The following is a 144,179-nucleotide window of genomic DNA, read 5'->3' on the forward strand; positions in this document are numbered from 1 at the left end:
TCCTCGGCGGCACCTTCTTTGCACGTGGTGAGACGATGACCCGTGCTAATGTCGAGGATCTGCAGTTGCTGGATCATATGCTGCGCCCTGACGACGCACTCGAGCGGCCCGATCTGATGCTCGCGATGATCCACCACTGGCTCGGCCTCCAGCGCGCCACCAAGGTTGGTGGCATTGTCTCTATCTCCGCCTACGTCACGCTCATTGCTGAGCGACTGGGTGTCCAGATCATCGGAGATGAGGAGTGCAAGGGCCCCCGCCATTTCACTCTGACGGCCCTGCACAACTACAAGTTTATCCAGCCAGCAGCAGCACGTGATGGACGAGGTGTTTGGGCATGGCGCATCGGCGACCAGGCCAGCTATGTCATGCCTTTCCCGGTCACTCTCTCCTTTGACGACCGGAGCACCTGGCTGTTCACCCGTCCCCCTCGTATCCAGCAGGGCCCCGCACCACCTCCACCACCACCACCACCACCACCACCCACGGACGATGTGGAGATGCTCGACATTCCCGTTCAGGATCAGGATGAGCATATGACTCCTCACTCTCCACTCCAGATGCCTTCCTCTCCTGGTCAGGTCCCTCTCTTCTCTCCGCAGGGACCTTTCCCTTCTCCTGCTGCAGGCCTTTCCTCATTCGGTGCTGGACCTTCCACTTTCCAGCTTGGCCCATCCACTTCCACATATCAGGCTGGCCCATCCATTTCCTCAGCTGGTCCCTCTCATGAGCCTACCATGCGCGAGATGTACGCCCTCATCTCCTCCATGCAGGCCACCCAGATCTCTATTCAGGCCTCGCAGCGGGCCATCCAGGAGACTCAGTCCGGCTTGCTCGAGTCTCAGCTCGCCATTCAGGAGACGCAGGCCGCTCAGGGGGACGCTATTTTCGATATTCGGGCCGATGTCGCTCAGCAGGCCCTGAGTATTCAGCGTATGGAGCGACAGATGACTGACTGGCGATTCTTCATGGACCACGGTCACTGGCCTGGCCCACCACCACCCTAGACTTCTCAGGTTCGCTTTCCTTTACCCGAGCTTTTACATATTCTTTATCTTTATGTCTTGAAGCATTGAGGACAATGCTCAGGGCAAGCTTGGGGGGGAGACATTTGCATGTAGGTCATGTTTACTTTATCGTTATTTTTACTTGTACTTTTTATTAGGTGAAAATTTGCGTGAACTGTTAGAATTAAGAGTAACTTTGAAACATTTCTAGTCGTATTTAGGACAGCCCTGAATGAATTAGAACTAACCCATGATTAGTTGATTGAACTGCTTAAGTTGAGATGTTTTTAATGATTGAAAAAGATGAAAAATTTAGGATTGTATCGAACGAAATTATTTGAATACACTGAACTATACCTTTAGGAATGGAGATTTTCTATTGGAGTATCCGTTGGTATGAGCAAAAGAATATAAAAAAAATAATAATATAATAAAAGATGGAGAAAATAAGAGTACTGGCAATAAGTCCTATTGGGCGCCTTTGAGCTCGTCTCCCAAAATAAAAAAATGATGAAAAGAGGAGCAATAAGCGAGTACTGGCAATAAGTCTGATTCAAAATGAATTAGACGCCTTTGAGCTCGCCTCCCAACCTAGGAAATAAAAAAATGAATGAATAAAAAATATATATAAATAAATGTATGATTTTGCTTGTACCAACACATGTTTGAAATTTTCTTACCCAAGTTTGTTTCAAGCTTGGGGGAAAATTAAAATAACCATGAATAAAAGCATAGATTTGGTAAAAGAATAAAATTGTTTCGATCAAACCTAATCATGAAACCTTTACAATCATTAAAAGCATCTCAAAATAAGAAGTTCAATCGACCAATTGGTGGAGTGAATTACGGTTTATAAAGAAATGTCCAAACTACAACTAAAATGATTCTAGAAACTCTTAACCATAGCAGATTCACGTAAGTTTTCACAATTAGATTTGCAACAGCATTTAGATTTAGTTGTCTAGCTTCGAATCCAAGTTTGAATCTTTTTGCTTGAGGACAAGCAAAGGTTTAGCTTGGGGGAATTTGATACCTCGCATATTTAGCCTATATTTGACTTGATTTCATACCAAATCCATGTTCCAAATTGTCAAAACCATGTGCATTTCATTGATATATTCTTAGAATTTGGTACTGCTGAGAGTTTGTTTGTTTTCTGCAGGATTGGAGCAAAATACACGAAGAAACGGCGTTTTTGGACACCTTGGTACGGCCCTTACCAAACTTGGTACGGCCTGTACCAAACTTAGCCGTTTCAGCCTTCTTCCCACCTTGTACGGCCTGGCCGTACCAAATTGGTACGGGCCGTACATAGGTGCCGCCTGACAGAATTCAAATCTTGGCAGAGGCTATATATAGCGGGGGATCTCTCCATTTTCGGGGATTCCACTTCATTCCAGATTGAGAGCTCAGTGAAAGAGAGAAAGAGAGCAAAGGAGCAAGAAGAGAAGATCAAGGAAGAGGAAGAGGCGAGAATCGACGGATCTACACCTTCTCCATTCCCGATCTTCAATCTAGTTCTTTCATGACTTTCTCTATCTCTTTTCTTGTATATCTGGACAGATCCATGACTTGTGAGTAGTAGACTTTCGTTTCTAGGGTTTGTAGATGGATTTTCTTGATTTGTGTTGCTTTTTCTTGATTTGGATCTTGTATGAACTCTTGTGATTGAATTGATTGTGAATTTGCTTGTCTTGATTGCTTTGTGTTTCTGTGATTGCATGTGGTGTGCCTATAGTGGTAGATCAACCCTAACAAGGTCATGTGACCATTGCCTTCTCTCAACCAAACCAATCCCTTTAGGTAGACTTGATCGAATTGAAGCCGAAAGGTTGAATTCTCCTCTAATCGACAGATTAGAGGTTACCTTAGATCTCCAATCAATCAACTAGAGGATCTGGACCAAAACACGAGAGTTGAGGTTTAGAAACCCTAGAAGGTAAAGAATTGAATCCAAAACTTAGATCTTGAACCAACACACGAGAGTTGAGGTTTAGGAACCTTAGGTATGGTCAATTGAACCTTTATCAAGAGTTTAATACGAGGTACCAGCAAGAAATGCATCAACTCGAACTTGTAAGCTCTGTTCTGGTAAACCAGTACGGCCCTTACAAGAGTGGTGCGGCCTACCCGTACCAAGCCCCATACGGCTTGGTCATACCAGGTTGGTGCGGCCTGGCCGTACCAACTTGGTAAGGGCCGTACCACTAGAGGCAAATCAGAGATGAAGTCTGAAACCCTTGAAACACCTTTTATCCCAAATCAAAACACAGTTTATACCTTTTCTTGCACATTTACTATTCTATATCATTGTGTGATTGCTTGAGTTGATTCCTTAGGAAAATTAAACACCAAAATCCCTTTTTCTCACTTCTAGTCTTTAGTCGAGATAAGTAAATATCTAGATAAAGAAACCGTCCCTGTGGATCGATACCCGATTATACTCCTCGATAGGGTTGTGCACTTGCAACCCTAATCGGAAGGTGTAACCGCGGTTTAAAAGGTACGCCCCCAAGCGTACCGAAACTTGCGTTGCGCTTTTACGCCGATCACCTATCTTGGAAGTCCAGTTGACGCATCCAAGCCGTCTGCTTTTCGAAAACTTCTAGATAAAGTGGAAAGTAAGTTGCACTCTTGGAAGGCAAAATTACTTTCACCGGCGGGCAAGCTTGTTTTACTCAAATCAGTTATTGAATCCTTATCAATTTATCACATGAGCACAACTCTAATTCATAAATCGGTAATGGATCAAATCCAATCCAAATGCGTTCAATTCTTCTGGGGTAAACCGAACAAAAAATCGATCTGTTTCGTCAGTTGGGACAAAGTCACTCGACCCAAACTAGAAGGAGGACTGGGTCTGCGGGATCTACATTATATGAATAGAGCAATGATTCTAAAGAGCACTTGGAAGCTAGTATCTGGTCATGAAGCCATCTGGACCCGTATTCTGGAAGCCAAATACTTCCCAAACTCTTCCTTTTGGCACACTCAAAGGAAGTTCCCTTGTACAAGATTCTGGAGTGCTTTAATGCAGGATCGTACTGTCATGGCATCCAATTTGCGGTGGAGTTTGGGGGATGGAAAAACCTGTCCAGCCTTCGCACAACCATGGTTTCATGAGTGGCGACAGCTACCACCACCAACGAGGGCACAAAAACTTCTGAGGGTATCTGACCTTTTCAATCACACTACCCAATCATGGGACATGGACAAACTAACGCAATTTGGGGGAATAGCATTGGCTCAGGAAGTGTACAACGAATTTCTGAGTCAGGTTTTGGAGCCTGATATCCCGGACAAACTCATGTTTACTTGGGCAACGAATGGGGCTTTCACGGTTAAGCTTGCATACCAGATGTTGGTTCAACTACACCCTCTGATCCGCCCGGTGGTCTCTGCAATGGAGAGCCAGATATGGGCCAAGGTTTGGAAGAGTAAAGGTACGTTGCCAAGAATACAAACCTTCCTCTGGAAAGCCATTCAAGGAGCTCTACCGACCTCCTTTGCAATTTCGAAAAGAATTCAGGTGGTGCCTGCGGCTTGTAATGTGTGTAATCATCACAACGAAGATACCACACATGTCCTTTTCCATTGCCCGCATGCGCGTGCTACTTGGTTTGCCTCTGAATTTGGCCTTTGCACATCAGCTCTTCAAAACATGACAATTCAGCAAATTCTATCGTATCTCTGGCAATACCTAAACCCGGATCAACTACAACATTTTATGTCAATCACCTGGCACATTTGGAAGGCTAGATGCATGCAGATCTTTCAAGGAAAGGAATGTTGCCCAGCCGCAACCATCAACTCTGCAAATACGCAAATTCAACAGTCATCTCTCTTCCAGGTGGGCTCAGCTTCGACAAAGTCACCACCAATAGCAGATTTGGGAATCTCAGCCCCTTTTCCCCATGAAGGGGTGTTTGAATGCTGGATAGATGGTTCGTTCAGCTCCATGGACAGAGGAGGCATTGCCTTTGTTCTTAAGTTGCAAGGTCAGCTCACTTCGTACGAGGTAAGGTATCAGGCTACTGCAGCTTCCCCTTTCCAAATGGAGGCCAACGCTTTGCTTATGGCCCTCCAAGCGGCTCAAGCAATGCGGCTGGAAGCATGCATCTTCAAAACAGACTCTGAGACCTTAGTGCACATTCTCAATGACAGAAACCCTCTCAACACTTTCCAAGCGGCGGACTGGAGAGCATACTCAACTCTGGTCAAAATCTCCAAGATAATTCGACCTAAACAATCATACCACTGTGTGTTCATACCGCGGGAAGAAAACCTTGAGGCCCATCAACTGGCTAACTGGGCGCGTGTTCTGCAGTTCTCATACACAGGACATACTTATCCCATCTTCTCGCCTCTTCAGTGGCAAATAGAGCAAGAGAACTAATCTTTATGTGTTTTACAATAGAGATAAGAAAGAGGGCTTAGCACCTTCCTTTAACACTTGTTTTTCCCTTTTTCTTTGGCTCTGTACCTTTGGTAACCTGCTTAAGCAGGGTGTAATTCTGCCCTGATGAAATAAAACGCCCAAGGGCATTTCCACCAAAAAAAAAAACTCGTTTTGATATTCAATTAAGTGACTTGTTTGATTTTGTTATTGATAATGTATGTGATGCAAATACGCCTTACGTAGAAATACGCGACGGGTTGTCTCGGGGTGTGACATGTCCGGATCAGATGAGATATTTATTAAAATAATATAAAAAATATTTAAAACTATTAAAGCTTGTAATATTTATCTAATTATAATGGTGAATAACATAAATTTTTTCATAATATATATTAAAATATATAATATATATCTACTATTAAGATACAGATAATTCAAACGTAAAACTATATCAGTATCCTTATCCACACGAATATTCGGATATCGGATATTCACATCTAAATTTTCGAATACAGATCAAATACATATCAGATATTATCCATACCGTTTTCACCCCTAGTAGGAACATTAGTGTTGAGAAAAAGAGCTAAGTCTCTCTCATAAAAATAAATTTATATGAAATTTATTCATCCAGATCCTTAATCTCAATTTTTAATTTTTTAAATTTTTATGAAAATTAGTACTGTAAATCTCTCTCATAAAAAGAAATTTATATGAAATTTATTCATCCAACTCTCAATCTCAAGTGCAAATATTAAACTAGTAGACCAAGTGCAAACAAAAAGAAAAGACATGACTTAAAAAGAGATGGGGACAGCATTTCTTCCGTTGGGGTGTCGATGAAAGGGATAGAAAGGCCAACGTGATTAAAATGGTTTTATTATTGGCATTTTATGGACATACTGCGCTGCAATTATCTGGTCTTGCCGACGATATATGTTTATAAATTTATATCTGGAATTTGATTCCCTTATTATTATTATTATTTTTTTTTCCAGTTGTATAAATTTATATATTCAAGTACAGGCGCACACTGAAGGTTTAGAAGAATTCAACAGAGAAGAAAAAAAATGAAAAAAAAAGGGTCTGGTAGCAGTCCTTGATCAATTATTGTGTTAATTGTTCAATTTTGTCCTTTAACTTTTTTATTTTGTATTTTGATTTAGTAATTATTGGATAGTTTATTAATTATTTTATCATAACGATAACGGAGCACCAATTTAATTCTTATAATGTATATTTTATTATTATTATCATTATTATTTTTCTTTTTGAAAAATTAATATAAGCTCGCATGCTTTTTTATTTCTTATCAGATTGGCTTCATAATATTTATTTTAATTTTCTTTATTTTTAAATAAAGGTTCCAATGCACTCTAATATATCTTTTAGATATATACTATTTTTAAAAATTGAACATGTGACCTCTCTATAGTGTGGAAAAAATGGCACGGCGGAGCCGGCTCTGTCACGGAATGGCACGACACGTGTTATTGTTCCGTGCCGTGACTCGCGTGTCGTGACCATCCCTTAACATTTTGGTCACGGCACGGCATGGCACGCGAAAGATCCGGATACGGCACGGCACGACACGTAATCACGCGAGTCACAGCACGGCACGCAAGTCACGTGTAATTAGGACCGTTAGGTCTTAATCAAATGGTAAATCTTGAAGAAACTAACTTAAATTATTAAAAAAATAGTTAAACGTGAGAAACGTGATTAGTTACGTTTGGACATGGCACGCGAGTGACTCGCGTGCCGTGACCACTCCTTGACATTTTGGTCACAGCACGGAACAGATCACTGTTCACTTAGTCACAGCACGGCACGAGACCAAAATCACGGCGTGTTAGTCACGGCACAGCACGTTTTTTTCACTCTACCTCTCTATACAAAGACTGAGAACTGATGAGAGTTCACTTTTTTAAATATACATTATTTGTCTTTTTTCGAACGAAAAAGATGATTATGTATTTAATAAAATCTGATTTTTTTTTTTTTCTGAACAAGCGTACTTAATAATGTACATGATTCGTCTCTTTAAATGTACAAGATTTGCTAGCATAGAGATCCTACTAATGCTATATTATATTTTATAAATAACGTACTATAAGAAAACCAAGCAATAAATTCGAAAATTAAATAATGTATTTGTTCGATTAGATTTTTAGTTCTCACTTTAGTTCATATATATATGATCCGATAATGATCTTATCATAAATTCATAACGTGGAACCAAATTAATTAATTGTAATTACACGAGCTCTATGCTACTAAATTACATCATACAAGACATGCATGTGAGCTGTGTAAAATTTATAATGAGAAATTAATTATGTGGGTTCAACAAATGCAATAATATTTGAGTTGTTAATAATTATTAAACCAAGTGTAATAATTTTTTCTGTGTAGGAATTATCACACTGAATTATTTGTTAAAATTAGAGCGAGACTGATTATATAATTATTGTTGTTTAGTCACATAAATGTTAACAAATTAAAAGTACGTCAGTGTTGTAAAAAACATTATGCGGTATTATGAAATTAATCAGATTTTGAAATATATATAAAAATTTCTCTCTCGTTTAATATAGAGTTCGGTCATTTAATTAAGTTTGCTTTAAAACTGAGTTCACAATTCAAATGTACATTATTCTTTTTCTTTTCAAGCGAAAAAAAGATGAATATGTTACTAAACGAAAATCTGATTTTTTTTTTCTTTTTTTATGTACGAGAGCACTCAATAATAATGTACATGATTTTGCTAGCATAGAGATCCTACAAAAAAAAAAAAAAAAAACTCTGCACATCTAATTAAGAAACAAATTAGACTTCTGATCACAGATATAAACAAATTGCACTTCTAAAAGGACCATTAAATCTAAATATTTATAAATTTAGAAACTTTCAAAAATACCGTTCAATTAGAGAGAACAAAAAATAAATAATGAAATGAACACTCTTCATGATATGCTTTTATAAAGCAGTTACAGACTTACATGCATACAATGCAAAAGAATAAATTAAATTAAGAATAATATATATTATATTTTTTTTATGAACTTCCAAATGTGTAAAAGCTAATAGCAATTGATTGTTCTGAACTCTATTGAAACATCAAAATTAGAGTTTGGATGAAGAAAATTAATATGATCCTAATAAACAACACTGTACAGTTTGACCAATTAATTGGTGATTAATCAGCTTGTGACAGTTGACTAATTAATGTTAACAATCAATTAATCATTCAGATTCACAAAATGCTTGAATATAATATATGTAACCATTTATGCACTGATTTACAACCCTTATTATATGTCTCTCCATATGCCATTGGAATCCTAAGATTCCTTTTGAATGTGAATTCCAAGTAAAATAAGCAACTAGCTAGTTAGGGGTGTTAATGACATTCTTTTACTCGTTTACTTGATCCGTATTGCATTCGAAAATACGGATAAAAGTAAGATTATTCCTTTTTGTTAGCTTATCGGGTACGATAAGGGTAACAATTTTTTTCCGTTATCTTACCCATTTTTGTATAAGATAATTTTTAAAAATAAAATCATATATATATATTGATATATATTTGTATGAAGATTATAGTATTATACATGATACAATAAAATTTTGTATTTTATTAAATTTTCATAATACAAATTAGTTGTATTCATTAATATTGTTTTCTTTTTTTCTTGTTTTGAAAAATATTTTACCAAAAGCACAAACGAAATGTCAATGATAATTTTTTATCAGTTTACACGACCTATACTGTATTTGAAAAGACGTATAAGGATAAAGATTTTTTTTTGTTATCATAGCGAGTATGCCTCCACCCGACCAGTATCGTACCCGTTGACACCCTATAGCTAGTGTTTAGTGATATACTCTTTATATTTAACTTTAATTTTTTTTAAACCACTAGTGGAAAAACTAGAATTATGATTGGCCTATTTGGATCGGCTATATGAAACAACTGATCCTAATACCTATCTACATCGGTTTTCTTAAAAAAACTATTCAGATCGGGTTTTAAGGTCAACTGATCCTAATTTATGAACTATTAGGATCAGTTGTGTGTTAGAACCGATCCTGATACTATCAGGATCGATTTTTATAGACAACTGATCCTAATAGTTCATTAATTAGGATCGATTGTTTGTAAAAACCAATCCTGATAGTATCTGATTCGGTTCTAACAAACAACCGATCCTAATAGTTCATAAATTAGGATCGGTTGTTATAAACAACCGATTCTGATACTATTGGGATCGGTGTTTTATAAAAACCGATCCTAATAAATGCTAATTAGGATCAGTTTTATAGAACAACTGATCCTAATAGTGCATATTAAAAATTAATTCAGTCTGATTCTTGTCAGAATCTTTGCGTGTCTCTCTTCCTAGGCCTCGCCTCTCTTAATTAGCGCAGCAGCTATCTCGCCCTACATTAATTCAGCTATCTCAGCTCTCTTTTCTCAGGTACATTAATTGATCATCTCTTTTCTCAAGTTTGCTATTAATGGAGCACCATTTATAAGCTCCAATTCAGCTCCAAACCCTAAACCCTAAATCCTATACATGAAGTGAGCTATGATCCCCGCTCAAAATCTAAATATAGGCCTTGATTCAGCTCTTTTATTGATTCCACACGCTTTTAAGTTTGAATACCTCTTCTCATTTCAAGTTTTTCTTTATATGTGGAGATTTGGATGCACATGCATATATATGCTATATATGCATATATGCTATATATGAACTATTCTTTATATGTGGAGATTTTCTTTATAAGTTTGAATACCTCTTCTTATTTCAAGATTTGCATGCACACGCTTTTGAGTTCGTTATATGTATGTTATATATGAGCTATTATTGAGTTTTTTTTTATTTCAAGTTCTAGGATAGCATGTTATATATATACATCTCTTAATTAGGTTCCGATCGATGGTTTAATTTTGTAGATTGGCTATTATTGAGAGATTTGGTGCAGCGATCTTCATTTCACTCGATCTGGCATCCAAAAAAAAGTTGCAAGTACAACCTAAAACTCATGTTTAATTAGTTTTGTGCATTAATGTATTTTTTTTATAAGAGTATATAGCTAGAGTACGTAGATGTATTTATATTAGGTATGTAGCTAGAGTATTGTCTTATGAGCCACAACCGCATGATTAATGCATTTAGGTCATGATACCCGTTCAAAATTAATTCATTAGGGATTAATTTTGAATAGTCTCCGTTTTGGGACTGCTCTTTGAATACTTTGTCTCATTTAGGATGTGGACACATGTTAGTCGTGTTTTAGCATTTAAAAAAATTCCGGCACCATTTTTCTTTATTAGTTCCCCGAGTATGTGGCCACTACTGAGACAAAGTATTCAAAGAGTGGGATAGGATGGTAACCCGGCCCCATATAAGCCCTATTGTGAACAGAATTGAGTACCCCAAAGTATTTTTCTTAATTACTGAGACAAAGTATTTTTCTTAATTAATTGTGTTTTATTATAATTGCAGATGGACCGCAGTTGGATGTACGAAACATCACGTCTATCTAATGAATATATGACAGGTGTCGAGGAATTTATCAGAGTTGCTATGGAAGATATGGCGAATAAGGGGAGTGCACTAATGTTGTGTCCTTGTCGTGATTGTAACAATGGTCAAAAATTTTCTAACCCGGACCAAGTGAGGAACCATTTAATCCGCTGTGGATTCAAGCAAGGATATAAGTGTTGGATATGACATGGTGAGAGTTTGCCAACCGACATAGGTACTGGTTTTGAGCATCAGTAATACCACACCGGTGGAAATGACGGGAATGATCTACGAGGATTGGAAACCGACATAGGTACTCGTACTGAGCATCAAAAATATCATACCAAAGAAAATGATGATATGGTGGTAGATAAATGTGATAATTTTGATCAAATGTTACGTGATTTAGAAGAGGATTTTGATAATGATAAGCAGTATTGTTTATTTCAGAATTTATACGAAGATTCTAATAAGGAATTGTATCCTGGTTGTTCTAAATTTTTAAAATTGAAAGGTGTATTAAAATTGTATAACATTAAAGCATCTAACGGTTGGAGTGATAGAAGTTTTACTGAGTTATTACAAACTTTAAAAGAAATGCTTCTGGATGGAAATGAGATACCACCTAATGTTTATGAAGTGAAGAAAATATCGTGCCCAGTGGATTTGGAAGTTCAAAAAATACATGCGTGTCCAAATGATTGTATATTATATCGAAATGAGTATAAAGATCTTCACAAGTGTCCAAAATGTGGTGCATCACGTTAAAAACCAAAGCAGTTAACCAGCGATAAAAGTGATGATTATAAACCGAATAAAGGATCTCTGGCAAAAGCATTGTGGTACCTCCCCATGAAACCGAGATTCAAACGTTTGTTCTCAAATGCTAAAGATGCGAAATTAGTGCGTTGGCATGCCGATAACTGGAAAAAGATGAAAAATTACGGCACCCCGCTGATTCTCCTCAGTGGAGAAATATTGACAGAGAGTTTCCTGAATTCGGACGTGACCCTCTAAATCTTAAGCTTGGACTGAGTGCAGATGGAATAAATCTACACAGTAGTATGAGTAGTAAGCATAGTAGTTGGCCGGTTCTATTGTGCATTTATAATCTTCCGCCTTGGTTATGTATGAAACGCAAATACATCATGATGACGTTGCTCATATCAGGACCCAAACAGCCCGGGAACGACATAGATGTGTATCTAGCGCCATTGATCGATGATTTAAAAGAATTATGGCAACCCGGAGTGCAGATATTTGATCCATATAGCAAGGAGAAATTCACTTTACTGGCCATGATTTTTTGCACCATTAATGATTTTCCGGTTTATGAAAATTTGTCGGGTTATAATGTCAAAGGAGAGAAAGCGTGCCCTGTTTGTCTGGACGATACAGTCGATGTGTGGCTACCTAACTCCTCTAAAAACGTGTACATTGGTCATCGTAAATTTCTTCCTGCCAACCACGCACACCGAAAGAGAAAGAAAGAATTCAATGGAAAGACCGAGAATACCAGAGTAAATTATCCGTTGACTGGTAAAGCTATTTATTCTCGAGTGAAGGATATCAAAGTTCAATTTGAGAAATTAAAAAAAAAGTGGTGAGAAAGAAAGGGGCACCGAAAATTAGTTGGAAGAAGAGGTCAATATTCTGGGATTTACCATACCAGCACTTAGATGTTCGACACTATCTCGATGTCATGCATGTGGTTAAAAATATGTGTGATAGCATGGTTGGAATATTATTGAATATTCCGGGTAAAACTAAGGACGGTATCAATGCTCGGAAAGACATGCAATTCTGGAACATACGGTTGGATCTACAACTAGCATAGAAGGAAAGAGAAAATGAGAAATTTTGTACATATCTAAAACCCGCAATGCATACGCTGTTGAAAGAAGAGAAGAAAAGCTTATGTGAATGCCTTCATGGTGTCAAAGTTCCATCTGAATATTAAAAACCTAGTTTCACTGGAAGATCTAAAATTGACAGGAATGAAGTCTCATGACTGTCATGTTTTAATGACGCAGCTTCTTCCTGTTGCAACTCAGGGCATCAACAAAATTGTGAGGATTTAGATATTGTCATTCATTGAAATTAAACTTTAATTTATTATGTTATAACATGTTGTCATTTCAGGAAGAACAAGAAGCAGCTTTGAAACAGGGCTGGAAAAATATCTGCCAAATTCGAAAAATCCTGGGAGGGTGAGAGGAGTGGGAGGTCTGGTTCCAATCAGAAAAATATACGAGAAGAGCTCAATAAAGAAGAGACGCACTTTATCGAGGTCCGAAGCAGAATTTGAAGCGAGAGTGGATAGGAAAGTGGAGGAGAAAGTAAGAGGAATAGATGAGACATTACGGAGAGAAACGGAGACTAAATTTGCAATGTTGCTTCAGCAGACAATGGGCCAACAAGAAAGGACGTATAGCTCAACAGTCATTCAAAGCAGCTGCCAGTTAGTCAAACCATGTGCAAATCTTTCTGATTTTACTGAGGTAAGCAAATTCAGATTTACATATTTATATTTTAATTTATTTTCCATTCCATGTACGTCTTAGTTTCATACATATTATTTTATTCGAGTAAATACATATATTTGTACAAGAGGCAGAACTGAGATGCAAACTCCAGATGGCACTCGATGGGAAAACTATTGTAGTGGCCTTTAGGACAATTCATGTTCCAGTTGTACAAGGTGGAACAATTCACACTAGGCCTATGCCGCCCTACCATGCAAGAGTAATAGTGGATGATATTTGCGATGCAGACTATTTAGACACCCCATTACCTGTACCAACTGGCGAGCTGAAAACCCTAAAGGATGTCCTCGGCAGTTTCACTGCATGGCCGATGCCCATGATATTGACAGGTTCAGATGAGGTATATTAGTATTAAGTTCTTATACTTCTTAATTTGTATCTATATGATAGAGTTGATTCTGGATTTTATTTCAATTTATTATGAAATTTTGTAGGAACCAGGCAAAGAGTTACTAGTTCATAAAGGTGGGAACGCAACGAGTCACTCCAAGGTGTTTGATGGTATCAATTTTGACAAGCTGGGACGAACATTCAAGCAGCTGCATGATCGGTTTTCGGAGCTAGATGGCAGTCCATTCTAAATCGATCCACCACTTGATCTTTTCCATCAGGCAGAGTCCATATCTGTTTATGTAGATGATTATGTGGCATTTCTTACACCACGGGAGTGGCTCACTGTACCAGTTATTCAGATCTGGATACTGTGAGTTAATATTCGTAATAACTGCAGAATTTAGTAGTTTTAATTCAAATTTCACAAAATTGAGATCACCTGTATGCCTTTTTTTTGCAGGTATTGGCACAAATTCATCAATGAGGAATTTCCCGATGAGCAGGTTGGTTTCATGGACCCCCAGCGAATGAATGACACCTTGTTGAATGATGACCGAGGAGGTACACTTCAATACATAAGGAAAGCACTAAAAGAAAATCGGGACGAGATTGATATTCATACCGTACCATCAGATGTTAGTGTTATATATATATTCTAATTTTTTTTATATTTCTTTCAATTCATATAAATTATAGAATATGACATGCTACAAACCTAACATGCATAAATCATTGGATATTGGCCATGCTTATGCCAAGAGAAAGTGCATTGTACGTGTACGATTACGATAAAAAGAGTAAAAAAAATGCTAATGATCTGCGGTCGAGGAGTAAGTGCCATCCTAAATTTTACATTGGTTTATAATGCTAATGATTTTTTTATTATTTTATCATTTCAAATATCTTTCGTAAGTACTGATTGTTCAATGTGTTCATATTCAACAGTGTCTTCATCAGGGAAATTGGTACTTCTTTAACGGTTCATAACGATTGCAAGGTAATAGTTTCTATTGAGATATGATTATAGGGACCTAGATGCAAAAATTTGTGAATATCTAGACATATAAGCCATTTGTATGCTCATTAACATACATTTCAATATTTTCAAACTTGTTATATAGTGCCCACAACAACCAGCCGGCTGAAAATGTGCATATTATGTCATGTTGCTCATGCAAGACATAATAAAGGAATTCCTCGAGGATTTTCCGAAGCTAAAAGTATATATGCATTTATATATTTTCCAAAAGTAAGCATTGTTGCTTCAAATATAATAAAATACACAATTAATTGTGCATGCTCTTCTATCTTTTAAAAAATGCAGGATATTCCCGTTAAACATATTGTACAACGCTTGGTCGACCTTTGCCTAATGTGGGTTCAAATTTTACTAAATGAGGTAAAACCGAGAAGAAGTACAACAATTTAGGATGTGATGTGTAAACTTAATTTGCATGAACATGAATTTTTTATAATAATTTAGGATTTGTGTATAATATTTAATTTTGGATGTGTATGTCTATGATATTTAATTTAGGATGTGTATGTGATTTGTATGCAAAAAATTATAATTTAGCATATTGGGCCAGCATATATATGGAAGCTGGCCAAATAAATAAAAATATTTTTTTTTAGATTCAATAAAACATCAGGATCGGTTTCTATTAAAAAACCGATCTAGATACCAATTTTTATTATAAAAAAAAACCTTTCAAAAAATAATTAGGATCGGTTGTTCTATACAACCGATCCTAATACAGACTATTAGGATTGGTTGTTCTATACAACTGATCCTAATTGTTATTTCCTAATGGGTATTAAAAAAAGGGAAAAAAACTATTAGGATCGGTTCTACTAAACAACCGATCCTAATATATATTAATCGGGATCGGTTGTGTAAAAGAACCGATCCAAATTAATATATATTAGGATCAGTTATTATATATGTAGAACCGATCCAGATAAATGCCTATTAGGATCGGTTATATCAAACAACCGATCCAAATTAGTGTACGTAGTATTAGTATTGCCTTAATCAGGATCGGTTAAAATCCGATACTAATGTGCGTAAACAACCGATCCTAATTCCAGTTTTTCCACTGGTCAACCTGGATTGATTGATAATCTTGCTTAGCTCACTGCTTAGCAAAGCATGATATCCAATGCATATACGTATTGACACAACTTGTAGAAGCTACAGACTTCAAATTGCACTTTTCTTCCTCCATATTTTTTTTTTTTTTAGAGAATGCATTGATTATGATGCCCTTTACCAAAATTTAGCATGTGATATATATATATGTGTGTGGATTAAACTGGAACACATAGTAAGCTTGAGAGTAGAATCAAGGAAATGCTTGTAGTTTGTAACTTATCTAATTCCCTTTATGTATGGATGAGAAAGCATCGAATTTAATTCAATATATATACAGTTTATATATATGTCCTTATTTTTCAGATGTTTGAAAAACTTGTGCCTTAAATGTGTAGGTAGCTTAATTTGATAGAACTAATTATTAAAAAAAAAAAGCATTTAATATAACCAAGTTGATTCTAGTTATTTTGGTTCTTTTGAATTAGACTTGAGACTATATATATATTATATATCAAGCATTGTCTTTAACATGACTGGAAATTTTTTTTTAAAAATTGCCTTTCATCATGATCCACAGAATTGGAAAGCTGATTACTAGCATTTAATTCCACAAGATATTTTTTTATCTTTAATCATTTTCATACGTTTTTTTCTGATTGGTGAGATGTAGATCTGATTCTTGTGCTGTGATCTCTTTGTATTGGAGTTATTATAGATAAAAATATATTTTTCTTTCATATAAATTGACTGAAAGATTTGTAATTATAATGCGTATAAAAGACCGTTAGTACTAGCTACAAGAAAATAAAAATATACCCATAATTTAGCTAATAACTAATTAAGATTACTGTGTCTCTGTGTGAGAGATTGTATGTTTGAATTTCAGTGCCTGCACTGAAAGTATAACATAAAATATTTTTTCTTAACAAAAGAATGGTGTTAATAGGCTTTAATAACATTGAAACAAATAAATTGGATCAGATTTCAGAAATGTAGTATCATATTAATAAACATAAAAATCCTACACTTAAAATACACCATATTGGCAGTAGGAAGTAGCTTTTGTAATTTTTTTATAGCCAAATTTATCTCTTAAAATTATGCTAAGGATATCTGAACTCTAATCTTAATTAAAAGAAAAATATCAACTTCTTTCTTGGGTAATTCTTTCACTTTTCCACATGCTATATGAGAAATCCATATATCATTGCATAATTGCACAATGCAACATAAAGTGGTTTTAATGGAGGTCATAAATTTTGAAAATGACTTAAAATTTTTTATGGACATGACTAGATTTAATATCAACATATTATATGTAAAAATACATCTTCATATATCCTGTCAGTAAAAGAATTGGTTTTTGATCTAGTAGTAGTGGTTTGCTAAACCCGTTAGGGGTTGAACCCGTTTTGCCCGGCCCGTACCCGTTACCCGTGGTACCCGTACCCGTTGCCCGGGTACAAACGGGTAGACGGGTAGACGGGTACGGGTAATAAACGGACCGGACAACATAATTTTGAAAAAAACCCGTTGTACCCGTACCCGTCTACCCGCCAACCCGTACCCGTCTACCCGCCAACCCGTACCCGCCTACCCGTACCCGTCTACCCGTACCCGTACCTGACCCGTTACAAATTTGAATTTCAAAATTTTTTTGGCGGCACCCTATAGAATTCAGATCCAGTGCAATACCTGACTTTGTAGAATGAGATCTGAGTCATCAATTTTAATTTGGCATGAATCTCAAAACGGACCCCTATATCTAAACTCCATCTGGGATGTCTTTTAACTTGGCACGAATCTCAAAGCATAAAAATTCAGAAAAAAACAGAAAAGAAAAAAAAAAAAAAAAAACCCGCCCGTACCCGGGATACCCGTACCCGTCAACCCGCAACGGGTACGGGTAATAAACGGGTAGGGTAGTGGTTTTGGGAAAACTACCCGTCTACCCGTTGCGGGTTGTACCCGTACCCGTCCTACCCGTCTACCCGCCCTACCCGTTACCCCTAACGGGTTACCCGGAACGGGTCACGGGTAACCCGTTAGCAAACCACTATCTAGTAGTATAAAAGACAATACTTATAGTGTCGCAAGTTTGATATCTGAATCAAAGATCCTTTATAACAGTGAAATATATAAAGCTAAATTTTTATCTCTCTTGAAATAATATATTAATTGCCAACGAAATTTCAACTTGGCCAAATTACAAGCATTTCGTTAGGAACAAGGGTTTACCGACTTAATTAGGTTAAATATCTAATTCTCCACACAATAATAGACTTAAAATATGACTGTTAATTAATTTCTTTATACACGTGATTTGAAGCACCAGACTTAAATATCTAATTCTCCACACAATTATAGACTTAAAGTATGACTGTTAATTAATTTCTTTATACACGTGATTTGAATTAAGCACCAGACATCTAAATTTTGAATTAAGAGTCATAATAAAATTTTAATGGCACCGAACATCACCTATCAAGGTCATATTTTTCTTGACTTCTCATATAGTGCACCGACAATGAATAGGAGGGATCCAATTACACCATTTTTTTGGTGACACAGAATTACACTCTCTATTTTCAAGATTTTCAAAGTGTAAATACTCGATCCAAACCGTTTAACATAATGGATATGTTAAAATGTTCTTGCAGATCAAATTTTACATTTTTTAGAATTTTTTACTATTTGTTAAGTATTTAACAAAATCGTTATATTCAAACCATTGAATTTTTTTATCCATCTTAATAAATAGTAAAAAAATTCAGAAAAATGAAAAATTTGACCAAGTACATTTTAATATATCCATCATGTTAAGCAGTTTGAATTAACTGTTTAGACTTTAAAAACATAGGATATAATCTGATATCATCAAAAAAGAGTGTAATTAGATCCTCATATATATATATATATATATATATAGATAGATAGATAGATAGATAAGCCGCTGTCCGAAGTCTAATTAATATTGTCAATATATTTAAACGGAGTTATAGGCTTATAGCATACAAAGCCAAAACTGAGTTCTCAGTTATAACATACAAAATCAGAATCGATATCTTTATTCTAAATTCCGTCGCAATTCTCAAAGCTACCGCCGCAATTCTAGTCATGCTGATTTGTTTTTTTGTGCATAGACAGATAATGCCAAGACTTCTCGAGGTTATCAAGAGAATGATGCGTTGTTTATCTAAAAAGCAAAAATATTATAAAATAAAATAAAAAGGAAGAAGCAGGAATTATGCGCAACTCGTTCATGCTTTTTGGAACCTTTATCAGCGTCTGCTCCGTGTGAACAGACTGAAGTGAAGGCTGGACAGGTTACAAAATATCTTCTGTGGCATATTTTCATTCATTCTCATATAACGGGTCGGTTGCGTACATACTAAAAGGTAAAAGCAACCTACCAAAGAGAGCAATGCAGGGTAAATGTTACAAAGAAAATAAAAAGGAGACAGCCGTTATATGGTGGTCTCTTTTTTGTTTTTGTCTGCATTGTCTTTGCGGCTGTATTCTATATTTCTATATCAATCACGTTCCATTTAGGCATTTATAGGCATTTAGCAAGTGTCGACCACTGGTAATAGAGTAAGAGATGCTTTGTTTTCTGACTGGGTGAGCTGCTTTTTTTATCTCCTGTCGACTTCATTTAAGCCTCGTTGCAATTTGCAACCAATGAAATAGTGGCTCACTGTTCAGGTGGTGGCTCGGATGGACACGTGTTGCAATAAACAGGGGGGCGGACCCACATGATCGGGAGCAGCTGTCTTTCTAAATTTTAAGTTTCAGCGGAGAATCGGACGTTACGATCCACTTTGCTCTTTTTTTTTTTAAATATGCTGTTCTATGAATATTTAATTTGTAATAATTTGAGTTAAATTTAAGGATAAAAATTAAAATTAATTTTTTAAATTATTATTGAGTTTGGCTAATATAACATCAGTGTTATTTTAGCATATATAACACTAACTCTAAAACTTATCAAATCGATGTCGAACGACTAATTCAAACCGTTCAAACCGATTTACATTACGAGTGATGCGTTTACATACAATTTTTTTTATATTTTCGAGTTATTTTAATATCAAATCAAGCGGTAAAAATATTGAAAAATGAATGTATTAAAATTAACTTAAAAACTCACACATTTGACCGCTTGACTTAATGTTAAATAAATTCGAAAAGTTATAAATTTTACATGTAAATACATAACTAATGAAGTAAATCGGTTTGAACGGTTTGGATTCACCATTTGAAGTCGATTTGATAGGTTTTAGAGTTAGTGTTATATAGGTTGAAATGACACTGATGTTATACTAGCCAAACTCATTATTATTGATAATTAGAATTATAGGTTAGAGAATCAGAAATTACAAGTCAGAGCATTAGAAGATATAAGTGAAAGCATTGTTTTTTATCGAGTACTTAATTAGATAATGGGTTTAAACCTGATTAGCTATTTAAATCTGATTTGATATTTTTTTTGCCTCTTCCTGACAAAAATCCTGAGTCAGTCCGCCTTTGACACTGAGAGCTGTTCTTATTTTTCAAATGATTGAAGAAATTAACACAATGAACAGCAACATGGAAAACAAAAATTACAACCAACATGATTCAATTAGAGGGACATTTATTTTAGTTTTAAAAAGAAATTCTGATCCTTAATAGGTCGATTTGATGTTCTCAACTTTTGAATAATTAATATTGGGAGGGCAGCTTCAGGGACGGAAGTACTGGGAAAAGGGACCCGCTATGAATTGAAAATTTTCATTTTTATCCTCTAAAAATTTTAATTTTAACAAAATTATTGCTATTAACTTGCCTCATAAAATTAATTACATGAAACTTGGTGACTTTTTTCGGCTATTATTTATTTTTGGAAAAAGATTGTCCTATTTTCAGTTCTACTGTCTCATCAAGATAGATGAAGTAAATATATATATATATATATATCTATTCTATTATTAAGCACGTTGGGCGTCCGATCCGCCAACGGCTACGATTGAGAGATAAAACTTCGGATTTGATCTCAGCTCTCCAATTACATACTTTGTCTTCTTTTGATTAAATGCATCTGTTTTATGTATAGAAGTCTAAATTTAGTTAAAAACATATCCACCACATATGCTGTCACACGATACGTTATAATTAAAATTGAATAAATTCTGAAATTTAGCGATATATTTATCTGTTTCCATATTTCTCCTCTTCAATTGAGAAGACTCCACCTTCCATTTTCTTATTTATTGTTTCCTTACTTTTTCGTTTCTATACGGATCACAATGTAAATCATTTTTTTTATTTGTTTCTATACATATTGGTGTGGGCAATTTAGAATATATTTCCGATATATAATATATCAATGTGTGTGTGTGTGTGTGTTATAAATTGGAAACAAAGAAGAATATAAATTGGAACGTGTGTGTGAATATATATATTTTTTTATAATTTGTGTGTGTGTGTGTGTGTGTGTGTGTATCCTATACATACACACGATAACACTTTTTATTTATGTTTTTTGATATCATATTATATGTTGATATTGAATTGTTGTATGATATTTGATATTAGATTCGAATCAAGCTATTATTTGATATCATTGGTACTTAAAAATAAAAAATCATCACATCATCAAATTGTTATTAGAGATCACGATTAAAGTTAATTAAAAATACATAATCATATAAATTTTCTATTAATATGTGTTTTAATTTTTAGATAATTATTATTTTCATTGATATATTTGTTTTTTATAATATGTCCCCGTTGCAACGCACATGTATGATACTGGTATATATCCTATACATACACACGATAATACTTTTTATTTATATTTTTTGATATCATATTATATGTCGATATTGAATTGTTGTACGATATTTGATTTTAGATTTGAATCGAGCTATTATTTAATATTATTGGAACTTAAAAATAAAGAATCATCACATCATCAAATTGTTATTAGAGATCACAATTAAAGTTAATTAAAAATACATAATCATATAAATTTTCTATTAACATGTGTCTTAATTTTTGGATAATTATTATTTTCATTGATATATTTTTTTTCTTATAATATTTCTCCGTTGCAACGCACGGGTATGATACTAGTATATATATATATAAAGTTTCCCTTACTAGTTACTACCACTAGTGAGATCATTCTAATCTGTATATTTAGATATTCTTTCTTCAGAAATAAAAAGAAACAAAAAGATATCCTCCTCTAACGTGAATGTTGGGCCTAATAAAACTTGGTATATTTTCCAATTTTGGACTCTAATTTTTATGTTGGGCTCTAATGTTAGCATTATGAGTTTACAATTGGGCCAGAAATTAACTTGATAGTGAAATTAAAATATAACCCAATTCTAGGAATCTTAATGCGAAGTTCCATGTCAATATTATTTATTTAATAAACTCTGTGTTAAATAAATTATCATTTTTATAGAAGCACTGGTAACTGTACTCTCTTGCCTATTCTTGTCGGCAGTCTAAATGTGTTAATAGTTTTGCAAAAAATATTTATACTTATCAATAAAATTATTTACACTTTATGTTATTAGAATAAAAATTCTAAAAATTATATTGTTACTTATTTGACAAATTATTAACTTAAAACTTTTATATTATCATTCAACAAGGGATAAATAGTGAACACTTTGTATATTAGGTACACTTAACAATATTAATATTAAGTATGAACATTTTTTTTGGTGTATATGAGTAAAGAACATAGGTGTTAGAACAATTTCTTTTCCTACATTAATTACTAGAGAATAATATCTTTAAAATGGCACTATCAACTTCAGAAAGTGAACTAAGATGAATGAAAAGAAAGTATAATTTGAGACGACTAAAACAAATTTACCGTACAAGTTATCGTTAGTCAATCAATAATCATCTCTCATGAGATGTATTATGGTGGTGCATGCAGCTTTTTCACAACCTTTTATGATCTTAATGTATACTTTTCAATTAAATGAGCTCCATAATGATTGATTCAATATAAAACTAAATAACGTAAAGCTCAATTGCATCTTTTAATGATTCAAGCTCGTGTACCATCTAAAACTAAAAGAATAATAGCAAAGATTCGAATCCAAATTCCAAAGAATTTTCAGGCCATACATCCTTATCCACATCCAATAAGAATTAATGAATTCAAACAACCTACAAGTTATATTTTAGATAATTTTCAATCTTACAAGTTATATTTGGAAATTGTAAAATAATAAAATAGACATGAATAATCATATTATTATTTTGCATTATAAAAGACTTTTAAGAACGCCAACTTGGAAAATACTAAATTATACGACTTAATATCAATTTACTTGCTATGAACATTATGATTTGTACTCTTGAAGGGCTAAGAATAATAGTCAGTATGTTAGATATTTTTATCGGATTATTGATGAATTTAAGAGTTCAGATCCCACAAGATCCAGTACGAAATCAACAACATAGTTCATCAAAAACAACATATTAAATAAATAAATCTACATTCAAATCTAATTAACTATCAAACAAATATATTTGACATATACAAATCCAATCATGCAGATATGGATTGGATTATCATATTGTGAATATCCATTGACAGCTTTATCTAAAGATGAGCTTAATTACTAAGTAGCACAAACTTGTTTAACATAAGAGCAAATTAATATCAATAACAATTCAATTAAATTAAGCACTGAACACACTTAAGCAAAACAGTACATTAGAGAGAAATTACAACAAAAACCCAACATGCGTTGTACAACCCTAAGCACTCGGTGCACAAACAACACCAAAGCAACAAAAATTAAACCGACATGCTCACGTGGGAAGTCAGACAAATTATCCCCTTGATAATGCTAAAATGAAACTAATTACAGCACAATGGTAAGGTAAGCTGAATCAAGGTTGCAGGGTTCTCAAAACCTAATCTAAAGAACCCCCCCGCCCAAATAATGATCATGAGGTGAAAGAAAAGAAGAGAACTTCACTGAGGCACGGAGGTAGGTGGGCCCACCACAGACTCACCCAGCTTTAGAGACCCGTCCTTGATGAGGGTCATGCTGAGACTGTTAAATCTGCCCCTAGAGTAGTGTCGTGACGCCTTTCTCCAGTCTGTTCCCGTTTTCATCATCGCCACAAATTCATCGTAGCTAATTTTCCCATCCTATAGATAATAAACGATAAATACAATATTTGATTGATAAACTAATGATTCAATACAAGGAGTTGGGCAATAGTATAAACATTTGTACTACGATCAAAGTCCATATGGCTTAAACGTATGCATTCGCATATCTGAATGGTGGATTCAAACCACTCCATGTGAATCTACATATTAAAATCTTATAGGAAACCAAATTTAGTATTTTTTTTAATTTGTTTACAATTTTTTTTTTGGTTATATGAAAGGTGATCCTCTTTAATACGAAAACAACTTTATTTCTATTATTTTAGGCCCATCTTTCAAAAATCTGAAAAAAGTAATAACAAATTCTAAAAATATTTAAATCAGGTACTCGACAGGATTTTAATATGTAGAACATATTGAGCAGCTTGGATTGACCACCTGGACATGAGAAAACATATTTTAGACCATTTGTATTTTGTTGATTGTAAAATAGCCTAACTTTAATACAAATTTATTTATATATGAAGGACAGAGGAAGATAGTGGTGGGTCAGGATGCTGCAAAGTTAAACAGAACACATTATAATAGGAAATTTAAATTTTTGTTTGATCAACAAGCTAAAAAAATCGATATATATATTTAAGGCCGATTTTAGACCAGAATTAATATGTATAACCTCAACTGACAAAATAACCACCATCAGAGTTGGTTTTGTGATAGAGAAGTTGGAAAGGGAGGGAGATGTTCACCTTGTCGGTATCAACCTCTTGCAAAATATCATTAACGACATCCATGGTATCAACTGCAGTGCCGTCCTCGGCAAGCGCGACCTTCAGCTCCTCTGGTTCAATGAAGCCATTGCCATCCTTGTCAAAGTAGGAGAAGGCACGCCGCAGGTGGTCGTCATTTGCCATCCTCTGTAGATGAAGTGACACCGCCAAGAACTCCCCATAATCCAGACTCCCCTTTCCGTTTGTATCCACCTGTTCACAATCAAAATACCCTCCAATTACTACTCTGGGCAATTTGGTAACTAAAATGGCACTACTAGTTCACCGAGTTTGGTTAAAAATTAGCTATATATTAAAAATTCCTTTCTAAATGATTGAGGCTGTTTTGGCAATTTTTATGTTTTTGCAAGTTTTTGCAATCATAGGCAAATAATACACCACTTAAAAAATGTGACTAAAACCAGAAAAGTACTTTCCATGAAAAGTAAAACCCAAATTTTCAATGAAACAGGCATAAATTTGGGGGTTCAGAGCAACCTTTTGTTCGAAAACAAGTAAAAGAATAATATAGCACTCACAGCCTCAATTAGCATTTGAACCTCAGACTCTGCGAGGTGAGAACCAAATTTTTGGAGGCCATTCTTCAGCTCTTCATATGTTACAATGCCATCATTGTTGGTATCCATCAACTTGAACATATCCTTTATATCCTCCACTTCCTCAGCTGACAAGTGATCCGCAATAACCTAAAACAATAAACAAAATATCAGTAAAAAGGTAACTGTAAGCATACTGCAGCACAACTGCAACTAACGAGGATAACCCACTCATAATCAGAAATGTTATCATAACCTAATCTCGTATGTACATCATCATGCTACCTTACAAAAATAGAAAGGTACCCTCCATGTCCAACCCCCCCCCCCCCCCCCCCCCCCCCGCTATGCAAGGAAGAATATCCGAATAATTAAGGCACTTTCCGAAAAAACTGGAGAAGGGGAATTTATAATATTTACCAGCCTTCAGAGAGGTACATGTGATCCTTCCCATTTTTCAGAAATATAGAAACAATATCTGTGTATGGATTCATATGAGATCATTAACACAAAATGTAATTATTCTATAAATAAGAGCAAAGGGACTGACCCGTAAAGCTCTCCTCTTAAATCGATTCATGCGTGAGAATTGTTTGAGCCTTGACTTGACAACATCTCCAAGAGGCACATTTGGAGCTTTCTTTGCATTTTGTAGCCATGTATGCTCTGCATAAGATGGTTATAAAGCCCCCGACATGAGGTTCTTACTCTAAAATAAACAACTAATATTTTAATGCTAAACAATAGTAAGGAAGACACATACCGAGAACTTGCTTAGCAGTTAGTCTAAGTTTTGGATCAGGTTCCAACATTCGGCGAACCAAGTCTTTAGCATTCTCTGACACATTGGGCCAAGGTTCCCTTTTAAAATCTATGTTCCCTCTGAGGATAGCTTGCGCAACACCTTGCTCGGTCTCTACAATATCACCAAACAATACAAAATTGTCATTAAACAGTTTATGCCATCCAATTTATATCCAAATTCATCACAGACTATGCAACATAGATTTGCTTTGTATAACATACCTGCCCAAAATGGAGGTACACCGCACAAAAGTATATAAAGAATGACACCAGCGCTCCATATGTCGATTTCTGGTCCGTAGTTTCTTTTTAGAACCTCAGGGGCCATGTAGTAGGGGCTTCCAACTATCTCAGAGAACCTTTCACCTACGTTTCAAAGAAAAACTTACCAAACAAGAATATATAGTGGTACTTGAACTCAAGTTGACTGCTCAGAATTTATTATGATTCAGGTTTCAATCGGGTCTGGATAATGTTCCCGGTAGAAGTAACCAGATGTTAATTTTGATACTAAACCAGACTTTACTTAGATAAATGTACCAACTGAATCCACAATGTGGTTTACTATTTTTTATACAATATGTCTAGAATAAATAAGGAAAAAGGATGGCATATGATAACAAGTCACTAAGGCGGAGAATAAGAATATGTGAGCTAGCTGAATCCACACTTCCATTTCCATGTTTAATACAACATATGCCAACCCAGGCCAAAATTTTTAATTTGTTCCATATTTGACTACCAAAAGTTGAAAATTATAGCATATTAATGAAAAGAAGAGAGTTTAATAAGCTTTAATGTGTTGGGCACCATTATCACAAATCACCACCAAATGAACATAAAACATGCTTGAATTTTCTATTTCAACTTGGCATATTGGTCTGGAGGGGAATAATATTAAATTAAGTACAAATTTAAAAACAAATTGAAAGGACGTGATCTATATTGAATTACTGACATTACAAAATCACTAAAATTAGCAACAAGTAGGGACAAAAAAAACATATTTACCTAACTCATAGAGTCACGAATATAAAGAAACATTTATCTAATTATATCAATCCTGCCATATTAAGAAAGTTCATCAATAATTACTATTCATTTAGTTTGTCAATGAGATAGTTTGAACATGGCCAAAACTTCCAAATATGTTAATATTAATAACTACACTCCTAGGTTAGCATTTCATTTAGTAAAATTTACCGCAGTGCCTCAATATGTTAACCGACTATGATCCTAATTTCCAACCAAATCTATCAGTACACTGGACTGACCATATCAATTGATCTAACCCCAATTTTCAAAATCTCAAAACCTATAAATAAACAAAGCCAAACTTTTACTAATTACCCCCCCCCCCCCCCCCCACCCCCCCCCCCCAAAACAACTTGAGCACTGAATGGTCGAACCGAAGCTAAGATTCGTCAAAAATTCCAACCAGATAGAAAATCCGAAGTTCTTAGAAATAAAAGAAAAAACACACCAGGCTTGAAAAATATGGAGAGCCCAAAGTCAATTGCCTTAAGAGGTGAATTCTCCTTCTTATTCGCAAAGAGAAAGTTCTCCGGCTTGAGATCTCTATGGATCACACCATGCTTGTGACAAAGCTGCACCACCTCCACTATAGTTCGAGTGACTCCTGCCGCCGCTCTCTCTGTGTAATGCCCCCTAGCCACGATCCGATCAAACAGCTCACCTCCTTCACACAGCTCCATTACCAGATGCACTGCTCCTTCATCCTCACATGCCTCCTTCAAGGTGACGATACTCGAGCTCTTAGGCAAATGACGCATTATTGCGACCTCTCTCCTCACATCCTCTACATCTACAGCTGTACGAAGCTTTCTTTTAGAGATCGACTTGCACGCGAGGAGTTCACGAGATTCTCGGTCGATGCATAGGTAGGTAATACCAAACTCGCCACGCCCGAGCTCTCGGTCGAGGATGTACTTCTCGTCGATTCCAATCGGAGCGGCTGTGTGGGAGGAGAGAACAGTGAGTCTCTTGCTGGTAGGTCCCCCATGGTTGTGGCCGTTGTGGTGGGGCTGGTGGGGCTTCTGCTTGGTCTTGGTATGGACGTCTTCTCGCGCGGCCGCGGCCGGAGAGCGACAGCAGTTCCCCATTAGGGTTTGGAAGGGAGATCTGGCACTGGCAGTGAAGAGAAACCCTAGCTACCTGCGACGGAGGTAGGGTTTCACATTAGTGTCTGGGGGCTTGATTTGAGGGAGGGAGGGAGGGAGGGAGGGAGAGAGAGAGAGGAAGGGAGAGGAGAAGAAAAGCTGAGACCTTTGTCGGGTAACAGCAGGACGGAATAATGGGAGAGGTTTTTCTCTGGAGATGTTTAACGATCGTCTTCTACGGGGAATATCTAATCTGTATTATTTTTTAATCTTTGGTAATCTATGAAGCGGGTATGTAACACATTTAAATTAACTTGTTATAAATAATTCTACAGAGTTATGAGCGTATAGAAGACTGGATTTGAGAGGATCAATTACTGACTGGAAGTAGAGTAACTTCCCTGTTTAACACTGCTACACAAATGTGTGTGTGATCATGTCGTGACGGGTAGTTATCAGTTAACTATTATTGAAAGGTATTCGGAGTAACAACCACCTTAACAGTGATACGCCGGACAATTGGTTATATGGAATGTGCCACAGAAGGACCCTGTGAAGGGGAATAAATGGACTTATGGACAGACTGAATTTTTGACCCCGAGGCAGAAAAATACAAGGGGAGAATAATAGGAGATACCAACGCTTTCCAAAGATAACAGCTACAACTGTGAACACCAAAACATGTAAATCATGAATGGCAAGTTGGCGACTTAAACTTCTACTAATAACGGTAAGCTCGATTTTTCAAAGAAAAACAGGAAACGGTCTTTGTCGTAGTTACTATTAATTGCTAAATTATTATTTTTATTGGAGAAACTATAATATAACCTTCCAATCCAGGTTCACTGTAGAGCTAATAATTTTGTTGCAAAATTTTCTCAAAACACATAATTAAATGTTACAGTTCTTATCTTTTGGGAAGAGCGGGACCTGCAGCATTTCCTAATCTTGACGAAACTCTGTCATGCATTTATTGTAATATTATTATCTTATCATAACACAGTTATTATTAATATTCTAGCAATATTTGTGTTTTTAGTTGTGATATGTAATTGTTTTAAAATATATCTCTTGCAATGGGAAAAAAATCAGTTATTATTTCTTGAGAATAACAGAAACATGTTATTTCTATTTCAATTATTAAATTTTTCCATGTGTAAATTTCAACAAAGTAAAATTTTCATACACGAATCTCAATAAATATTAACAATTAGGATTGGAATAACAAGTTCCTGTTATTCCTTGGCAGATTTATTTCTCTTGCTAGGAGCCCTCTACAATCTCTCATAATATTATTATATTATCATGATATAAATTATTATTTTTATTTTTATTTTTAGTAGTGAGGCTATGCTATTTTGCAAAACACACATTGATTCGTACTATGGATATATTACTTCGTTTCAAATTCTAAACAATCAATCCGAACAATTCAACATAATCTTCGTATGAAAATGTATTTGGAAATCAAATTCTACATCTTTTAGAATTTTTGTACTATTTTTTAAAAATAATTAGAAAAATCTCTAATTTTAAAATTCTAGACTGTTCAAATTAGTATTCAACCTATCTTAAAAATAGTAAAAAAATCTAAAAAATAACAAGCAAATCGGGTTTCTAAATATATTTGTATATCATGTTGAGTGGTTTAGATTTGTTGTTTGAAATTTAAAAATAAAAATAAAAATTTAATAGTACAGACTTATATGCGCTTTAAAGGTACTATAGCCTCATTATATTTTTAGTATTATTTGTTCTTGAGTTATGGCATGTAATTGTTTCGCAGTATATCTTTTTGGGGAGAAGCTAAGGCTACTACCTCCTCAGGTTCCATTGAAGCTTTATGCATGTAAATTTATATATAATGGTGTTATCTTATCACATTATAATTATTTTGAGTTATGTTATGTAATTGCTCAAACTATGGTTGTAAAATGAAGTATATATAATTAGTCTTACTTGAATAATCTTGTACTAAAAGTATCTATGGTTGTTGAACTATGTAGCGATTTATATTGATATTATATTAGATGGATAAATGGTAAGCAGATATATTTTATTCAAATAAATTATTATCATTTTTACACACACATGTATATTAAAATATAAAACCGACCATGCAATTTCGTTTAATAAGACACGTGATATGCAGCTCCTAAATGAAAACTGTCTAACAAAATAGTTTGAAATTTTCAGATTCTCCATTTCCTTCTTCTAATATATATATATAGAGGAGGGTTCAAATGCCTCCAACATGCCTCCACTTTTTAAAATTTTAATAATTCAAAATTTAAAACTTAAAAGTCAAAATAAAACCGTTGGATATGATCTACATCATTTTATCTATGAACATGTAAAATATTATGACATTTCAATTTTATTTTGATTGTCATCAAGAGCTTGTAAAAAATGCACTAATTTAGATGATTTCTAGACGTTGATTTTTGAACTTATTGATTCACATAAAAACAAAATTGAAATGTGATAATTTTTTATGAGCACATAGAGAAAATAACATATATCACATCTAACGGTTTTATTTTGACTTTTAAGTTTTAAATCTTGAGTTATTAAAGTTTTAAAAAATGAAGGCATGATGGAGGCATTTGAACCCTCCTCATATATATATATATATATATATATATATATATATATTTAATCTATTTATGTATTTCTGTAAACGATCCGAGCTAAGTAAAGCTTGAATTGTGCACAAGCTACCATTTTTTTTGTCAGTCATACCCTGTTGTTGTTAGAAGATAAGAAAGTCGACCAGTGATAAAATCACATGTAATGAATGAGAGTCAATTGTTTCCTATTCATCCTTAAATTTCCATGAATTACTATTTATTTTAGAGAATAATATGTAAAAATATGATAATTATTGTTAGGGCTGTAAATGAGCCGAATTCGAGCGAGTTACCTCTAACTTGTGCTCAGCTCATTTAGGTCCTGTTCAGCCGCATTACTGTTCCCGTGAACTGAATTTTTTCTTTCCCACGTGAACAGTAAAAAGCAGTTCAAATTTTTACTTTTCCTATGCCCACACCCATTTCCATCGGCACACCGAACAGGGCCTTAGTAAATGAGTGAGTCAACTCGAGTTGGGATATCAATAACGAGCTGTAAAGCCAACTCAAATTGGATCACAACTCATTTATAACTTGTTTAACCAGTTAATTTTCTTAGTTATAGTTATATACTAGTAAGAGTTTATCTAAACACAAATAATTTAAATGATTTAATAAGTGTTTATCTAAACACAAACAATTCAAAAATAAATAATAAGACAACTAACAAAATATAAAATTCAAACAACAACTTAGGAGTTATTTAGAAGGGCATGAAATTTATTGTAACTCGAGTTGTTAATGAGCGAGTTGGGGTATGCTCAAACTCAGCTCATTTATTAAACGAGACAGCCAACTCGAGTTGGAACTGATTCGAGTTAAAGCGAGTAGTTAGCAAGCAAGTTATAATCGAGTTACGAATTTGAGCGATTTTGTACAGTTCTAGGTATTGTAATTTTATCCTCATATATATTTTTTTAAATAACTCTTTAATGGTCATAATTCTTTTTGCTCATGATTGAAAGTCTGCAAGGATAAGGCGTGACTATTTGTCAACGTCTTTTTTTTTTTTTGAAGAAGTGGGAAAATTCCACCAGTTTCCATTGAAACTAATATAGTTTGTGCCTTTTCAATCTCCAGAATAGAGAAAGATTAGGCATACAAAATAACAACCTACCAAACTAGCATATAACAGCCAAAGCATCATAGTTCTAAAATCAAAAGTGAACTATATGCAAACAACATTTCATAAAAGGTAATATAGAAAAATTAGCGATCAACTCATTCTAGAGCTATTAGTAGCTCGGTGCCAAGTGTATAGATTACTTCTCTGTGATCCTGAATAGTTTGTATAGCCCCTTCCTCTACCATAACCTCTTCCTCTACCCCTGAATGAGTCATGCCTATATCCTGTATTATCAAATCCTGACAAGACATAGAAGTAGTATTCATAGATAAAATTAGATGTAAAGAAGGTAATAATTAATTAATAATAGATGAGCACCAATATGTACACAGAGATTATCTTTGACCCAACACATTGTCAACGTCTTCTAGTAGAACAAATTTTCAAACTTGATTTGTAGACGAATAGTTATTTGTCAATTCCAATCTTCAAAGTTCGAATTTAAAAATAAAAAAATAAAAACCTTTTGGAAAGCGAAAGATGGAGCGATGCTTCTTGAATTATTGAACACGGCACAAAACACACACACACATATACAGAAGACACTGATGTTTCACCTTACATTGAGCTTTTGTCAGGTGATAACTCTGTAATTTTTATAAGAAAATGTTAGTTAGATCCTTTTTTTAAACATGAAATTAGAGTCAAAGTTTGTTTATTTATTTTAATGTTGTCCGATTTTGAGTTTACGACTTGTATAAAAACTGTTATCTTAGATGCTAAGCTAGATACAATTTTATGATCATTAGATACATCATATCATGAATTAATCAGTAAAGATTAAGGATGCCAATTATTATTAAAAACAAGCAATTTTCGTCCAACTCTTTTGTATTTACTACTAAATAGTTATTACATTTTATTTAAAATCTAAGGTCCGATTTCCGATTGGCATTTGACCGTATAAAGATAATAAGTTTAGAATTAATTGTTAATATAGCGGTGAAAAAATAATATTTTCGGTGTGAAAAATCATCAATTTAAAATTCACTTGATGAGTTTTTATGGATATTTTGAAGACATCTATTTTTTTTTTAAGGAAACTTCCATTTTTTTTAAAATAAAAAAATGAGTTTGACGAGTCCGATGACCGTTTCCAAGCATAGTAACAATATACACGATAAATTCACAAATAATTTGTATTTTATTTGCTTTTTTATGTTTCTGAACTGAACTTCGAATAAAATGCAAAAAAACGCGAATCACAAATTATTCGCGAGAAAAATGCAAATAGCTTTTTTATTTTTATTTTTTTGTTGGGGGCATGGGTTTTTTTTTGTCTTCTTATTGTATCAAATCATTCTCGAATTATATCTGAATTATATTCAAATCATGAATTTTTGACCCCGCCCAATCGAACTCGAACTATTCATTTGTCACTGTGTTTTCAAGTGCCCGATTAATAACGAGGAAGTGAGAAAAGAAAAACTTGAGCAAGTATGAACACACTATCCAATTAATACCAAGTCCAAAAGAAAAACTTGTTGTGCAAGGAAGTGACAAAGTCCAAGTTGTTTCAATCATACTTAATTGGTAGAATTAATTATCGTATAAATCTCTCTAAAGCTTGTTTCCAGTCAAAACCTTGTCTCAACTAGTCTCTTTCTTTTGGAGGTTCATCATTCATTTTTGCCTTTATTTCTTTACTTTTCACCAACATTTTTCTCCCCCAAATCATGGGTTGCAACTCCATGCTTGTTTTTTTTTTCTCCAGAGACGTATATTTAATTCTTGAGTATGTTTGGATGTGTCAAAAATAGAGGTTATTTGAGAATAAGAGTTATTCAAAATAGTAATGTGTATTCAAATAATATTTTTGCTATACATAATAGTTAGAATATCTGCTATTCTCTATTTCTTGTTATTACAAAAGATTAAAACAAGCTATTCTAACGAGACAAATGCTAAATTTACTTTTCTAGCTATTCTAAGATTGCAACCAAATATGGATGTATCAAAGCCCTTCAATAAAAAAAATAGTTATTCCATCTAGAGTGGAAAAAACGTGAGGTGTCGTGCCGTGCCATGACTTTGAACTCATGCCGTGACTAAAATATTAAGAGGTGATTACGGCACGCAAATGGTCACGCAACATGAGTCACGTCGTGCCCAAACGTAACTCGCGTAACCATTTAATTATAATTTAAGTTAGTTTATTCAAGATTCACCATTTAATTAATATCTAATTATCTTAATTACATGTCATTCGCATGACTACGTGCCGTGCCATAACTAGATTTTTCATGTGACATGCCATGTCGTGCCAAAGTTTCAAAAGATGATCACGACACAGGACACACGAGTCAAGGCACATGCTATGCCGTACCGTTCCGTGATAGAGCCGGCTCCGCCATGCAATTTTTCTCACTCTAATCCCATCCATCCAGAGATTTAATAAATCTGGAGCAGTCTTTTGCATTACGTAAATGATTTTTCAACTAATTGCGCCACCAATTCACCAACTTTTTCTTTGGATTAATTAGTGACCTTGATTGCTTAAATTATCTCAACCAGAAACAATATTTGGTGAGTTAGATTTTATTGTCTATGTGTTTTTTAGCGACTGTGGAACATCTCCTCTGTATATCCAAGTTTGTTGGCTTTGCTCTGCAAAAGTTAAAAGTGTCCCTGTACATTATATTCTACATCATCAAACGCTTTTCATTGATTATGAATTTATGATTATGATTTATACAAGAATCCAAATCGGTGCAATTTTTTTTTTTTACCTGATGAAAACATGGGCGTGCAATCCCAATAATATAAACGGTTATCAGCATCTACGTACATCCTAACAAAATTAATTTCTAAATAATTGTTAATTTTTAAAAATTAAGGTCTTTAAAATTTTTAACTCTCACATTTCTGAAATTAATTTTAGAGTTGTCAGCAATAAATTAAAAGGACAAATAGTTTGAGTCAATTATTTGGCCAGTGTGAAGTTTATAAACAGTTTCTTAATAAGAAACTTTGCTGCATTATTTATAAATAAGAAACTCTCACACATCTCTGAAACTGAGTTAGGAATTACCATATCAGATTAGAAACTCTCATAATACCAGAGATATAGATGCTCTAAGATTTGACTACTACAAAATTGCGTGGTTTGTTATTGTTAAAAATGTGACTAGAATTAGGATGTTGTCAAGCTTAGCAAGTTTTCTGGCGAGCTAAATTTGAAAATTTGTCGAATGATTTCAAATAACAAATTTAAATTGTTAAAATTAATTTACTTTGTTAGTGATGTGTTTACATACAAAATTATAAATTTGAAATTAATTTAGTACAAAGTCGAGCGATAAAAATATGATAAAAAATTAAGGCACAAACCTTCTCTTTTTAATCGCTTGACTTCCTATAGAATTAATTTGAAAAATTATAAATTTTGTATATAAATCTATGGCTCAAAAAGTAGATCAACAATTTAAATTTGTTATTTGAAGCAATTTAATAGATTTTGAAATTAAGCTCATCAAAATATTTAAAAAAATTTAAAAACACCATCGTTCTACTCGTTACAAATTAAGTGCTTGCAAATTATATTGCAGAGTAATATCATTTTTATCGTGCATTTTTTTTTTTTTTTTGAGCTCATCCAAACCAAGAATGTGTTAAGCTTTCGTAAAGTAACTTAAATTTTCAATTTGAATCAAGACTATCCGATCAGAATTTCGACTAGTTTGGCCAAATGCAAAGTTCACATGACCAGCCTTTATTTTTGTACATATTTTGACCGGACAATCTGAATCCAAACTCAAACTTTGAGTTACTTTAGGGAGATTCAAATTCGCCAAGCATGCATCATGCCCAACGAAAAAACTCAGAAAATTTCTAAGTGAAAGATGTCTCAAACATGTCTCAGACAATATATGTTTAATATATTAAACATGTCTCACTATTTCATGATCAGATAACCCTATGGTTGCATTTGGATGTAGTAATAGCATTAACTCGAAAATGACACTATTTTTTTGAGTTATTCAGCGTTTGAATGAAGAGATCTACTCGCTATTATTTGTTTATCTTAATTATACGAGTTACCTCACTACTTTACTAATTCAATCAAAAATTAACTATTCTTCATTATTCTTGAGTTAGCGTTTCAATAGTAAGGCATTTCCATTCCCCTCCAAATTGAGTAAAAGACAGACAAATGGTGGTGTTTTTTCAGTATTTATTCTCTCTGATATCTTTTCTTATTGTCTATATATATCTTACGTGCTAAAAATAAATAGGATCAAATTTCAGACAAAACAGGTGAAAGACACCTCGTATGAATGGACAAAACTTAAAAAAATTAGATTGAAAACCTCAAATGTAAAATGAGGAGGGTTCAAATGCCTCCATTTTTTGTGCCTCCATCATACCTCCATTTTTAAAAACTTAAATAATTCAAAGTTTAAAGCTTAAACGTCAAAATAAAACCGTTAGATGTAATCTATGTTATTTTCTCTATATGCCCATAAAAAATTATCACATTTTGATTTTGCTTTTATATGAATCAATAAGTTGAAAAATCAACGTCTATAAATTATTCACATTTGTATATATTTTTACAAGCTCAAGATGACAATCAAAACAAAGTTGAAATGCCATAATTTTTTACATGTGTATAGATAAAATGATATAGTTCATATCCAACGGTTTTATTTTGAATTTTAAGATTTAAATTTTAAGTTATTAAAGTTTTTAAAAATGGAGGCATTTGAACCCTCCTCATGTAAAATACACGCGTATAAATGCAAATGTGTGATCTCCGAAATTTTGATCACGTGTTTCTATAATCACAAATACGATCCTAACCACGACACTACAAAACCACATTAATATTTTATAAAATAATTACGATGAAGGACTGAATTATATAAAATATTAAGAAAAGAGATGGGCTACGGTGAGTTGCGAAGTAAAGCGACTATTTTACTTCACGCTCATATTTTGCGGTTTTAAAGTTCAAAACGTCGATCCGAATCGTTCATCTTGTTCTCCATATTGAAATGTGCTTGGAGTCCAAATTTTTCATTTTTTTGGATTTTTTTTACTATTTATTAAGCAATTTTAAAAGTCGCTGATCTGATGGTCCAGAAAATTTTACTGTTTTTCACTGTTCACAACAAAACAACAAATTTCAAAAATGCTTAATAAATAGTAAAAAAATTCCAAAAAATGTAAAATTTGGTCTCCAAGCACATTTCAATATGGATTAAACATTTAATAGTTCGGATCGGTCGTTTGGACTTTCAAAATAAAAATACGGCATGAAGTAGAAATGCGTTTTACTTCACAACTCACCGTAGCCCGTCTCTTAAGAAAATGTAAAATTTCTATATACATGGTGATTTTTTTTTTTAATTATAGAGGTTGCCAAGTACTACGGCATTATCTTAAGATTTGTTCCTCATACGACAACAAAAGTAAGTTATTAAATAGTTAACAAAAATAATGTCATCCGTATGAGAAATTATATGTTTGAAATATTTTTTTTATAAATATTAAGGTCTTATTCGGCGTGTTACTGTTTATGTGGGAAAAAAAAATCACTCAGACTGAATTTTTTTTTTCCGACGTGAACAGTAAAATCCAGTTCAAAATTTTCAATTCCTATATTCATTTCTATTCTGTACTGACTGCCAAACAGACCCTAAATAGTTAAATAGTTTAACTTTCAAGTTTAAAGAAAAAATAAGAACAAAAAAGTGTACTGTATTGCAATCTACTTCATCAAATATAGTAACGACACAGTGGGCCCGAACTATTCATAATGCCCCCTCAAGTACATTACAACACACTGCATCGGTTCATTGCGCTATTACATTCATGTGCTCAAGTACTAATGTACTATAGCTTAGTGTATTAATCTCGGGCTGGGCCATGCCGGGCCGGGCATACTCTGGTACGGGCATGGGTATCACGGGTAGACGGATATCTCGGATATTTTTTTCAAAAACCGTGCCCTGTCCGTTCTATACCTGTGCCCATTGTACCCTTAAGGGGCAGGGCGGTCCGGTCCGGTTTATTTTTTTTTCTTTTTTTTAAAATTAAAGTGGAGGGAAAGGGGGATTTTTTATTTTTAAATTAAAGTGGGTCGGGTATAGGGGCAGGGCACGGATACGCGGGTACGGGTATGGTCGGGTACAGGTATGGTCGATCCAGGTAGGGTCGGGAATTTGCCAAAAAAATCGTGACCGGCCCGATTTTTGCCCGTACCTGTGTACCCATTTATCCGACCTATACCCAAACTCGGACACGGATACCCCGGGCATAGGGTACGAGCGGGCAGGGCACGGGCTGCCCTAGGAGGGCAAAATTAATACACTACTATAGCTCTTTTTTTTTTCCGATGCTAATTTTATTTGATTTCTTTGATATTGATCTAAATCCTTCAAGAGAAGGGTTCAAATGCCTTCATTTTTTGTGTCTCCACCATGTCTCAATTTTTAAAAACTTTAATAATTCAAAATTTAAAACTTAAAAGTCAAAATAAAATCGTTAGATCTGATCTATGTTATTTTCTCTATGAGCTTATAAAAAATTATGACATTTAAACTTTGTTTTTATGTGAACCAATAGGTTAAAAAATCAACGTCTATAAATCATCCACATCAGTGCATTTTTTACAAGCTCTTGATGACAATCAAAATAAAATTAAAATGTCATAATTTTTTACACATGCATAGATAAAATAATGTAAATCATATCCAACGGTTTTATTTTGACTTTTAAGTTTTAAATTTTAAATTATTAAAGTTTTTAAAAATGAAAGCACGGTAGAGACACAAAAAATAAAGGCATTTGAACCCTCATCCTTCAAAATGATTAATGTACCTCCAAAATAATTTATCTCATTGTCTCCATAAAATTCCAGCTGATAATAAAGTACAAAATTAAAATCAATTTATAATAATTAAAGGTAAATGAGTGATCGCAGAAGGAAAACTACAATGTATAAAACTTTGTGTAGCACTTGTCTTGTCAAACTTTTTACGATGCATTGATCATGGAATTATTAGTACGTGTCCGTGCATTGTAACTGAAACATAATATAAGAGAACAAAAAATTTCATACAAAATAACATATTTTCACAAAAAGAAGGATCAATAAAAATAATAACTATTCAGCAATTAAAAAATAGACCAACATATTTTCATATAAATGTAAATCTCATTCTTTAATGAAATACTTATGAGATTTTTTTTTTACTGATACATACAAGAGATTTGTTTTTATATTTATGTTGCTTAATGGGGAAACAAGAGAAAAAAAATCATTAAAATAAGTTGTATTATTTGTTGTTGTCATATTATGACTTTTGTTAAAGTTATATGGGTTATATTTATATGTTATCTTAAATAAATAATAAAATTATGTTTAATTAAACGAGATCATTAAATGGCAAACAACATTTCTTATATGATACAAAAATAAATAAATGAAAACATAACTGATTAATTCAAAATTTTCTTAAATGACATTTAGAAAATAGAAAGAAATTGTTATAACATGAAATTTAAAGATGATTAATTAATTATAAATCATAATTAATTATTAGTAATTAATAATTTTAATAAATTGAAACCAATTAAAACTTTTAACTTAAATGAATTAAACGTAAAAATGAATAAAATCGTTAAAACACTATATAAATAACCTGTGAGAATTTATGTCAAATTAATCAAAACTATTAATGTAAAATAGGGTATTGTATTATATTATTATTAATTTAGTGAGGTCTTTGAGATATTTCAACTGCGAGGTAGTATAGGAAACAAATATAATTTCGTACCTAAAACACTCTAGTCGTGGTAGTCAAAAAGCCGATTGAAAGATCGAAAAACCTTTAAAATTGCATGAACAAACCCAGCTCATTGTGCGGGTAGTGAAAATACCGTGCGCAGAGTACTCGAGGATAGTCTATACCGATGTCACGCATTTTGACTTTATTTATAGGACCTTTAGACAAGATATACGAGTACTAGTGCTTTTGCTTCGTGCACCGGATTCGTTAGATCATGTGTCACTTTCTGGTGTTTTACTTTATTATGATGTGGGTTGTATGGACATTTATATATGTATGTTTATTTGCAGATTCTATGACTTGTGCTTTTATTCGTATTATTCACGCTTTCACATTTATTTAATTATTTATATTTGTTAAGCCTTGCGTGTTTATTGAGTTAATGGACACGAGGTGAGGATTAACCATTCCCTAATATGAAATTCTCGGTTTGGGGTGTAACAGAAACCTAGACAAAAAAAAGGCAAACTAAATAGACTTGTGGCAAGTACGTATCTAAATTAATTTAGATTTCTACACTTACAAAAACATAAAAAAAGATGCACATTATCAGAAGAAAGTAGACTATTTAATTGGAGGACTGATAATCAATCTGAAATTTCATATTTTAATCACAACCATTAACGAATCATAATATCTACGTGTTTATTATAAGAATAGATATTTCATCACAGATTATGGAAGTACAATTCGGGTCTAATCGGAATCCTCTCTTCCACTCTCCAATCGGATTTAGAATTGAATTTGAGGAAAATACAATAATCAGGAGAATAATTTGTTCAATGTGATTTGAAACAACGAAAATTGTGCACTAAAAAATAACATCATGCAAAAAATAAAAATTATTTTTTGATCTAGTAGTAAAGACAATGTCTTCCATATAAGAGATTGTAAATTTAAAATCTTAATGACATAATTTTTTGTGAATATTCAATAGTTGAGTGACCTAATCTGCATTTTTTACTCAAACAAAATAATACACCAAACTAAAATGCGAGAATTAAGTTATTTATATTTAATTTTGTAGTCAATAAATTAAAAACTAGTGAAGTGTCACCTAATTGAGAATACATTACCGATAGTTTAAGCGACAAAAGCGGAAGTTTGAACAACCGATTTTTTTAGTTGCCATTTGAATAAATAAAAAATACCGAGTTGACATGAAATTAAAAGAAAAAAAAAAATTACCCGATAAACAGGATGGCATTAGGGGTGCAAACGGATTGGATATTATCCATTCGGATCCGGATCCGTATCCGATTTTTTGCGGATACGGATATTCGGATACGGATAATTTGTGGATACGGATACTGATATTACTTATGCGGATATGGATACGGATACGGATATGGTTTCAATTTTCAAAAGTGGATACAAATAATATCCGTATCCGTAATTTTTAATTTAACAGATATCCGTGTACTGACCCAGTAAAAAGTTTTCTAAAATCAGACCTTTCGAATTATCTCAATTTCATTTCTCCGCGAACCTTTCAACTTCTCTAGAATCATACCCGATAATATTCGTAACCTTTGGACTTTCTTCTTTCATTGTGGCGGAGCGGAGGCTCAATAATAATAATTATTGTTGGCAAATTGCTGTTTTGTTTCTCAAATTGTTGCTTTGTTTCCCATATTGCCGCAGAGGCAAAAAACTTCCACAAATAGATCATTTCCAAATTGTTGGTTTGTTTCACTGAATTGGACGAGTTCCTTTCTCGACAATTCAACTTCTATTCTCAATTTTCAGACCTAAGGTACAAACAATAGTTTTATTTTGATTATTATTGTTAGATTATTGCTCATGTGACTCATTCTCATTGAATTTTGACCACTGTTGTTGGATTTTAATTTTGACTAACTTAATTTCTATTATTTTTGTTAGATCTTTTTATTTACGGTATTGTCTCTTAGTGAGATTTTAGGGACAGGTGTCATGGCCTGATGCAAGCCATTTCTCAATGCAAACCCGCTCATATGTCTGAAAATATTCAAATGTTACATTTTTCTTTTTATTTTAGAAATACATGTGTTTAGAGAGAATATCTTTTGTGTTGGTATATTTTGATTGGAATTATAGTTATGTTGGTGAATTTTAGTTAATTGGATATGGTTGGTGAATTGATGAATTTTAATTATGGCTATATATATATTTTGTAATGGCATAACATATGTATTTTGAATTAAGAATCCGAATTATATCCGTATTCGTATTCGTATCCGAAAAATATTCGATCCGTATCCGTTTAATATCCGATTCGTATCCGTATCCAATTAATATCCGAAAAAAATACGGATACGAATATGGTTTTAGCACTATCCGATCCATTTGCACCCCTAGATGGCATACAGATATTATTCTGATTTTTTTTTTCCAGTTTTATATCAACTCTGTATTTGTCTTTATTTGTTTTCAAATGGTAACTAAAATTCGGTTTCAATAATGGGTTCAACCGTACAAAATTATTTCTTGAGAAAATACGAAGATTAATGATATAAATATTTTTCAATAATATTGGGGGTCAATTTTAACTATATATGATATATTTATTTTGAAAATACATATGATATGAAACTGTGTGCTATAAAATTGACTCTTATTTTTATCTCGTAGATTCGCTCCGATTTGAGTCTGTATTATCTGAGATAAATAATTTTTTTAGTTTATCTCAAAATCGGGCCATATTCTATTTGGAGCCTATTTGGAAATTGGAATTGACGTGGTAGTATTAACTGTTGCTTTAAAATTCGTATAGTATAAATTTGAATGGTTCGAACTTTTTATAGATCAACTCTATTTTTGAGATAGTATGATGCGAATTTAATCATTTATTAAAGAAAAAAAAAAACGCATCAAACTCGGCAGCATCAAATTTCGGTTTAAATGGATCGGTTCAGTTTAGATTTCTCAAAACTGATTAAATCGAACCGACCATTTTATATTGGCTCGGCTCTAATTTTATTGGTATTATAATGATTTCATTAAATCAAATCGGACCGAACCAAGCCGAACCTCAATTGTTGTGTATGACAATGTATTATTTTCATTAATAATAGTACCAATAAGTTTACTTTGGTTTGAACCGAACAAACCGAAATTTACTTCGGTTTCTTCGGTTCGGTTCTTAATCGGTTTAGTTTGATTTGAACCGAACTGACCACTTAAACACTCCTACTTGGCAGGAGTTCGTATCCTCTCAGGTATTGCAAGGATTACCCTCACTTTACAGTTTGAGATTCAGGTCAGCAATATTTTGGGCTTTGAGATTCGCGCCAAGTTAAAATGAACGGTCCAGATCTAGTAATTGTAAAAGATTCCCTTATCAGGTATTGGAGAGGATGTGAATTCTACATGGCAGGGACAAATTTACTGAGGAAAAAACTCTCTAACTTGAAGGCCCCGTTCGGCTAGGGCCTCCTTAAGCCTCCTTAAGGCTAAAGGAGCCTCCTTTAGCTTCCTTAGCCACTTAATCTTGCCGAACACCGGTTCCTTAGCGCGGATTAAGACAACCTCCTTTAGCCTCCTTTTGCCCGGATCTTAATCCCCTGCCCGTTCCTTAAGGCACCTCCCCCCCTTCCTTTAGCTTCCTTTAGCCATCTTAATCCTTCGCCCCTTCCTTTAGCTTACCGAACAACCCCTCCTTAGCACGGATTATTATTTAATCCACCATGTGTTGCCGAACGGGACCGAAGGGTTTATTCATATAATTGGCCGAAAAGGTCTTCTCTTCTCTCCCGATTGCACAATCAGAAATTCAGATTAAGGCAAGCGACACAGAAGAAAATGGATCGGGTACAGATGCTGTTAGTGGGTCTACCGATATTCCTTCTCTGCTCCGATCTCATCAATATCTTCTCTCCTCCACCACCACACCACCCTCTCCACCGCCCGCCGCACGGCCACCACCCCCACCACCCCCATCACCCCCATCACCCCCACCACCCCCACCACCCCCACCACCCTCACCACCCTCACCACCCCCACCACCTCCTGCCGCCGGTTGAACCCGTTCTTCAAAACCCCTCCGATTCCGCCTTCACTACTCCCGTACGTTTTCCCTTCCATAATTATGATAAATCTAATGGTGATTCTTTGTTTTGTTGGGATTTTAGTTGCTGAAACCTAAGAGCAGATAATTAGAAACAACAGAAGCGAATAACTTGATATTATCAATCCTTGTTAGCTAATTCCAAATATTCTATAGTTCCTGGAACTTTATACAAGATTGCGAGTTTGAAATCTTCAAATTGATTTTCTTTGGTCTTACCTTCTTTCTTGTGATTGGTAATTAACAGGAGCCTCATCTTGGTGGAGTTGGTTATGGCACAACAATCGAGCTGAAATTTTGTGCCTCTTGCTCCTATAAGTCAGTTTTTTGTACCATATTACAGTTTATAAAATTTTATTACAGCAGATGGATATAATAAGAGATTTGCTAATTGCAACATAGCTTAAAATCATACATAAGTATTAATAGATTACTAATTTATCAGGGGAAATGCCATGACCATGAAGAAAATGCTAGAAGCTTCCTTCCCTGGCATTGATGTGATTTTAGAAAACTACCCTCCGGCCCTCCCGAAACGTCTTCTAAGCAAAGCGGTACCGATTGTCCAGATGGGGGTTGTTGCTATAATAACAGCTGGTGATCATATTTTCCCAAGGCTGGGTATGGCCCCACCGGCATGGTACTTCTCTTTACGTGCCAATCGCTTTGGTGCAATTGCTAGCACTTGGCTGTTTGGTAACTTTCTCCAGTCATTCTTACAGAGCTCCGGTGCATTTGAAGTGTACTGCAATGGAGAATTGGTATAGCAAAGTTTCTTCATATTGTTATTTTCTATTTACTAGGTTTCTTTGTTCAGAATTGCCATACTATCCACTTGACCGAACAGGTATTCTGGAACAAATCCTGTACTCGTTGGTATATGCTGGCATGCTGCTACTTGTGAACCATTTAAAAGAAAAATAAAAATTCAGCAAGTGTTAGTAGGCAGGCAATGGTATTTGGTACTGATACTCCCTTTTTATATATACTCCTGACTAGTCACACTAGTGTCAATAGCAGCTAGGTTTTTGTTCTAGTGACATGATTTTATTCTAAATTGCTATAGGTTTTCTCTAAGTTGATGGAGCAGAGGTTCCCGAGTGAGGTTGAGTTGAGAGGGCTGATTGGCAGTAGATTGTCCGACTCCCAATTTGGAAAGAATCTAGATCAAGTTTGGTCATAGAAAAAATATGTTTGTCAATTGGTATTTCTAATTTCCAATGAATTTATTTTTGTATTTTGAAAAAATCTGGAAACTTGGTCTCAGAGTACTACTCCCTTGTAACTTATATGACAACTTCTGGTAGAATAATTTAGTTTCATGGATGGAGGGCTTATTTAAAGGATTTTGGTGCTCTTGCAAATGACTTTGGTTAATTTTGGAATTTGAGCAGTATTGAAAGATTAAAATAATCTGAATATCTCGCACAACCTTAACTGAGGTGCACAAATTAATATGATGTGTTAACTTTGCTTGAAATTGTTACATTTGTGCAAATTTGGTTGAAAGAGTTTTCTTTTTTACTAATAGCGTTTCCTGTGAACCCTCAGATGCAGGACAATTTTGCTGTGTGATACTTGTATTATCTTAATATGTTCATAATTACTTTCTTGATATGCTTGACGTTTTGAACAAATATCATGGTATTGTATCATTATTGGATCATACGATCATGTATACTATACCCTAAGAAACAATATATGATCAATACTGTTTATTCACGGAGGAATGAAAGTCATGAATTTCCACACCATTTTTACTTTAAAGAGAAATTTAGATATATGTCCATCATAACTTGATGATTTAGATATTTTCTCATCAAAATTAGTTATTTTTCCATCTATATTCACGTATTGCGCGCGCACACACAGACTAATATGCTTTCCGTGCTACCGAGTCAAATTTCAAAAAATCACATTTGAAACTTCGAACTAAGTAGCTCAGTAAATTGGTTATATATTGAAGTTGCAGAATACCAATTTTACTATTTTTATAATTTGTCACTATTGTTTATGATTTATAAAAGATAGCAAAAAATGGTCTAAAAATAAAATAATATTGCCAATGTTTTAGGTCATTTTTTGTCATATTTCATAAATCATAAAAAAATAGTAAAAAAAATTCAAAAAATAGCAAAAATTGGTATTCTACAAGTTCAATATATAATAAATTTACTTAATTACTTAGTTTGAAGTTTCGAATGTGATTTTTTGAAATTTGGATTGGTAGCACTTCGGTCGAAGTGCTATATTAGTCAATACGAATAAAAGGATGTATATATAGTCAATTCGGCATATTAGTCACCGAATTCAACGGCCTAAGTGCTACCGAAAGCATATTAGTTAACGGATTCGAATACAAATACGTAATGAAAAATTGAGTTGTATACTTTAAGATACAAAGTGCCTTGTTGTTGTCTTGAAACATGAGCTAAAATCAATTTAACAAAGACTAAAACCATACTACATTCACGGGCTAAAGTCTTGAATGTAAAAGAATGGAGAGTGAATAAATGGAAGTAAAAAGGAAAGAAAATAACACTATTGTAGCACCATCACCAGTGAAAAATAGATTAAATTGGAAACCGAATTGTATTATCATTTATCCCACAATCAAAACTGAAATGAATATGAGATAATTATATAACAACTTTTACCCGGAGCAGTAAAGTTAGAGCCGGTTTAAAGCAATTTTGGATATGCATAATTGCGGATACGGATACGGATATTCACCTTCATGAAATTATCCGTATTCGTATCCGCCATTATTTCACTATATACAAAAAATATTTTTTATCTGTATCCATTAATCCGAATTTGGATAATCTCCGAATACGGAACAAATACGGAGCGAATTATCCTTATTCGTTTACACCCCTAGCTAAGGGCCCTTTCGTTCTCTTTTCAAGTCTTTCAACAAGTAAACCATAACCGGTAACTCGATATTCAAAAAATCCTTTATTCTACTATTTAAGTATCTGATCACTGAGTTCTAAATAATTTGTCAGCAAGCAAGCAAGACTGAGAGAGACGCATCACGACGCAAATTCAAATTCCGTGAATAACTCAAAACTTTTTGGATAATGACCGTTCGATCAGAACCAACATAAATATTGAAGAATCCTATTCATTATGGACATAGGTATGAACTGAATAGGAATGAATTCTAATCGGACAGTCTATATCTAAACTCAAATTTGAGTAACTCTAGGGATTCGGACCCATAACACCAAAAGTATTCAGAATAAGTATCCTTTCAAGACAATGAGATCCACAACTTTGCGGTCCATATTTATTCAATCTGATTGTAGGAGTTTTCTTTAAGGATACGTTTGGATGAAACAAAGAATAACTCGAAATAGCTCGTTAATCTCAAATTCGGAATAGTCGCTAACTCAACACTTTATAGGAATAGCGAAATAGTAGTTAACGTGAGCTATTCCTTGTGTTGAGAATAACATTTTTTTTACCCAAACGTGAATATAACTCGTTAGGAATAACAGCTATTCCTGTGTCATCCAAATATACCATAAGAGATTCATGTCATGTTAAAAGAACGATTTGAATTTAATAATTCTAAAAGATTCTCTTTGACGGCACCAGGGAGGATATGAATTCGGATCTCCGTGCAGGAACAATTATCCTCTTTTGTAAAAGATTCTCTTGTTTGAGATATATCAATTACTCTCAGTCACTTTGAGATTGGGGCTATTGCAGTAGGCAGTATTATTTGGGCTTTGAGATTCGTGCAAGATAAAAGAACGGTCCGGATCCACTAATTCTAAAAGATTCCCTTTTACGGTGTGAATTCTCCGTGCAGTGCACAGGCGGTCCCCTGGTCCGAGTCCAGCCACTATATATATGCACAACTAATCCCAAGGCTTTCAGAAAAGGTACCTGGGCCTGGATCATGTTGACACGGGCCAGTTTTTCGTTGGCCCAAATTGAGCCCGATAACCCAACAGTCCCAACCCTAATTTTATTCAATAACAGCATTGTCCCAATTTTGGCAGGGTTCTAACTTCTAACAGCACTGTCCCCCACCTTAATTCTCCTCTTTCTCTAAATTTCGATCTTTTGCTCTTGTAAGCTCTATAGTTGTGATAATTCGAATCGAACCCAGTATTCTACTGTTTCGTGCATGGCCGTAATTTAAACGGAGAAAATGGGTCGGAATTGTGAAGTGTGCAAGGAGGTACAGTTCAAGTACAAGTGCCCCGCTTGCCTTACTCCGTAGTAAGCTCCATTTTACTTATCTTTTTGCTTGCTTTGCATAATGGCTTGTGTTATTTTATCAATTTGTTTTTTCAAGGCTTCCGAGCAACTATTTTTTTTTTTTAGCTTCACCCAAAATAAAAATTAGCAAAATGGAATAATACTAATTTGTTTTTCCTCTGTTTACTTTCAGTTGTTCTGTGGCTTGTTTCAAGAAACACAAAGGTACTATCTTTAACAAATTGTCATCATCTTTTTTTTTGGCCATTCTGTCTAAGTTATTTATTTATTTATTTTCTTTCCTTTTTGATAAAATGAAGATGCATGATTTTATCATACTGGATAAGTTAACATTTATGCCTGATTCTGGTATCTAGTTTATTTACTGAGGATATGCAATTTTTCTTTTAGATAAAAAAAAAATGATTCAGCTCTAGGGGTCTACATGTCCTCATAATGTCTGGATAGAAGTTAAAAGAACTTTACTCAATTTTATTCTTGCAGAGAACCTTTGCCAGAAGGTACAGCCTCCTATTGAAGAAGCTAGTAAGCATAGACTTGTTTGTTTGATTTTTACAAATTTGATTTTTAGATGATCCCTCGTAAAATGTAATTGTTCTTGGTATTTATACTAGGCTTATGCAGTTGCTATTTGTGTAGTTGCCCAGCCAGTAGACATTAGACTTTACAAGTTGAAAGCATTATTTAAGTGAAAAGCTTGTTTCAAATATTATGGTATTAGTGGTTTCATCTTTGATCAAGCAATATATACTGGAAATACTTGGTGAGCAAATATGTTCAACTCATTGTATGTGTTATACATACTATTAAGTTATTGACATTCATGACTTAGTCTATAGTCTATACAATTACATAATTTAAATATGCCAATGGCATATATCTAACTTTCAATTTTTTTTATTCTGTAATTCTTAGCAGCAACAAATGAATCGACTCAGCCAACTCAGCCCCTTGAGAATGAAAGCTTCAAATCAAGTGGTATAGATTTTACACCATTCATTTTACTGATACTTAAGTAGATAGCAGAAAATTTATTCGTGCACTAAATGCTTCCAGATATTACATGTGAATAAATTTTGCTGAATCTGTTGCCTTAAAGTTATTCGGAATTATGAATTACTTCTACTTTAGTTTGATCAAACTATTTTTTTATTCTAAGCATAGTTGCTTCCGTTATTTATTTATGGGGGGATTTCATGTATACGCCTCAAAAACTTAATATGTAGTTGTGTAAGAAATATGTTCAGTTTTCTAATTGGTCTATTTCCAAGGGCAAATGGTTTATTTATCTACTTTTGATGCATAGGGATAAGCTTGTGTGCACGTCACCGGTAAGAAAATGAACCATTTGCCTCAGCCAATTAGAAGATTGAGTTTCTTTTTGACTTGATATTCATGCCTGATGCTGGTATCTAGTTTATTTTGTGAGGATGTATAATTTTTCTTTTGGATTAAAAAATGATTCAGCTCTAGATGTCTACAGGTCCTCATAATATCTGTATCGATGTTAAAAGAACTTAACTTATTTTTCTTCTTGCAGAAAACCTTTGCCAGAAGTTACAGCCTCCTGTTGAAAAAGCTAGTAAGCACATACTTGTTTGTTTGATATTTACAAATTATTGATCCTCAGATGATCTCTCCTAAAATGTGATTGCTCTTAGTAATTATACTGGGCTTATGTAGTTGCTATTTGTGTGATTGCCCAGCTAGTATACATTATAATATTGACAGTATTATTTAAGTGAAAAGCTTGTTTCAAGTATTATGGTATTAGTGGATTCATCTTGATAAAATGGTATGTACTGGAAAGAGCTGGAGAAGAAATATATGTTCACCTCAGTTATCTGTTATCCATACTGTGAAGTTATTGACATTCATGACTTAGTCTATGCAATTACATAATTCAAATGTGCCAATGGCATATATCTAACTTACATTGTATTCTGTTTACAATGAGACTTTTTGTTTTATTTTGTAATTTTTAGCAGCAACAAATGAATCGACTCAGCCAACTCAGCCCCTTGAGAATGAAAGCTTCAAATCAAATGGTATTGCTTTTACATATTTGACCATTCATTTTACAGATACTCAAGTAGATAGCAGAATTAGATATTTCATTTGAATAAATTTTGCTGAATCTATTGCCTCAAAGTTATTCACAATCATGAGATACTTCTACTTCAGTTTGATCAAACTATGTAGCTCATCAATTTAATTTTTCTTTTCATTTTAGTTGAAGTTAAAATTCATTCAGGAAAAACCATTGAAGTTGAAGAAGAGAACTCGATTGTCAGCAAAGAGCGATTGTATTCTTTAGGTATGATCTCTGATTCTTTTTCAAATCCAGCTTTCTTTATGCTTTTCTTGTGCAGTAATTGTTGTTTTCTGACTTCTAACTTACATTAACAGTGCCAAATGGTATCGGTGGTTAGTACCAGTGGAAGTAAATAGAGGGAAAGGGGTATTAACTATTAAGCACCCCTTATAAATTGAACTTTTCAGTCTGTCCTTGAAAATTTTCAATTTTTACAAAAAAAATATTATACCATTAGCCCCCCCTCATAAAATGAAATTACAGAACACTTATTTATCCAGCCCCACCTATCTCAATTTTCTGATTCAGCCCCTGGTGGTTAGGCTATACAACTTTCATGTTACACATCTAAAATTTACAAATCTACACATGGTTATTGCAATCTCACGTCTCTAATTGTATCATGATCAGTGGAGTGCAAGGAGATAAGAGATGCCCTTAAGAGCAACGAGTTACAGAATTTGATATTAAGGATTGACAGCTCAGAAGAACCAGAACAAGTAAATATAATGCCTTTGCATCTAACTTCTTTGTGGATTAACTTTGATTAAAATCGCACTAAACTTTCATTTGAATAGTTATCTCATATGGCAAGCTGATTTTGCCAAAAAAAGCTGAAAAATAAATTTCCTTGCAAAAGTAGGTTCTCTCATGCAAAAACCAAAAACCTTATAATATGCAAATATCGATTTATAAGTTCACTTCTTATGTCAGCTAATATATAAGCTATGCCAAAATTCGTGGGCAGTTTGATCAACATCCAGCAGCCAGATCACAGTGAGAGCTTTTGAGGGGTTTTAATCCAGGTCATTGGATTTTGATCAGACAGCCCACAAGCAGTGTCATAGTTTTTATGGCAGTTCATATGAACTCCCAATACAAGAATACAGGTTATAAGAAAAAGACATAGTTACTTTTCCCTCATTACTAAAGGGGCCGAATTGTTCATCAGCAAGATAGTTTTTTCTTTCCATAGTATATTCTTTGTTTTGCGCATTGATTTAAGTCTACTTGTTAAGACAATTTAATTTATATCATTAACTGTTGTTTTTCACATTTTGAAGCCGTGAGTTTCTTACACACATTTTTTTTTTTTTTTGAAAAAAGGCAGAAGCCCATTTCATATATGAAACATAGAGTTAATTACATTGTACTATAACTGCAAATCTTATACACATTTTATTTTTATTTCTCTTAAAATGATAGGAATTGGATAAGGCTATGGGAAGTCAATATTTTCATGAATTCACTGAGAAGGTATGTTTGCTCTTTGACTCTCTCGAAGAGTTAACTGTTAAGAAGCCAATTCTAACGCTGTTTTGTTATTAACAGTTTAATTATCCCATGCAGATTCTAGATGTTATTAGTAAAAGAGACGGTTGAAGTTGTGCATGGAACTGGGAAGCATGGATTTTTTCAAGGCAATGCTCAGGCTTTGATGGAAACATCCTCACACCTAACACATGGGACTGTTTCTTGTCAAGAAACAGTGTTGAGCTGAAAGCTCCTAATATTTGTCTTTTGTTCAAATTTCAAAGTCTTGCTTGAAAATAAGTGGCACTGTTGGCAGTTAAAAGAAATGTATAATTGACGTTTCATTGTGTTGGGCCTCTCTGAGGAGGTATACTTTGAATGAGATCAATCGTCAATTATTTTATCAAATTTGATCGTATGATTGAAAACTTTTATTTTTCATTAATAAATGTTTTGTTGTTGATAATAAAGTATGCCTAATTTGATGTACAAAATTAATGATTTATTATGTAATAATCTATTGAATTTTTATATTTTTTCATGTTCAATTCTATTTAATATTATTTGTCTTTATTTATAAGCGACATTCTTTTGTTTTATATATGCTTCTAATTTTTAAATTGAAGTTTAAAAAATGATTTTAGTATTCTATTTTGACGTTAGCAACATGTTCAAATTTATCGCAAGTTGCGTTCATATGTCATGCGTTTTGGTTAATTGAATACCATCGATCTCTCTAATTCCAATTCTAAATAATAAGTCCCCTCTTATGTTTGCTACAAATTAGGGATAATAGCCAGAGCTCTAGAATTTTTGTTAGGGGGACAAAAAATAACAAATCGGATTCAAACCCATTATAGTTATATTAGGATTTAGCTAACTTGACTGGATTTAGTTAAATTAGGCAAGAAAATGCAAGTAAATTAGGGTTCTTGATTGGGTGTGCCCCTGATACTAGCAGCCAGTTGCTCTATCTAGGAACTGCCTTGTGATATTCGCTGTCCAGAATAACTCAACCGAGATAAAACGGTTCAAAAATTTCCTTGCGCCATTTTTATTTTTGTCAAAAGACCAGTCAAGAAATTAGAATAACTCCTACTCTAAACAATAATAAGAGAGTATAATATAATCTAAACAATAATAAGAGAGTATAATATAAAGGCAACTATAATTCAATGAATTATCTCACAATTTACATGAAATTTCCGTGTTCTAACGCAGTTGAATAAACATTTAACAAACATTACCTTTCTATATCATGGAATTACAAAGAAACAACAAGACTTGACAAGAATCACTATGCGGAAAGAAGAACTAACAACACATTTATTTCCGGAATGAAGAAAATTTCAGCCTGTGTATGGATGAGAAGTTCAGTACTTCTAGTTTTCATTCTAAATGCGACTGATGTCACGGCCAAATAAAAAGGTGGTAAGCCAATTTATTGCCACATAAAGTCTATTTCTCCAGCTCATAACACGTGTTAGATACGCAGATCGCCAGATAAACCAGCTTACAAAGCCTGCAATAGATATCCCCTTTGCTTCCTGACAAAAGATTAAAACAGAGTTCAAAAAAAAAAAAAAAAAAAACAGCATTTTGGGGGATGACAAATTGAATAATGTCGGTAGTAAAATTGATTAAAAAGACAACCTTGCTTTGCCGAAGGTCAACAAGAGCTTTATATCTACCAACAGTTGCCATGCTGCCAAGATGCTTATACACAAAAGGTTCACCTAACTCTATATTTACGGATGTGTTCGCATACCCACCATCGGCTTTACCAATCTTATTCAATAGGCCAGCCAAGTACTTACCTTGTCTCTCTGCAACCTGTTTCAAAAGTAAAAGAGAATTGATCACAACCTTTTTTTTTTCCTTTTCTCAGATTGCAAGTGACAATTATCATGGTTGAAAATAGCTCCTTAGTTTCATAAATTTGGAACTAACACCGAACAATTTTGAGGATTCTGCAAATAACAACCCAAAAAAGATGATCTAACCTGAGCTAAAGCAGGAAGAACTGGTTTCCCAGTACTCTCAACAAATCCACTACAATCACCTATTGCAAATACATCAGGCACAGAGGGAACTCTTAGCCACTCGTCGATACCTACCCTGTAAACAAAATGCACGAAAGTGACAACATAGTTCAATAAATTAGAAAGACATCATGAAAAATTGCATGTAGTACCTTCCACCAGGTGATTTCGGGAGTTCCAAAGAGCGAATAAATGAGGAGGGGCCCACACCAGTGGACCACACAAGAAGGCCATAAGGAACCTCATCGCCATCAGTTAGAATAATTTTTTCTCCTTGCACATCCTTCACTACTCCACGTACTAGTCGGACCCCTGACTGGTATTTTTAATTCATTTACAGAAATATTAATCTATTTGAGAAATTTACCTTAAAATTGGTTTCCACAATATATATTTCAATCAAGTCAGGTATTCATATTCTCACCTTGGTCAACTGCTTTACAGCATACTGTCTCAGCCGTATGTCAAAGCTTGATAATATTTCATTTGCCTAGTAAAAGGGAAGACAATACACTATATTAAACAAATTCAAAATTATTTGAGCTCACAACAAGTTCATTTAAGGTAAGAAACAAGAAATACTGCTTTCCAGACCTCAATCAAGGTAACATGAATATAATCTTTAACATGGGTGTAACGCTTGGTGACGTCATTCATTATGAAATCACTAAGTTCACCACTGAACTCAACCCCTGTGGGCCCACCTCCGATAACTACACAATGCAATAGCCTCCTTTTCTCCTCTTCTGAAATACCTGTAATCAACAAATTAAGTAATCTCATGTGACCATACCACATTCAAGCTAACTATTGTAATTCATCAGCACACTACAACAATGAAATGATACACATACCAGGCATATCAGATAGCATGAGATTGAGAAGCAGCTTTCTACGAATCTCTTGTGCATGGTGCACCTCACGGAGAAATATTGCATGCTCTTTAACCCCATGTATACCAAATGTAGATGCCTCGGCCCCACATGCAATGACTAATTTGTCATATGCAATTTTAAACTTCCAGGGCTTTAGTGGGTCTCTATCCTCATCTGTGACAGCAGCCTCACAATCAATCTGATATTACAGAGGAGGGGTGGGGGTAAAAACATACAAAGGAAAAGGACATAAAATAATTGTCAGATAATGTTTCCAAATGAAAATAATCTCTTCGCAAAAATAAAAAATTAGGAAACATCTCTCACACTATGTTCCAGTTTTCCATGCAATAAATGCCTTGTATAATTGTTCTAAATCCTGACTACACCTAAACTGGTGCTGACCCATTTTTGTAAAATTGTTAACTTCCCAAAATATGCATAAAATCCTTTCCCCCTCAGACCATAAGTGCCTATCCCTTAGCTCCGAGCCAAATTAAAACGGGCCTTCCTTAGATTCATGGGTACACTTTAAGATTTGTGCCAGATTAAAGCAGACGGTTATCATTCTAGGCGATGTGGTACCTCACTGGATCCGAATTCTCAGACCACAGGAGATCAGAATATATATATTTTTTTGTGACAGGTACACAGGTAAACTGTGATTGGTGACTACTGCTCGAACCAAATTTTCATCAGTTGCAGTTAATGCCTTTGAGGCAATTAGTAAGATACCTGGCTGGGTTTCATTTCTAGCCTACCCCAACTTATTTGGGACTAAAGGCTTTGTTGTTGTTGTAGTAAGATACCATGAATTTGTAAATTATTTTACTTTTCATTTGGCAAGATTATTATTTACAAATGAACTTACGTTAGCATATCCACAACAGAGTACTGTAAATTTTCATTCTCACATTTTTTCCTTTTCCTTTTAAAAGCTAATTAACCCATGCAGTCATGCACCACTGATGTATCATATATCTAGACTGTACAAAATAATAGAGTATGCTCTGATTAAATGAAACAAATATTGATTTTTAATTCAAAAATTGCAATAAACAAATACAACTAATATATTCAGAATGCATATTCCATGAAAATCAATCAGGCAATTACTAGTGCGAACTAAGCTAAACGGGAAATTGGATGTGGGTGCTTATGTGATTGTCAAATTCACAAGTTAGGAGCGAAATTTGCACAAAGAAGATAAAAAGTATAGTTGGGGACTTGGGGGTTTGGTGGCATTACTTCCTTTCAATCCCTGAAAAGGCATATACACAACAAAAAAGAAGACTTACCGTATGAGTATCAGTATTTACACCTGTGCACCGTGACAGAAAGAAGTATGATCCGGGCAGCCGTGAAATGGCAGGTTGGATGCTTGACACCGGCTCAGCCACTGACCTGAACTCAAGTGTGCCAACACATGTCGAGGCCAAGAGAGGCGTGAACACCATGTGATTCCTCGGAGAGACACACACTACATCGTACAAACCAGTGTCGATCCCTTTCATCAGCCTGCAAGCGGCCCATCCCGTACCCAGTACAACGACCCTTGGTTTGTCTTTCCCCTTCTCTGTGGGGACCAATGAAGATAAGCCTGATGTGGTGAAGAAACGGGTTTGTTTGATCGGAGAAACACTGGATCGAGATCGGAGCAGCTGGCGGAGAAATGACATTTTTTGGAAGTGACGGGGGAGGGAGAGCAGGAAGGAGCGGTTTTGTACAAGATGTGTGGTGGGGCTTTCAAGATGGTGACACGTGGCAAGAGGATTTGCGATGGCTGGGAAAAGATGGATATGCAGATGTTGTGATAGAGGAAGCTTGTTTGGTTCTGATCGTTAGATTTAAAATGGACGGTATAGATGATTTCTGAACGATCTTAACGATTCAAACCATATTCTCCGGTCTCCCAAAAGAACTTTTTTTTTAAAAGGCTTAGTAGAAGCTGCTAAGTGGGTCTCCCAAAAGTTGGGATATACATTATGTTTGATGGAGAGACAACATTAGGAGAGATTATTATTAGATTCCAGATTCTGTACAGTTAATTTAACAACTGGAGAGATGGAAATACAATTAATATAGAATTGATCTGTTTACTTTTTAAGTCATTGACCTCGAGTGAGTCTATGGTACTATGCATATCATGGGTTGTTACCGTGCTACGGCTCTATATTCGAGTTTTCAAATCCTAATGGTCGATCAGAACCGTTCATCTTGTTCTCCATATTAATATGCATTTGGAGACCAAATTTTACATTTTTTGAAATTTTTTTACTATTTTTTTAGATATTTAGAAAATCACTTGATCTGAAAATTCTGGACCATCCAAAAACAGTGATTTTCAATAAATCTAAAAAAATAGTAAAAAAATTTCAAAAAATATAAAATTTGGTCTCTAAACACATATTAATATGGAGAACAAGATGAACGGTTCGATCGACCGTTAGGATTTGAAAACTCGAATATAGAGCCGTAGCACGGTAACAAATCGTAATATGCATAGTACTATAGACTCACTCCATTGACCTCTATTGTAACTTGTAAGCAAAAAGCCAACAACAGGACTATCTAAAAGAAAAAGTGGAGACATCAGACCGGACCAAGTTGTGATATTTATTAACTTAAAAGGTGCTTTTGAGTTAATGCAGAGGATACGCATTCCCCAAAAGTTGGGAATTTGGAATGTACATTATGTTTGATCGAGAGAGAACATTGGGAGAGATTATTAGAAGATTCCAGTCTTAGCAGCCTATGATTCTGTACAGTTAATTTAACAATTGGAGAGATGGCAATACAATTAATATATTATTGATCTGTTTACTTTTTGAGTCATTGACCTCTATTGTAAGCAAAAAGCCAACAACTGGCCTGGCTAAAATAATAAGTGGAGACATCAGACCGGACCAAGTTGTGATTCCTTGGAGAGGGGGTCTGGGTGAGGGAAATTTTTTTTATTCATATAAATTATTAAATTTAGATGTATAAAAATATTAAGGTTCTAAATAACGTTTATTGCGGAAAGGCTAAAAAAAAGCTATAGCGAAAGCTATGTAACATAGTATTTTTTTTATTTATAAAAATTACATTATATATTTGTACTAAATATCAATATTATCTAAGTTTCATAGAACAATAAATAATACGAAATTGATTAAGAAATTATAATATTCATATTGAACCAATACAAAGTCCAAATTGCTTCTCAAAATATCCATAATAATACCAATATCATAAACTATCGATCATTTTCTATTCAAAATATCTTAAGCATCATGACATAATCTATTTTTTTTCTATTTAAATTACAAAATAACCCATGCATTATGGCATAATTAACTATCTTAATCTATTCATAATTAACTCTGGGCTTTTATTTACCTTTTTAACTCGTTGATGAACAACAGGAGTTCCTTCTCATTTAAATTAATAATTTTAAAACAATCATGGTTAAAGTCAAAAGCTCAATTTATAAAGCCCATATAATTACAAAGGAAGAAAAAAAAAATCTCATGTTGTATAGCGCGATATTTGCGCTACACGCTATGCTATAGCGGACCACTATTATCGTTATAGCATCCGTAGCTCAAATAACGTGTTTTGATGCCATAGCTTAGCGTTTAGTCTCCAAAAATGCTATAGTGCGCTATTTAGAACACTGAAAAAATATAAAGAGTGTCTCGTTTTTAATAATTATAAAAAGATCTGACTTATTTAGTTCGATTCAAAATATATGAATCTGATTCAATAGTCCAGATTCAAATATTATGTTTTTTTTTACATTATCTGTGAATCAGAGCTTGATTTTTCTCTAATCGAACGGTCCAGATCCAAACTAAAAAGAAAAAAGAACATGACTCTGAATAATTGAGTCCGATCCATAATATATGAATCGGACTCAATAAGTCAAATCTTTCTATATTTATTGAAAACGATACACTTTTTTTTATTTTCGTACGTCTTATTTTAATAATTTCTACAGATAAAAAATATCTGGGGAAAACAGAATTTTTATTTTATTTTTAATAGATATTAAATGTTTTGTCAGGAAGGTAGATGAGATAGCCTTTCATTTCCCACTTCACTTCTTGGTATCTACCATTGCTGAACATGGGTCCCATCTTCGGTTTCTTGCGCCAGCAGGGAACCAAGGGAACCCTCCAGAGCGGCATCGAGTGCGTATCCTCTGAGATATCTCAACTTTTGCGTGACCGACGTGTCCGGTGCCTATTCGGTGATAGCTCAGGGGTCTGTATTATTTGTGCTTTGAGATTCGTCCAAAACGTATTTAAATGGTTCGGATTTTCCATAAAGTCACACAAAGTTTAAGATATCTCAGAGGATACGAATTCCAGAGCGGTGGTATGTGTTCCTTAAGGCCCTGCTCGGTAGTCAAGGATTTGATGGGAATAAACAGTAGTTAGACATTTCTTACCATTAGGTGTATAAAGTTTCCGTACACTTCACTTTTTCTCTTCCAAAATCACTATTCTAATGAGATATTTTAATTTGAGTCATAGATAATTTAATTTTTCCCAATTGGAATAGCAGCAGCTGCTATAAAGACCAAATAAGTTTTGTTGTTTCTTAACATGATTATACTATTTTATCACAATTATTAATATCAAATTAGATTTAGCTAGTAGTTGAAAATTTTGAATGCTTCTTAACTTTCCGTGGTATATAAAAAACTAAAATATATATTTTGTCAATATTTGTCATGTTGTTGTGATTAAACTAATAGTTTAAAATTATTAATATAAGAATTCAAATATAAGATAAAATAAACATGAGGAGGGTTCAAATGCCTCCATTTTTTGTGCCTCCATCATGCCTCCATTTTTAAAAACTTTAATAACTCAAAATTTAAATCTTAAAATTCAAAATAAAACCGTTGGATATGAATTATATCATTTTATTTATGCACATGTAAAAAATTATGGCATTTGAAATTTGTTTTGATTGCTATCTTGAGCTTGTAAAAATGTATACAAATGTGGATAATTTCTAGACGTTGATTTTTCAACTTATTGATTCATATAAAAGCAAAATTAAAATGTGATAATTTTTTATGGGCACATAGAGAAAATAACATATATTACATCTAACGGTTTTATTTTGACGTTTAAGTTTTAAATTTTGAGTTATTTAAGTTTTTAAAAATGGAGGCATGATGGAGGCACAAAAAATGGAGGCATTTGAACCCTCCTCAATAAACATATATACAAGACATCCTAAGAAATATTTAATGCATTTTAAAAAAACAGTTAGTTTTTTACAAAATTTTAATTTAAGAAATAATAATTAATAAATATTATCATGTTATTGTTTAATCATTTTATTTAATTTTATTAATAATTATTAATAAGTATAATTGTATTGCTATCAAGTATTTTAGAAACAAAAATAAGATTTTCTACAACTATTTTCACGGTACAACCGAACACTTATTTCAACATATTCTCATAATCAATCCCGCGTGTATCCGTGTTCATGGGTTCCCACTTTTTCAAAAATGGATTCCCATTCTTGTCAAATCCCATCCCGTGTAATCCCGGGACAAACGAACACGCCCCCATGGGTTGCCAAAAGGAATAATTATAGATAGAGCGCCTCCTCGGGTCGCCTAGAAGATACACTAGATCTAGATACGCTGTGGCAGACTTGGTAAAGGTTGTCGCAGCACCTGTAGTAGGAAAAAACACTTATTTCTTTTTGATCTTATGAATAAACTGAATTAAATACTTTTGGAATATATTAAATTATTTTCTACAGAAAATTTAAAATTTAAAAATACAGAATTATTGCTTTGATTTTTTTAGCATCAACATAAAAAGAAGACCTTCCTCAATGTATAAAGGACCGATTTTTTTATTTATATCCAAAAATTAAATTAAATTTCAAAAACTAACCGAACCGGCTGTCAAATTTTAAATCTACCCAAACCGGTTAACCGTTAACCGGACCAAATTTCCGGTTAACGGTTAACCGGATTCGTTGGTTCGCTGAACCGTTAACCGAACTCAATTTTTTTTTTTTTTTTTTTTTTTTTTTTTAAAAACAGAAAATTAAAAAAAAAAAAATTTCTACTGAAAATATACATGAAAATTCGTATTTAGATTTATCAAATTTACACCAAAATTTTTTGTAAATCAAATATGAAATTTAAAATTATAGAAAAATACACATACACATACACATACACATACACATACACATACACATACACATACACATACACATACACATACACATACACATACACATACACATACACATACACATAGACATATACATATACATAAATAATATACGGTTACCAATTTTTTTTTTTTTTTTTACTTTTTTTTAAAACAGAAAATTTTAAATTTTTTATTTTTCTATTGAAAATATACATGAAAATTCGTATTTAGATTTATCAAATTTACACCAAAAATTTTTGTAAATCAAATATGAAATTTAAAATTATAGAAAAATACACATACACATACACATACACATACACATACACATACACATACACATACACATATACATATACATATACATATACATATACATATACATATACATATACATATACATATACATATACATATACATATACATATACATATACATATACATATACATATACATATACATATACATATACATATACATATACATATACATATACATATACATATACATATACATATACATATACATATACATATACATATACATATACATATACATATACATATACATATACATATACATATACATATACATATACATATACATAAATAATATACGAATTCGTATATGTATATGTATATGTGTATGTGTATGTATATTTTTCTATAATTTTAAATTTCATATTTGATTTACAAAAATTTTTGGTGTAAATTTGATAAATCTAAATACGAATTTTCATGTATATTTTCAATAGAAAAATAAAAAAAATTAAAATTTTCTGTTTTAAAAAAAAGTAAAAAAAAAAAAAAAAATTTGGTAACCGTATATTATTTATGTATATGTATATGTATATGTATATGTGTATGTGTATGTGTATGTGTATGTGTATGTGTATGTGTATGTGTATGTGTATGTGTATGTGTATGTGTAGTTTTCTATAATTTTAAATTTCATATTTGATTTACAAAAATTTTTGGTGTAAATTTGATAAATCTAAATACGAATTTTCATGTATATTTTCAATAGGAAAAAAAAAAAATTTTCTGTTTTAAAAAAAAGTAAAAAAAGTAATAAAAAAAAAAAAAAAAAAAAATTGGGTTCTGTTAACGGTTCAGCGAACCAACGAATCCGGTTAACCGTTAACCGAACCATTTCAAAGGGTCCGGTTAACCGTTAACCGGAAATTTGGTCCGGTTAACGGTTAACCGGTTTGGGTAGATTTAAAATTTGACAGCCGGTTCGGTTAGTTTTTGAAATTTAATTTAATTTTTGGATATAAATAAAAAAATCGGTATAAAGGAACTGAAAACTTCACAAAGTTTCTTGTTTATTTAATATATTTCTCTACAAAAATAAAATGAAACATAAATCTAATTACTAAGACATTATAGAAACAGTGATATCCGCATTTTGCTGCTTTTTTATCTTCTCAAAACACAAAAGATTTTTAACATGAAAGGATGCTTTTCTATAATTTCGTTTGAAGGCCATACGTATTCAATTTTGCCTTTTTCTCCTTCGCATTTTGGCCAGAAAAAAAAAAAAAAACATTTTGTGGAAACATTGGACAAAGGTTGATTTTTTTTTTTTTTTTGTATCCATGACCTTAATTATGGATATAAATGTAAATGATGAACGAGTAATATTTTAAATAAATATTTCATAAAAGTGGTTAAGTTGTATTTAATTAAATGGTTGAATTGATTAATTACCATCAAATTTAATTGTGCGGTTGAAAATTATTTAAATCTTTACTCATAAACATTCATCAATATGGATACCTAATTCAGTATACAAAATTAATTATGTGGTAATTCATTACAGTCTAAATGTCTTTTTAATTAAATACATTTTATCTATTTACTTAATTTTAAAAATAAAATTCTTTAATTTATATTTTTAAGACAAAGTCCGAAGAATATTCGTATTAATAATTAAATAATTTAGAATGAATAAATCGTCCTCTTTTCATGTCATGAGATAGTTGGCTTAAACTTTGCTTTGATAAGTCTGTGTTAGATAATATCGGATAGAGAATGTCTGCGGGGCCAAAACATCAACGGATCAACCGACTCTATCTCACGTGGCGCACCTTGGTTCCATCTGACTAACCCATCGAGCAGCCACCACACAACTCTCTCCTACAAAATCTCCTCTCCAGTCCAGCCTCACCTGACTCTCCAGTCTCCACCACCCATGACGAGTTACTGGAGAAAGGTGCAGGTCCGATGCCCATCGAACCTAGTTTGATTCTGATGGGCAGACATATCGTCTAATTTGCTTCAGGATTTGTGCGCACGAATATTAAAGCAGACGCAAAAGTTCTGACGCGAATCCTAAAGCCAATCCGATAGTGAGTGAATTCGTCGAAACCATCTGTTTCCGAGTTACTGACCTGAAATAAATGAGAGTTTTATATATATAAAAATTATTATTAATCCCATAATAGGGAAAATTTTCTAGCGTGCCTATGTAAAATTCTGAAATAGCCAATATCTTCATCAAAACACCATAATATCTAATATCTCCATTAAAACTTGACATTTTATCCAATATTCCCTTTTATTTATTTAACATTTTGTTTAACTATTTTAAAAACTTTATTGACAAAAATATCCTTCATTTCAAATTATATTCAAATGGCCTCTTCATTTCATTATTGAAATTAAGGATTTCTCTATAATCATTTTCCAAAATGACCTCTTCGTAGGCATTGTTATAATCTTTTCATTCAGAAAAATCGTCATCATCAAACGCTTCACGGTCTCTATTCGTACATATCTGCTTTGCAACTAGAACATGACAATACAAAATCTGTAAGCAAAGCTTAAATGAATTTTATTTTTTTATGGTAATGAAGTACTACCAGCTGCTTTGTTGAATAAATTGGGATTTATCCATAGAATGTAGCTCATGTCCAAAGACTATTTATTTGAGATAGTTCCCAATTGCATAGACCCGGGCAAATTGTTTGTTTGATGGTCGACCTGTCGAAGTGAAGGTGGGGTGCATTCGTGTAGCAGCAGATGCATTCGAAGTGAGGCATCCATCCAACTGCAGTTCTCTAAGAACCGATAGACCACCAACCAAACCCAAAAAAATAGCTAAATGAGGGGAGCTTCATCTCAATAAGAAAAGCTTGTTAATATCACCCATCAAAATCAAGTTAGCAAGAGAAGAAGAACTATAGGAAAGTAAATAAGCTCTTTACAGGAACTTACCATTAGGTTAATTTCTCAAAGAGAAAGAAAGATACTCGGGCATAAATATGAGTGCAGTGCAATGTACCATTTTTAGAGTATCAAGAGAACTGAAATCGCGTGGTACACTTGAATAATTTCTTAGGTGATTGAAATCCACACTCCCAGCTTGAATACAACCAGAAATTGAAATGAGAAGTAAAATTAAACAAAAGTATGATTAAATTCAGCAAACTTATATTTCAGGCTATAGTTGTGCTTTTGGTTTTTATGTTAATATGCCCCTTTCGTTGCAATTGAACTAGATAGAGCAAAGGGGAGATGAGAGTTTAAAATGAAGGGTATTTTTGTTAATAAAGTTTTAAAAATAGTTAAACAAAATGTTAAATACATAAAAGGGATATTGAATAAAATGTCAAGTTTTAATGGGGATATTGGATATTATGGTGTTTTGATGGTGATATTAGCTATTTCAGGATTTTACATGGGCACACTAAATTTTTTCCCATAATGATAAATCAAAGAGGACGTTCCAACTTTCATATCTCATCATATCTTGTATTGTATATTTTCGTTTTCAAAATCCGAACTGTCGATCTGAATCGCTCAACATTATATCATATATATGCTTAGGGATGAAATTTTATGATTTTTGCAAATATTTTACTATTTTTTAAGTATCATATATTCAACGGTTCGGATTCGTCATTTGAAACCGATTTGATCAATTTTGGAGTTAAGCTCACCAAACACTTTGGTGAGCTTAAGAACACCCTAGTTCTACTATATATATATATATATATATATAGAGTTAGGCTGGGGTGCTATGGATAGCATAGTGGCCTCTATGCTACGGCTCAATATTTGAGTTTTCAAAATCCAAATGGTCGATCCGAACCGTTCATCTTATTCTCCATATTAATATCTGCTTGGAGACCAAATTTTACATTTTTCTGAATTTTTTTACTATTTATCAAGTATTTTACAAAATTGTTGATCCAACGGTGGCTGCACAAAACAGTAAAACCGTTGGATTAGCGATTTTCAAAGTGGCTTAATAAATAATAAAAAAATTCAGAAAAATGTAAAATTTGGTCTCCAAGCAGATATTAATATGGAGAATAAGATGAACGGTTCGGATCGACCGTTTGGATTATGAAAACTCGAATATTGAGCCGTAGCATAGAGGCCACTATGCTATCCATAGCACCCCAGCCTAACTCTCTCTCTATATATATATATATATATATATATATATATATTATGAACTACATTTACATCCATTTACGAAATACATTCTAAATTACATATTTATATTTGGAGATGATATTTTACAATGAGGAGGGTTCCAATGCCTCATTTTTTTCATACCTCATCATACCTCACATTTTATATTTTCGTTTTTAAAGTCCAAATTGTCGATCCGAGCCGTTCAACAAAATATTTATACTAAAATATGCATGGACATAAAATTTTATATTTTTTGAAATTTTTTTGCTATTTTTTAAGATAGGTACAAAATCACTGTTTTTGAACCGTTCAAAAAACAGTGATTTTCTACCCATCTTAAAAAATAGTAAATTTTTTTCAAAAATTATAAAATTTCATCCCTAACCATATTTTAGTATGGATATCATGTTGAACGATTCAGATTGACAATTTAGATTTTGAATATGAAGAAAATGAAGATATAAAATATGAGGTATGATGAAGTATAAAAAAAATGAGGCATTGGAACCCTCCTCTTTTACAATGACCTTTTAGATGACATATTATATATTAAAGATCTAAGTATTTATATATTCAATTATACTGAATTATCTCCAGCTCCACAGAAATTATTTTTTGTACAAATTTAGATGAGAAATTTGAATAAAAATACATATTTGAAAAATAAACAAAGATTTTCCACAACTAATCTCATGGTACAACCGAACACTCATTTCAGCACATTTCCATAATTAATCCTGTACGTACCCGTATTCATGAGTTTTCACTTTTTAAAAAGTGGATTTCTATCCCGTCAAATCACATCCCATGTAATCCGATGACAAAAGAACAATGTGCGTGGAATTCTGAAGTTTGCGCACCTACACTAAGATTATGGTAAAAAAGAAAAAAAAAAAAGAGATATAAAAAAATCCTTAAGAAAATTCGGAGGACCAATTCAGATGCTTTGGAGTACTTGAATATGATTGGAAAATACAATGAGGATAGCAAGTCCGAGCAATCAAACCCGTGAACATATAATGAGAATAGCAAGATAGATAAAATCTGTCTTTGATCGCAGCCATGAATCATGAAAACAAACCTTATTTCTGTGACAGTTGTAATTTGTCCTCTTTTGATTAAATTATCTCTATAGCAAATTCGTTGATGGTTTCTATGACCTTCTTGTGCCTTTGCCCAGATCTGACATTGAAAAATTATATGGCGATCCATATAAAAGAAAGAGTGAGTCTATGGTAATATGCATATCACGATTTGGCACCGTGCTACGGTTCTATATTTGAGTTTTCAAATCTTAACGGTCGATCCGAACCGTTCATCTTGTTCTCCATATTAATATGTGTTTGGAGACCAAATTTTACATTTTTTGAAATTTTTTTACTATTTTTTTAGATTTATTGAAAATCACTGTTTTTGGATGGTCCAGAATTTTCAGATCAAGTGATTTTCTAAATATCTAAAAAAATAGTAAAAAAATTTCAAAAAATGTAAAATTTGGTCTCCAAACACATATTAATATGGAGAACAAGATGAACGGTTCGGATCGACCGTTAGAATTTGAAAACTCAAATATAGAGCCGTAGCACGGTAACAACCCGTGATATGCATAGTACCATAGACTCACTCTAAAAGAAATGGGAGAAAGGAGACGATTGAAGGATGGAGACAAACTTCTCCACTTAAATCTATTTATATATGAAATCTGTGTTAGTGCTTTGTTTGCCCTGATAACCTTCTCTACTTAAATCTATTTATATATGAAATCTGTGTGCTCCATTTACATCATTGGTTTGTTTGATTAGTAAGTACATAATGGGGAAAACAATAGCACTGCACGGATCTCCCTTAATCGGAGGCTCTGCTTCAGGCAATTGGATGTTCCATTTAAGGGTTAATCTTTTAATCAGTGGATCTGTTTTGTCTAGTAGTACCAAATATATGCAAATAATTTGAGGGATAAAGTGTTCTAAGCAAGAAGAAGGGTATAATTGGAAAAGATAGATTTTAATAGTATTTAAATGTGAGTAATTAATTTTATGGGTAAATAGAAAATAATAAAAAGAATCAAGGGATATATTAAAAATATTGAAGAGTATAGGGGTAAATAGAAAATTGAAGGAGTTTTGAAGGGTAAATAGAAAATTAACTCTTTTTTTTTTCTGAGATGTTATTAGTAGTTTGATTTCATTATATTCAGTTTGGAAATTTGAAGTAGTTCTAAGAAGTATTTATTTTGAGAAGTTATAAGTAGTTTGATTTAGAAAAATATCGTTATGTTAGGTTAAAAAATGAAGTATTATGCTTAATTAACTTAAGGTACGCCTAACAAACATGAAAAAAATATGAAATAAATATTCACTATAATAAAAGTACTCATAAATAATATTCTTGAAAATAATACAAAAAAAAAAAAAACAATGCAATCAAAACATAAAATTAACCACTAGATAAATATCCATTGCTTCCTCTTAAGCTGAAAATTGACAAACAAAAAGATATTGTTATTATTAAGTCTCAATAATTTTCTTTTAAAGTTGGAATTGAATTTAAAAAAAAAGAATTAACTACCTTGTGCATCTCCAGCAGCTCTGTTTTGTCTTTCTTGTGTATCTCGACCACTGTTAAGATAGGTTTGCAGTGTGGCCACCGTCGACGTAAATGATAGCACCGGTTACGAAAGAAGCAGCAGGCAAGCAAAGGAATGCCACCATAGATGCCACCTCCTCTGCCTCTCCTAAGCGCCTCAGTGGAATGCGTGACGTGAGTTGCTTATGATTTTCTTCATTTTCAGTCACCTATATATACTCAAGGTCAAGGCGAGAGAAGATACATCAAATTTAGTATGCAAATTAAAACTCATGTACCGGCTTTATGAGACTAGTTGCGATGTAGCCGGGTGCAACACAATTGACACGAATCATATCTCCTGCCCACTCACATGCCAAGGCTTTGGCCAGCTGATTCATTGCTCCTAACAATATATATATAATACCAGCACAAAGTAAACATGTCTGATATGATGATATTCATCAACTTAATTACAACATTTTTTGAGTTGTTTTCTTTAATTTTTGTAGAGCTACGTATGTACCTTTGGTTGAGGAATACACTGCAAGACCTTCCACTCTCCCTGTGCCGGCAATGGAAGAGATAAAGACAACATTGCCCCTACCTGATTCCTTTAGAAATGGATGTGCAAGTTGAGTAAGATGGAAACAAGAATCAAAATTTGTAGCCATCAAATTAGAGTACTCTTCTAAGCTGAATTCTATTGCTGCTTTCCATCCTGGTCCCACACCACCTGCGTTATTAACCTGCCGTTGCTCGTTCCACAAATTTTTACAAATTCAATTCAATTACTTAATTAATTCATATATAAACTAATTAATAATCTCAATCAATTGTCATTAATTGTATATTTATATACTTACAAGAATGTCTAACTTGCCGTTAAAAATAGTACGAACTTGATCCATGAGCTTCTCTCTTTCAGCACGGTTTGACACATCGCAAATCGATCCAGTTACGCGAAGATTCATCATTTGACATTGATTTAGCATTGAGTTAAGTTCTTCCTCATTTCTAGAGCAGGTGTGTACTGTTACTCCAAATCTTGCTAATTCTTCTACAATTGCCCGACTACATAATTTACAAAGTTCATCATTAATTATTTAAAGAGAATTTTGAAAAGTAACTTGGTTTTCTTTTTCTTTAAAGAAAATTAAGAATCTATTTGCAAGAAAAAATGGATATTTTGAGAAAAGTTTAACAATTAGAGTAGAACTAGGGTGTTCTCAAGCTCACCAAGGTGTTTGGTGAATTTAACTCCAAAATCTATTAGATTAGTTTAAAACAATAAATTCAAACCATCAAAATTGATTTACTTCACGAGTAATGAATTTTCATGTTAAGTTTTTAAAATTTCGAATTAATTTTGTATAAAGTAAAGTGGTCAAAAGTGTTCAAAAAATGAATGCACTAAAATTTATTAATAAACCTTCTAATTTTGACTGCTTGACTTTATACTAAAATAATTCGAAAACTTAAAATCTTTGCATGTAAATTCATCACTTGTGAAGTAGATGGATTTCAATGGTTTAAATTTGTTGTTTGAAATCGATATAATATATTTTGAAGGTAAGGTCACCAAACACATTGTTGAGCATAAGAACACCCTAGTTTTACTCTTAACAATTATTCTTATTTTAAAGAAGTTCAAATTAATATAAATAAAATTTAAGAATCATTTTTTTTTGTAACTGAATGTTTAGGTTAGAGAGGAATGGACTGATTCAATTTGTATAGAAAGAGGTTAGTGACTTGTAAAACAAAGAAAACAAGATAAGATTAGAAAAGAGGAAGTGCATCAATTAATGGTTACCAATTAATTTCATCCAAAGGTTTAAATAGTGTTTATCACGTCATAGTAGAATGGCTAAAAAATAGCGTTATATCCAAATAGTGTCGCTATTGCGCAAAATAGCGCACTATAGTGCCGATAACGTTATAACTTTTATGGTTTAAAAATGCTCTAACACATTATTTAGAACCTTGATTTCACCAAACACATAGCACTACTTACAACCGATTACAACCGATCGAAAATATAATATTTGAAAGTAAGAAAAGGAATTAATTAGGGAAGCATAAATAGAACCAACCCAATTCCTTTGCTGCCACCAGTGACCAAAGCAGTGGCACCTTGCATGCTCCATCTCTCATCTCTGTTTACCATCGTCGTCTCTTTTTCTCTCTCACTCTCTCTCTTTTATTTTTTTATTTTTAAAACCTTGGCTGCCAAGTATATTCTCTCTCACATGGTACTGTCAGATGGTGGTACTAATTTCGTACACTCTGGGACCTAAATTTTGTCTGCACCATTATTTTGTTTTTTGGGACCGCACTAATTGTATGATTTCGATATTTTTCAGCCATTAAATTTCATCTACACCACATATTTATCCAAAAATTGTTAGATCTTCACTATTTGTACGATTTCAGGAATCTATTGAAAAATTATTAGAACTTCACTATTGGTCTGGTTTCAGCAATCTATCCTTGGTGGAACAGCATCAATAATACAATTCCAGTATTTTTCAGATTTCATCTGGGCCATAGATTTTTTCGAAAACTAGTGGAACCACATATCGATTCCAACAGCTTGTCCTTGGTGGAACCACACCATTGGTGCAGAATGGCACGGTTTCATCTATTTGATGAATGTTAGACCTATGAACAGTTTTTGTTATGTAAATTAATACTTCAACTAGCTCTCTATATACTGTTTTTTTTTTTAAATTTATTTATACCTGTGTCACCTTTCCAACATTTTCTCTCTCTGTATATATAGAGATTGACTAATATGCTTTCGGTAGCATATGGGCCGAAGTGCTACCGGTCCAAATTTGAAATTTCAAAATCCAAAAAGTCGATCTGAACCGTTCATCTTGTTCTCCATATTAATATGTGCTTGGAGACCAAATTTTACATTTTTCTGAATTTTTTTACTATTTATTAAGCCACTTTGAAAATCGCTGATCCAACGGTAGCACTGTTTTGTTAAGCCACTGTTGGATCAACGATTTTCAAAGTGACTTAATATATAGTAAAAAAAAATCAGAAAAATATAAAATTTGGTCTCCAAGCACATATTAATATGGAGAACATGATGAACGGTTCAGATCAACTTTTTGGATTTTAAAATTTCAAATTTGGACCAGTAGCACTTTGGCCGAAGTGCTACCGAAAGCATATTAGTCAATCTCTCTCTCTCTCTGTATATATATACACGTTTTTTTTTCTGCCTTTGTACCACAGAGCTTATAAGTTATCACAAACAATTCATGTAACATTTACATACCGAAACAATGCGAAGCATATATACCTCTAGTACATAATAATATTTGAAATATATTTGTCAATTGAGCGATTATATAACTTGAAATTAATATGATTACTGTTAATTAGAATCACGAATAGAAACCCATACCTAGTTAATGAAATTTAGCCTCCATTGATTATAATAATGAATTAATAGATGCATACAACATAATTTAAATATATTCTATAATTATTTTTGAAAAATATTGATATATCATTTTATTTAGTGACAAAAAAAACCATGTAAATTATCATAATGAGATGATAATTGTCACTTTTGAAGAATATAAGACTCAATATGAGGCTCCTTTAATTACAACAAGGAATAGACGTACGAACACAAACATACACTAAATGAATTTTACAATTTTTGCTTTTGTAATATTTGATTTATCTTTGTGATTTAGCGCAAAAAAATTACAACCAATCATTTAGATATAATATATGATCATATTTATAGGACATCTATCAGTTTTGAACTTTTTATTACAGCAAAGTATTTGGGATGAATTCAACATGCTGTAAATACATTACAACAGATTATGCTGCATAAAAGTATTTGAGACTCCAACCAACACTGAAACACTGATCTCGACTTTGAGATAATATATAAATTAGTTTGCTTTGTTAAGAGTTAAGATAGGTTTGCTGTGTGGCCGCGTAAATGACGGCACCGGTTACAAAAGAAGCAGCAGGCAAGCACATCGCAAATCGATCCAGTTACGCGAAGATTCATCATTTTACATTGATTTAGCATTGAGTTAAGTTCTTCCTCATTTCTAGAGTAGGTATGTACTGCTACTCCAAATCTTGCTAATTCTTCTACAATTGCCCGACTACATAATTTACAAAGTTCATCATTAATTATTTAAAGAGAATTTTGAAAAGTAACTTAGTTTTCTTTTTCTTTAAAGAAAATTAAGAATCTATTTGCAAGAAAAAAATGGATATTTTGAGAAAAGTTTAACAATTATTCTTATTTTAAAGAAGTTCAAATTAATATAAATAAATTTTAAGAATCATTTTTTTTTTGTAAAATATTTAGGTTAGAGAGGAATGGACTGATCAATTTGTATAGAAAGAGGTTAGTGATTTGTAAAACAGGGGAAACAAGATAAGATTAGAAAAGAGGAAGTGCATCAATTAATGGTTACCAATTAATTTCACTCAAAGGTTTAAATAACTTTTGTCGCGTTATAGTGGAATGGCTAAAAAAATAGCGTTGCTATAGCGCCGATAGCATCATGACTTTTATGGTCCGAAAACGCTATAGCACGTTATTTAAAGCCTTATTTCACCATACACATAGCACATACTTACAACCGATCTAAAATATAATATTTGAAAGTAAGAAAAGGAACTAATTAGGGAAGCATAAATAGAACCAACCCAATTCCTTTGCTGCCACCAGTGACCAAAGCAGTGGCACCTTGCATGCTCCATCTCTCATCTCTGTTTACCATCGTCATCTCTTTTTCTCTCTCACTCTCTCTCTTTTATTTTCTATTTTTAAAACCTTGGCTGCCAAGTATATTCTCTCTCTCTCTCTATTAAATCTACAGACGGAGTTGTTGCATATGTATTAAATCCACAGTTAGGTTCCAATAACTTTCAGATATTAAATTTCGTCTACACAACACTATTTAGTTTTCTGGGAACGCACTAATAGTATGATTCCGGTAATTTTCAGCCATTAAATTTCATCTAGACCACATATTTATCCAAAAATTACTAGAACTTCACTATTGATACGGTTTCAGCAAGCTATTCTTGGTGGAATCGCATCAATAAAATAGTGATATTTTTCAGATTTCATCTGGGCCATAGATTTTCTCGAAAACTGCTGGAAATACATATCGATTCCAGCAGCTTGTCCTTGGTGGAACAATACCATTGGTGCGGAATGGCGCGGTTCCATCTATTTTCAAAGAAAAACAATCAATTCATTTTTTGAAAATTTGAATTTTTAATTTCTCTATGTTTGGTTGAGTTGAGAATAGACATTTTTTGAAATTAAGCTATTCGGAATAACTTATTTTATATTTGGTTAAGTTTGAATAACTAGAATAGAGAATCCAACATGTTTGTCTTATTAGAATTGCCTATTCTTATATAAAAAAAATTAACTATTTTAATAAGACAAATAACAAAAGAGTTATTCTAGCTATTCTTATTTTACAATCAAATATACCTGTATTCCGTGTTGTCTTATATTTTCAATCAACAACGAAAATAAAATTAATTTTCTATTAATTAGTTCACATATGGTAGTTTTCTCACCTGCCATTTTCTTGTAACTTTTATATTTGGGTATTGTTTAAAAACTATTTTTCATATATAAAAGGTTGTCAGAAATCCGATTGGAAAAAAAAATATTGTTAATATTTAAAATTGAAAAATAATTCTCTTGTGTGAAATCTCTTATGTTTGAAATTCCCGACATTTTTATTTATATCTATTTTTCAGTGTTCTAAATAGCTAACTATAACATTTTTGGACCTAAAAGGCTAAGTTACGGGTAAAACTGCGCTATTCGAGCTACAACCGCTATAGCGCTAATAGCGGTTCACTATAGTGTGTAGCGCGTAGTGAAAATAGTGGTCCGCTATGCTACATGGGTTTATGATTTTGCAATTTTAATAGGCCTTAATGTCCAGATGAGTTTTTTTTTTTTTTACTTTATCAAGCTATATCAATACAATAGAACATGTGCAAGCTATACCGCTATATCAATTAAATTTTGTATCATACATTAATATATGGTAGTGGTATATTTTGAATATAAAATATATCGATAGTTTATGAATTATGGATATTTTGAATGTAAATTTGAAATTTGTATTATTTCAATATGAATATTATAACTTCTTAATCAATTGGATGTTTGTTTCTTGATGAGACATGAGAAATATAAAATATAATTTTTGAAATAAAACAAACGCAATTTATGATAGCTTTCGCTAAACCTTTTTTTTTTGGTCTCCCTGCTATGCCGCTATAAATGTTATTTAGAACCTTGCTATTTTTTAATATATTTTACCACAAATAACCAAGATTTTGAACTTTTTTAAAAAATATCCAAACCGCAAGAAATTATTGTGGTTTGGGATTTTTTTTTACTATAAAAATCATGTTGCAATATATTTCTTTGAATTTTGAAAAAGATAATAATAATTACCATGTAAAAGACATATATTGAACAATAATAGATACAATATGATCTTTGAATAATAAATAAAACCGTAATCCATTAAAAAAAAATAAGCAAACACACACAATAAATAGTAAATACATTTAAAATAATTATATGAGTAATTCTTGAATAATCTCTTAGGCATTTGAAGAAACTAATACCGGTCGTTGTATGTTTACCGTTGATAGAAAACTTAAACTGAATTTTTGAGGCACTAAACGATATTTTTTTTGCAATTCTGATTCCGTCAGTGCTCAGGGATGTTCTCATGGGCAAATAAATCCGTACCCGTCTCGTCCCCCCTTTCCGAATTGGGGTCATACGCGCAAATACGACTTTCCTAGCCAAAGTTATGGTTATTTATTTATTTTTTCAAAAAACAACGATGCTTCCGTGCAAAAATACCGATAACGCACCGATGCTTTATGCCCGGCTTAACGACGGTAGAAGTTGCATCGATGTTTCATTGCCAAAAATCGATGACGCACCCATGCTCTCTAAACGGCCATAACTTTATTATTGCCAAAATATCGATGACGTCAAAACATTGATGACGCACCCATATAGATTGGCCATAACCGATATTAGTTTTTTTTCAAAAGCCTAATAGATTATTCAAGAATTACCCATATAATTATTTTAAAATGCATTTACTATTTATTGTGTGTGTTTGCTTATTTTTTTAATGGATTATGGTTTCATTTATTATTCAAATATCATTAAAATTATCTATAATTGTTCAATATGTGTCCTTTACACGATAATAATTATTATTTTTGTTCAAAAATCAAAGATATATAGTGCAACGGGTTTTTTTAAAAAAAAAAATTAAATCCCAAACCGCAAGAAATTCTTGCGGTTTGGGTATTTTTAATTTTTTTTCAAAATCTTAGTTATTTGTGGTAAAATATATTTAAAAATGGATATAAATTAAAATGTTGGTTGAAATTCGAATGGGAATTATTTATAGATATTTAAAGATAAGAACTTGTTGCTCATTTTTGCTTGTCGACCCCTAACTTTAAAACAAAAAACAAAATTGAGAAAAGTCCCCAATTTGATGAATTAAACTTGCAAGGGAGTAGTTCTAAAATTTTTGATAATAATTTAATAATAATTTTAAATTTGTGACTCAAATATAATATATAATTTTAACAATAATTTAAGGTTGGTATTTCATATATACATAAGACCTAACAAAAAATTCTGAATTAATTCGTTTGTAACGTGTAAGTAAGATCCAAAGTAGGTTTAATTTGGTTACAAAACGAAAATAATCGCTCTTAATACTATTCAAATTAAAATATAAATCATTTTAAAAATGAATAACTCGTAAATAACAGATTTCTACTCCCCGTAACCGTTTAGCTAAAAGCATGTTTCGTCGTATTTAATATCTATGAAAATTGAAAATACAAATACATAGGAATTTTAGTCAATGAAAAGTAAATTTCAAGTGCTGTTTGTCACAAAAAAAAAAAAATTATGCCATTTGAAAAGTTTTATCGAAGTTAGTTTGACGAGCTTTTTTTTCACATTATGAAAAAAAGTTAGTCGGACCTAACTTTTTTTTTTTTTTTTTTTTTATAGTGATCTTTTCAATGCACACGACCAATCAAAATCACCGTACCACTCATAATTATCAACTACATCACTGTACCACTCATAATTATCAACTACATCACCAGACCGCTCATAATTATCAACTAAATTCTGTACCGCTCATAATTATCAACTAAATCACTATACCGCTCATAATTATCAACTAAATCACTGTACCGCTCATAATTATTAGAAAGCAGTTAACAGTCCCCGGCCTTCAGTCCCCCGAAAATCTCCGAATTTGTTACACTAATCCTATAAACAAGTTCATTAGATCATGTAATACTATGAAAACAATCCTATAAACAAGTTCAATGGATGTTCTGCAGATGAAACCGCGTGGTCCCAGATGAAAACACGTGAAAGCTGTTAAAAACGCGTGATAGCTGTTGAAAACGCGTGACAGCTATTGGGGACCACCTTCTGTGAACATACACATAGTATTCTGTGAACATACACATATTATTCTGTAAACATACACATATTATCCTGTAAACATACACATATTATCATGTGAACATACATATTGTACTTGAAATTATGACAGTTCTGGCAGTTGAAAGCACGTCAAAACTAAGCTAAAAAGGGAAGGCTTTTATACACGGAGATTTTCGGAAGACTGTAGCCCGGAGGACGTTACCTTTTCTCTAATTATTAACTTGTGAATATCTCATAGAATTCCATAAGCTTGTAACATCAGTCTAAAATCTAAACGAATATAAAAGAAAATATCAATTCTTGTAGATCGTTTCATAAAGTTTCATGCTTAATATAGGAACAATAATATTCACATTTTGCTACTATATAGTATTTTTTTTTCTTGTCAAAACACAAAAGATTTTTAAAAGAAAAGGATGCTTGCCTAGTCCCTAGAATTTTGTTTTGCGGCCATACCTATTTGGGTTTGCTATTTTCTCTTTTGCATTTTTTTTTCTTGGATAATAGTTGGAGCTCAAGCCACCCAATTATATAATATTTATAATGAAGTTTATCATTCATATTTCAAATTTGTAATTTCTCACACAAAATGTATTGTCTTTATCACTAAATCAAAGACTGATTCTCCTCTTTTTTTTTTATTTTGTCTAGAAAATAGATATTATGAGACATTAGACAATGATTGAATTTATTTTGTATCCATGGGCCATGGCCTTAATTACTGAATTTTTCATAGTTACCATGTTAAAAAAATATACATAGTTACAAACTTACGCTTCTTTATTGAAATTTTTTATTTTTACCCGATACACATCTATATCTGTGCATCCCTAGAGGTATGCTAATATCCTAAACGGGTTACCCGAATTCTGTCTGTCCGCATCCGTTACCTGAGGTATCCGTACCCGTGCCCGAGTATAGGCGGGTAAACGGGTACACGGGTACGGGTTTGAGACGGACCGGGCACCAATATTTGAGAAAAAAATCCGCCCAACCTGTACTCGCCTTACTCGTACCCGAAATCCGCCTACCCGAACCCGCATCCTTTACCCGCTTAACCCGTACCCATTAACCCGTTTAATTTTAAAATTCAAATTAAAAAAAAACAGAAAAAAAACAGTGAAAAAAACACAAAAAAACACAAAAAAAAAGAAAAAAAAAGAAAAAAAAAGAAAAAAAAACACAAAAAACAGTAAAAAAAAAAAAAAAACTAGAAAAAAAAAACCCATACCCTACCCAAGGTATCCGTTACCCCTATCCGAGACGGGCATGGGTATGAAACGGGTAGGGTACAGTTTTTTAAAAAAAAAAACGTCCTACCTGTACCCATTCTACCCGACTATCCGTCTTATTCGTACCCACCCTACCTGTTACCCGTTCTGTGTTTACCCGAGGTACCCGTACCCTATCCGAGAGCACAACACTATGCATCCCACAGAGGTGGCACACAAGTATTACATGCAGAAACATTTGGTGAAAATTGTACCCAATTTTTTTGAGAGAAATTGTTTCCAAATTATAATGAGAAAACTTCGCTGGATCAAGCACTAACGGAGCGACTCCGTTGAACTTTTGAAAACCTCCGTCAATTATTTCTCTCTCCGTCACAATAAAACCTTCCTCTACCTTTCTCCCCCGAAATGGAATCGCGTCGGAGGCGATCTCTCGCACGCGCTCGACTTCAATCTCGCCGATGCTCCCTCGTTGAATTTGTTCCAACAGCCGAGGTCCCTCTCTATCGACCAAGGTCCGCAACGGCTCCCTTTCTTTCCCTCTTCCTCTGTCGAAAGGCTGCTCGACCCGCCACAGCCTCCTCATCTTCTACGTTTCGATCTGGTAATTGCCATCCCTCTTCACCTCTCTCTCTCTCACTCTATCGCTGAAAACTATTAATTTTAGGGGAAAGCTTGATTTTGCCACAAAATCTTAACTTTGTAGAGATATAACCCTAGATTCTATCCTTGTTTCGTTTCAGTTTTGAACCATCCGTTTTTTTATTTAAATTTTATCCCATTAGCGGCACTAGGTTCATAACCAGCGGATTTATGACCGTACCGGTAAAAAAAAAGGAGGTGAAACAACAATTTTTTATGAGCAAAATTGAAGATACCAGGAGAATTATGTAATTAAGCATTTTATATCTTTTCACTAATTGTCTTGACTGATTATATCTTTTAGCATCTTTTGAAAGCACGATCAAAGTAAATATGACAGTGCAACTTGCTTGTTGGAGTTTAGTGTCAATGTATATACTGGTGTGGTTATTTTTTTGTTAACAACCAAGCATTTGTGAGGGTTCTTGTTTGTAATGCTAAACTGTGCATATCTGATAATGTTTTATTGATGGTTCGTGGTCAATAATGGGTGAAGCGCATATAGGATTGTACCTAGTTAAAGAAGGGAGATAATTGAATGGGTCTCTAAGGATGTCAGTGCTAGTCAGTGCTAGTCAAGCTAAAGCAAGAGTTTTTGTTGAAGGGTGTGCTCTGATGCGTAAACATGCAAATGGGATAGGGAGTAGTAATATCAAATTCAAAAGAAATTGTGGATTATGTCATGACCAACCACCCAAATATTTAAGATTGGAGAGCATACAATGAAATTTTTCAAGCTTGGAAAATACTTAAGAGAGATAAATGGTCTAAAAGGCGTCTACTGCAACAGAGAGGATGAGGGGATCGAGATTGCTTATGCACTTATAAGGGTAGATTACAATGTTAGGATAGGAACGGTTTTATACAACATGTGTTAATTGGTGGATGATTTGTATAAGGGGCCTATGGTCTAATGTGAGAACCAATTTTTTTTTGTAGAGTTATAAAGTCTGATATATAGGTGTGTGATTTTGTAAAAATATATATATGTGGAGCAATATTTATAAATTGTGTGAATGTTTTGAACTCTTATGATGATTCATGTAGTAAGGGTACCAAATGTGATGCATAATGTCGTGTATGGTTCAAATAAATGGACTCCAAAACAGTTTAAAAATATACAATATGATGTACTACAAAAATAAGGCTGTATATACACTGACAAGGCTGTATAAATGACATCAATGTTCAAAATTACATTCATTTTAGAAGTTGTACGCCTCATACAAAAATAAGTTCTCACTTTTAATAACATCACTAACAAGGCTGTATATACACTGTAAAAGAAGTTTCAAAATTACACACTGAAAACAAGCAAATATACAAATTGGAGACAAAAATATAAGCAAATATCCTAACAAATAAATATTTCCAAGTTAGAGAAAATCTCCGTTTGTAATTCAGAACTAAAATAGCATGTGTGTATATATCCATCAAATGTCCAAAATCAAAGAGACAACAAGCAATTTAAATTACAACAAAATATATTGTAAACAGAACCACACAATCTAATTTGAGGCATCCCTCCTCTTGTGATGGAGAGAGAAACAATAGACGGAGGTTCTCAAAAGTTCAACAGAGTCGCTCCGTTAGTGCTTGATCCAGCGAAGTTCACAGCACAAATTTTGACGAAAATTCAAGAGCTCAGATTTTGAATTACAGTTGGAAGTGTAATACGCGTATTACCATAGACTCACTCTTATTTCTTTTTCTAAAATGGTACCTAAAAAAATTGACCTTAATTGCGGATGATAAAAATAAACGATGAACGAGTATATTTTAAATAAATATTTTATAAAAGTAGTTGAGTTGTAAGATCTATAAAACAGTATGAATATCAAATTATTAAATATTTTTATTCATTATATTAATTATTAATTATTATCAAATTTATTCGTAAGTTGAAAATTATTTAAATCGTTACTCATAAACATTCATCAACATGTACACCTAATTTAGTATGCGAAATATTAATTTATTATGTGATCATCCAGTACAAGCTATATATCTTTTTATGATATATTTTATCTGATAGTATTTACTTCAATTTAAAAAAAAAATTCTTTCTTTAGTATATACTTTTAAGACAAAGTTAAAAAATTATTCTTATTGTTAATTAAATAATTCAGAATGAATAAAGAGAAGTTGGCTTAAACTTTTTCTGCTTCAACGTGTTATGTATCATACACGTAATTTTTTGTCTTGTTAAATATAAAATATTTCATTTGTACGATTTTATGGTGGTGGTGGAATACTGCCGCCTCTATTTTTGACCTCAAACTCAAAGCAATGAACAATTAAAGCCGGATCTCTAAAGTAACTCAGTTTTTGTGTTCACGAGGTAGAATGCAGGGACAATATTTAAGATTCGTGCCAGAACAGATCAAGCGGTTTAGATCCAAACTGAAAATTCGAGTTACTTTGGAGATGTGAAATCCCGATAAAATCGGATAGAAACAGTACCTACGGCGCCAAAACATCAACGGATCAACCGACTCTATCTCACCACGTGGCGCACCTTGGTTCCATCTGACAAACTAGTCGAGCCGCCACCACACGCCTCTCGACTCTCAACCACGAATCTTCTCTCCAGTCCAGCCTCACCTCGACTCTTTGCCACCCATGGCGACTTCTTCTCTTCTCAATCCGTGCGGTTTCACCGCTCTCTCAAAACCCAACTCTAGATCCAAACAACTCTTTAGACCATGCCACTTTCATCGAAAACCCTTCGATCGTACAATCCGTGCCGTCCAGACGGGCCCCCCCAAACCAATAATCACCGAAGAAGACGACCCGATCCAGCGTCTTCTAAAAAGGGATTACAAGTGGGGTTTCAGGTCCGATTTCGAGTCTTTCACCATTCCAAAGGGCCTAAACGAAGAAACAGTTCGCTTGATTTCTGCTCTAAAAGAGGAACCAGATTGGATGCTCGATTTTAGACTTAAATCTTTTCGAATATTTCTTTCCAAAGCTGAACCAACTTGGTCAGACAATATTTACCCCCCAATCGACCTCCAATCACTCTGCTACTACTCTGAACCGAAGAAGAAACCGAAGCTTGGAAGCTTAGATGAGGTCGATCCCAAGCTTCTTGAAACCTTTGATCGTTTGGGAATCCCACTCACCGAACAAAAGAGACTCACAAATGTGGCAGTGGATGCAGTAATTGATTCAATCTCAATTGCAACTACACATCGACAAGCACTAATGGAGAAAGGTGTAATCTTTTGTTCAATTTCTGATGCAATCCGTGAGTACCCAGAATTAGTTAGGAAATATCTCGGTCGGGTGGTCCCACCTGGTGATAATTACTATGCAGCTCTTAATTCGGCAGTCTTCAGTGATGGGTCTTTCTGTTATGTGCCAAAAGATACTGTATGTCCAATGGAGATTTCTACCTACTTCCGTATAAATGATCAAGAAACGGGTCAGTTTGAACGGACCCTAATAGTAGCTGATGAAAGAAGCACAGTAAGCTACTTAGAAGGATGTACTGCTCCATCGTATGACAAAAACCAGTTACATGCGGCTGTGGTGGAATTGTACTGCCATGATGATGCTGAGATAAAGTATTCCACAGTACAAAACTGGTACGCGGGTGATGAAGAGGGGAGAGGCGGTATATACAACTTTGTTACCAAAAGGGGCCGGTGTGCGGGTGCTAGATCAAGGATATCTTGGACCCAAGTGGAAACTGGATCCGCTATCACATGGAAGTATCCAAGTGTGGAACTAGTGGGTGATGATAGCTATGGGGAGTTCTATTCAGTGGCACTAACAAAAGATCATCAGCAGGCTGATACCGGTACTAAGATGATACACAAAGGGAACAGTACAAGAAGTAAGATTGTGTCCAAGGGGATTTCAGCCGGGAAATCCAGGAACTGTTATAGGGGCTTGGTGCAGATAAATTCTGGAGCTGAGAATGCAAGAAACTTCTCGCAGTGTGATTCCATGCTTATTGGGGATATGGCTGCTGCCAATACTTATCCTACAATACAGGTATATATGAATAATTTTGATGATTGTGCTCGGTATGTGTTCCCTATTAGACGACCATAGTAGCTTTAGTTTCTACCTTTTGTTTCCACTTGAATCCAAGAATGAACATTCCATACACTATGGTCAGGGTCGTTACTGTTTTAAGCATGTTTCAGGCACTCAGGTGTTAATTTAAAGGAAAAAAAGAAATATAAAGGCTACTTTGGAATGGTACGTTTAGTATACTGATATATACTAACATGGCCTAGTATGGTAAATTTTGCTTGGGTAACTTCATTAATCTCTATGAGGTTGAATTACGGCAGTAGAATTAAATTGGAACGGAGTGACATTCTTAAAATGTTTGTGAGAAAAACAATCTAAGATAAATTCTATGAAAATCATGGCAAGGTTTTAATATGAGCTTTTTCTGGAAACAGGTTAGTGGGCCCACCCCCCGTGTGGAACACGAGGCTAGCACATCCAAGATAGGCGAAGATCAACTGTTCTACTTCCAACAAAGAGGAATTGACCATGAAAAGGCTGTTGCAAAAATGATTGGGGGTTTCTGCCGAGATGTTTTCGAGCAGTTACCTCTGGAGTTTGCATCGGAGGTTGATGCTTTGATGAACCTAAAGCTCGAGGGCTCTGTTGGTTAAATTTAGCATACATCAGACTCTTTCTGTATAATTATTCTGGATTATCGAAAATAAGATTGAGAATAAAATTGGCCTAGGGAATGTGCGGGGAGATTGGAGTTCTCTTTTAGATGTTGGATGTAAAGTTATCCACTGCTGTCTCTCTTATGTAAAATAGAATTTTGACTGCTGGCTATGTTTATTTTCTTTTATCAGCCATTAATATTTAATAAAATTGTGTACCAGGTTGGAATTTTTTTTTTTTTTTTTTGCGACTAAATATTTTAATTTGTGTTGCTTATGTTTGCATAATAAGTTATCAAGGTCAGATAAAAAGATTATACTTGTTCAATATATAGTTGAGAATAAAGCCGGGGTGCATAATGTTGTCTGGTTTGATGGGAGAGCATGCTGTTATCTATTTTATGTTTGAAATAATCTGTCTTGCTGCCGTTGTTCTATTGTGAACTAGAAAATTTGACTGCTTATTTGTTTGTGTTATTTTTATCAGCTATTTACTGGTAAGAAGAGTTATCCCAGTTGTTAATTTTTCTGTTCCACCTTATCATGGATTCCAAGTTTCCTTGTACCTACACTGCAGGAAGATCTTAAGGTAAAATATTTCTTACTTCGAGTCTTTCATGGAATTGTTGAGAATAATATCCAGAGTAAAGCTGGTTTTGGAATATGATTCTAATTGAAAGTGAAGAAAGTGCTGTTGCAAATGCTTGAAATACTGTCACGAAAGTATGAACCTGATTTTTAATTTTCCTAATTTGCCCGAGCAATGATTATATGCTTTGAAATAAATGTCACATTTAATGGATCCCTTATATGAAAAAAATAATATTATATGATCATGTTGCTTTTGTCCTACAGTACAGAAAGATCTTGCTTTTGAATGATCAGTGCTGTTGTTGTTTTGAGGATTTTATAGCAAAGGTCATGAATTAGACCTAAAACCTCATAATTTGTTTAGATGTGAAATCAATTTTTGGAAGTGTACAAATTCGTATTTGAGGAAACATGGCTATGGTGTTCCAAGGCTTGTTATCCTTAATTATGAATAACTAGAAGTGCACATAGCAACCTTTTTGAAACCCTTGAATAGAATGAGATTTGCTCCAGTACAAAACTTTTTGATTGAGAAAAAAAATTAAAATATTTTGAGCCATCTGATCAAAGAAAGGCAATTTGGAAAAAGAATGACATAGCCCGTTGTATAATTTTTGGTATGGGACCTGTCAAATTGGAATGAGGTGAAGGAGAGATAGATAATCTTTGTTTATAAATACATCCCATTTTAGTAAATTTTGTGATGAGGTCTTATCTCTCACGGCTCTTCCCATGGTTCTTGTCACCCTCTCTTGAGCACACATACTAACCCGATAAATACCAGTAAGAATTGCATTCTGTCTGTACTCTTAACCCTGCACTGGTCCATATAACCTAATTTATCACTCTCTCGGCCTGTTTCTCTCACCCTCTCTCTCTAGGGCAATAATGGTAATTTCTTTGGAACCAAGCAAAAGATTCAAAATTCTCTAGTATTAGATTTGTTTTTGTTCTTCTTGCTATGTGTACCAGTCTGGTAAATGAGGCATGCCCGTTACTGTACTAGATGCTGTACACAGTCTAGTTACATACAATTGTGAGGTCTTAGTATTCAAGAAATGACGAAGGTGATAAAAGTAAGATATTACTTCTATTTACTGTTTATGTTGTTTGTATCATGTTTCATGGTTTAGAAAAATTGTCATGTCAGTTTCCTGAGGTGAGAACAGAGGTCAAGCCTCTATTTCATCCATTGACAGAGTTTTTACATAACAGTAACCAAAAAAAGAGAAAATAGAAAAGAAAAAAAAAACTAAACTACATTCTGCTGAAGAGTTTTGAGATAGAATTTCACATTGACATTACAATAGAAAAGTACATCCGGAGAAGAGAAGGAGAGACATTTTATGTCAGTTTTATTCCACTTTTGTATAAAATAATTCCATAGGTATTACTGCAATTGAGAAATAGAACCGGCCCTTCTACTTCTTGATCTGTGTGCATATTAGGCTGTAATTGAATGTGCATAATACTTCTTTGACTAAATGGCAATCATAATAATTTTTAGGCTCAGTTTATTGGGTTGTAGCTATTAAGGACATTTTAAGTTTTCTTTTTCCTTTTTGCAGCAAGCTCCCAATGTAAAGTAGGGTGCGTAATGCCACAGAATATTATGTTTTCTATTAAGTTCTGACATATGTAGTAATTTATTATCTATAGAACATGTAGGATTTTATTCTGATTTCAATTTTCTTCTTAGTCAAGCAGGGTAGCTGTATATATGTATGCTGTCAAGGCAACCTCATTCAACAATAATAAATCAATTCAGTTTTCCATTATTTCTGTTTACATGTAAAATGAGCTTTCTAAATTTTTGAGATACATGTCCCAAACTCTAGTTTTTCCAATTACCTAGTCTGTATCACACAAACTGGTGGTGCTCAGAATCTGCACCTGTACTAATTGTGCTTGTGAAGTTTGTGTTTGAAACTTTGAATTGATCCCAACTATGTGTAGATTACTGGTGAACATAAGGGCAATTCTCAGTCTTTCCTTACAATCAGACTAGAAGTAGGGGTGTTCATTGGGTCCAGTTTAGTTGGTTTTGAACTGAAATTAGTTTGGACCAAACGGTTCATTTTTTTCTATTTAATGGTTTGGTTTGCTTTTCAAAACCGAATTATAACTTCAGCACACTGAGAAGTTCTAGTCCGACTGTAAGGAAAGCCAGTGAGAAATTAATGGTTTCAACCCCCCCCCAAAACAAAAAAAAGAAAAAGAAAAAGCAATTTAGCATACAGAGTTTTATATATATCATCTATAAAATTACTATAGCACCCCTCGCAGCTAGCAGTGCTAAATTTTGAACTAATTTCTAACCGTCTGATCGAATTCATTTAATTTTTTTTAATATACTAGAGACTCGCCCGAATAGAATACAAGCTCAGCATAGTAAGTATGCAGATTGCTAACACAATTTGATTCTTAGACAAACATTAAACAAACTAATTAAAAAAGAACAGTATTGATGTGCTCATCTGCTACCAGTACTGGTATTGCAATCCTTAAGAGCTAATGTTGGTATCTTGAACAATTGTCGGCATGGGCAGAGTAAGAGTTCCTTCCGCTGGTACTGGTAGTGTTATTAGAAGAGTTACCAGTACATTGCCGGGATCTTTGCTCTGGTGAAGAGAGGATGGCGATGGTTGAGGCAAGCTCCTTAGTTTCTTGAACCTTCCATTGCTCCACACCTGATTATTAGAGGTTTGGAAAAGTTGTTAGAACGTGCATGGATTATCTCCTCCTAAAGATTTGGATTAGAGAACTCCAATACATTTCATACAACATATAAATAAGAATAATTGTAGGGTACAGTCAATTTTTTTTTGTATCTAACTATTATGATATATATTTGAAAAATATTATTTAAATTAAAAAAATAAAATTATAGATGTGTTATATTGATTTGATAGATATAATGTGTAAATTGATTTGAATTTGATACACACTCAAATAATTAAGAAAACATTTACAATTAAATTATTAGGTAAACCGTACAAGTTGAATGTATGCTAGAATTATCCGATAAATAATAGCTTCAGTTTTATCCAAAGTCAGATTTACCAGAAGGGTGGAGTTTTTGTCCAAAGGACTTTGGACAAAACATCACCCAATGTCAGTTATAAACCGTCAAATCTTTGTTAAAATCTACACAGATGGTTTAGATTTATGGAGCCATTAAACCAAAAGAATTAATAGGCCATATAAAATCTAACCCAAAAAAGTCTATTAACAAAAGAATTGTACTATACAAAAATTCAAGTCACCTGAGCAACCTCTCCAATTGTGACAAGCACCGCCCCCTCCCGTGCCTCCACCGGGACCCACTTGCCAGAGTCATCCACCACCTCACTCGGCACCTTCTTCCCTCTCCCTTCATATGTCAACTGCACTACACAACTGCCAAGATGCTCCTTACTTACCTTCTCCATCAAACTCATCTCCATTTTATTTATAGAAACACACATCAAGCACCTTGTCTCTGTCCCCAAATCCAATCCTTTTTCTTCAAATAGGAGCTCTAGGACCTTCAATCCAACCCTCTCCATCTCTCTTGCAAATTCATCATCACTGTCAGTTTCAAACATGTCGATATGTCCTTCATCGTTCGATCCTCTGTAACCAAGATCTGTTGTATCAGAAACTACTCGGTTTGATCGGTAATTTTGAAGGTATGTTTCATGGAGGTGTGAGGGGATATCATGGTCACAGACATGAAATAACCCGAGCTCAGTTGCTGCCAAGAGGAAGGGTTCTCTGTTTGGTTCACGCAGAGAGACAACAGGTGGAGTAATAGGTTTTCGTTTGGAGCGGAGGGGTAGAACAGGGGTCAGTGTTGGTGGAGGAAGAGAGAGTCGGGTGAGGAGATGAGAGAGGAAGGCGTCGGTGTCCCCGGTGGAGAGGGAATTATTACATGGGGTTGGAGGCGGCGGTGACGGGATTTGTTCTTCATCAGTGAGGGTGAAGGGGATTGCGGCGGTGCCGCCATGCGAGTGGCATAAAGTGGCTGATGATGATGCCATGGTGGTGATCAAGGCTGCTATGTGTGTTTATGACAATGCCAGAAGATACGAATGTGTCCCAACAATTAAATTGAAAATTGTTATCTTTTCCTGTTATAGTCAAGTTGGTGGGCCTGGTGGGCCAGTACAACTTTGAAATGTGGGGGGGGGGGGGGGGTCGATTATTTATTGGTAGATATGGTGTACCACATTATTGAAAGCCTAAATAACTCAACTATAAAACTCTATTGGGTCTTTAATTTTAAAATTTTGATGGCTCAAAAGTTGAAAATGAAATGTCAAAATAATATATATATATTTTTTGTTGTTGTTGTCGTCTATGTTAATTTTTCTACATTTCATAAAAACTGAACAATTTATTTTGCTTTTGATTGATATCCAGAGTTAATAATCCACTAATATAAACAATTTCTGAACATATTTTTTTTTTAGTTTTTTTCTATCAAAATTAAATCTAAGTATACATAACTATTTGTGATATATTAGACTTCATGATATGTAGAGTGATTTTTTTTTTAACTTGTTCATTCCATTTTTTATTTTTGCAATCGTAAACGACGACCGAACCTGAAAAAAAAATCTGTGGGAGCTAATATGAGGGATAACACAGCAACAACACCCATTTTCTGAATAGCTCATTTAGAAAAACAAATGCATAACAGCTAACTTTCTTGTGCTCATGTTGTAACCAATGGATAAAGTACATTTCATATTTAAAATTTTGAATTAAACATCTTTTTATTACTTCGTACAAGTATCATCAAAGTGTGATGTGGACTATGGAGTATCCAAAGTGTCCTATAGTTATAAAAAAAAAAAAAAAGAATGAACAAGTTACTCTAACCACGGGATCATAGGTGGAGTAAGTTATTACACTTAGAGAAATGAAGTAACTTATTCCGGATTAACTCAAATATTATTTCATTTTACTCTTTCAAATTTACAATTCATTTGACTCCTTAAAGATAAAGTAGAGAGTTTACTCTACCACTTACTCTACAATCAAATAAGATCTAGAGGTGTTCGGCATCACACGAGGGATTAAAATTTAAGTAGAGTTAAGAAGCACTTGTTCAGTAGAATTGGATTAAGAAAAAAGTGCTAAGTAGGCGAAAAAAGAGCTACTATGAGGTTTAATCAAAGAGAAATGATGCTTTAAGAATTGGAGCAAGAGGAACTTAAGTTTAGAAATTTAGGTAAAATGAGCAAAAGTTAATATTCACTAAGGAGAAGTTGTTCGAACAGATTAAGCTTATAGGGAATTAAAAAAAATCTAAAGAGTCTTAAAAAAAAAAGAAATTGTCGAACACTCACTAAAAGGGAAGCAGGTTGGGTCCGATGCCCATTGGACCCAAAGTGGTTCTAATGGGTTCGCTAACCGTCGGATCTGCTTTAGGATTCGCGTTCGCAATTTCACATCTGCATTAAAATCCGTATACACGAATCCTAAAGCAGATTCAATGGTTACCGAACCCATTGAAACCACTTTGGATCCAATGGACATCGGACCCAAGCAGATCTCCACTAAAAGTCAGGAGATACTTTAGTTAAGGCTGATATACCAGTGGTCCCAGCTGCCGTGTAAAGCCCAAAAAAAGAAGAAATAAAGGATGTCGGGGGCCCACCAATTTGGGTCTGGGCCAACAAGGGCCGGGATATAAATGAATCCATGCGATTGGTGGCCTACAAGTACCTTCCAAGCAATTAAATAAATCCACGCAACGATACACGTAAAGTTACTTGTTTTTCTTTTAGCCCTTCTGAATTAGGTAATTGCATTTGTTTAATAATATAAGCAAATAAAATTATTGGCTAAGAAGCGCTGTAATGGATCATCCAGAGTGGACACGATTCTCTTTTTATGGCACTTGATTGTCACTTAAAGCACTTTTGGTAGGCTATACTGGCTCCACTTCGCCTGAAATCATTGAAATAGAAACAAATAAAATAAGTGTTTCGCTGTTGTCGGTGCAATTTTCCTCCATTCTCGTTTTATGTTTAGTAGGGTTTCAGAAACAGCTTGCAAATAATTAAATCTTTTTTCAAATTATAATAGATTAATTAAAGCAGTCACAATTATATTTGCATATTTCCAAAATGTACTCGTGTGATTTATACAGATAGAACAATCGACACGGTAATCTGAGCTTCCTTCAATCATTTTTTTTTTCATTCTATTTAGTTTCTAAAAATCATATTATCTTGTATCTTTTGCAGTTTTCTTAATTATTAATTATATCAAGCTTATAAAGTTAGAGAATTCTTTTATTCATTTTGTTTTTGTGCATTCCAATTACAATTGATTTGCTTCTATATAAAATTTGTTATATGTAAACCTATGGTTAACTCTAGACTAACTAAGGCTAACAACATGGTTAGCTGTTATGCATCAGCACCTCTGGTAAGGCTGGTGTCAGGGATGCACAACTGATGCTAGTGGTGCCTGGGTGTGAATCTGCTATTTTTTTGAGTGAAAAGAACTTTTTTTTTTTTTTTCAAAACTTTAGATTATAATGGAACAAATAAATTTGAAATGTTGAAAGTATTTGAATAATTGGAACGAGGAAAAACAAAACAAAGTTGTTGCTGCAGTGATTTTCATCTCCAGGGTAATCAAAACTGGGGCTGTCCAGTTGTTGAGTAATAGTTTGAAAGAGAAATATTTCAGAACTTGCTTAGGAGGTTCTCAAAGTAGGGGTGAAAACGGAGCGGACTTGAAGCGCATAATACTAATATCATATCCGTATCCGTCTTTCAATGAGTGGATACGGATACGGATAGTAAGTGAATATCAAAATTTAAAAACAAATCCGTCTTAAACGGATACGGAACGAATAATCTACGAATATGAATATGAAACGAATAATTATCAGATAATTGAGTTATACACTTTAAGATACAAATAAAAATATGATAAATAAAAAGTTATAATTAACTAATAAAAATAATATAAATAACTAATAGGATTAGTACTAACAGTTAGTTGACATAACTGTTTTCAGTTACATTTCCTTATGGCTCTGTTGTTTGCTTGAGACTCTGTATTGATACAGTACTAGTGCTGCCTATATAAGGCATGATGTAACTCATTTGAGATATAATAAGAATCACAATTCTATCTTCTCAATTCAACTCTATCATGGTATCATACCACATATTTCTCTCTTTTTCTTGATCCTGGATCTTCTCTGTATCTCTTCTTCGCTTCCCCATGGCAACTCCAGCTTCTTCTACCTCTGATACTCTCTTCTCTTCCTCTCGTTCGGCTGATACAGTCGTTCAGATCACCATTCCCGTTTCGACAAAATTAGATCGGGATAACTTTCTTACCTGGAAGTGTCAAGTCGAGCCGATCATCCATGGCTTTGATCTATCGCACCACATTGATAATTCTCCTCCTTCAGAGAAGCTTCTGACGGTTGACGGAGTCACCAATTCCAATCCAAGATTTCCTATCTGGAACAAGCAAGATCAGTTCTTACTTGCGTGGCTGAGGTCTACCATCTCAGGACCAATTCTGTCTCAGTACGTGGCATACAAGACTGCGAAGTCACTCTGGCAAGCTCTGCATCGGGTGTATTCAGCTATCTCTTCCGCTCGTGTCATGAATCTGCGCCGTTCTCTTCAGACGCAGACCCTAGGTGGTCAGACTTGCTCCGAGTATTTTGCTCACATGGTGAATCTTTCTGATCAATTAGCTGCCACTGGTTCTCCTATCACCGATTCAGATCTTGTCTCATACATTATGAATGGATTGGGTGCCGATTACAATTCCTTCATCGTTGCTTTGATAACCCGTTCTGATCTGGTTTCCTTAGCTGATCTTCACGGGTTCCTTCTGTCTCACGAGAACCTTTTTGCTACTCAACACTCTATCTCTCATACCGATCCGACTGCTCTCTACTCTGCCCAGTCTCACCATGGTCGTGGTCGGGGACGCGGTCCTGGCCAAGGTCGTCGCGGTTCGGGTTCTGCTGGAAGGGGATCGGGTTCTAATAGAGGATCCGTATCACAGCCCCCTCTTCTGCCGACTCCAACTCATAGCTCAGCACCAGGCCATGGAGGCCCAGTTGGCTCTGGATCTAGCCCATATAATGGAAATTCTATTCAGCATAACTACACAGGCTCACGCAGCTCATCTAATTCCTCTCAGTTCTCTATTGATCTCCCTACCTGTCAAGTCTGCCGTAAGAGAGGTCATGAAGCCTTAGACTGTTGGTATCGATATGACTCCAATTATTCTCGTGGGGCTGAAGCGCAATACCAAGCTTACTACAACACCACCGCATCGGCTCCAAGCGGTGAATGGTTCCTAGACTCCGGAGCGACGCACCACGTCACCTTGGATATCAACAATCTTGATGCCTTTACTCCGTATGTCGATCATGAGCACCTTCAAGTAGGTAATGGAACTAATCTACCTATTTTTCATCTTGGTAATTGTTCATTTCCTATTGATAGTGGTTCGTTGAATTTAAAAAATGCGCTTCATGTTCCTTCTATCACTAAGAACCTCATTAGCATTTCCAAATTTACTCAAGATAATGATGTTATTCTTGAGTTTCATCCTTTGTTTTGCATTGTGAAGGACCGTCGCACCAAGACCCTGCTTCTTCAAGCAAGGCAAATTAATGGTCTCTATCATCTTTCTTTTTCACCTAGAGCTTTTATTGGAGAGCGTGTCTCGGCCGATTTATGGCATGCACGGTTGGGACACCCTTCTTCAAGCACCACTCATTTTGTAATAAACTCGAATAAACTCCCTCTTACTTCAAATAAATTGCAATTTTGTGGTGATTGTTGTAAAGGAAAGGCACATGTTTTGCCGTTTAAACCTTCTTCTTCTTCTATTGTCACCTCGCCTTTAGAGGTTGTACACTCGGACTTGTGGGGTCCATCTCTCGTTATTTCATCTAGTGGTTTTCGTTATTATGTGATTTTTGTGGATGAATTTTCAAGATTTTCTTGGATTTATTTTCTTAAAACAAAGGATGAAGTTGTGCATGTGTTTTCACGTTTTAAGGCACAAGTGGAAAATCTTTTTGGCACCACTATTAAAATTCTTCAATTGGATGGCGGAACCAAATTTAAACCCATTCCTAAGCTCTTTCCCCAAATTACTCACCAAACCTCTTGCCCATACACTCCACAACAAAATGGGTTGGCCAAACGAAAACATCGTCATATCATTGAACTAAGCCTTAGTGTCATGTCCCATGCCTCAATACCTTCTCAATTTTGGGATCACATCTTTCAAAGCATAATCTTCCTCATAAATAGACTACCTCCAACCACCTCTCCTCATCTTTCACCCTATACCACTCTTTTTAAAAGGCAACCCAATTACTCCTTTCTTCGTGTTTTATGTTGCCTTTGTTACCCTCTCATTAGACCCTATAATGATCATAAGTTGCAATTTCATTCCTTGCCTTGTGTTTTCTTGGGATATTGTCAACTTCAAAAAGGCTACAAATGTTTCCATATTCCAACAAAGAAGTTCTACATTAGTCGCAATGTGCGGTTTGATGAGATGCAATTCCCTTTCTCTACCTCTATACCTCAACCTATACACTCCTTGGACTGGTCTACATCCTCTCTGCCTATTCTTTGCTCTCGGCCAGCTACTCCAACTTCCACCGATTCATTCTAGAATCAGGCCTCTACACAGCCCGCTGCACAACCTCCTACATAGCCCGCTGCCCTGCCTTCTGCACAGCCCACTCCACTGGCCCCTGCACAGCCCGTTATTATTCCCTCTCGACCTGCTACTTTTCCCTCCTCTCCTTCCTATTCTCGGCCCAATATCAGCCCTGCTGGTTCTCCTCTACTCTCTCAGCCCAACAGGCCGCCAGCACACCTTTCTCCTCTTCCTGGGCCGCCTTCAATTCCTTCTTCTATTCAGCCCAATAGGCCTCTATAGTGGTTTAATGGGCGGGCGGGTAGGGGTACCCCTGGTATACCCGGGCACGGGTACAGGTACGTCTCGGGTACGGGTATGACGGGTACTAGGGTATACGGGTACGGGTATGTCGGGTATTTTTTTCAAAAACCATACCCTACCCGTCCTATACCCGTACCCGTTGTACCCTTGACGGGTAGGGCGGTACGGGTACAGGTATTTTTTTTTTTTGCTATTTTTTCTGGTTTTTTTGTTGGTTTTTTTTTTGCTGTTTTTTTTCTGATTTTTTTTTTCATTTTTTTTTCCTGATATTTTTTTTTTCTGTTTTTGTTATGTGTTTTTTTTACTTTAAAACAATAAAATATAAATAAAAAAACAGAAATTAAAAAAGAATTTTAAAAAAATAAATTAATAAACAAAAATTAAAAACTGAATTTTAAAAACAAAAATTAAAAAACAGAAATTAAAACACAGAAATAAAAAAACAGAAATAAAAAACAGAAATAAAAACAGAAATTTTTTCAGTTTTTTTCCTGATATTTTTTTTTTCTGTTTTTGTTATGTGTTTTTTTTACTTTAAAACAATAAAATATAAATAAAAAAACAGAAATTAAAACAGAATTTTAAAAACATAAATTAATAAACAGAAATTAAAAACTGAATTTAAAAAAAAAATTAAAAAACAGAAATTAAAACACAGAAATAAAAAAACAGAAATAAAAAAACAGAAATAAAAACAGAAATTTAAAAACATAAATTAAAAAAAAGAAATTAAAAAAAAGAAATTAAAAAAAAGAAATTAAAAAAAAAGAAATTAAAAAACAGAAATTAAAAAACAGAAATAAAAAAAAAATAAAAACAGAATTTTAAAAACAGAAATTAAAAAACAGAAATAAAAACAGAATTTTAAAAACAGAAATTAAAAAACAGAAATTAAAAAATAGAAATAAAAACAGAATTTTAAAAACAGAAATTAAAAACCAGATTTTTAAAAATAGAAATTAAGGGTTTGGGGGGAAATTTGAATTTGGGGTTTGAATTTGGGTCGGGTATAAGGGTACGGGTACGGGTAAGGGTAGACGGGTACTCGGGTAAGGTAAAGTCGGGTACGGGTATGGTCGGGTAGGGTATAGTCGGGTATGGGTCCAAAAAACCCCGTTCAGTTCGGTTTTTGCCCCTACCCGCGTACCCGACCCATACCCGGGCTCGGGCACGGGCGGGCAGGGTAGGGTATACCCGACCCGGGTATTATTAATACACTAGGCCTCTACAACCTTCTATTATCGACATTCTTATTCCAGCAGCTACTGGATCCGACACTCCACTTACTCAAGCCTGCACTCCTCCAGCTATTGAATTACAACAATCTTCACATCATATGGTCACCAGGCAACGAGATAATACCAGAAAGAAACGACAATTCCCTGATCATATCACTCTTCTTACTACCAAGCATCCTTTACTTTGGCAAATAAAATTCCCGAATAGCGTGAGGCAATGGCAAAAGAACTTACCGCACTCGCTCAAAACAAGACATGGATTCTTGTCCCTTCTTGTGATCAAAATGTCATAGGATGCAAGTGGATTTTCAAGGTTAAAAGGAAAGCCAACGGGTCAATAGAACGCCATAAAGCCCGACTTGTTGCTAAAGGCTATAATCAACAAGAAGGCATTGACTATCAAGATACGTTTAGTCCCGTGGTCAAACCGACTACAATTCGGGTGGTATTATCTCTTGCTGTTTCTCAAAAGTGGAGTGTTCGCCAACTTGATGTCAACAACGCCTTTCTTCATGGCGATTTACATGAGACCGTGTACATGGCTCAACCACCGGGGTTCATTGATCCTAACCACCCGACACATGTTTGTCTTCTCAAGAAAGCGCTCTACGGTTTGAAACAAGCCCCTCGTGCTTGGTTTCATAAATTAGCTTCCGTTTTAGCCGATCTTGGATTCAAGGCTTCTCAAACCGATCCCTCTCTCTTCATTTGTGTTACTTTGCACTATTTCACGGTTGTACTCGTGTATGTGGATGACATTATTGTCATGGGTTCTTATGAGGCCATGGTTACATCTCTTATCTCCTCTCTTTCCTCTAAATTTTCTTTAAAAGATCTTGGCCCCTTCATTATTTTTTAGGGATTCAGGTTACATCCACTTCTCACGGTCTCCATCTTTCTCAACCTAAGTACATCCGAGATCTTCTTCTTCGCTCCAAGATGGACGGTGCAAAGCTGTGCCTCTCTCCTTGTCTACCCGGCCCTTCTCTCTCCAAATATCAAGGTTCCCCTATGGCTGACCCGCACTTGTACCGTAGTGTTGTAGGGGCTCTTCAATATGCCACTATTATGCGCCCCGACATTTCCTTTGCCGTGAACAAAGCCTCGCAATTCATGCATTCTCCTACCGATGGTCATTGGTGTGCGGTCAAGCGTATCTTGCGTTATCTCAAAGGCACGATCAATCATGGTCTTCACATTCATGCTGCCTCCTCCTTTGATTTACATGCTTATTCGGATGCCGACTGGGCAGGATGCCCCGATGATAGGCAATCCACAACAGGGTTTTGTGTGTTTTTAGGATCAAATCTCATTTCTTGGGGATCCAAGAAACAAACCACTGTGTCTCGCTCATCCACCGAGGCCGAATATCAGAGCATGGCGGTTGCATGTGTAGAGTTAATTTGGCTTCAACAACTTCTTGATGAGCTTAAAGTCCCTATTCGATCGAAACCGACCCTTTGGTGCGACAACCTTGGAGCTACATTTTTGGCTTCTAATCCGGTCTTTCATGCTCGAACAAAGCACATTGAAATCGATCATCATTTCATCCGTGAACGTGTTGTGGCTCAAAACCTTCTCATTCAGTTCATCTGCACCAAAGACCAACTGACCGACTTGCTTACTAAGGGACTTCCTGCACCACGCCTAGCTCTGTTGAGATCCAAGCTTCATGTGGAGACTGCTCCAGTTTCGCTTGAGGGGGGGGGGGTAATAGGATTAGTACTAACAGTTAGTTGACATAACTGTTTTCAGTTACATTTCCTTATGGCTCTGTTGTTTGCTTGAGACTCTGTATTGATACACTAGTGATGCCTATATAAGGCATGATGTAACTCATTTGAGATATAATAAGAATCACAATTCTATCTTCTCAATTCAACTCTATCAATAACAAAAGAATGTCTACAGTCATGGGCTAAAACTAATTTAAAAGAGGCTAAACGTAGTCTACAGTCATGGGCTAAAGTCTTGAATAGAAAAGAATGGAGAGTGAACAAATAAAGGTAAAAGGAAAAAAAAATAGCACTATTGTAGCACCATTACCAGCGAAAAAGAGATTAAATTGGAAACCGGATTGTATTACCATTTATCCCACAACTAAGATTGAAATGAATATGGAAAATTATATAATAGCTTCTATCCAGAGCAATAAAGTCGGAGCCAATTGGGAGCAATTTCAGACCCGGATACATCCGGATATCCACCCTGTTTACACCTTCATAAAACTATTCGTATCTGTATTCATATCCGCCATTATTTCACTTGTACAAAAAAGTATTTGTATCCGTAATTATCCGTATCCGTTGAATTTGAATAATCTCCGGATACGAGCGAATACAGAACGACTTATACGTATCCGTTTACACCCCCATTTCCAAGTCATTTTATTTTACAAGAAAAAAATAAATATAATATTGACTTGTACCCGCCAGCAATGCATTTAGTTACTGTGCAATGGAAGACCTAATATAAGCATATCTTTTCTTGGAGTCGGAGAAGGCCTTCCTTGAGTAACCCAATAAAGCCTAATCAAAATTTGAGAATCTTGTGTAGGCTTTCTTTCTCAACTTCCGGTCCAAGCTGACAAACCTCTTCTTTGATTTCCCCAACACTTCGCAGTAAGTAATTTCACCATTGCTATGATTCATAATAATTGTCAAATCATCATGTGTAATTCCAACAGTATATGATCCACATATTTTAAATGTATTCTATATTTTATAATCGCTATTTTCGTATTATGAAAAGAGATGTAAATAAATCTTTAGATACAATTTTCATTTTATTTTTGAGTTAGTTGGTCAAGTATTACGAGAGGTAAATTTTTTTTCTTTTCTTTTGTGCTCAAAACTCATTGAGCATTTTTAATACTTTTTAATTCTTTGATTGTATTATATTTTTAATTTATCATTAAAATATAAAATTAGAAGATTCAGCATATCTTATTTAAGAAAAAAAATCTTTGCAGAACCGGTACCTTATACCACCTAGACCATGAACAGAATAAAAATCGGAGTGTCCGTTATCTTCTAAGTTATAACTTGAAGTCTCCATTAGTAATTATTAACCCTGAAGAAGAAATATGAAAATGATGTTTGATAAAAGTATCTATCTATTAAAATGTTGTCAAATTGAATACATTTTTAGTAAAAAAAAATCACTCCCAAAAAATCGAATATTGACGGAAGTATAAATCATTTCAGAAGCAATCTATCAAAGTATAACTTAGCTTTTAAGATTCATCAGGGTAGAACTCATTTACATTCTACGATAATTGACAGCGAGTTCGATCTGCATATATACCATTTCTAGTATTAACTGGTGCTCTACTGGTTGAGTGGCATAACCTGCACACTCAGCTCATTGATTGTCACCCAAATCCATGTTTGCATGATACATTATTGTGGCGATGGTCTACAGTTGGTAAATTTTCTGTTCATTCATACTATGTTTGGCTTGAATATGGTATACCGAATAATGAGTTTACCTCTATATGGTCTTCAAAAATACCTTTAAAAGTCAAAATTTTTCTTTATCTCCTTAAGAGAAATAAGATCCTAACAAAAGAAAATCTTGTTAATAAAGGATGGCAAGGGAATACATCATGCCCATTTTGTGGTGTTTTTGAATCAACTGATCACTTATTCGTGTCTTGTCCATTGACTTACCGACTATGGCTTTGGATTGCTAATCATAACAATTTTATTTTTGATGGTTCTACCACGGAGGATGTATGGTTTCAAAATGCCCCTATACCTCTTAAAAATAAGCCATTGGTTGAACTCGTTCGAGGAACTGTGTTGTGGTGTATTTGGCTTGAACGAAACAAATTGTGCTTTCAGCAATCTCATATGCCTACATTGAAGGTTGTGGGTACTAAAATTATTTCATTAGCCAAATTCTGGTGTCAGACTTTAAACAATGGGTCATTACTCAATTTGTCTTTAATTTTACCATTAGACACTAATGACTTGCCTTGTCAGGACTTGATTGTAATAGGATCCCAACGGATCAATTTGGCAAGTGGAACAGAGGAAGGGGATGGGGCCATCCCAGCTTTGCTGGATCAAGGCGATTCAATCCCTATGCATGGGACAAAATTCCTAGATGATTTACTTGCTTGAGTTACTAACCTTTTTTTTTCCTGATGATTCCTGTTATGTTTACTGTGCTGTGTAGTTGTTTTGGTTTAATACATCTGTTATGTTTGTTGTGCGTTGTGCTATGTGTGTATGTGTTTGTTTAGTTGGTTTAGCCTGTGTGGCTTTGTTATTTTGGGTTAGGTCTTATATTGGTGTGGTCCAATTTTTGTTCTTCTGGTTTAGGCCAGTAACTCTGTAAAAATTTCCTTCCTCCAGTTATTTGGAGTTGGGACCAACATGCTTGATTTATAATGAAATCGGTGGGATTATACCCACTTTTCTCTAAAAAAAAAGTATGTCATGGAATGAAGGACATGAGCCAATTGTTTGTGCACTGGATGAAAAGTGCACAAAGAAAAATATAGAGCAGGAAGATGCGTTAATTTAACATGGAATGAAGGACATGAGCCAATTTGCTTCATCTAGTGATCCTAAATTCATAATATGTGGTAATCTCGGTACCATTGTGCAGTGCCAACTGCCGAGTACATTACCATGCATTTTTGGCATATATGATAACGCTAATTAATTCGGTGTAAATGTCACAATTCACAAAACCAATGAACTTCAACGTTTGCGGGCAGCCGCTGTTGAAAGAGAAAACAATAAAGCAGCCGATGCCAACCGCCCTTTGAGAGACTTTACAACACCTAGGGCTGAGGAAATCCACCTTGGCTATACGACACCTACTATCAATGCTGAAGAATACCAAATTCCGCCTGCATGGGTTAGCATGGTGTAGCGTAATCTGTTCCACGGTCTGCCTCACGAAGATGCCACACAACACTTGGCCAATTTTGAAGAAATCTGCAGTACAATTAAGGTAAAAACTGTTTCTCCTGAAGATTTTAAAGTTATGGCTTTCAATTTTTCTCTTGCAGATAAGGCTAAAGGTTGGATAAGGGGACAACGGCCCGAGAACATGAATACTTGGCCTAAGGTGGCAAATGCTTTCCTCAACAAGTTCTTTCCGCCATCCAAAACGAACTCCTTGCGCCATCAAATCCACAATTTCCGACAGAAAGGAGATGAAACCATGAGCGAGGCGTGGGAGAGATTTCAAGAACTGCAGAGGTGCTGCCCCCATCATGGCATCGAAGGGTGGAATTTATTGCAAATCTTCTACAACAGCCTCATGCCACACGACAAAGGTATGTTAGATGCAGCTGCTGGAGGTAGTCTCATGAATAAAGGGGCTGTGGATGGATACAAATTGGTAGATGACATGGCTCTCAACCAAAGCCAATGGCACAACCCTAGGGAGACACCGATCATCCTGCAGCGGGGAATGAAGGAGGTGAATTCGAACTCAAACTTGGCTGCAGAAATTGCCGCTTTGAATCGCAAAATTGATCAAATGAGCGTAAATTCAGTAAACAATTCTTCTCCTCTTCCTTGTTCAATTTGTGGTGGTACCGACCATCTAGCAATTAATTGTGGTGTACGTAATGAGGTTAGTTATGAGGAAGTCAATGCAATTAACCAAGGTAATTTTACACCAAATAACAATCCTTACTCCAATACTTATAACCCCGGTTGGAGAAATCATCCAAACTTTTCGTGGAGACAAAATGACCAAAATACCCAAGGTAACTCAAACTTTAATAGACCAAATCAAGGTTATGGTAACCAAGGGTATAGTTCTAATGCACAACCAAAATCCAATCTTGAATTGATGATGGAGACATTCATGACAAGTCAAAACCAAAAGTTTGATGAATTGACCAAAAAGGTATATATGTTGGCAACCTAAAATAAAATGCTTGAAAACCAAGTTGCACAACAAGCTACACAATTCTCCCGCCAACCGAGCACCCTTCCACCAAAACCTGAGAACAATCCCAGGGATGTCAAGGCAGTTAGGCACGTGCTTCGCAGCGGCATGCAATATGAGGATCCACCTATGCCAAATGATGACTATGTACAGCCGCAGGGTGAAGAGACACGAAGCAGTGATGAGCACATCTCCACAATGAGGATTCCGCCTCAAAGGAAGCTACACCAATTGTACCAAGCGACCCTGCCAAACAAGCAAAATCATCTCAAGATGAGCCGCCAAAGGTAAGTGCGCAGGTACCTCTCTACATCCCTCCTCATAAATACGCACTTTTTCCTGGTAGGCTTAAGAATGAGAAAACTGACAAACAATTTGCTAAATTCCTTGAATTGTTGAAACAATTGCATGTAAACTTACCATTGACTGAGGTAATGACCCAAATGCCGGTTTACACCAAAATTTTCAAGGACATTCTTTCAAATAGGCGTAAGCTTGAGGAAGTACAAATGATATCCTTAGACTCAAATGGTAGTGCCATGGTAATGAATGAATTGCCTAAAAAGTTGGATGATCCGGGTAAATTTTTCATACCATGTTCTATAGGAAATGTCCAATTTAAACGTGCACTCTGTGATCTAGGAGCAAGTGTAAGTCTTATGCCTAAGTCGGTCTATGATAGGTTAGGTGTTGGGGAACTTAAGCCAACTAGAATATCACTTCAATTGGCAGACCAATCGGTTAAGTTACCTCTAGGAGTGGTAGAGAACTTACCAATTCAAATTGGAAAATTCTTTGTTCCAATAGATTTTGTTGTGGTTGACATGGATGAGGACACTCATACACCACTCTTGTTAGGAAGACCATTTCTCAATACGGCAAAAGCTGTGATTTATGTTCATGATGGAATTATAACAATGAATATCGGTGAAGAAAAATTGACATTCGATATCAAAAGATCTATGAGATATCCATCTAACGATCAAAGTGTTTTTAGTGTTGATATTCTTGACAGCTTAATAGATGAAGAGCTCATAAACAACTGGGAGAAGGGTTCCTTTGAGTATTGGATGGATCAGGAGTGCGAAAAAGCCAACAAAACGAGTTCTGTAGAAGTTATTGCGGCCTGAAATGACATTTATTGCGGTCCGCAGCATCCTCAGACAGAACATCTGCAGAAACCAGAACCCATTGCGGCCCGCAATGAACCCTTTCCAGATGACCTGATGCCTATTTTGAGCCCAATTTTCCAAGTTTCAACCACTGAGATCCTTCCAAACTTTGCCGAAACCTCGGAGGATGCATCCAAGGTGGAAACATCTGAAACCGACAAATCTCGAGAAAATCGACACAAAAGGGAGCAATGGGGAGGCCGTCCTCCCGATCCTCCACCCTAACATTAAGGCACACCACCACCACCTTCTGCCAATAGAGTAGTCCATGTTTCTTCCTATTTACTTTTGTTTATTTTTACGCATTGGGGACAATGTTTAATTTAAGCTTGGGGGATGGGCAGAAATTGTATCTTTGCATGCATGTTTTTCAAAAATTTTAGGATTTATAACCCTGTTTTTACTTGACCATGAATAGGATTTGTGATTTTAAACTTAATTGCTTGAAATTGCGAATTTGTCAAGATGTTTTACGAGGTTATAAAAAATAGAGTCTTGCATAATTGGACTTAATTGTTTGAAAATGCATAAAGTATAAAATAATGTTTAATTTTTTTTTGTGTTAAAAGTTGGCAAAAAAATAAAACCCTTGATTAATTTGAGTGATTGTCAAAAATATTAGAAATTTTGATACAAATTTTAACGAGTTTTTAGGAATACCTTTGGAATAATTTAAAATAACCACATAATTTGGCGAAAAACTTTGTGGAAATAAAGGTTTAAGAAATTAGAAATTTAGGGATTTAAATTTATTTTTTTGAAAATGCAACTTGTTTGTGAAAAATGAATTTAGAAAGATCGGGATATCCATAGGTATGAATTAATGCCTAAGGATGTGTGTATTCATGATAGTTTTGCAAAAAAAATATTGAAAAATAGTCAAGTTGAATTTTTTTAAGAAAGACTTCGTTAGCTTATGTTACGGTGACATGACGTACTTATAGCAATGAGTCATAGACACTTTGCTCCGCTAGTTTTCCCGATAAAGTGACCGAGTTTGCACTAACCCTGTGAGTTCGTGTCATGGAAGGGTTGAACCAAGAGCATGCAAATGCACTTTTGAATTAAAACGGTTGGGTATGGATTAGCTACCTATAACTAGCCGGTTTTGTTCTAAGGATAAAGATTTATAGTGTCATAAAATAAAACCAACAAAAGAAAAATAAAATTTTGCATATATCAACACACGAAGTTTGCGACTTTCTAACCTAAGTTTGATTCAAGCTTGGGGGATTTTTAAAAGAATTTTCGCAAATAAGAATGCATTTTTTGTAACAAATTTAGATATCCGAAGTTTACAAATTCTAAACCTTTAAGGAAATAAAAGTTAGAGTAATTTAATTGTGGGGTGAAGCATGATTAGCCAAGGGTTGCACTTTAAATTTGTACAAAATTTACGTTGAGATTTTTAAATTTTTTTGGCAAGATCATACAAATTTTTCGATTGAAGAATGTATACTTGATATGAGGTTAAATTAGAGATCGAATTGTAGTCCAAGTTTAGATATTGCTTGAGGATAAGCAATGTTCAAGCTTGGGGGAAATTGATAAGCCAAAATTATATCTGTTGAAACCTAGGGTTGGGTATGAAAATTAAGCCGAGTTTTGATTAGATTAGGTTTAATTAGGTTAGAAATGTCCAAAATTTCAAGTTATTGCCATAGTTATGTTTGTTCTACAAGTAATCAAGTGTTTGGAGCTTAACGAAGCAAAACAGGTGAGTTAGCACGAAGATTGGAGCAACTGCCAACATCTATTGCGGCCCGAAATGGAGTTATTGCCGCCCGCAACCAAACAAGTCAAAGCTTTCATTTCTGCACAGTCATTGCGGCCCGCAATGACCTTTATTGCGGCCCGCAATGACCTTTATTGCGATCCGCAATGACCTTTATTGCGGCCCGCAATGACCTCTCCAGATTTTTCTGCGCAGTCTGTTAACTACCTCCATTCATTGCGGCTCGCAATAAGTCGGTTCAGAGCCCGAATTTGCTATTTTTAGTTAGTTATTTCTAGGTTTTAAAGAGGGGTATAAAAGGAGACCTGTAGAACAGATTGAGTACGGTTTTTTAGGCAGAATTTCTAGTTTTGAACAAGGAAAAACAAGGAAAAGCAAGGAAGAGAGAAGAAGGCAGAAGAGAACATCATTGATCAATCAGTTTTATTAATTTCTTTCCTTTGGAACTCTTTTACTCTTTTTGATTTCATTTGTGTCTTAGCCATGACTGGCTAAGGGCTTTTCTAGGGTTGATTGGGATTGTACTTGAAACTTTTGTTATGATTTAGTTGGTTTTATTTTATATATTCTTGTTCTTTGTTATGATCTATTCTTTATTTTAATTGATTGTGAAGACTTAATCGAAATCACATGAAACCCTAGGATTTGGTATTTGCAATTGAGAAATTGAATATTAGGTCCAGACCATAAGGAATAAGGTATTTGATAGGCTAAGTACCGAAAGGTGACGCTTGTCTTATACGGGCTTCACCTAATAGTTTAGAAAATTGTGCCAAGTACCGAGAGGTGAAAGATAGTTTTCTAGATCAATTGGGACAGTAATAACTTAATGACTTTAGATTAGAGTAGCCAAGTACCGAGAGGTGACGTTTATTCTAATTGAAAGATGGTATTAATATAGAGATATCACTTTGTACCTACAACACCCAACTGTGCCTTCATAAATATAAGAACAAAATTTACAAACCAATTAGTCGTAATACCAGTGGATAGGAACCCTAAGAAACCCTAATTTCTCATACTTGTTAAAAATCAGATTTTGCTTTAAGACTTCAGTTTAATTCATTTTAATCGAAACCAAACCAACCTTTGAACAAACAAAAACTTTTTTATTGTCTTTTACTAAATTAAATTGTTAGGTTAGATTTGATATTACAACTTGTCCCTGTGGAGACGATCCCTAAGTACTACTCGACAAGGTTGTACACTTGCAACCGAATTGAGCGTAAATTAGAATTTATTACTTGTATTGTAATAATCACATCACTCTCCGAAACTTAATTGGATGTTATATTCAATGGCTTTTCTGACATTGAACTCGGTAACCTCTATTGAATCGGAAGCACCTGTTTCACGATTTGGGTCCAAAATCACCTTCATCACCAAGTACCTGTTCTTGAATTGAACCATGCTTCCTAGAAATTTCACTTATTTCCTACATCCAATTCAGTAAATCACGGCCAAGTATACACAAGCACTTAATGTCTATAAATATGTGTCTTAGATGGATTATCCAGTATGAAATAAAATAAAAGAAAGAACAGAACAAACAAATTCCTAGTAAGGAAACATATCCTACTATTTAAATTTCAATAAAACCTAGTAAAGCTAGACTGGAAGAAGACACCTTGATATATATTTTGATTAATGAAGGGCTAAATTAAAAAAAAGAATATAAACTTTACCCTGACCTCTTTTATGAAGAACATAACATAACCTAAATTAAGGGATGTTAACAAAAGTAAGTGTTTTGTATGGCTGAAATTATAAATCCGCGAAATTTTGAAGTAAAACTGATAGCCATGATTTCATTCCGCTACTCTCCGTAGCAAAGTTTTGGTATTAGTGAAAGAAATCAACAAAAGAAGGAAGTTTATGCGATTTTTTCTCAAGATCCCAAAGTTACAATGAAACAAAGAAACAGACAGACCGTGAGAGTCGCATGAATCATGGATAGGATGGAATTTGCGAAGCCATGAAAATAAATGAAAATAAATGAAGAGAATAAGATGAATGACCTTGAAGGAACCCTAGCCCTAGCTTAGCTCGATGCGAGGTGTTGCCGACCGTGGGAGTCTAACGTCAAGCAAGTCTAAGAAAAAAAAAAGCCATAAGTCAAGGTTTCTAGTATTTAGACAAACCCTTTTTTTTTCCGGAAATTTGACGGATCTCAACCCTAAACCCTATACAAGTTGATATTTGTGAAAATGGTCCTCTCACATTTTTCTTTTCTAGTCATGAGAGTTGTACTTGTACTCATAGTGACAAATAAATTATTCAGATTCGGTTCGGTAATATCAAAAAATTTTAATTCGAGTATAATTCAGAATGATTCGGAATTATCTAGACCAAAGATCTCAGTCCTACAAAAGAGAAATTAAACCCTCCCCCCCAAAAAAAATGTCCTGGAAAAATTCCCAAATAATTCGTAAAATTAAAAAAAGTTCGTAAAATTCGCGAATTATTCGGGTTTAATTCGGTCAACCGAATAATTTGGCGTTTGGTTCGACATCATAAAAAAATAAATTATTCGAGTTTAATTCACGAATCTTGCGACTATGCTTGTACCCTATTTTATTCTTATGTCCACTCACGATTGTGTACTCTTAGATACTTAAATTATTAATTTGAATGCTAAGCTATTTTTTTTAATTATAAGTATGAAAATATGATTGTATGATTACGTATTTTTAATAAATATTGAGGGAGCATCTTGTAAATATTTAAATAGGTTTTTCAACATTTCTAGTTCATTTTAATAGATGAGTGAGGCAATGGTATTATGTATAGCACAAGTTGGTCTCTACTATAGTTTCATATCTCCGTTTTTAATGTTCTAATAGTGGATAATAGATCAATATGATTTTCATGTAAAAATGTAAAATGCACTTGGTGAGTAAATTGATATAGTTAAGACAAAAAGCAATTACCAAATATCCAAAATGCTTTTTAACATCAAAATTGTTGATGCAAACAAAAATCAGAACTGTGGTAGTCTACTAGTCGCGTTAATTTATCAGCTGAATACACACCCCAGCTAAATTCACTGGAACTTATCAATGTCATCTCAATGAAATGAATGATATAAAAAAAAACACTCAAAACTCAAAACTTTGGTGTTGGTAGGGTTGAAAACTGTGTGTTTTAAGTAGATCGGGTGATCATAAAACAAAACAGATGAATTGAACTTCAAAAGATAAAATAGGCTTTATAGGACACGAACTGTTCAATATAACAATTTGCATATGATTTTGATTTTTGAACATTCAATTTGTACCTCACCAAGGATCAATACTTCATAGCATAAGAACAAAATATAATTAATTGTAAATACAAAAATACACTCAACGTGACAATATAAAAAAGAATCAACTTGAGATAACCTCTAAATTTGTATATATTTGTCACAACATTAAGATATATAAGAGCAACACAAAATATAATGAAGCTACAAAATTGGACCTTTCGAGAAAGAAAAGGGAAGGACTTGACATGAATACATGACACTGCTAATACGTAATCACCGGCTCAGTACATTTTGATTTTCTAATAAGGATTCTAAAAAATTGAGAGCACAACTTAGAGAGAGGGGGCAGAGCATGGGATGACCCACTAAAAATGGTCTTCCACGGCCTTTCAGACGGTACAAAAGGGACATTGTCTGAACTTCTTTGTTTTGTCAAATCAAATGAGGGCAGCTCCCCGTAGATTGAAGCATAGCCAACTGCAAAAAAGAAGAACAGATCAAAGCCATCAAATTGAGTGTCATTGCAGCATAGTTTTAGGGCTAAATACTTCAGTTATAAGGTACATATCTAAATTGACAGGAATGAAGTCTCACAACTGTCATCTAATATAAAGTATGCAAGTATTCATACCTCCTCATGTAACTATAAATAGTTCATATATCAAGTATATGTATCTAACAATTTTTTTTTTCATATGACACTGGATGATATCTGAAAGTATTGATATAAAGTACTGCAAGTATTTATACATCGTCATGCTAGTGTGAATAGTTCATGTATCAAGTGTTTGTATCTAACAAATTCTATCAATTTTTTTCACATGACACTCGATGATGTCTGAAAGTATTAATATCAATTATTGAAAGTATTCATATATTGTCATGCAAGTGTGAATAGTTTGTGTATCAAATGTTTGAAAGTATTAATATCATGTATTGTAAATATTCATACCTCGTAGTATAAGTATTCATACTTACAACTGAAGTATGAATTGTTACGTTGAAAAGTATCTTAATTTAATATTTTTTACAAATTACTCTATTGGTGCTTGATTATATTAATACATAATATGGAAAGTATTCACACATGTGTATTTATGTACTAATATTTACGTTGTAGACTATGTTGCATGAGTACATGTACGAATATCATATCAGATACGATACATATACAATACAAATATGACGATACAACAATTTTTAAAAATCTAGAATACAAGTATTCATACAACATCGAGCAAATATTTATACATTCGTAATGTAAGTATTCATACTTAAGGTACTTGACATATTTCTAAAATAACCGTAAATTCAAGTTCCTCAAAAATTTAGTTTATGGACCTTGCTGTGTCAGGCATGAAATCCAATCAGAGTAGAATTCTTTCATTCGAGCGAGAAATTATGAAGCAAATTTATAAGTTTTCTTAACCAAGGTGAAGACTTTTGAACTGTACCAGAGTAATTTACTGGCAGCCCAATCCCCTGTATTTAGAACAGAGCTCTTTGAAAATATGGAAGAGGCTGCGCAACAACAAATTAAAATTACAATTCTTTACTTGTGCGCAACAACAAATTAAAAAAGAGTGTTTCACATATTACATGGCCTTAAGAAAATTTAAAACTGTCATAGTTGAAAACAATTGAAAGGCTAAAAGGGTCTTAAAAAGGAAATCATAAAAACTACCTAAATTAAAGGATACAGTTATCCACCAATTGAAAATCCAAACTTCATCCGCTTCTTTATTTTGTAGAAATAGAAAAAGAGAGCGGTATGTTGGTAAGTTTTCGCTTCTTTACCAGTATAGACGGAGTCAAGTCTTTCTGCCTGCCCTTTCATCCGAGAGATGCCTCATCACCTTGTGTAGGATTTTTTCCACTGTTTCCCTTTATTACTACCCTGCTATGCTAATTCGTCTGGTAATGTAAGTATCAATGGGCCACTGGTAATGTAAAAGTTTTGACCACTATTGCTTTTCGTCTTCTACTAATTTATATTTCACCATTTAAAAAATTTTATGCGTAACTCTACTGCTTTTCGTGTTGCGAGTGAGGAGTTAACTAATTGGGAGTTTCAACACAGAAGGTCACATGGACACATGCATAGTTGTATCTTGACAAAGCAAACAAAACAACACCAATATTGTGTGATGGGAGAAAACGTGTAGGGCCCATCATTAATAAGTGGGAGATGTGTGACTATTTGACGGGGACAGATGGGAGATATGAGATGGGGGATAGAAATATTTTCCCTAAAATAAAATAACATATTTTTCATAAAAAAATATTTAAACTAAATAACAAATAACATTCTTAAATAACATATTAAATAACATATTAAATAACATGAATATTAATGGTACCCTTAAATATTTAAATTGGACAATATTGACCTAGTTTCTGACTGGATCGATCGAAATTTCAAAATCAAAATTTAAGTTGAAGACAACCACTCGTTTGGTGGAGCATTAAATATTCCTAATTAAATGTTTCATGCCATTAATTCTGATACTTAAAATAGTAATTACGACCTACATAATAGGTGTAGAAATTATCTGAGTATAATAAACTTTAATCTGTAGCACAACACGCAACTGTGTTATAAAAAGAGAACTTAACATGTTATTCACATGATCATTCAAAAACATGAGTTGCATAGAATGGCTCATTGATTTAATGCAAGTACAGATTATAAAGAGCAACAAGTAGCAATTTTTTGTTTGTTTGAATAATATTAGGGATACCCAACCGATTTCATTAAATATAAAATCATTTAACAGAGAATTGTACAAAACAGCTGATACCAGTCTCTCACAATGTTCTTACAACACTACCTTAATAAAGTTAATGATACAACAACAAAAAAATCAAAGCTTAAAAGCACAAACTGAGTTAAGACAGATTGTCGTCATCAACAAAACCAAAAACTTGAAACAAACATGAGATAACCTGTAAACAACCCTACTCAATTTTTATTTTTTTAGAAATTAATAAACTATATTTTGATAGTTTTTTTCGTCACAAATAGCAAAGAGCGAATCTATGATTAAATTCATCTTTCGTCACAAATATGCAAAGAGATAGGGCCTTGGATTTTGAAATCCTGGACTAAATCAATAGTTCGGTCACCTCCATTGAAAATTTTATGTATCTTTTTTTTTTCAATTTAAAAAAAGATACAAAAAATTCTCAATGGAGGTGACCGAACCATTGATTCATCTACCCAATGGTTCAGACTAAGGTGAAGACAAAATCTGTGTAGCTATTTGTGTGAAGGTATAAACAAGGATAAATCAAACTATTGATTTGGTCACTCTAGCTCTTTGAGAACCAAATTAATGATTCGTTCTTTGTTATTTTAGGAGAAAAAAAATATATCAATCTATTTCTGAATAATTTTTTTAATTTCTAAAAATAGTTGAACAAGTAGTGCAAAGGAAACAAGCCAGTATAAACAGTCAAAAAGTAGTAGCTACTACTTTTTGACTATGTATGTCAAATACTAGAAATGGTATGCAGATCATTTTGTCAAATACTAGAAAAGTGCACAAAACAATTGTTTGGAGAAAAAAGTGTACAAAACAAAACAAGTTCGATCAGATACTAGAAAACTATATTAATCAAATACTAGAAAATTAACGCATCTTCCTGCTCTATACCAGTTCGATCACTGGATGAAACAATTGTTTGGTCCTTCCAAATTAAAATATCTTAATAGCAGTCATTTTTTATTATGTATGTCATATTTTTCTTATAACATAACCTTTTGTTATATCTGGCTTATATTGTCAACTACTTAATGCAGATTTTTTTTTTTAATCATGTATGGTTATCAAAATAGTCAAAAGCGACATAAATTTCTTTGGTCGAACTTTTTTAGTATTTTTCTTGGATTAAGTATTGGTCGTAGAATTAACTTGATAGCACCTACCAAGTTAAAAAAACAAAAAAAAATGTAAAAAACAAAAAAAAAATGTATTGGTGGTAGATGATGCATCAAATTAGTAACACTACTTTTAATATAAATTATTATACCTTTTATATCCTAATTCTACTTTTATTCGGATCACAAGCTCATGATCCTACCATTTAGTAATATTGGATGCCGATCCACAGGGATAGTATCTTAAATATTTAACAACATATACTAGTCTAGATTTTCGGGTTTATAATAGTTTTGAGGTGGTGGCGCTAATTGTAATTAAATCACATATACAAACAGATATAGAGAGCCTTTAGAGTTCAAGTCATGTCCTTCTAAATTAAGTAAAGTATAATTTCGACGTTTCTCTACCCCGCATACGACATTGTCACTGCCGCATGTGACATAGATTGTCCCACAAGACAACTCGCATACGGTATTGTCACTACCCGCAGGCGTCTAGGGTTTCTACTTTATGCGATTTGAAAGGTTTTCTGATCTTTCGATCGGCTTTTGAGTTAACAATTCTAAGTATTCCAAGTCTGCAATTTATCATCCCTGTGCAAAGAATAATATATACTTCCTTTTTCCTACCTCACAAAATATAATATCTCAAAGACCATACTTATTTTTGAGTAATTTCTAATATAAATTGAATATACGATTTATAATATCCTACAAGGGAGTCCACTGGATTCTACTAGACCTGCTAAATGGACAAAACGGCCTGTAAACAAACGGGCCGAGCAGATAATGAATTGATGATGGATGAGTTGTGATCTGAATAGGGCCCTAAGTTCGGTCCATGTTCAAATGAAATTTTACATCCGAACCGAATCTGAACGATAATTGAACGGTCCGTGAACACTCATTCCTGTCCATCGTTGTCCATGGATTGTCCATTCTCCATTGAGTTGTCCACTGGGCAAGCCCGTTTGAGCAACTCAATTCGATCTCACCCCGCCTCTTGTTTCTCAGTTGGATCGTTATTTCCCCTTCTATTCGCCATCGCCACCGCTCTCAGTCCGCCTCTCTCTCTCTCTCGCTCTCGCTCTGGCACCGCCGCTCTCTCCAATCCTGCTCGAGCCGCTAACTTGGGGCTTCTTTTTCGCTAAATATCAACTTGTATAGGGTAGATCCGTCAAATTTCCGGAAAAAAAGGTTTCGCTAAATACTAGAAACCCTAACTTGGGGCCTCTTTTTTGGACTTCCTTGGCGTTAGACTCCCACGGTCGGCGGCACCTCCCATCGAGCTAAGCTAGGGCTAGGGTTTCTTCAAGGTCAGTCATCTTATCCTCTTCATTTATTTTCATGGCTTCGCATAAACTTCCTTCTTTTGTTGATTTCTTTCACTAATACCAAAACTTTGCTACTGAGAGTAGCGGAATTTGCTGCTGGGTTATAAATTACGAAATTTAGGGTTTCGCTTACCTTTCAATTTCACTAGATTTAGCGGAATGAAATCTTGGCTATCAATTTTACTTCAAATTTTCGTGGATTTATAATTTCAGCCATACAGAACACCTACTTTTGTTAACATCCCTCAATCTCAATTTAGGTTATGTTATGTTCTTCATAAAAGAGGTCAGGGTAAAGTTTATCTTTCTTTTTTTTTTAATTTAGCCCTTCATTAATCTCAAAATATATGTCAAGGTATCTCTTGTTTAGTGGGACCTTTTTTTCTCAAATTGCCCACAATTATAATTTAAGATGGAATAAATTATTCCTCAAATTGTCCACAATTCGTACTATATATTAATATTATTATTACTATATTTACTATCATAATATTCATTTTTTATGTAAAAATACCATTATCATTATTATTATCATTATTATTGTTATTGTTATTAATTGTATCATTAGTGTTATTATTATCATTTTTCATTATTATTATGAAACTATATAATCATAATCACAATTAAAATTATTATGGTTATTATCAATATTAATATTATTATTGCCGTTGTTTTAATATTTTAGTATGACGACATAAATGTTCTCTTCTTATTTTTTTTCACCTGTTCAATCAAATAAGAATAGTTTATGGTGACTGTACATAAGAACATAAAGAAGTTATGTTCGCATGATTTTATAATCTAATCAAACTTGGGGCAAGAGATTTAAATAAAAAAATAAAAAAATTAAATTTTAATTTTTTTTTTGAAATAGAACACTATAATTTATTCATTCCAATCTTATTGATGCTTTCATTTTATCGTCTTTTGACCTTTAATATAATATGGTGGTAAACATTTACTAATTTATATTGCTTAGAACGACTAAAATAACATAAAGTTCTGCTTGATTAGCTGTTTTGGGAATCCCAAGTAATGAGAGGTTTTTATTGTAGGAGTATGTTTATTAGGACCCAATAAGCTTTAATGTGAATTTCATTCTTTCTGACGAGAGTAATTTTGGTGCATGAATTTTTTTTTTAGAGATGATATCACCACGTCTTGGTTTGTTTGCTATTAGTATCGGTATTTTTTTATGTTATTTCATAGGTAAATTTTCCACTTGTATTTCTATTCGAAGACTAATCTAAAAACACGTGGTTGGCACCTGCAAGGCAGTCCGTGCATGCTTGCTGTTTAATACAGTGCTTGTGTAAACTTGGCCCTGATTTACTGAATTGGATGTAGGAAATAAGTGAAATTTCTAGGAAGCATGGTTCAATTCAAGAACAGGTACTTGGTGATGGAGGTGATTTTGGACCCAAATCGTGAAACAGGTGCTTCCGATTCAATAGAGCTTACCGAGTTCAATGTCAGAAAAGCCATTGAATATAGCATCCAATTAAATTTCGGAGAGTGTGGTTTAGCCTCTTCACACTCGTCATTCCAGGGTACCCATTTTTTTTTTCAGTGTTATTAAAATCTGGTTTTATCAGATATTGTAATTTAGTTTTGCAATTTTATCCAGTTATTATTTTGGTCTATATGGGTTAGCAGATATTGAAACTTAATATTGTAAGTTGGCCAGCTATTTTTGTTTATTTGACTTTTGAACCTTTTAATGCCGCTCTCTCATTGAAAAGAAATTAGGAGTTGAAGAGTCTTGTCTTAACAAGAGTGGTATTGTTTGTCAAAAAAAAAAAAAAAAATAAAAATAAAACAAGAGTGGTATCAGTTAGGTACCATTCTGATCAGTTAAGATCTGGTATGTATCAAGATGAATGAGCTCATTTGGTTCTCCTAATAATACATGGCTTTGTTTCATCCCAACAATACTGGTACAATGGAATGTACATCTAGTGAAGTTATTTAGTGGGTTTTTTTTCTTTTATCTCATCTGTTATGGTATTACAGCATGTATCAACAATAAAATCCTAATCATTTACTTCTTTTCACTTGTGCAGTGAAATATTTAAATAAACTCACAAAGATATGTATAATAAGAGTCTCAAGAGATGATCACCAAAAAATTTGGGCTGCTATAACCATGGTGCGTACTATCGGAAAGTGCCCTGTTTTGTTCAACCTATTAGACTTGAGTGGTAAGATTTTTGTCAACATTGTTGTACTGCTACAATACCAATGTAATATTAGTATGACTTAAGTTTAGACATATTAACCATCTGTTTTTTTATCAGACTTGTACAAATTAGTTAGGCATGCACCTGTATGATTTTTCATTGGGGGTGGCCATAGATTTTTTTTTCATTTTTTGTTATTTTCAAAAGTTCAGTTTCTTAATCAAATGGCCTTATTTCACATCTTTCTGTGTTTCTCTTTCAATTTCGTAGGTTGCATAAGGGTATGCAGGAGAAAGGCCTTAGAATGCGAGGAAACAAAAATTAAACAGCACAAGCTTATGTTAGGTGGCCATGTGACACCAGAGTTTGAAAAATCAGTTAAAAATAATCTTGGGAAAATAAAAGCATTAGAAAGTTAATGTCATGATTTATTTTTATCTGATGAAATAGTGTATGTTGTATGTTTATGGGATTTGATTAGACTTCTTTTCAGAAAGGTATTGACTATATTCTGCTTTGCAATTAATTAATGAGCAGAATGGGGTGCCGTATGAATATTCATATACTAAAAAAAAAATGTGCATAAAAACCAAGCTGTAGGACTTTTATTGACACCATATATGGCACATTTGATGCTTGTTTTTAACTTGTGTTTCTCTTTTATACATAATAAAAGTTTTCAAATAGCAAACTAATTACTTGTAAGATATGTTATAACCAGGAAAAATATTGTTTTGCATGGATGCTTTCTGGATCACAGAAATTATTGTATGTCCACTACGATTTCATCTCTGGAGATTTGAACTAAAGAATGTAATTTGTTAAATTATATCAACCTGAGCTCATTTGATATATAATCCCAATGAGCTCGCAAGAACAACTTTTTCAAACTAATGAGAAGAACATGACAACTACAATTGGGGTTAGTGGTTTGATTATACCCGGGTGGGTCAAACCCGCAGTGTCTTGCTTGTTACCCGCCCTGTCTGTGCCCGGGTATAAGAAGGGCCGGACCAGGGTTTTAGGACAAAAACCCGTTGATACACGGACCGAATGTCATGAATGTCTTTCATTTTTTTAGTTGTTTTTTTTTATCTTTTTTCTCATTGTTTTTTATTTTGTACTGATTATTTTTCATGTTCTACTGGTTTTTTTTTGTTCTAGCGATTGTATTTTAATTTCTACTCGTTATCTTTCATCTTATACTAGTTATCTTTTATGTTCTACATATTTATATTTAATCTACTATTGGTTGTATTTCATATTCTTTTAATTGTATTATATCTTGTTCTGGTTGTCTTTCATTTTATATTGATTGTCTTTCATCTTCTACTAATTGACTTTCATATTTCTCTTGCTGTCTTTCATCTACTGCTGTCCCACCCCGAGACAACCCGCCACGTAATGACACGTAAGGTGTGCGCACATCACATATATTATCAATAATAAATACTCATGCAATATTTAAAAGTCAAACAAAGTCTTTTAACACCACAATTACTCAAGCACATAACATATATTTAACATGAGTTCAAGACAAACATGACAAACAAAACGATAATTACCATGTCAGTCAATGTATCTACTTTCAAAGAGAATTAAAATTTAACTAAAAAGAAAAGATACTTGAGCCGTCTGCTCTTTGACTTCCTGATCCGCATCCTTTCTAATCGTGCTCCTTGTCGGCTTCATCATTTTCTGGAACCCACATAAAAGTGGAACGGTGAGAGATCGAACAGTCTCTCAGTACGGGATTCAGTTCCAGTTCCGAATTTTGTAAAATTGACTTATTAACACAAATATGATATTGAAAATAAATCCTCACATGCAATCTTACTAATGCAATTTTAAATCACACACACACACACCTCTTTAATTAGTTATCTTCCAAGTTTTCCGTTAATCCATTCATTTGCCAATCCAATGAGAAATCTATCCAACATTGAAAGAATGTCAACCCGCTGGGAAATCCAACCAACAACGAGATACTTTCTCACTAGACGGGGAATCCACCCTACGCTAGATATTGGCTGTCGCACTAGACGGGCCTATGTTAGATCTTGATGCGTGAAACAACCGCTTTCGCCTACAATCACGTTAACGAGGGGTCTAGTCGAACCCAGACCTAATGTATACATTCCAACATGAGTTCAACCCATGTTGGCCCCTTTCCTTTAACTTATCTGTTACATTCCATGTTTGTTTTATTTAACACTACACAATGCCATGCTCAACACATCCTATTTACAAGTCTCATGATCGATATGAATAATCCTATTGTATCTCTAAACAAACCAAAGGGATTGTCCGATTCAACATGCACAATTCCAAAACTAAATAAATAAAATGCACATAAAATAGTAAGTAACAATTTGACAATATCCAGAAAACCCGTACCTGTTGTCGTGGGGTAGTTCACTCATGCCTCCATGTTACTTCTTACTTCAGAACTCTGACCTAGACTATGTAACACGGTTTCTAAATTAATATTTATAAATGTTTTTATTTAGACAAATCTATTGCTAAACTAATTTTTATTAAGTACAAAATCCGAATATCATTCATAAGATTTAAACAGAAATATATTTGTTAATATATGATCAGACAAACATAATGTAAATGGTATTTCATGAGGAATATAATTAAATTATTGATACGTAATTAAAATATACTTTTTTGTAATAAAAATAAATTCAGGATTATTAGTAAATAAATCTCTAAGGTTATCGGTGAAAAATATACCATTTAATAAAATAGAATATGCAACTCTATTAATTTGATGCACCCGGTGAAAGTTTGAGAACATTTGAATATGTAAGATCTTAAACAAAATAATTACTATATTATATTATGAGGAGGGTTCAAATGCACCCAAATTTTTGTGCACCCAAATGCACCCTATTCTTTTTCTCCATTTTCAAAGTCCGAATAGTCAATCCGAACCGTTAGATGTGATATATATATTAAGATGTGCTTGGAGACCAAATTTTACATTTTTTGGAATTTTTTTACTATTTATTAAGCCACTTTGAAAAATCGCTGATTCAATGGTCCAGAAAATGTAAAATCAGCGATTTTCAAAGTGGCTTAATAAATAGTAAAAAAATTTCAAAAATATAAAATTTGGTCTCCAAGCATATCTTAATATAAAGATCGCATCTAACGGTTCGGATTGACTATTTGGACTTCAAAAACGAAGAAAAATGATTTGAAAGATAGGTACATTTGGGTGCACAAAAATTTGGGTGCATTTGAACCCTCCTCTTATATTATATAATGTATACCTGACAATTCGAGTAAATTATGAAATTTGGATAGTTTAACTAAAGATAATTTTGAATCAAACAATTATAATTTCTGAAATTCAAGTCTCCCAAAAAATAAAGATATCAAATTAGTACATATAATCGTCGATAGGTAACTGAAATTATCTTAAACTATATAATATTTATATTTGTATGCAAGTAAGAAAATACTATTGATGAACGAAATTTTCATATTATAATATCGTTAAAGAAATAAATGTTTTAGATTTACTTAAGGAACACTTATTAATTAATACTATTTAAGAACAATAATTTATTCTAATCATATCAATCTAGTTCTCATATCCTAATCAATGAAATTCATGTATCAGTTTTATAAACCAAATATAAAAGTTTATAGAGTACCTTAATTGCATAAATTTCCAAACAAAAGAGTTGATTCAATCGGTTTGACAAGTGGTGCAGTTTTGGGCAGAGTTTTAAAATGCGGCCGCATGGGCCGTATATGTGGCCGCATATGCGTATGCGGTCGGCAGCCGTGCTCAGAATATCCATGCGGCCCTTTTATGCGGTTTTGACCATGCGGCCGCATATGCGGTCATACGGAATAAAAAAATGCATATGCGGATTAAAAATGCGGTCATGCGGTCCGAATATGCGGCCATGTGGACTGAAATATGTGGCCATGCAGTTCTCCCATGCGGTTTTGATAATATTATTGTATTTTAATTAAAATTTATGTGAAAAAAGTCAAAAAAACTATAGTTGGTTATGTCATTATGTGAAAAAAATTCAAATATATGAATATGAATATATATATATATATATATATATATATATATATATATATATATATATATATATATAGATAGATGGGCTATGGTGCATTGCAATGCATGGAGGGGTTTGTGCATTGGACCATAAATATAAAATTCAAAATCCAAATGACCGATCCAAACTGTTCATCTTGTTCTCCATATTAATATGTGCTTGGAGACCAAATTTTACATTTTTCTGAATTTTTTTACTATTTATTAAGTATTTTACAAAATTGTTGATCCAACGGTGGCTGCTGATTTTACTGTTTTGTTAAGCCACCGTTGGATCAGCAATTTTCAAAGTGTTTTAATAAATAGTAAAAAAATTCAGAAAAATGTAAAATTTAGTCTCCAAGCACATATTAATATGGAGAACAAGATGAACGGTTCAGATCGACTTTTTGAATTTTGAAATTTCAAATTTGGACCGTGTGTATTTCGGCCCATATGCTACCGAAAGCATATTAGCCTATCTCATATATATATATATATATATATATATATATATAGAGAGAGAGAGAGAGAGAGAGAGAAGGGATCAGATGACATCCTTTTTTGGTGACATCGAATAACATCATGCATTTTCAAAGTTTTCAAAGCCCAAACAGTCGATCCAAACCGTTCAACTTGATGGATATGTTAAAATGTGCTTGCAGAACAAATTTTACATTTTTCTGAATTTTTTTAATATTTATTAAGTATTTAACAAAATCACTATATTCAGACCGTTGAATTTTTGTACCCATCTTAATAAATAGTAAAAAAATTCAGAAAAATATAAAATTTGATCCGCAAGCACATTTTAACATATCCATCAAGTTGAACGGTTTGGATCGACTGTTTGGACTTTGAAAATGCACGGTGTCATCCGATGTCACCAAAAAAGGGTGTCATCCGGCAGTGGCTAATTTGCTGCCAGCAGCATTTCTGCCGACGGTGCTGCCGGCCTCTTTTTAATTTTGTGATGTCCAAACAACAAATCCAAACCGTTAAATGTTTAATCTATACTATAATCTACTTGGAGACCAAATTTTACATTTTTTGGAATTTTTTTACTCTTTATTAAGCTGGTTTGAAAACCGCTAATTTCAATGCTGCAGAAATTTACTGAAATCAGCAGTTTTCAAACCAACTTAATAAATAGTAAAAAAATTCTAAAAAATGTGAAATTTGGTCTCCAAGTAGATTATAATATAGATTAAACATCGAACGATTTGGATTTGTTGTTTGGATATCAAAAACAAAAACAAAAAATCCAGCAGCACCTCCGGCTAAAATGCTGCCGGCAGCAAATTAGCCGGACCCTATATATATACATGAATTTTTATTTTAAAATCCGCATATATAAATCCACATGAAAATCCGCATGAAAATCCGCATATGCGTCCGTATACCGCATATGCGGTATGCAGTGGCCTTCCCGCGTGTATGAATAAAACGACATTTTAAAACACTGGTTTTAGGGTTGTGAAGAAAATAGGAGAGAGAGAGATGGTGCGGCAGAGAATTGAATAGGGGTTTCAACTTTGATTGTTAGAAAGTCTCATTTCGAATTTATTCAAATAAAATATATAGAGATGTGGGCGGTTTGTACTCAAATTAGAGAGGACTCAACAAAGTAATTAAAATGAGGGGGAGCGGTCTTGGCATAAAACAGATAGATGGATGACTTTAATTTATAGGAGAGATTTTTTGAATCAGGGGATGCGTAGATTCAAATAGAGGGAAAAGATCCTGGTTTAAAATTGAGGAGGCGGTTTTAAATATTGAAGGGGTAGTTATTTTTGAATTGGTTATTTTGAAGAAGAGAGTATATGGATTGCTCTAATTTTATGGGCTGAACTTGGCCTCTTATTAAAATAATTTCAGACATATCAAAGCGTAGGACAATAGTATGGAACATGATGATCTTAATTGTAATAGCAATTTTCTTTTATAATGGATATGGTTGTCAATTGAAGACAGTTAATTTCAGATAGTTATTTTTGTAGAGAAGTCATTCTATTCTGAGAATCAACATTTTTAGATTTTTGGCTGCTAAAATTATTATTATTATTACTTTTTTTTTGGAACTTTGAATATTCGGATGACCTATAATTGAAAATTATATGATATTCTAATCCTGCTGAATTTCTAATAGATCGTACGTACCTAAAATTACATGACGTTACAACTACTTATTGTATTTTATCTACTTCTAGTTATATTGAATATTCTTGTAATTGTATTTCATATTCTTCTAGTTGTATCTCCATTCGTATATTATGCACGTAGTTGTCCTGATTTGTCAACGGCTGAGATTGAAAGATGAATTTTTGAATTGAATATCAACCCTCTAATCACATAATTTGTCTTCTTTTGATTAAATACATCTATTTTATGTGTAGAAGTTTAAATTGAGTTAAAAACATGCTCGCCACACCGACTGCTACATGATTTATCACATTAAAACTAAATAAATCCTTAGCAATTCGTTTTCTTATTCCTCCTTACAATCTTCTATTCTTGCAATTAAATTATTTCCTTATTTGTCCATTTCCTCCGTTTCATTTCCCTACCATCTATAAAAAATTACTTAATCTGCGCATGCCACGTTTTGTTAACTCTCAATAAATTTTTTTATAAAATATAAAGACGTAACCTTTTTTAAATGCTACATTTTATACAGCATAAATTAACTCAAAATTTTTCTGCACGTGTTGCTATGAGAGTTTTTTCGGATACACATTTTGACAATGCATATTTTAATTTATATAGAGCATATATAGACAATAAAGTGAAAACTGTCTTGTGTATACCTTATGTTTTGCATGAATTAAAAAATGTCCTGTTAAAATAGGCACCCATTTTCCGTATTAAACATATATATATATATATATACCTCTAATATAAGTTGTGCATTAACATTTTATATTTCTACTAAATTATATTAATCAATTATTTTACCGATTGTGTTATTAGCTTAACTCTATGTTTCTGAAAATAATTTTATGTTTTCAATAATAACTTCATCTAGAATTCTTTAATTAGCTCGTTGTGTTGTCAGAATTCTTTAATTTGATATTAGTGTTAGTGTTACATTTAGTTACAATTAGTAAAAGTAATTACAATCTAATATTTGAATTTTGAGGACAAAATTCTGTTTGAACGAGGAAAGAATGTGACACCTCGGAAAAAAAAAGTCTGTATATATATATATATATATAGAGGTTGGCTAAGATCAAAGTGGTAGTTCCTGAGCTTTGGTGCTATCAATTCGTTTTTTAATTTTTGAAGTTCAAAACATCGATCCGAACCGTTCAAGTTGTTCTCCATATTAAATTGTGCTTGGAGACCAAATTTTATATTTTTCTGAATTTTTTTTACTATTTATTAAGCCACTTTGAAAACAGCTGATCCAACGGTGGCTTCTGATTTTACTGTTTTGTTAAGCCACCGTTGGATCAGCGATTTTCAAAGTGGCTTAATAAATAGTAAACAAATTCAGAAAAATGTAAAATTTGGTCTCCAAGCACAATTTAATATGGAGAACAACTTGAACGGTCCGGATCGACGTTTTGAACTTTGAAAATTGAAAAACGAATTGGTAGCACCAAAGCTCATGAACTACCACTTTGATCTTAGCCAACCTCTATATATATATATATATATATATATATATATATGGAATAAGCTAGCATGCTATGCATAGCATAGAGCCCCTCCATGCAATGGCTCGGATTTCGAGTTTTCAAAATCCTAACGGTCGATCCGAACCGTTCATCTTGTTCTCCATATTAATATGTGTTTGGAGACAAAATTTTATATTTTTTGGAATTTTTTTACTATTTCTTTAGATTTATTGAAAATCGCTGTTTTTTTATGGTCCAGATTTGCTGAAAACAGGGATTTTCAATAAATCTAAAGAAATAGTAAAAAAATTCCAAAAAATGTAAAATTATGTCTCCAAACACATATTAATATGGAGAACAAGATGAACGGTTCGGATCGACCGTTAGGATTTTGAAAACTCGAAATCCGAGCCGTTGCATGGAGGGGCTCTATGCTATGCATAGCATGCTAGCATATTCCTATATATATATATATATATATATATATATATATATATGAGTAAAGCTAGCGTGTGACATGCTCACCAAGAAAGTTTGGTGAGCATAACTTCAAAAGTATATCGGATCGACGTCAAATGCCAAATCCAAACCGTTGAAATCCATGTACTTCATGAGTGATGCATATACATGCAAAATTTTGAAAGTTTCGAGTTTATTTGCTACACGGTCAAGTGGTCAAAGAAATAATAAAAATTGAATATATAAAATAACTTATAATAAAATGTTCATTTCTTTGACCACTTGACCGTGTAGCAAATAAACTCGAAACTTTCAAAATTTTGCATATATATGCATCACTCATGAAGTACATGGATTTCAACGGTTTGGATTTGGCATTTGACGTCGATCTGATATACTTTTGGAGTTATGCTCACCAAACTTTCTTGGTGAGCATGTCACACGCTAGCTTTACTCTATATATATATATATATATATATATATATATATATATAGAGTTAGGCTGGGTGCTATGGATAGCATAGTGGCCTCCCGTGCTACGGCTCAATATTCAAGTTTTCAAAATCCAAACGGTCGATCCGAACCGTTCATCTTATTCTCCATATTAATATCTGCTTGGAGACCAAATTTTATAATTTTCTGAATTTTTTTACTATTTATTAAGCCACTTTGAAAATCGCTAATCCAACGGTTTTACTGTTTTGTGCAGTCACCGTTGGATCAACAATTTTGTAAAATACTTAATAAATATTAAAAAAATTCAGAAAAATGTAAAATTTGGTCTCCAAGCAGATATTAATATAGAGAATAAGATGAACGGTTCGGATCGACCATTTGGATTTTGAAAACTCGAATATTGAGCCATAGCATAAAGGCCACTATGCTATCCATAGCACCCCAGCCTAACTCTATATATATATATTCATTAATATTTACTTATGTTTATAGTATAATTTTAAATTATATACTTTTATGTAAAAGATTTCTTATGTATGAATTTTGGGGACAAAATTTTTTTTGAAGAGGGGAAGAATGTAGCACTATATAATTTTATGTACGTACAATCTAATTGAAAATTTCATTTTAAAAATATAAATAATTATGAAACACCACTTAATTGAAAATACTAAATTAAGGTACAACATAAATAGTGTATAAATTTGTTCATCCTTACATGTCAACTTTTCTTTGTCATTTATTTTTATTTAACAACTTCACAAATTATTCAAATTAAACTACCGTGACAAGAAACAAATAAATTCAATATAGATCTCTGAAATTGTATAGTCCATATAAAATATCGTTGCCAAATCATAATCTAATTATATATCTGCAAGAAGGTGTATTTATAAAAAGGTGCGAATCTAATTGAAATAACTAATTAACTTCTCAAATAAACCAACCATAAATTGTATAATTATAACCACCCCTCTTAACCGCCCCCTCAGTTCAATCAAGCGTCACCCAGTCGCGCCCCTATCCTGTTAATTTCCTTTTGTCTATTTTAATTCCAAACCGCTTAAATATTAATTGTGTTCCCTGACACATCTTTTGTCCCTCCTCTTTTCTTCAAACTCAATATTTGACTCTATACCACTTGGATGAAATTTCATGTATCAAACTTAGAGCAATTATATAGTAATCATCCATTGTGCAACTTCAAAATTTCATGCTTCAGTTTTATCTATCGGGATTTATAACAGCCACCGAAGGACTACCCAAAAATCTCTTCTCTTAATCTTTTGGAAGTTTCTCATCAAGGTAACCCCAGATTAATTACTATTTTCTCAATATTATTATACTTTGTAAATAGTATCATATAGTATGTTTATTTTTGGTTCAAACGTTTATAAATGTCTATTAAATCTCATCTATTTTGTATTTATTTGCTTGATGAAGATTCATGAAAATTATTTATTTAATAAGATTTCTTTGATTTATTTATTTGATAAAATATCTAGATCATATAATCGGTGGAAATTAAGAATGGTTTCGATTGTCAGAAATTTATAGAATTTCATAAATCAGTATATTAAACTATAATAAAATATTATATATATATATATATATATATATATATATTCGTATTTTGCCTGTTTCTACTTATTTCGAAATCCAGTAAGAATAGCTTTTAAATAAGTTTCAATTTTTCCTTTAACGTAAAATTGATAATATAAATTATTAACCGAATAATACTTGTTCTATTAACTTCAATTAGTTTGAGTCTCACCAAAGTACGGGAATTGTATAAACATTACTTGAGTTTTCAGTTAGTTTATAATTAAATGGTAAATTTTCACCGATAACCTTAGAGATTTATTCACCGATAATCCTAGAACTATTTTTATTACAAACAACTATTTTGATTTACATTTACTATTCTATTTGATGGAAACTTTCACCGATAACCCTAGAGATTTATTCACTAATAACCTAGAACTATGTTATTTATTTACAAAGAACTATACTCTAAAACTTATAAATAATATATATTTTTATCATGAGAAATAAATTTCACTATATGCATGCTCTTAATCAACTTGAAAATATATACAGACGTTCTGGTCAATAAATTCTATTATATATATATATACTTTAATATATCATGAGAAATAAATTTCATTATATTTATATACGTACAGACGTACATACAGACGTTATAATCAAAATCAATTTTAATATATGCATGATCTTAGGGTAAACTTTACTGCTTATATCTAGTTGCATATTCGGACCATATGTACTCTATAATTATCGGTCTAGTAACAGACGAATGAAAAATAAAATGTATAAATATTAATTTGCGAATCGTATTACATGGTCTAGGTCTGAGTTATGGAGTAAAGAGTGACGAAGAAGCGGTAGCAATTACACCACAATAGCAGGTACGGGTTTCCTGGACATTGTCAAATTGTTACTTATCGTTTTGTTTGCATTTATTTATTTATGGAATTATGCATGTTGAATCGAACGATCCTTTTTGTTTTGTTTAGAATACTAGGATAAGATTATACGATTGATCAACGGATTTTTAAGATGTGTAGTGTAGAGTATGATATTTGTGTGATTAAACGAAACAAATGTGGAAAGTAACGAATAAGTTAAAGGAAAGGGGCCAATATGCGTTGAACGCATGTTGGAATGTATACATTGGGTCTAGTGTCCGACTAGACCCCTCGTTAACGTGGCGTTGGTTGGACTTCCCGTCATGGGTCAATATCTTGCGGTGGTTCGAGTCCCCGTTGAGTGAGACAGTTGAACTAGTGGTGGTTCGAGTCCCCCTAGTGAGACGCCAATAGCTAGGGTGGTTCGAGTCCCCCTGGTGAGGCAAAGAAGATCTAGCGGTGGTTCAAGTCCCCGTCTAGTGGCATGGCCAAGATCTAGTGGGGTTTGAGTCCCCCTGGTGAGGCAGTTAAAAACTTGAAAGATAACTTAAGAAGTGTGTGTGTGTGTGTACCCCCGTGTGTGTGTGTGTTTTAAATATTCATTAGTAAGATCGCATGTAAGGATATAATTTTAATATCCTATTTGTGTTAATAAGTAAATTTGACAAATTTCGGGACTGGAACTAAATCCCGTACTGAGAGACTGTTCGATCTCTCACTCGTTCCACTTTTATGTGGGTTCCAGGAAATCATGAAACTGACATGGAGCACGAATAGGAGGGATACGGATCAGGAAGGCAACAAACAGAGGGCTCAATTATCTTTTTATTTTCTTTTTAGTTAAATTTTAATTCTCTCTTTAAAAGTGGATACATTGACTGACATGACAATTATCGGTTTGTTTGCCATGTTTGTCTTGATCTCATGTTGAATGTGTGTTATGTACTCAAATTAATTGTAGTGTTGGAAGACTTATTTGACTTTTAAATGTTGCATGAGTATTTATTATTGATAATGTACGTGATGTGCACACGCCTTACGTGTAAATACGTGGCGGGTTGTCTCGGGGTGTGACAGTTAGTTTTATATAGGTTTTTACAAGCTTCTAAATAGCTAGCTATAGCGGTTTTGGACCCAGAAAGCTAAGCTACGGGCTAAAACTGCGCTAATCAAGCTACGACCGCTATAGCGGTAATAGCGGTCCGCTATAGCGCGTAGCAGCAATAGCGGTCCGCTATGCTACATGGGTTATGATTTTGCAATTTTTTTTTTCTGAAAACATGATTTTGCAATTTTAATGGGCCTTAATATCTAGATTGGTTTTTTTTTTACTTTATTAAGCTATATCAATACAATGGAACATGTGCGGGCTATACCGCTATATCAATTAAATTTTGTATCATGCATTAATATATGGTAGTGGTATATTTTGAATATAAAATATATCGATAGTTTTTGAATTAGGGATATTTTGAATGACAATTTGAACTTTGTATTGGTTTAATATGAATATTAGAACTTCTTAATTAATTTGATATTTTTTTTCTTGATGAAACATTTTTACTATTAGTAGAAATATAAAATATAATTTTTGAAATAAAAAAATGCTATTTATAATAGCTTTCGCTATAGCTCCGCTATTCGATAAAGCTTTTTTTTTTGTCTCCCCGCTATACCGCTATAAACGCTATTTAGAAGTTTGGGTTTTTATTATGCTCATGGTTGTTACTTATTTAAAACATTAGTTGATCGCTTGTAAAAGGTTAAGAGTAAGCACAGTTCCTCACATTGGCACAGTATTACTGTACCAGTACTGGGGTTAACCTCAATATGAATATGGTGCTCATATTCCCATTCATTATTGTGTGTTTCTTAATTGTTTGTATTCTTTTTGGTAATAATGAAAAAGCCTTAGCTAAATAGAATACCATAAAAACAAGGGGTCAAATGAAAAAAAACAATCACTGCTCACAGAAAGATATGTCAATTGTAGTTGATCGGCGTAAAGCGCAACACAAGTTTCGGTACGCTTGGGAGCGTACCTTTTAAACCTCGGTTACACCTTCCGATTAGGGTTGCAAGTGCACAACTCTATCGAGGAGTATAATCGGGTATCGATCCACAGGGACGGTTTCTTTATCTAGAATTTTACTTAGCTTAGCTAAAGACTAGAAGTGAGAAAAAGGGGTTTTGGTGTTTAATTTTCCTAAGGAATCAACTCAAGCAATCACACAATGATATAGAATAGTAAATGTGCAAGAAAAGGTATAAACTGTGTTTTGATTTGGGATAAAAGGTGTTTCAAGGGTTTCAGACTTCATCTCTGATTTGCCTCTAGTGGTACGGCCCTTACCAAGTTGGTACGGCCAGGCCGCACCAACCTGGTATGACCAAGCCGTATGGGGCTTGGTACGGGTAGGCCGCACCACTCTTGTAAGGGCCGTACTGGTTTACCAGAACAGAGCTTACAAGTTCGAGTTGATGCATTTCTTGCTGGTACCTCGTATTAAACTCTTGATAAAGGTTCAATTGACCATACCTAAGGTTCCTAAACCTCAACTCTCGTTTGTTGGTTCAAGATCTAAGTTTTGGATTCAATTCTTCACCTTCTAGGGTTTCTAAACCTCAACTCTCGTGTTTTGGTCCAGATCCTCTAGTTGATTGATTGGGGATCTAAGGTAACCTCTAATCTGTCGATTAGAGGAGAATTCAACCTTTCGGCTTCAATTCGATCAAGTCTACCTAAAGGGATTGGTTTGGTTGAGAGAAGGCAATGGTCACATGACCTTGTTAGGGTTGATCTACCACTATAGGCACACCACATGCAATCACAGCAACACAAAGCAATCAAGACAAGCAAATTCACAATCAAATCAATCACAAGAGTTCATACAAGATCCAAATCAAGAAAAGCAACACAAATCAAGAAAATCCATCTACAAACCCTAGAAACGAAAGTCTACTACTCACAAGTCATGGATCTGTCCAGATATACAAGAAAAGAGATAGAGAAAGTCATGAAAGAACTAGATTGAAGATCGGGAATGGAGAAGGTGTAGATCCGTCGATTCTCGCCTCTTCCTCTTCCTTGATCTTCTCTTCTTGCTCCTTTGCTCTCTTTCTCTCTTTCACTGAGCTCTCAATCTGAAATGAAGTGGAATCCTCGAAAATGGAGAGATCCCCCGCTATATATAGCCTCTGCCAAGATTTGAATTCTGTCAGGCGGCACCTATGTACGGCCCGTACCAATTTGGTACGGCCAGGCCGTACAAGGTGGGAAGAAGGCTGAAACGGCTAAGTTTGGTACAGGCCGTACCAAGTTTGGTAAGGGCCGTACCAAGGTGTCCAAAAACGCCGTTTCTTCGTGTATTTTGCTCCAATCCTGCAGAAAACAAACAAACTCTCAGCAGTACCAAATTCTAAGAATATATCAATGAAATGCACATGGTTTTGACAATTTGGAACATGAATTTGGTATGAAATCAAGTCAAATATAGGCTAAATATGCGAGGTATCAGTAGTTATAGGAGATAAATGCATAACTAATATTTTAATATGTGAATTTTTTTATGGCTTAGAAGGCGCTAAGTGGGTAACTCGGATTTAAATTTTGGAATTGAGTTAGTAGTCTAGGTCCAAAGTTTAAGTTCGAACCACTAATTCGGCTTCAAAGTTTGAATCTTAACTACTAATTTGGTTCAAAAGTTTTAATTCAAATCACTAACTCAGAGCCTTCTAGACCATTGAAAATCTAACATACTCAATCTATTTTCCTATTTTATTTAATAATATTTTTTTAAATTCAAAGTTCTCTAGCAAATTTTTTGTGCTATAAAATATTCAGAGTTTACTTTTTCATTTATATTTAAAAAGTTATAACTCAAATTGCACAAAAAATTTATTGTATTGGAACTCTCTTCTATATAACTTACTTTTTTTCATAAAAAATATCTTGTGATAATTTGTTATAAATTTATTTTACTTGTGGTATCATAATATTAGAATGGAGATTTTATAAAGACAAACTATATTTTTGTTGACCACGTGAGATAATTTTTCTATGCTTAGAAATATTAATGACGGATCAAGTATTTAATTATTGTGAAAACTATCATTGAAAGGTCCAAAACGTGGCAGACCAGGATTGGCTAGTTTTCATAAACGACAGGAAAATTTTGCCCATCTGCCCACTGGTGGACAGAAGATTTGATTCTTACTACTAGAGTGTTTCGAACACCTTGAATTGCAGTGTTGTATTTGGGTTATAAATGCCCTATTATGTTGCCATAAAGAGATACTAAGTGCTCCAAACACCTTCAATTGAAGTGTAGTATTAGGGTTACAACTACCCTCTTATGTTGGAGTGTTGTATTCGGGTTGCAAAGAATTTCTATTGTAGTGTTGTATTTTGGTTGCAACTACCATCTTCTCTTGCAATATAATGACATTACGAGAGTGCTCGAAACACATTCAATTAGAATGTTGTATTAGGATTAGAATTGCCCAATTATCTTGCCATATAGAAACTCTACAAGAGTGTTGCAAACACCTTCAATTGGAGTGTTGCATTTGGGTTGTAAATGCCATATTATCTTGCTATCCGGAGACACTACTAGAGTGCTCCAAACACTCTCAATTGGAGTGTTGTATTAGGGTTGTAAATGCCCTATTATCTTGCAATCTAGAGACACTACAAGATTGCTCCAAACAAGATTAAATGAATCAAGAATATCCATTTAATCCTATTTACAGATCTACTCCATAATTGATTTTCTAAAGCTTTAAATCTATCTACCAATTAAATAGATTAATATAACAATTTATACCTTGTTTCCAAATCACAGTTGGAATGCAGACCGAGCGAGAAGAGCTACACCAGGGAAGGAATCGACTCGGAGTATCACACGTGTGATACCTCTATCGGTTATCCACCAGGACTAACCGGAGAGCGGTTTATTTCTTCTGCCAGAAATACCGTAAACCACAGAATTCTGCAGAAACACTATTCACCGAAAAAGGGACAGATTAAATATATTTAAGACTCCAAGTTATTCCGTTTCACTTAAAAAGCAAAATAAGAAATACCGCAGAGTTTGCAAAAATATATTTTTCCGAATCTCGTAATAACCGAAATCGGGGAAGAGAGGAAAAACCGATTAACGAAGTAATCAGATTAACATGTGAATTAGTAAGTTTTCTCTCTACCCTCACCCATCTATTTATAGTGTTTTGAGGAGGTTCGCAAAAGACCGAAATACCCCTCAAAATAAATCTATTTACCAAAAACCCTTGACACCTCATCCTTTAATATGTGAAAAGACCAAAATACCCCTTCCCCACCCTTCCACACTCTTCTCCATGCTTCTACACCCTAAGGTGTCATGCAAGGTGGCATAGGTGTGAAATGACCATTTTGCCCTTGGCCCATTAAGGCATGAATAGTAAAAGGCTTTGATTTTGGGCTTTGACTTTGGGCTTTTAATTTTAATTAAGGCTTTGATTATTTTGGGCTTTTAAACCCATAATTCAAATCCATAATTAACAAATTAAAATCCAAATCAAATATATATAATTGTCATATACAATTATATTTCTTTTCGGTTGTTGTTCGGTAACTTTTATACAAAGTAACGTGTACGTTTATAAATTAACCGTTGTTTCTGCTTGTCATTCTAAATGACATTTATAATTTAATTATATCACGTATAATTAATTATAACCATCTTAATATTAATTATAATCAATTTATAATTAATCAGTAAGATTCTCCGAGTAGCTCCTATATGGTGTGACCCAATAGGATCTGTGTTATGTTGGTAAACAGAGTTAAAACTGTTTTAACTTCTATAATCATGAGTGTTATCTGACAACACATCATGACCATCCAATTACACAAATGATGCTGTACTGTACAATATCACGATCCAGTAAACTATTTACTTGTGTCAGTTCTTTTGTCTTATAGCTATCAGATCAGTTTCAAGGTAGATGTGTGTCATCCTTGCTAACTGAATCTTTTCTTGATCTTGAGTAGATTATCAAATATAATTACTCTTGTAATTATACCGCATGCAGATAATCTAACTCTACCAAGGGGCCCAGTGATGTTATAGCTCGTATAGAGATACGAGGGACAAATAGTATTCTTGGTAGACTATCACTTCCTCAGCTAAGCTATACATATGGGAATGTTACCGTTATGACTGCTTTTTACGGACAGCGGTAGATAACAATCACACATACATATTTCTCAGTGGGAAAGATAAATACCTCATACTTTAGAACGTGACACTGAATGAAAACATAAATGACACGAACACAATTCTATTTAATGTCTCATTCGGGGTCTGTCAAATACCATGTTCCTAGAACATGTATCTATATGATTAAAATGACATCTCGTGTCAAGTGGTTTGTAAAACTTAACCATCTTTTAATCCACATACTAACCTTATCGCGGTAATTAGTGTTCCTGCTAATTACCTTGGTCAGTGACTATTTAAGAGTATATATCATCTATATTATGGAGTTTCACAATTTCAGTCATGAACTCGAAATGATCCATAAATGCAATAATACTCAAGGCAACAAAATGATAAACATTCAATTCATGAACAAAGCTTTATGATAAATTATCGTATTACTGACTTCTAGATTATTACAAACTAACAATCTCCCACTTAAGCTAGGAGCCAATCATCGTAGGCCCTACTTATATACAAAACTCTATATTCTCTAAGATCTCGTAGATCCTGAGAAAATCTCACAGCCAATTTTCTATGTATTCCAGACTCATAGAAGCATTAAGCATTTCGTGCTTGGCTTGAGGAAGAGATTTTGTGAGTGGATCAGCTGTGTTGCTGACTGTGTCAACTCTACATATCTTTACATCACCTTTATATTAATTATATCTTTTATAATTAAATTATAAACATCTTATTATGTTTACGATCTTAGGTGATAACGTCATAAACAAGAAACATATCCTTAGTTCTCCTCAAGAACTTAAGGATATTCTTTACAGCATTCCAGTGCTTTATGCCTGGATTAGCCTGATATCTACTCGTCACACTCAAAGCGTACGAGACATCAGGGCGAGTGCACAACATGGCGTTTATGATAGAGCCAATAGCCGAAGCGTATGGTACTCTACTCATAGTGCTTTGCTCATCAGTTGTCGAAAGACACTGAGTCTTGCTAAGCTGTGTACCATGATTCATCGGCAAGAATCCTCTCTTACAATCCTGCATGCTGAACTGATTCAGTACTTTGTCAGTGCAACCACTAATCACAAGCTCGGAATCACCACCATAGATGAGAAACATATCCTTAGTTCTTCTCAAGTACTTAAGGATATTCTTTGCAGCAATCCAGTGCTCTTTGCTTGGATTAGCCTGATATCTACTCGTCACACTCAAAGCGTACGAGATATCAGGGCGAGTGCACAACATGGCGTACATGATAGAGCCAATAGCCGAAGCGTATGGTACTCTACTCATATTACTTCGCTCATCAGTTGTCGAAGGACACTGAGTCTTGCTTAGCTGAACACCATGAGACATTGGCAGGAATCCTCTCTTAGAATCCTGCATGCTGAACCGATTCAGCACTTTGTCAATGTACGTGCTTTGACTTAAACCTTTAAGTCTATTTGATCTATCTCGGTAGATCTTTATGCTTAATATATAGACAGCCTCACCCAAGTCCTTCATTGAGAAAACTTTTTTTTTTTTTTTAATGAAGACTTGGCTAATTGCAATAGAGGAATATTGTTTCCTATTAAGAGTATGTCATCTACATATAAGATTAAGAAAGGCGATGGCACTCCCACTAGTTTTTCTGTACACATAAGATTCTTCTTCGCATCTAATGAAGTCAAGCTTTTGACTTCTTCGCCAAATCGAAGATTCCAACTCTGTGATGCATGCTTCAATCCATAAATGGATTCAAGAAGCTTGCATACCTTCCCAGCATTCTCTGGATCTTCAAAACCCATAGGCTGTGTCATGTACACATCCTCTTCTTAAATTTCCATTTAAGAAAGCGGTTTTGACATCTTTTTGCCATATTTCATAATCATGAAATGCGACAATTGTGAGGAGTATCTGAATTTACTTAAAAATAGCCACGGACGAAAAAGTTCCATCAATTCCTAGAATTTGTTTGAAACATTTTCGCTACCAGCCGTGCTTTGTATACAGTCATCTTACTATCCATGTCTGTTTTCTCTTTGAAAACCCACTTGTTAGCTATGGGTTTTACCCCCATCAGGTGGTACAATTAGGTTCTAGACCGTGTTGTCATACATGGATTGTATTTTGGATCTCATGGCCTCCAGCCATTTATCAGAGTCGGGTCTATCCATTGCTTCCGCATAAGTGAAAGGATCTTCAGTATCATAGACTGAGATCTCGTGCAGTCCCAAGTACCTCTCGGGTGCATGGACTGTTCTCATTGACCTACGTAGCACTTGTTCTTCAGGCTGTCGAACTTGATCCACAACTGTCTGCGGATCCAGTTCTACTTCAACTTGCGTTGAAGTACTTGAGCTCGGGACTAGAACCTCATCCACAGCTACTTGTGGACTTGGTACTTCCAGATGCTCATCAGCCGAAAAATCAAGAGGTGGGTTAATCTAATCTGGTTCAGATATTGTATTGTGTGATGTATCTTGAATTTCTTCAAGTATTACATTACTCCCACTACTTCTTTTTGCAAGAAACTCGTTCTCCAAAAATATACCATGACGAGCAACAACTATTTTGTTCTCAGATTGGTAATAGAAGTAATATCCTTTCATTTCCTTAGGATACCCTACGAAAAAGCATTTGTCAGCTTTGGGATCAAGTTTGCCAGACGTCGGACGTTTGACAAATACTTCGCAACCCCATATTTTAAGATAAGACATATTTGGGAGTTTCCCAAACCATAACTCGTATGGAGTCTTTTCTACTGACTTGGATGGAACCATGTTTATTGTTCGTGCAGCAGTTTCTAGTGCGTGCCCCCAAAAGGTTTTCGGAAGAGTGGCTTCACTCATCATGGAACGAACCATGTCTAACAGAGTTTGATTCCGTCTCTCAGAAACACCATTCCATTGTGGTGTCCCCGGAGGTGTGAGCTGTGAGACTATCCCATATTCCCTTAAGTATTCTTTAAACTCAAAACTCAAGTATTCGCCTCCACGGTCAGAACGTAGAGCCGTAATACTTTTGTTCAATTGATTTTCTAATTCAGTCTTGAATTCTTTGAACTTGTGAAAGGATTCAGACTTATGTCTCATCAAGTAGACATAACCGTATCTACTGTAATCATCAGTAAACGTGATAAAGTAAGAAAAACCATTTCTTGTACAAGTACTCATAGGTCCACATACATCCGTGTGTATAAGACTTAATAAGTCACTTGCCCTTTCGTTCTTTTTGGAGAAAGGCGCTTTGGTCATTTTCCCTCGTATACAAGATTCGCATATGTCAATTGATTCCAGATCAAATTTACCAAGAAGTCCATTTTTATGTAACTTCTTAATGCGATTCTCATTTATATGACCAAGGCGACAATGCCACATGTAAGTCGTGCTTTCATGTGATGCTTTGAGTCGTTTGTTATTTATGTTAAACACGGGTTTGTCCATTTCCAGTATATAAAGACCATTCATCATATAAGAAGATCCATAATATAATTCATCTTTGTATATAGAACATCTATTGTCCTTTATTACAAAAGAGAAACCATTCATCTCTAAACATGAGATTGAAATGATGTTTCTGGAAATGTTAGGAACAAAATATACATTTTCTAGTTCCATTACAAGCCCGCTGGGCAAATACAACTCTATACTACCAGCTGCTACGGCTGCAACTCGTGCTTCGTTTCCAACTTGGAGTTGTATCTCCTTGTTATGTAGTTTCCTCCTATTTTTCAGTGCTTGCATATTTGAACAAATATGAGCACATGATCCAGTATCCAGTACCCAATCATTAATAGAGGTTGCAACGTTAACTTCAATAACATTGATACTTGAGACTGAGACTTTTGAGACATTCTCAAACTTCATATCCTCAAGATACTTCGAGCAGTTTCTCTTCCAGTGACCTTTGCTATTGCTGAAATAGCAGTCAAAGTTAGCAGAAACTTTTATCTTGGGAGAGTTCATTCCTAGAACCATCTTCCCTTTGTCTTTGTACTTCGGAGCCATCTTCTTTGGGGCTTTCTTTATCTTCCTCCCACCTTCTTGGATCATGAGGACATGAGAGCTATTCTCAACGTCTTTATCAGTGATCCTCAGCATCCCTTGGGGCTCCTGCAAGCTCTTATCCAACTCTTGCTTATGGGAGTTCACAATGAACTCCGAATAGCTGGGAGGAAATGAGTTCAGGATAACTTCCGTGGCCAACTCGTGGCTCCACGGACAGTTAAGCTTCTCCAGTTTCTCATCATCGCTTGTCATACGAAGCGTGTGAGTACTGACAAAGCTGCTCTCTACTATTTCAGCAGGGACCGGTGTATTTCGGATATATTCCCTTTTCTCACGTGTTTGTTTTTCGAGCAGGGAGCGTAGAGAGAACGACGTTTCTTTAGCCATATTACTACAATGTTAAATGTAAAGATTTTAGCTTTGTTCATGTAATGTTTTATTCTAATAATAAAACTCCCACTGCAAATTTGTTCTATTCTCGTTTTGCAGTAGGACCAAGATCCCTATTTTTACTAATAACCAAGGCAGTGTATGCATATCTTGGCTATCAGTTATCTTAGGTAAGCAAACTTGCTAATCACATCTCTTTGTGATTATTGGTTTCGTTAAAACATCACGTGTATTTAACGAAGACTTTGCCCCAAGCCCAAAACTATTTTGGAAATCATTGGTAAGTAACCTCACTCTATTTGGTTTGATATGTCGGACATAACCCTCGACCACCAAAGGTAAAAGGCGATGTCTACTGAGTAGTTTAATCATCAACCAATGAACAATGGTTTGAGGAGGATAGAGTGGGAAGGGCATACTACTTAATATTTAATGGGTTGGTGTTTATGCTTAACAGTGCCAGCAATCTCCAAAGGGGTATGTCAGAAAGAACAACTAATGTGATTCTATTCGTATCTTTATAGCGACCTCTTTCATATACTTTTTTAAGCATTTGTGGAAAGGAAGTCTTCAATACCGAATGTGATCCCCATTTCTTTTCTTTAACTTATGTCAGAAAGAACGACTAATGTGATTCTATTCGTATTTTTATAGTGACCTCTTTCATATGCTTCATTAAGCAGTCGTGGAAAGGAAGTCAAAAATATCGAATGTGATCCCCATTACTTTCTTTTCTTAGCATACGTTTGAAAGAATGACTAAATGTGATTCTATTCGTATCTTTACAGCGACCTCTTTCATATGCTTCATTAAGCAGTCGTGGAAAGGAAATCTTGAATACGAAATGTGATCTCCATTAGTTTCTGTTCTTATCAGTACCTCTTTGATACGCTTAGCTTTGTTAAGCAATCAGTTCTTGTAACTGACTTTGGACATTCTTACGGACACGTGAAAGTCGTCTGCCAGAAAGACAACGGTGAGTTCCTTCACAAATCTTTCTTTGACATCACGTTATTTCACGGTTCCTTGAAAGCGATAAATCTAATTTATTCATTTCATATCAAAGCAGTAAATCTAATTTACTTATATACAGGACCAAGTCAGGTATATTTATTTATCAGTTCCTAATTCTTTATTTTGCAGCTACGCTCAGTTCTTATTCATACCATTTTAAAGCATATAAACAGTTTACATGTTTTAAAATCAGATATTCTTTTCGGTCCATAAAACAATTTGGTAATGTGACAAAGTTCCTTTTCGGCCAGCCATTAGGACATGTAAAAGGGGCTCCCAGGAAAGATCGGGGTCACGAGGACCGCTTAGACTCAATCTTTCCTAGACATAACCATCTCTTTTACGGTGTGGAAATGACAGCTCTTACTAAGGTACTTGATTGCTTCATCACATTCTTCGATGAACTTTACTTATCCGAAGGTTTTTGAAAAGGCGAAATGTTACACTAAATTTTTTTCATTTCAAAAGCGTTAAATCAATTTGGTAATGTGACAAAGTCCCCTTTGGGCCAGCTATCAGGACACGTAAAAGAGGGTTAGACGAAAAGCCGAGACTTTTCTTGTCATTAACCTTATCTTTTACGGGTGGAGATTAACAGCTCTTACTCAGGTACTTTATTGCTTCATCACATTCTTAGATGAACTTTAACGCAATCAAAAGTTTTGAAAACGAAAACATAAAGAAAGCATAAAATCCTATTTTATCTTTCTCGGTCGGAAAACCGATCCAAGAAATGTAAAAGTTTACATTTCATAAGAAAGCATAAAGAAAGCTTAAATCTAATTTAACTTTCTTAGTCGGTAAAACCGAACCAAGAAAATCTCATTTCTAATCGGTTTTGGACTTGTGCTGCAAATGTAAGAATTTAAACCGATACGCGGTATATGCACCTTATTTGCATAAGTTATAACTTTTAGAAAATCAATCAGCGGGAGAGCCTTGAGCTCTGATACCACTGTTGGATTGTCGATGGTTCAAACCCATTGATTTAGCTTAAGGTGCGGAAAGAGTAAAACAAAAATTTTTACATCTACCTTAAGCTACGGATTAAATGAATCAAGAAGATCCATTTAATCCTATTTACAGATCTACTCCATAATTGATTTTCTAAAGCTTTAAATCTATTTACCAATTAAATAGATTAATATAAAAATTTATACCTTGTTTCCAAATCACAGTTGGAATGCAGACCGAGCGAGAAGAGCTACACCAGGGAAGGAATCGACTCGGAGTATCACACGTGTGATACCTCTATCGGTTATCCACCAGGACTAACCGGAGAGCGGTTTATTTCTTCTGCCAGAAATACCGTAAACCACAGAATTCTGCAGAAACACTATTCACCGAAAAAGGGACAGATTAAATATATTTAAGACTCCAAGTTATTCCGTTTCACTTAAAAAGCAAAATAAGAAATACCGCAGAGTTTGCAAAAATATATTTTTCCGAATCTCGTAATAACCGAAATCGGGGAAGAGAGGAAAAACCGATTAACGAAGTAATCAGATTAACATGTGAATTAGTAAGTTTTCTCTCTACCCTCACCCATCTATTTATAGTGTTTTGAGGAGGTTCGCAAAAGACCGAAATACCCCTCAAAATAAATCTATTTACCAAAAACCCTTGACACCTCATCCTTTAATATGTGAAAAGACCAAAATACCCCTTCCCCACCCTTCCACACTCTTCTCCATGCTTCTACACCCTAAGGTGTCATGCAAGGTGGCATAGGTGTGAAATGACCATTTTGCCCTTGGCCCATTAAGGCATGAATAGTAAAAGGCTTTGATTTTGGGCTTTGACTTTGGGCTTTTAATTTTAATTAAGGCTTTGATTATTTTGGGCTTTTAAACCCATAATTCAAATCCATAATTAACAAATTAAAATCCAAATCAAATATATATAATTGTCATATACAATTATATTTCTTTTCGGTTGTTGTTCGGTAACTTTTATACAACGTAACGTGTACGTTTATAAATTAACCGTTGTTTCTGCTTGTCATTCTAAATGACATTTATAATTTAATTATATCACGTATAATTAATTATAACCATCTTAATATTAATTATAATCAATTTATAATTAATCAGTAAGATTCTCCGAGTAGCTCCTATATGGTGTGACCCAATAGGATCTGTGTTATGTTGGTAAACAGAGTTAAAACTGTTTTAACTTCTATAATCATGAGTGGTATCTGACAACACATCATGACAATACAATTACACAAATGATGCTGTACTGTACAATATCACGATCCAGTAAACTATTTACTTGTGTCAGTTCTTTTGTCTCATAGCTATCAGATCAGTTTGAAGGTAGATGTGTGTCATCCTTGCTAACTGAATCTTTTCTTGATCTTGAGTAGATTATCAAATATAATTACTCTTGTAATTATACCGCATGCAGATAATCTAACTCTACCAAGGGGCCCAGTGATGCTATAGCTCGTATAGAGATACGAGGGACAAATAATATTCTTGGTAGACTATCACTTCCTCAGCTAAGCTATACATATGGGAATGCTACCGTTATGACTGCTTTTTACGGACAGCGGTAGATAACAATCACACATACATATTTCTCAGTGGGAAAGATAAATACCTCATACTTTAGAACGTGACACTGAATGAAAACATAAATGACACGAACAGAATTCTATTTAATGTCTCATTCGGGGTCTGTCAAATACCATGTTCATAGAACATGTATCTATGTGATTAAAATGACATCTCGTGTCAAGTGGTTTGTAAAACTTAACCATCTTTTAATCCACATACTAACCTTATCGCGGTAATTAGTGTTCCTGCTAATTACCTTGGTCAGTGACTATTTAAGAGTATATATCATCTATATTATGGAGTTTCACAATTTTAGTCATGTACTCGAAATGATCCATAAATGCAATAATACTCAAGGCAACAAAATGATAAACATTCAATTCATGAACAAAGTTTTATGATAAATTATCGTATTATTGACTTCTAGATTATTACAAACTAACACTCCAAACACCATTAATTGGAGTGTTGTATTAGGGTTATAAATGACCTATTATCTTTCCATCTGGAGACACTACTACAACACTCCAAACACCTTCAATTGGAATGTTGTATTTGTTAGTTTGTAATAATCTAGAAGTCAATAATACGATAATTTATCATAAAGCTTTGTTCATGAATTGGATGATTAATATCATTTTGTTGCCTTGAGTATTATTGAATTTATGGATCATTTCGAGTTCATGACTGAAATTGTGAAACTCCATAATATAGATGATATATATTCTTGAAAGGTCACTGACCAAGGTAATTAGCAGGAACACTAATTACCGCGATAAGGTTAGTATGTGGATTAAAAGATGGTTAAGTTTTACAAACCACCTGACACGAGATGTCATTTTAATCACATAGATACATGTTTTAGAAACATGGTATTTGACAGACCCCGAATGAAACATTAAATAGAATTGTGTTCGTGTCATTTATGTTTTCATTCAGTGTCACGTTCTACAGTATGAGGTATTTATCGTTCCCACTGAGAAATATGTATGTGTGATTGTTATCCACCGCTGTCCGTAAAAAGCAGTCATAACGGTAGCTTTTCCATATGTATAGCTTAGCTGAGGAAGTGATAGTTTACCAAGAATACTATTTGTCCCTCGTATCTCTATACGAGCTATAGCATCACTGGGCCCTTTGATAGAGTTAGATTATCTGCTAGCGGTATAATTACAAGAGTAATTATATTTGATAATCTGCTCAAGATCAAGAAAAGATTCAGTTAGCAAGGATGACACACATCTATCTTGAAACTAATCTGATAGCTATGAGACAGAAGAACAGACACAAGTAAATTGTTTACTGGATCGTGATATTGTACAGTACAGCATCATCTGTGTAATTGGATGGTCATGATGTGTTGCCAGATGCCACCCATGACTAACAGAAGTTAAAATAGTTTTAACTCTGTTTACCAACATAACACAGATCCTATTGGGTCACACCATATAGGAGCTACTCGGAGAATCTTACTGATTAATTATAAATTGATTATAATTAATATTAAGATGGTTATAATTAATTATACGTGTTATAATTAAATTATAAATGTTATGTAAAAATAACAAGCAAAAACATTGGTTAATTTATAAACGTGTATGACACGTTGTATAAAAGTTAACCGGTTAATTTATAAATGTGCATGACACATTGTATAAATTATCGAAACAACAAATAACCGCAAGAAAAATATATATAATTATTCAGAATAATTATACGAATATTATTTGTGTTCGGGCCGAGGGCATTCGAGTCTTTTCAGATTCGTCCTTATCCGCATGACACGTCATCGATCCTATCCAGATGTCACGTCATCGATACCGAAACAAATAACCGAAAGAAAAATATATATATAATTATTCAGAATAATTATACGAATATTATTTGTGTTCGGGCCGAGGGCATTCGGGTCTTTTCAGATTCGTGCTTATCCGCATGACACGTCATTGATCCTATCCAGATGACATGTCATCAATCCTATCCACAAGGGCAAAATGGTCATTTCACACCTATGCCACCTTGCATGTGTAGAAGCATGGAGAAGAATGTGGAAGGGTGTGGAAGGGGTATTTTGGTCATTTCACATATAAAAGGATGAGGTGTCAATGGCATATCTTGTAAATAGGCCGAACTTGGAGGGCATTTTGGTCTTTTGCAACCGAATCTAAACACTATAAATAGGGGTGGAGGGGTAGAGAGAGATATATATATTCACATATATACATATGCACATTCACATGTATCTTTTCGTGCAGAAACGAATCGGTATTTTCTCTCTTTCTCGGTTTCTCTCCCAAATAGTGTTTCGGTTGAGAAAAGAAAGTTATACGTAGTTGACGTATAATCTTGCGGGTTGTTGTGGAGAATATTTACGGGATCGATGAATAGTGTTTTACCGAATTTAGCGGTATGTCAGTTTTGCATATTGATGAAACTGAGCAACCGAAAATTCGTGTTTACGGGTTTTCGTCTTTTCCCCGTGAATAGTGTTTTTGCAGAATTCCGCGGTTTACGGTATTTCTGGCAGAAGAAATAAACCGCTCTCCGGTTAGTCCTGGTGGATAACCGATAGAGGTATCACACGTGTGATACTCCGAGTCGATTCCTTCCCTGGTGAGGCTCTACTCGCTCGGTCTGCATTCCAACTGTGATTTGGAAACAAGGTATAAATATGTTATATTAATCTATTTAATTTGTAAGTAGATTAAAGTTTTAGAAATCAATCATGGAGTAGATCTGTAAAAGGATTAAATTGGGTTTTGATGCCAAAGGAATACTGAAGGTGGACCGCCTTGGAAAGTTTCCTGACATACCCCGTTTAATCCTGAGCTTAAGTTGGCCGTAGAAATTTTTGTTCTACGGTCATTCCGCAACTTAAGCCTAAACGGTTTCCGGTTAGCACCGCGTGAACCCCAACAGTGGTATCAGAGCACAAGGCTCTCCCGCTGATTGATTTTCTAAAAGTTATAACTTATGCAAATTAGATGCATATACCGCATATCAGTTTAATTCTTACATTTGCAGCTTAAGTCCAAAACCGATTAGAAATGAGATTTTCTTGGATCGGTTCTACCGACTAAGAAAGTTAAATTAGATTTAAGGTTTCTTTATGCTTTCTTATGAAATGTAAACTTTTACATTTCTTGGATCGATTTTCCGACCGAGAAAGATAAAATAGGATTTTATGCTTTCTTTATGTTTTCGTTTTCAAAACTTTTGATTGCATTAAAGTTCATCTAAGAATGTGATGAAGCAATAAAGTACCTGAGTAAGAGCTGTTAATCTCCACCCGTAAAAGACAAGGTTAATGACAAGAAAAGTCTCGGCTTTTCGTCTAACCCTCTTTTACGTGTCCTGATAGCTGGCCCAAAGGGGACTTTGTCACGTTACCAAATTGCTTTAACGCTTTTGAAATGGCAAAATTTAGTGTAAGTTTTTGCCTTTTCGAAAACCTTCGGATAAGTAAAGTTCATCGAAGAATGTGATGAAGCAATAAAGTACCTGAGTAAGAGCTGTCATTTCCACACAAGAAAGAGATGGTTCTGTCTAGGAAAGATTGAGTCTAAGCGGTCCTCGTGACCCCAATCTTTCCTGGGAGCCCCTTTCACGTGTCCTAATGATTGGCCCAAAAGGAACTTTGTCACGTTACCAAATTGCTTTATGGACCGAAAAGAATATCTGATTTTAAAACATATAAATTGTTTATGTGCTTTAAATGGTATAAATAAGAACTGAGCATAGCTGCAAAATAAAGAATTAGGAACTGATAAATAATATACCTGACTTGCTCCCGTATATAAGTAAATTAGATTTACTGCTTTGATATGAATTCAATAAATTAGATTTATTGCTTTCAAAGGAACCGTGAAAGAACGTGATGTCAAAGAAAGATTTGTGAAGGAACTCACCGTTGTCTTTCTGGCAGACGACTTTCACGTGTCTAAAGTCAGTTACAAGAACTGACTGCTTAACCAAGTCAAATCATATGAAAGAGATACTGCTAAAAGAAAAGAAAGTAATGGAGATCATATTCGGTATTCTTTCTAGATTTTCTTTCCACGACTGCTTAATGAAGCATATGAAAGAGGTCTCTTTAGATACGAATAAAATCACATTAGTCGTTCTTTCTGGCACGTTAAGGATAGAAAATAATGCGATCACATTTCGTACTCTAGACTTCCTTTCCACGACTGCTTAATGAAGCATATGAAGGAGGTCGCTTAAAGATACGAATAGAATCACATTAATCATTCTTCCTGACATATCTCTTTTAGAGATTGATGGCACTGTTAAGCATAAACACCAACCCATTAAATACTAAGTAGTATGCCCTTCCCACTCTATCCTCCTCAAACCATTGTTCATTGGTTGATGATTAAACTACTCAGTAGACATCGCCTTTTACCTTTGGTGGTCGAGGGTTATGTCCGACATATCAAACCAAATAGAGTGAGGTTACTTACCGATGATTTCCAAAACAGTTTTGGGCTCGGGGCAAAGTCTTCGTTAAATACACGTGATGTTTTAACGAAACCAAGAATCACAAAGAGATGTGATTAGTAAGTTTGCTTACCTAAGATAACTAACAGCCATGATATGCATACGCTGCCTTGGTTATTAGTGAAAATATGGATCTTGGTCCTACTGCAAACGGGAATAGAACAAATTTGCAGTGGGAGTTTTATTATTGGAATAAAACATTACATGAACAAAGCTAAAATCTTTACTTTAAACGTTGTAGAAATATGGCTAAAGAAACGTCTTTCTCTTTACGCTCCCTACTCGGAAAGGTAGACATACGTGAGAAAAAGGAATATATCCTAAATATACCGGTCCCTGCTGAAAT

General features: G+C 34.0%; 9 protein-coding genes and 1 long non-coding RNA gene across 18 annotated transcripts; 6 read left to right on the forward strand and 4 right to left on the reverse strand.

Moving 5' to 3' along the window:
- The first annotated feature begins 13,747 nt into the window (after positions 1 to 13,747).
- LOC144546360 (uncharacterized) lies at positions 13,748 to 14,363 on the forward strand. Its single transcript, XR_013508751.1, has 3 exons — positions 13,748 to 13,826; positions 13,921 to 14,189; positions 14,280 to 14,363. It is a non-coding gene; the product is annotated as an uncharacterized LOC144546360 (long non-coding RNA).
- A 9,223-nt stretch (positions 14,364 to 23,586) lies between these two features.
- Positions 23,587 to 28,556, reverse strand: LOC144574331 (calcium-dependent protein kinase 3-like). The gene is made up of 7 exons (XM_078324279.1): positions 27,669 to 28,556; positions 26,408 to 26,551; positions 26,145 to 26,297; positions 25,932 to 26,047; positions 25,364 to 25,531; positions 24,804 to 25,037; positions 23,587 to 24,090 (listed from the first exon to the last, which is right to left on the reverse strand). The coding sequence occupies exons 1-7, from the start codon at positions 28,306 to 28,308 to the stop codon at positions 23,911 to 23,913; spliced, it is 1,635 nt and encodes a 544-aa protein (XP_078180405.1). The 5' UTR covers positions 28,309 to 28,556; the 3' UTR covers positions 23,587 to 23,910.
- Positions 28,557 to 43,569: 15,013 nt separating this feature from the next.
- On the forward strand, positions 43,570 to 45,290 carry LOC144574269 (selT-like protein). The gene is made up of 4 exons (XM_078324196.1): positions 43,570 to 43,904; positions 44,153 to 44,223; positions 44,351 to 44,666; positions 44,972 to 45,290. The coding sequence occupies exons 1-4, from the start codon at positions 43,641 to 43,643 to the stop codon at positions 45,086 to 45,088; spliced, it is 768 nt and encodes a 255-aa protein (XP_078180322.1). The 5' UTR covers positions 43,570 to 43,640; the 3' UTR covers positions 45,089 to 45,290.
- Positions 45,291 to 47,922: 2,632 nt separating this feature from the next.
- LOC144574277 (HIT-type Zinc finger family protein) lies at positions 47,923 to 52,117 on the forward strand. Of its 8 annotated transcripts, none has more exons than XM_078324235.1 (10): positions 47,924 to 48,141; positions 48,314 to 48,345; positions 48,625 to 48,666; positions 49,060 to 49,119; positions 49,682 to 49,723; positions 50,130 to 50,189; positions 50,375 to 50,458; positions 50,867 to 50,955; positions 51,662 to 51,712; positions 51,806 to 52,117. In XM_078324235.1, exons 1-10 carry the CDS (start codon positions 48,071 to 48,073, stop codon positions 51,836 to 51,838), a joined length of 564 nt encoding a protein of 187 aa, XP_078180361.1. In that variant the 5' UTR covers positions 47,924 to 48,070; the 3' UTR covers positions 51,839 to 52,117. The 8 variants fall into 8 exon arrangements, with proteins under 8 accessions (XP_078180375.1, XP_078180361.1, XP_078180352.1 ...); XM_078324226.1 differs by having other exon boundaries at positions 47,925 to 48,141; positions 49,057 to 49,119; positions 50,127 to 50,189; positions 50,381 to 50,458; XM_078324215.1 differs by having other exon boundaries at positions 47,926 to 48,141; positions 49,057 to 49,119.
- A 723-nt stretch (positions 52,118 to 52,840) lies between these two features.
- Positions 52,841 to 56,365, reverse strand: LOC144574322 (internal alternative NAD(P)H-ubiquinone oxidoreductase A2, mitochondrial-like). The gene is made up of 8 exons (XM_078324266.1): positions 55,925 to 56,365; positions 54,606 to 54,825; positions 54,346 to 54,506; positions 54,176 to 54,241; positions 53,904 to 54,067; positions 53,713 to 53,827; positions 53,363 to 53,542; positions 52,841 to 53,256 (listed from the first exon to the last, which is right to left on the reverse strand). The coding sequence occupies exons 1-8, from the start codon at positions 56,303 to 56,305 to the stop codon at positions 53,104 to 53,106; spliced, it is 1,440 nt and encodes a 479-aa protein (XP_078180392.1). The 5' UTR covers positions 56,306 to 56,365; the 3' UTR covers positions 52,841 to 53,103.
- Positions 56,366 to 67,808: 11,443 nt separating this feature from the next.
- LOC144574350 (2-oxoglutarate (2OG) and Fe(II)-dependent oxygenase superfamily protein) lies at positions 67,809 to 87,548 on the reverse strand. 2 transcript variants are annotated; one of them, XM_078324308.1, is made up of 3 exons: positions 86,727 to 87,548; positions 85,934 to 86,150; positions 67,809 to 67,818 (listed from the first exon to the last, which is right to left on the reverse strand). In XM_078324308.1, exons 1-2 carry the CDS (start codon positions 87,480 to 87,482, stop codon positions 85,965 to 85,967), a joined length of 942 nt encoding a protein of 313 aa, XP_078180434.1. In that variant the 5' UTR covers positions 87,483 to 87,548; the 3' UTR covers positions 67,809 to 67,818; positions 85,934 to 85,964. The 2 variants fall into 2 exon arrangements, with proteins under 2 accessions (XP_078180434.1, XP_078180425.1); XM_078324299.1 differs by lacking the exon at positions 67,809 to 67,818 and having other exon boundaries at positions 83,099 to 86,150.
- LOC144574360 (tropinone reductase homolog At5g06060-like) lies at positions 67,830 to 70,059 on the reverse strand. The gene is made up of 5 exons (XM_078324320.1): positions 69,901 to 70,059; positions 68,671 to 68,878; positions 68,331 to 68,553; positions 68,104 to 68,210; positions 67,830 to 68,034 (listed from the first exon to the last, which is right to left on the reverse strand). The coding sequence occupies exons 1-5, from the start codon at positions 69,972 to 69,974 to the stop codon at positions 67,861 to 67,863; spliced, it is 786 nt and encodes a 261-aa protein (XP_078180446.1). The 5' UTR covers positions 69,975 to 70,059; the 3' UTR covers positions 67,830 to 67,860.
- Positions 80,564 to 83,087, forward strand: ABCI8 (ATP binding cassette protein 1). The gene is made up of 2 exons (XM_078324287.1): positions 80,564 to 82,228; positions 82,648 to 83,087. The coding sequence occupies exons 1-2, from the start codon at positions 80,849 to 80,851 to the stop codon at positions 82,864 to 82,866; spliced, it is 1,599 nt and encodes a 532-aa protein (XP_078180413.1). The 5' UTR covers positions 80,564 to 80,848; the 3' UTR covers positions 82,867 to 83,087.
- An 11,652-nt stretch (positions 87,549 to 99,200) lies between the features above and the next one.
- On the forward strand, positions 99,201 to 101,710 carry LOC144547810 (uncharacterized). The gene is made up of 4 exons (XM_078296501.1): positions 99,201 to 99,291; positions 99,688 to 100,293; positions 100,582 to 100,867; positions 100,927 to 101,710. The coding sequence occupies exons 1-4, from the start codon at positions 99,201 to 99,203 to the stop codon at positions 101,708 to 101,710; spliced, it is 1,767 nt and encodes a 588-aa protein (XP_078152627.1).
- Positions 101,711 to 111,634: 9,924 nt separating this feature from the next.
- Positions 111,635 to 114,638, forward strand: LOC144574371 (putative ribonuclease P/MRP protein subunit POP5). Its single transcript, XM_078324330.1, has 4 exons — positions 111,635 to 111,933; positions 113,299 to 113,501; positions 114,015 to 114,152; positions 114,402 to 114,638. The coding sequence occupies exons 2-4, from the start codon at positions 113,324 to 113,326 to the stop codon at positions 114,548 to 114,550; spliced, it is 465 nt and encodes a 154-aa protein (XP_078180456.1). The 5' UTR covers positions 111,635 to 111,933; positions 113,299 to 113,323; the 3' UTR covers positions 114,551 to 114,638.
- Positions 114,639 to 144,179: the final 29,541 nt, after the last annotated feature.

Source organism: Carex rostrata, chromosome 2 (genome assembly GCF_964058835.1).
Source record: "Carex rostrata chromosome 2, lpCarRost1.2, whole genome shotgun sequence".
Classification (NCBI taxonomy): domain Eukaryota; kingdom Viridiplantae; phylum Streptophyta; class Magnoliopsida; order Poales; family Cyperaceae; genus Carex; species Carex rostrata.

Coding starts and splice junctions, on each gene's coding strand:
- LOC144574331 (XM_078324279.1), bottom strand. CDS start 28,308: ATGGGGAACTGCTGTCGCTCTCCGGCCGCGGCCGCGCGAGAAGACGTC. Junction 26,298..26,407: donor TGTACCTCCATTTTGGGCAG/GTATGTTATACA, acceptor GTGATATTGTAG/AGACCGAGCAAGGTGTTGCG. Junction 25,532..25,931: donor TTAAGAGGAGAGCTTTACGG/GTCAGTCCCTTT, acceptor TTATTGTTTTAG/GTTATTGCGGATCACTTGTC.
- LOC144574269 (XM_078324196.1), top strand. CDS start 43,641: ATGGATCGGGTACAGATGCTGTTAGTGGGTCTACCGATATTCCTTCTC. Junction 44,224..44,350: donor TGTGCCTCTTGCTCCTATAA/GTCAGTTTTTTG, acceptor CTAATTTATCAG/GGGAAATGCCATGACCATGA. Junction 44,667..44,971: donor TGTACTGCAATGGAGAATTG/GTATAGCAAAGT, acceptor AAATTGCTATAG/GTTTTCTCTAAGTTGATGGA.
- LOC144574277 (XM_078324209.1), top strand. CDS start 48,071: ATGGGTCGGAATTGTGAAGTGTGCAAGGAGGTACAGTTCAAGTACAAG. Junction 48,346..48,624: donor TTGTTTCAAGAAACACAAAG/GTACTATCTTTA, acceptor TTATTCTTGCAG/AGAACCTTTGCCAGAAGGTA. Junction 50,190..50,374: donor TGAAAGCTTCAAATCAAATG/GTATTGCTTTTA, acceptor TTTTCATTTTAG/TTGAAGTTAAAATTCATTCA.
- LOC144574322 (XM_078324266.1), bottom strand. CDS start 56,305: ATGTCATTTCTCCGCCAGCTGCTCCGATCTCGATCCAGTGTTTCTCCG. Junction 54,826..55,924: donor TAAATACTGATACTCATACG/GTAAGTCTTCTT, acceptor CTGTAATATCAG/ATTGATTGTGAGGCTGCTGT. Junction 53,828..53,903: donor CCGAAATCACCTGGTGGAAG/GTACTACATGCA, acceptor TTTTGTTTACAG/GGTAGGTATCGACGAGTGGC.
- LOC144574360 (XM_078324320.1), bottom strand. CDS start 69,974: ATGGTAAACAGAGATGAGAGATGGAGCATGCAAGGTGCCACTGCTTTG. Junction 68,879..69,900: donor GGTGGCAGCAAAGGAATTGG/GTTGGTTCTATT, acceptor TAAATTATGTAG/TCGGGCAATTGTAGAAGAAT. Junction 68,035..68,103: donor CAACTAGTCTCATAAAGCCG/GTACATGAGTTT, acceptor GAGTATATATAG/GTGACTGAAAATGAAGAAAA.
- ABCI8 (XM_078324287.1), top strand. CDS start 80,849: ATGGCGACTTCTTCTCTTCTCAATCCGTGCGGTTTCACCGCTCTCTCA. Junction 82,229..82,647: donor ATACTTATCCTACAATACAG/GTATATATGAAT, acceptor TTCTGGAAACAG/GTTAGTGGGCCCACCCCCCG.
- LOC144574350 (XM_078324308.1), bottom strand. CDS start 87,482: ATGGCATCATCATCAGCCACTTTATGCCACTCGCATGGCGGCACCGCC. Junction 86,151..86,726: donor CAATTGGAGAGGTTGCTCAG/GTGACTTGAATT, acceptor TCTAATAATCAG/GTGTGGAGCAATGGAAGGTT.
- LOC144547810 (XM_078296501.1), top strand. CDS start 99,201: ATGAAGGACATGAGCCAATTTGCTTCATCTAGTGATCCTAAATTCATA. Junction 100,294..100,581: donor AGTCAATGCAATTAACCAAG/GTAATTTTACAC, acceptor TTGAAAACCAAG/TTGCACAACAAGCTACACAA. Junction 100,868..100,926: donor CTCAAGATGAGCCGCCAAAG/GTAAGTGCGCAG, acceptor TTTTCCTGGTAG/GCTTAAGAATGAGAAAACTG.
- LOC144574371 (XM_078324330.1), top strand. CDS start 113,324: ATGGTTCAATTCAAGAACAGGTACTTGGTGATGGAGGTGATTTTGGAC. Junction 113,502..114,014: donor TTCACACTCGTCATTCCAGG/GTACCCATTTTT, acceptor TCACTTGTGCAG/TGAAATATTTAAATAAACTC. Junction 114,153..114,401: donor CAACCTATTAGACTTGAGTG/GTAAGATTTTTG, acceptor TCAATTTCGTAG/GTTGCATAAGGGTATGCAGG.